We start from the raw sequence: 142,814 nt of genomic DNA on the forward strand, positions 1-142,814 counted from the left end.
GGGCAAATGTTAACAGAAAGGAGAAACAGGATCAACCCCTCAAAGCTGAGGCACTTGGTTTTTCTTAATGCCAATCTTCACTAAAGACATTAAAAACTTTTACCTGGATGCTGCCTTTTTCTTTTTGTTTTACAAATTTTAAGTTATAATTTGTTGTGTTGTATTCAATGCTTACTTGTTTTACTGTAAACAGTTAAAAGCTTATAAATATAAATATTCAGAGATTGGAACTTTTTGTTGACCTTGTTTTGAGGTGGGTCTTTGTACTTTGTTTTTATTTTTGTAGCACTCCATGTTGTACTCCATGTTGAGTATAAATAAATATTTGATATACTCTCTATTTTTTGCATTAGTAATTCATTTTACACATAATATTACGTTATTTTTGGTAGTAAATTAATTTAAGCAACAAAAAAACTGAGGAGCCATTGGGAGCCATTTGGGAGCCGAAAGAGCCGGCTCTTTTTAGGGAGCCGATCCAAAAGAGCCGGCTCTCCAAAAGGAGCCGGAATTCCCATCACTAGAAGGAAGTGGCCTCCCCTCATTGAACACCAAATCATCTGCTATCGGACGTTTACTCTCACTTTTCATCAACCCCTTAAAATAGGGTCAAAATGACCCCTTCCAACGTGCAATTCACACAGGTGGCAAAATTACTCATGCTCTGCACTCAAGTTTTGCATTAGTACAGAATGTGAATACTTTTATAAATACTTGTGTTTAAAATATACTTGTGTGTAAAAAAAAGTGACTGGTAAAATTAGTTGCGGTGTTTTGTATGATTTCATTGTATTTTTTTCACTGTAATAGATGGAAATGTATTGCAGATTATCCAAAATATGCAAAGAAGTTCCATCATCAGGATATATTTTAACTATGTAGTACAAATTATGAGTTTGCCGTCTTCAATGTGTCTCAATCGGCACATCGACAAAGATATCCTGCCACGTTTGTTACGTTTAGAGCATGCGAAGAGTGGAGGGAGGACAATTTGCACGTGTTCAGAATTCCATGAACATCTGACACTTCCTTCCCAAGAAGAACTTCGTCATACGAAAGTAATCTTCCCATTTACCTGTGTGATTTTTAAACTCGTATTTGTGTGTGCTGCTTTAGTTTGATTGGCTCTGGTTCTGGATGCACTCAATAAGACTGTTGGGTCTGAAGTTCTCAAGGAAGTAAACAGTCTTGAATACATTTAGGTCAAATTCAATGCTTTGTAAAACAACAGAACGCTTTTAAAGTGGTATGTTCTTTGACTCCCAGGTGTCACGATTTGGTTTAGGGACCAACAGGTGGCAGTGTGGAGCTCCCCTGGCAGCTGCACACCTGTTGGTCATAGGTAATCAGGCATATAAAAGGACTCCTGCCCACACACTCGGTGTCGGGTCATTGTTGTGTTTGCTACTGTCATGCTTTGGTTGCTGTTTTTGTTTTCTGTGTTTTTATCAATACACATCTTCAAATATACCCTGCTCCTCTCTCCTGCCTGCTTTTTGGGGTCCACCACCACCACGCAACGTGACAGAATGACCCGACCTCTGTCACCTGTGACCTGACTTGGACGGCGCTCGACGCAACGGGGGACATGGAACAGCCGGACGTGAACAGGGGCTCGGCCTGACGTGGGCGTGGAAGTGGCACGGCTCGTCGTCGACGTGAATGTGACTCAGCTCGAACAGACACGTGACGAGCCTCGGCTCAACATGGACGCGGACGGGGCTCGGCCCACTGTAGACGCGGCTTGAACCTGACTTGGACGGAGCTCGACGTAACGGGGGACATGGAACAGCCGGACGTGAACAGGGGCTCGGCCTGACGTGGGCGTGGAAGTGGCACGGCTCGTCGTCGACGTGAATGTGACTCAGCTCGAACAGACACGTGACGAGCCTCGGCTCCACATGGACGCGGACGGGGCTCGGCCCACCGTAGACGCGGCTTGACAAGACAGAAACAGGACAGCCGCATCACCAGCGCTGCCTGAAAGGGGGAAGGGTGTCGGCCGCAGACGAGCTCCGCCAGGCACATGGTTGAATAGGGACCAAATCCATCGTACCTGCGGGGTCCAGGAGGTCGGGTCATTCTGTCACGATGATTGCCGTCACTTTTGTTCCTGTTCCCTGGCGAGGCAAGCCTTTTGGATGACTTTGGGACGTCTGGGATCCGTCCCTTGAGGGAGGGGTACTGTCACGATTTGGTTTAGGGACCAACAGGTGGCAGTGTGGAGCTCCCCTGGCAGCTGCACACCTGTTGGTCATAGGTAATCAGGCATATAAAAGGACTCCTGCCCACACACTCGGTGTCGGGTCATTGTTGTGTTTGCTACTGTCATGCTTTGGTTGCTGTTTTTGTTTTGTGTTTTTATCAATACACATCTTCAAATATACCCTGCTCCTCTCTCCTGCCTGCTTTTTGGGGTCCACCACCACCACGCAACGTGACATTTTTATTTATTTTAGAACAAATGGGATGGTTTCCAGTTTTGTAGTTGTTGCTGTTGTGGTTTGAGATGGTCACCAGGCAGTTACTTCCAGCGTTTGGACACTCTTGTGATACCGAGTCTCGTAATTTGATTTTCCACACAGAGTGGTCAGCTGAGGTTTTATGCCCCTCATGTGTCACATCATCTGAGTCATGTGCCAGGCAGCAAATCAACTGTTATTCGTATAAGGATGATAGTTGAGAGAAGGTTTTCTTAAAATGCTGAACCCAAAAGAGTACATTTTAATAAACACCAGCTACAAAACGCGCTCTATTGATCTAAAGTTGGACTGAGCAAACATGGACTTTGTAAGCTTGCGCCAGACAGATAATCTGATTCAATGACTGAAGAAGTCACATTCCCATTAGATGCTGAAAAAAGTAAGAAGAAAATCAATTCTCGCCTATGGATGTCAAAACACCACCTGATCTTTAGCTTACTGTTGATGACTTTCAAATTTGGTCTTTTCACAGAAGAACAAAAAGCAAAAGACAATGATTTTTCAGAAATATATTTTATAGATGTCAGAGATGAAACGTCCAAAGCGCAGGTCCCCTATGTCGCTTAGAGACATAGACAGCGAACAAAAAATAACTTCTTTCATTTACATGTAAACCAAGAATTGCTCTTGAGCCACAGTGGTTATTTATTTGGAGGACTGGCCGAGGTGGGTGTGACAATCAAATGTCCTCCTCCAAACCGTTTCCCCAATTAAAAGCGCAGCATTACTCCAGCATCGACAGTGCCCGTTTAAACATCTTTGAAAGAGGAACATTCTTTGGGAGAGTCTTTCATGAATGTAGCAGAGGTTTGGCAGAGCAAACACAGTCCATCTATGTCCATTTTAAGTGCAGAAATCACTAGTCTTAAACAAGAAGAACCATAGTGGAGTCATTGGAACCAAGTCTTTTCAAATATTTGCACACCAGCGAGGCAGAAAACTTAGGAAGCTTTTTTTGTTTTTTGTTTTGTTCTACCTCTATTGTGCAAAAACATTTGTTACATAGACAAGCAGGCATGCTGACTAACAAACCATGCAAAGAGTTAAAGTTGTTGCGAGCTGGGGTCCCTCCCACCAAAAGACTTAAAAATGTACTTTTAAAAAATAGTAGTGATTCAGATTCCCCCCCCCCCCCCCCACAAAAAGAATTAATCAAATGGAATGTTTTGTTAGTAAAAACTCACATTTTACAAGTATGAGGACTGACGTACAAATTTAAATAGGTGTGATGGTCATGTAGACATATGAAGATAAGGGTGGGGCAAAATGGAACAACGCACTGATGACTTATTGGCACCAGGTATGCATAATTAAACTGCTCACTGTGTAGTGTAGGTTGCACCACTGTCAAAATCAAAAAAGAAATGTTCCTTTTGGGACACAGGTCATGACAAAAATGGTCTTGCAATGTATTGATTATCGCACTTTGATGCCCATCCAAAAATAACAGACACAAACAACGGGAAGGCCGGCTCCTTTCAGCATTCGCATGCCTGCCATTTCACCCCCCCCCCCAAAAAAAAAACACAGAAAACAGCTCGCTACATAAAATGGCCTCTGGACCTGCTTGCGGCGAGATCACAGGCATGTCACCAAGGTAAGGTAAGTGCATGTTATATACGTGCACGAGAAAAAGACCACCACATAGGCAACAAAGTGACTCTATGAGAAGTCCAAAGCAGTGCCGTGTGATGACTTTACATCGAAACAGTGCAGTCGATGAGTAGCAAAATACGCTGCTTCTTGTTTTCTTTCTTTTTTCTACGTCCATGGAGAAACACCATACTGGTTCCGTTCACAATATCATAGCTGTCATTAGAGTACATTTAGAAATTTTCCATATACAAATCTTCCATAAACAGTACGTTATATAAATACACAATCGATGAAAAACACAGTGGCCTGAAGAGCCGTACAAAGAAAGTTGCTCTTACTTTTGATAAATACAAAAAGAACAAATTCGGTGACACTATTTTTGTGACTGGTAGCCCTATAACTACCCAGATAACGGATACAAAAAAAAAAGAAATCAGTGAAAAAAAGTTAGAAATCAAACACACACAAAAAAGAATAATAATAAAGTCGTGGAAATTGATGTTTTTGGGGAAAAAAATCAAACGTCGATATGAAAGGGCTGTCGCACACAACAAAATATACTCAACTTTATATACACGACTGGAGTCACACGGGTAACTAGGTAGTTGCCAGCAGAGCGCAGGATCGCTCAGCAGAGCGATGATCAAATTCAGCGACCTACAAAGCCGTTTCCTAACGAAATGTAAAATGTTTGTTAGATCCAGAGTCATGCTTTGGCTTCCGTTGCTTACCATTCCAAACAGGGCGGAAATGTGCGACCTCTCCTCTTATGCTTGTTCCACAAAGCCGTCTTCTATGGGAATCTTTGATGGGAAGCTACATAAGAGTCCAATCAGTTCATCAAATGATGTGCCTTTCTGCTGAAGCTGGCAACTACCTTTATAGAGCATGTCCTTTTTCACAGAAAAATAGATCCATCCGAAAAGTAAACTAACATCTTTAAGAGCGCATGGCCACGTTCCAAGTAAACATGCTGAAATATTGTTCGCTGTATTGTCTTAATTCTCGTCCCTCCCTGGCGCTGATCCCCAAGAAGGAAATCTTAAGGCAAACTTTTCCTGAACAATCGTGAAATCCAGCGGACCCTCGCCAAGGCACTCCTCTTAGAACCTCTGATGAAAACGAATGTTTGTAAGACCGAAAGTCCACAGTGAACGCATTTAATAAATTCTTTTCCCGTCAGAGAGTTAGTCGAGATAAAAGAAAATCCCGAGCTGTGACTTGCAGACGGGACATCATCTGTCCCTGGTGTTCATACAGTGTTGGCATCAGAGGCAAGCCGTTTGGTTTCCACAAAGAATCTCACATTTCCGTGGTGAGACCTGAACTTGCGCCCCCCCCCCCCTCCATTCAAAACACGTCAGCAAAAGCTGCCTTGGTCTCTTGCACCTGTAGGCCATCGTAGGGGGTGCGAAGACTGACAAAAAAACATCTCCAAATGAGCACCATGAAGCAACTCGTTCATGTTTTTTGTTATTTTTTTTCGATTGCAGTCATCTGTCTCCTGACTGGCTCCCTACTCTGAAGCTGAGCCCACCCCCTGTCCCTCCGCTAATCAAGGTGATGCTTGGTGTCGGGGGCACTAAATGAAGGGATCAGTCGAGACTCCTTGCTTCTCAAAGAGGTGTCCTCCGGAGAGGTCAATGCTAACAGTGTGACTCAGCTACGTATGCCCCCTCGTTACAGTGGTTCCTCCTCTTCCATGGGTTCCTCCTCCGGTCTGGAGAGGGAAGATAATATAGCAATAAAAATTAGGGCACAGAGAGTATTAACCATTTTGGCCATTTTCTCCTCCTATGTTAACACATTATAATCCAAGACAAAGACATTCACACAAATCTTTAAAAAAAAATCGTCTGGTTTCTGCCGATTTCTCTTTCTGTTGTCAAGTTAAACAAATAATAAGAGACACCGTATTGCAATGGTTTTTAACCTGGGTTTGATTGAACCCGAGAGTTCAGTCAATCGAGATCACAGGGCTTGAGCACAGGTTTAGACAGAGGTTTAGACACACCCGACTCAAAATGTCAATTGGTTATGACACGCACACTTGGCCATCACTGGCTGCAGATAATCACATGACATTGCTTGTCCAATCAATGCTGGGGGAAATTTAGTTCCCTCAGTAATCAACGTGTGACTGTACATCACCTGATAAAAAAACAAAACAAGTTTTGATACATGCTAACTACGTCGAGCAGAAAAGATAGCGGTCAGATGAATATGTACAACGTGGATTCACATGCATCACGGAACATGATGGGACTCAGCGTCCAATCTGCATGATTTGTCATGCCAAGTTGAGCAACTCTAGTCTCACACCAGCAAAACTGAGGGAACACTTCTTGAAACTGAATGGAGATGGGGAGTACAAGAAAATAATTTACTTTTTTTCAGTTTTTATGTCTTGAATTGTTAAAACATCCTCTTTTTATTTGTGACTAATGAAGGGTTTGGTGAATGTGCATGTTAACTGGTTGGGTTTGGTACCTCTAACAAGGTTGAGAACCACTGCCATATTGTAAGGCAGTTAAATGTCCTGCCTGTCATTCAAATCTTTATTGTTGTAAGCATCAAAATATATGTTGTATTAGTTATGAAAATATACATTTCTTTAAATTAATCATCTGATCAATCTAATATCAGAATTTTATTGGGCCAACTATCAGAATCGTCACCTCAAATAGTCCAGATCAATAAGGCCCCGACACAAACACTCGCCTGATGTTTCCCAGTGATATTGTGCTTACCTGTGATCCAGAGCACTTGTGTTTGCCACCGACAGAGAGGCCATGGCACTGACAGCCTCGGCCTCCTCTGAGTCACCGCGTTTGGCCTCCAATAGTGAGAGGCCCAGCTGTGGCGAATGGCGACACACCGAGCGCCAGTATTTGCCTGAAAGGAACAACGACAAGCAGGCGCGAGAGTTGAAATGACAATGAAATACAATGAATGACTGAAGATGCAGAGAGGTGTAACTTGGCATTCCTCAAAATGGGGCCGAGGGTGCTCGCAAAATGTAACTTGGGTATTCGCGCAAAAAAAAACAAGAATAAATTGAAAAATGCATTACTACATGTGCCAACATAAGCAAACATACAAAAAGGACTCCTCCTACCTCCCAGATAATAACACATTATATTTAGTCAGTTACGTTTAAGTACCATTTCAATATAAAAAGTACTTGAGTACACAATGATTGTTCTGTTACCTAAAGCGACATTCTGCTCGCTACTTTTACATGTATCTATTTTTTTTTTAATTTTACATCTATTTTTACTTTGGTGATCTATTTGTCTGGTTTGTCTGTAAAATGTTCGTTTTGAACCAATCCAACAGAACCACTTGTGATTTTTGACTGCATCGATTGGGGAAAAAAAAGAAAATCAGGAATGCCAAAATATTTGCGGAATTAAAAGTGCCTCAATGTCATCGTGGTCTTGTTTCGGGACGAAATAATGAGCCGCCCTGCTGAAAATGTAATTTTGTTCGACATGTCGCTGAAAAGCGCTCCGCTTCCAGCCAATATAGGCGGCCGATTGACTGCCTACCCTAAGCGATGACGTGACCATATAACAAGAAATTCACTGATGATTCACAAGACATCACTTCATTTCACAAGTACCTGTAATGTGGAAAACAAACACCAGCCACGCCACTGTAACTAGTTAAGATAAGGGGCATACGGTACATTAATCTCCTGATTTAAAAAAATGGAGAGAACTAATGTGAATTGAAGGACATGTTGATTATGAACCCTTCAAACGCCACTTCATGGGTCTTACTACAATACTGTCAGCTTTCTCATGATATTGTAATATCTATCGTACAGTGACATCAATACCATTCCAAATCCAAACAGTGACCTTTTGATATTGTTACATCCCTACTGATAATGAGGGCTTGCCTGATGAATATGTAATTTCGGCACGGGATTCCATTGTTGCGGGGGGGGGGGGGGGGGAATGGCCTGGAGCTAACTGCTGAACCCTGGTTTACAGGTCAGAGCCTCCCATCAAGGTGACAAGGAGAAGAAGAAGAGGGAAATATTTACATAAATTGAGGGGGCCTTCAGAAAAAATAACTCCCCCCATAATGGGTGTCCTGACCCCAACATTTTGAGAACCCGTTGTATAACTTACAGTGAGTTTCGAGAACCTTCTCCAGAGAACGCACAGCATTGGGGTTGGGCCTGTCCTCGAGGACAGCCTTGGATAGTGGGTCCAGCTGCACATGCAAACACATACAGGAAGCAAAACATGAATGAAATGTTGCATTTCCAAACTTTCCACAATGAGGTGGACCATCTCCTTCAGCCTCCTTCCTTTTTTACACGAGTCAGGTTTACATTTACAATGCCCATGGCTGTGTGGTCACTACTTCATGTAGGATAAATGTATTCCTCTAGCAAAACTCAAGAGCTTTTTTATTTTTTATTTTTTAAAGACATAGCTGTACATTTGGAGGTGACGGTTTGTCATATCATGGGAAAAAATCGAGAATATCAACCAGAATGCCAACTTCACTAAACATGTACACTTAGGGTATTTCCCTTTAACTTTATTAAAGGAGTCTGAATGATCATTTGAAAGGAAAGCGGCCGGCTAACCTCCTGTCCCAGCAGTGCAGCGACGCAGGCCTCTGAGGCGTCACAGATGGCCGTTAGATCATGACCCCCTTCCAGAGCCAGGACCAACCTGCCTCCGGCAAGGCTCATCAGTTGGCGGGTCAGAAAGCCGAAACCTACAAGACAGCGAGGGGACAGTGAGTAGAGTGGTTGCAGTACAGTTCTAAAGAGCAATGTTGTAAAATGAGTTTGAAATTTGGGATCTGGGTACAGCTACCATTTAAACTATGAATACAGGCGATTTATTATAACCATTTTTACAGGGGGTTGGAGGGGGCATCCATGACTTGCAGTTCACGATTACAGGCATTGCTTGGTCCTTATATACAGTAAATACTACTGCGACTAAATGACGTGAGGAGATTGGAAACTCTACGAGCTCTTGTACTCACATTTGGATGACAGTGTGTAGCCTCCAAGTGGAGGAGGATGTCCTTCCACTGCGTCGAAGCCAGAGGACACGAGCACGATGTCCGGTGCAAACTCATTGGCTATGGGCATCACCACGGACCTAAGAGAACGAGAGAAAATTTCAGACTTTTGGCATTATTTTCAAACATCACCTGTGTGTTTTTGAGGCTCCATCTGGCACCTGAAGGCAGCCAGGTACTCGACATCTCCAATGGGTGGTTCAAGCCCTCCAGTGAAGGCGACATTGACATTGAAGCCGACTCCCGGGCCACTTCCTACCTGCAGGTGGGACAACCAAAATTTATTACCTTAGTTTTAACAACAACTCCTTTGAACAAAATTGCAGACAAACTGCTATTTCCTAAAATGCACCTCAGCACATTTTCTCACCTCCTCGGGTGCGCCACTACCGGGGAAGAAATTGCCGTCATCGTAGCGATGAATAGAAAGGTACAGAACATTGGGGTCATCGTAGAAGGCCTGCTGGGTGCCGTTGCCGTGGTGAACATCCTAAATGACAGGTTGTGAGCAACGGCCTTTCTACAAGCTCATGTTATCGTCAAATGAATGGTGTGCTTACCCAGTCGACGATGAGGATCCTGTTGATGTTGAGTCTCTGCTGCAGCAGTTTGGCAGCAATGGCCACAGAGTTGAAGTAGCAGAAGCCCCTGGGATGTAAAAAATAAAAGAAAAAAAAAACAGTCTGTTGCTCACTGCCTACTTTGCTTTCATTTTTAAAGGGGGAAAAAACCCAAATTGGTTGGTAAATGTATTACACACTTCTTACTCAAAAGTGTGTAATTTCTGTCCCAGACACTATGTCACTGGTATTTGTCGTATCGTATTGAGTGTAGTGACAGCTGTGGCCTTACATGGGAGTGCTTTCTTCTGCATGGTGTCCTGGAGGTCGCACCACGGCGAAACCATTCTGGTGGAATGGATAACAGGAACAAGGAACCGTGAACCATAGCAAACAGTTTGACATGTGCTTTAACAATGGAAATAAATGGGTTTAGTGAAAAATACAGTATGGGGCTAAGCTCGGCCATGAATAGCGAATATACCGTATTGGCCCGAATATAAGATGGTGTTTTTTTGCATTGAAATAATACTGAAAAAGTGGGGTTCTCTTATATTCGGGGTCTAGACATTGTACCCATTCACGACGCTAGATGACGCCAGATATCATTAAAGCGAATGCTGAACTTGACTCCCCAGGCCAAAGTGAACCCCTGCCACGATGAATAAAAATAAAAATAGCGGTAGCACAAAGAAGACAAATAAAAAATAGTGGTAAGAAGGAAAAGAGAAGAAAATAATAGAAGAGACAACAAGAAAATGGAGAAACGTAGTGACAATTTGCAGAAAAGTGGGTCGAAGATCGGCCGGGTTAACCGGCAGCTGAGGAGAAGTTATGATGTAATTTACATTTCAAAAACCACAAGCCATTCATTTACGAATGTGATTTCACTTTAGATTTGAATGAGGCAAAATAACATACTTTTTCTCTCAAAAATATTGTTCTAATAATTAGTTTCAGATGTACTGTAATTATTTTCTGGATAAAAATGAATTTGGTGTTCAAAAAGTCTTTTTTCAAACTTGAGTCTTGAAAAAGAGGGGGTCGTCTTATAATCAGGGCCGTCTAATATTTGGGCCAATACGGTATATAAATAAATAAATAGAAATAATTGAACCAAAGGTTCAAACCAAGTCCAAGTAAAAGTTGAAAGTGAAGGCTTCACCCCTACGCTCGACAATTTTGTAGAGCTTAATTTGGAGTCGGCTTTCGTGTTTTCATCTAAGTTTACCTTTAAGCAGGAACGTAACGATTTGTAAACGTCACAAGATGACATTATCACAATATGATAAGTAACTAATAAATTCCAAAACCCATTAATTTCGTGCCAAAACGTATGAATCTTTGTGAGTGTTTTTATATTTCAAAATATTAACAAAGGGCTTTGCGCACATCCTCCGCCAGTATCGAGGCTGTGGGAATTATTTCAGTATGATAAATCACCACTAGATGGCAGGAATGGCTTTGTTTGTTTGTGTTGCAACACTGATGCTCATTCATTAGTCTGCCTATTCGGTTTTGCATTATGTGTTGGCATTAAGTAGACTTATGTAAGGCAAAGTTATATGTTTTAGTGAACACACGAACAAACAAAGATCTTACTCTCCTGTCGAGATGTGCGAATCGTACTTCCTCGACACTACCGTATTTTCACGACTATAAGGCGCCATTAAAAGTCTTAAATTTTCTCCAAAATGGACAGGACGCCTTATGGTGCGGAGCGTCCTTTATATGCGCTGAGTTCCAAAATCTGACTGACAGCCGACACGCTGTTTATAGAGAAAAGGCGGAAGTGACTGTGGCCAGGCATGCAGGAGAGAAGTCGGCCAATCAGGGAAGGGTGGGCGTGTATATATACATATATGGAGAGGGAGAGAGACAGAGAGAGGGAGAGAGAGGACAGACAAGCTAGTCCGCCAATGGTGAAGGGTGGGCGTGTAAGTGGACGCCTCAAGCCAGTACCAACACTTGTATAGAGTGTGGCAATGTGCATTGTTGCAAAACAACTCCGGTTTTGGTTTCTAAGAACCCCTGAAAATAAATTCGACAAAAAGACACGCCTACGAAGCTCAGTTCAAACTTAAAGCCACCGGTTATGCTTTTGGCATGCGTGCCCATCTCACAGCAGCGGTGAAAAAAAAAGTCAAGCAAAGGAACTCTGAGCTTGCCGTTATTCCCGGAGGCTTGACTAAAGAACTCCAACCGCTGGACATTGGCATCAACCGGGCGTTCAAAGTAAAGTTGCAAACGGCATGGGAACAATGGATGATCGGTGGCAAACACAACTTTACAAAGAGTGAGAGGCAGCGCTTGGCGAGTTACGCCACAATACGCAACAACGAGAGGGAACGCGGCGTTTTTGATGGATTACGGTACTTGCACAATTGTTCAATTCTTTCTACACACACGCGCTGCCACTATGTTTCGCTCTGTTCTTTACTTTCAAATGTGGGAAAGCTTCACACGAGAGAAATGTTGACTTTGCTGTTGCTACTCCTTCTTTCCGCTCGGCAATGCGTAGCAACTCACACTAGCATGTGATGCATTCAATGACAACTGAGATGTGCAGTCCTCTGCTTCTGATACAGAGGATGAGGGCTTTGATGGATTTCTGGGTGATGATTGATCGATAAACGTGAGAACATTGTACGATGGCTAAATAAAATACACCCGAACTCAGTTCTGCTTTCGTTGCCTTTTTAAAAACGTGTTTTTAGCTTATCTGTATATCTTGGCATGCTACCGTATGCTTCAAGCTAACGTGATAGAGTCCGCGCATGCATGCCGTATGTTTAAGCTGGCGTATGTTTTACCACTGTAAAACTGCGGCCATTAGTACGATGCGTCCTGTGTATGTGTAAAATACAGAAATGTCACCCATTAATGAGACTGCGGCCATTAGTACGATGCGTCGAATAGTCGTGAAAATACGGTAATTACTATTTTCTTACAGCCCAAGGCTTTGACGTCATCTTGTGGTTGCATTATCCAGTCGGACATTCTCAGTAATACTTGTTTGTAGCCAAAGTAAAGAATAACATTTGCTCATAAAAATATGATGAAGCCACGATCGCGATACCTTCAGCTCCCCAGTGGCCACTTTGAAGACAAGCTCGATAACAGAGCCGACGGCGAGGCGAGCTGCGCTGGAGGAGTGGACTTCATTCCAGATAGTGTCACTGTCCACCTGAAAACAAACACACATGTGGTATGAAATGGTTTTACTCAATTCCGCTTTATTCGTGTTTCACATGTCATGCATGACGCCACTTACGCCCACGCCGCCACATGGTAGCCGCACAAACATGGGCGTGATTGAACCTGGTGAGAAGGAAAAACTATGTCAGGTTAAGTAAATGGAGATGCCGAGCGACCCTGCGTGCGTATGCGGACTTACAATCAAGTTTCTGTCTGAGAGGATTGGTTCCATACAGCATGACATGGGCCTCAGAGTGAACCGTCTGCAGTTCCTCTAATGTGGCCTTTCTCCCACGGATGCACTACACAGACACAAATCATATGCTCTGTGTCTTTCCAACTTGGTGTAATGAAGAAATGTGGGGGGTACTACCTCGCAATGCGCCTTGAGTCCGGTTTCCTGCAAACGGGACCAAATGCTTTGGATCCGGCCCGCGTGCTCTGGGTGACTGTTGGTGTTGCCACACATGCACTGGTGCTTCTGCATTAGAGAATCATACACCAGACCTGGGGGAAACACGCACAGACAGATATCAATTGATTTGGAATTTAGCCAGAAAACATTCACTCATTAACTCCCAGGTGTCAATAGTACCACATTTTCTACTTAGCTAGAAGTAAAGATGCTAAAAAGACCTGAAAGAGCAGAAGTATTAATTCAACATGAACACTCTCAAAATTATATAATACAGGAGGAAGACAAAATTAGCATTGCACGTCCAATGTTAACAGGAAAGTACAGGAACTAAACAGGAAAGTACAGCAAAATTAAGTACAGGAACAAAATATTTGTTCTTTGTTACTTGCCACCACAAAAAGGTGGTGCTCACCTGTGGTGAAGCGAGGCTTAATGGGTGGATCAGATTGTGGGACACTGATGGAGAAGGGGGAGGCTGAAGCTGGAGACGACTGGGCTCGCGATAGAGGCCGGTGTCCTGGGAAGGTGATGGACAGCCCGGCAGCTTCCATGGAAGCTTGATAGTTTCTTAGCTGGTGAATTCGTTGCTGCTCCAACAACAGTGCCTGCTGCTTGCACGAGCGTACGTGCGCGCGTGTACACACACACACACACACACACGCACAAACACACACACACACACACACACAGTTGTCATGGTTGGAGTGGAAAGTATTACTTTTTTTTTTTACCTCCCTCTGAAGCTCGTGCAACATCAACTAAATTCGCCCAGACATCTTCCTTCTTACAAGTGCCTCATTCTTACCTGTCTGAAGAGAAGCTCCTGCTCCGCTAGCCTCTCCCGCTCCCGGTGTTGCTGCAGCGCTTCCTCCTGGAGCTCCTGTGGGTCGGGAGGCTCCTGCTTGATGGTGACCCCTAATGGTAGCGCGCCAACATCTTGGTGCTCTCTCAGCTCCTCCTCCGTTTCCTCCGGGTGGCTCTGGTGCTGCCGGCCCACGGGCGAATCGCTGGGCTTGGCTATCAACTGTGGGGATGCAGAGGCGGGAGGGCAATGGTGTGAGGAAACAGCGAGATCTAACAGGTTCGCTTCAAAGTGTGAGGCTGAATGAATTCAGACAAACTCTCGATGACTGAAATGAGTTTTTACAGAGAAAGTCTTTTCTCTGCAATGTTCTTTTTATAACAACCTGATTGAGGATTATGCAAGCAGAATTCTCTACATCTCATCTCGTCTCTTCTTTAATTGAATGCAAGGTTCAATTCGGCTGACTGTAAAATCTACAGCTCTGTGGTGCCTTGAGATACAAGTGAGTTGATAGTTGTTGTTGTTGCTTTTTTTTTTAAGATAAAGGCCATTGTTCTGAGGACTTTTTACTTTGATTTTAAAGCAAAACATTTTTTGTCTGAGCAAATTCACTTGACCGCAAGCAACAGTTGGGCAAATGCTTGCATATCCTTCCGTCAATACAATTACTATAGTGCCAAATAAGGAATAAAATAAGCCCATACAAATATCGACATCAATGTAAAAATAAATCATCTTACACAAGCATGTCTACCGGATGAATTACACGCATATCCACTGTAAATGGATGAAGGACACCTACATCTGGAGCTTGCTGGTCACAGAACAGCGATTCATCTGATCTGTAAAGTCACTTTGCAATTTATGTGTGTGCGCGTGTGTGTGTGTTACAATCAAAGCAGAGAGTTTTTGCAGGGAGTCGTAAGTGTCAGCTCCAGGCGTGCAATTGACAGTATTTCCGAAATTTACAAGCCTTGCCTTCCCTTGCTTAGCTTGTCACCAGGGGACAACATTGACATCATAGTATTCTGACAACTTGAACTAGACCCACCAGACTGGCAGACCCCACCACCATTACTCCTGTCAAACCAGTTATGTGTCACGGCCTGGTCATGTGGAAAGCAGCCAATGGGAAGCTCAAAAGCACTTGGGAGGAGCACAGAGCAGATGAGCCAGGGGAGAGAAAATCTCTTGATTCACTTGCCCATTTGCAATAGGTACAGTTATCAGAGCAACATCTACTCACTTCCATCCTGGACATACTGTACAATACAATACAATACAATACAATACAATACAATACAATACATGCTGATTTATATAGCGCTTTCACAACAGCGGCAGCTGTAACAAAGCGCTTAACAAAACAGTTAACATCAAGTAAAACAATAAACACAACACATAACATAAAACACAGACAGTCATGCAGGCATAACCACTTTTCCATCACACGCTTTGTTGTTTGAAGCAGTTTGAGATGAAAGAGGCGAGAATCAAAGTTTCCTTTAACCAGTGGATCAGAGACGTCATGCTCAAAATGTGCACACGTCAGCTACAAGCTAAGTTTCAAAGTCAACAAGAAGCTGTAGCATCCATTGACGAAAAGAGATTGGTTCACTTCTCCTGTCCCATGGAAATCCATTTCAATTCTAAGCGGCGACTCACGGTTCCAAATGCGCATCAGCGCTCTGCGCCAACGCTCCTCTCTCCTCATCCTCAACTTCAGCAGCCATCCATTCAGCCGCACCAACGCCGACTGTCCAACAGCGTCAACATAGCCACTGAACAAAACGGGGTTGTGAAAAATGCTGCCCATTACAGGCGCAAAAACCACAAGCGCCCCAGGTCTGTCCAGCACCGACAGTCAATGGCACCGACATTCCTCCCAACCAAAATCTGTGCTGGTACAGGGGTGCTGCCGAGAAGGCGCAGCCACCAAGCACAGATGCTTCTCCTTTGACGAATGTCGTGGCCAAAAAACGCTGAAAACAGTCCATATCAGGTCCGCACGATGAAACAACAAACAACATGTGACAAAACAAAAGACAAAAACACCAAAAAACAACAAAAAAGCAAGGCACGGCAAGTACGAGGCACAAGCTTTTGCTCTGTGACCACGGCAACCAATGATTACCTCGTAGCCCGTGGAAACTTGGCCGTAGTCAGAAGGACGTGGACTACTGATGCACATACACATTCACACAAAATGTCCTCTGTGACTTAGCCCAAATCTGCTTACACCTACTCACCCAAAAACTTGGATGAAGAAATGTGTAAATAAAGAGCATGCTCAACACATCATGCTTTGTCAAACACACTCACAGCTACCTACACAAACAACAGACCTTATCCTAACTCTATTTGTTGTGTGTGTACTTATTTTTTGTGTTGGTGTGTGTTCAACATAATTATTGCTACATCAGCCTGGATTTTGTTTGTTTTTTTTAGTCACAGACTGATATTCCTACTTTGAACATGTAAACTATGCTAAATGACTACCGGTAATTTTAATTACCGTTTTTTTTTCCCTTCTTTTAAGTTTTTTTGTAATTCCTTTTTACTTCCTCCTAAATTTCTCTTATCTCTTTAGATGTACTTTCACGACAAAGAGAAGCACATAAAAGTCTGACATTTCCTCCAAAATGGACAGGGTGCTTCATAATGCTAGTCACCTTCCAAAATATGTAAATGGTGTTATGAGACTTCAATGATGGGCCTGCTTGACAGACTGACGTTGTGCCTACACTTGCTTATATAGAGGAAAGGCAGACATAACTGAGGACAGCATGCGGACATTAAAGTGGGAAGGGTGGGCATAAAAGAGGACGCTAAAGGAACGCCACCAGTAGGTGCTAGTACGTGCACTGTACAACAACATCCCAAAGCTCCTTCAGCCAGAGACTACGCTCAGTGGCAGGGTCCAAACAACAGAGCTGACCCACCAAGACTGGAAACTGGAAGGTACTGGAAAGGCATATGGGAGAAGGAGGTTGCACATAACAGCTGTGCACAATGGCTGGTGACCCTGAGAGAGGAGCACAGCAACCTCCCTGAACAGAACTCAGTTACCATAACAGTGGCAGACATACAGGAAAGAGTCTCAGATATGAAGAACTGGACAGCACCAGGCCCGGATGGTCCACACCTACTGGCTAAAGAAAGTCACAGCACTCCATGAGCGCCTAGCGGCACAAATGAACCAGCTGCTGAGGGATGGGACTCAACCAGGATGGCTAACTGATCCTGATCATGAAGGATCCCTCATATGGTGCAGTGCCATCCAACTATCGGCCAATAACCTGTCTCCACAACATGGAAGCTCATGTCAGGCATCATTGCGGCTAAGATAAGTGGACACATGGATCAATACATGAGCGAAGCACAGAAGGGCATTGGTAGAGATACCAGAGGAGCCAAACATCAGCTCCTGGTTGACAGAATAGTCGCACAAGACTGCAGGTCCCGACGTACCAACCTGTGCACAGCCTGGATTGATTACAAGAAAGCCTATGACTCGATGCCACATACATGGATCACTGAATGCTTGGAGTTGTATAAGGTGAACAGGACCCTAAAGCCTTCGTTGCGAACTCGATGAGGATGTAGAAAACCACACTTGAAACCAATGGCAAGCCACTTACCCAAGTGTCCATCAAATGTGGCATATACCAAGGTGATGCACTCTCCCCACTGCTGTTCTGCATAGGACTTCGGCATAGGAGCCAAGTAATCACCATGACAGGCTATGGATACCGCCTCAGAAATGGAGCTACGATCAGTCACCTCCTCTACATGGATGACATAAAGCTGCTAAGAGCGAAAGGGACATAGACTCCCTGATCCACACAACCAGGATCTACAGCAGCGACATCGGGATGTCATCCGGGCTTGAGAAATGTAGTCGGATGGTGACTAAGAGAGGAAAGGTAGTCCGCACTGAAGGGGTCTCACTCCCTGAAGGAACAATATCAGACATTGAGGACAGCTACAAGTATCTCGGTATACCACAAGCCAATGGCAACCTTGAACTGGCAACAAGTAAAGCGGCTACGGCCAAATACCTCCAGCGAGTGAGGCAAGTCCTAAGAAGACAGCTCAATGGCAAGAATAAGACCTGGGCAATAAACAGCTATGCCCTGCCAGTGATCAGGTACCCTGATCACTGCCAAAGGAAGAGATTCAGACCAAGCCCCTACACGGGATGTACCACCGGACCATAACTGAAGTGGCTGATCTCAAGAAGTCCTATCAGTGGCTAGAGAGGGCTGGTCTGAAGGACAGCACAGAGGCACTCATCCTGGCTGCTCAGGAGCAGGCCCTGAGCACCAGAACCGTTGAGGCCCAGTTATACCACACCAGACAAGACCCAAGGTGTAGGTTGTGCAAAGAGGCACCTGAGACGATCCAACACATAACTGCAGGGTGTAAGATGCTGGCAGGGAAAGCCTACATGGAACGCCATAACCAGGTGACTGGCATAGTCTACCGAAACATCTGTGCAGAGTATGGACTGGAAACCCCAAGGTCAAAATGGGAAACACCTCCGAAGGTGGTGGAGAATGACAGAGCGAAGATCCTGTGGGACTTCCAGATCCAGACTGACAAGATGGTAATGGCGAACCAACCAGATATCGTGATCATAGATAAAGGGCAGAGGAAAGCCGTTGTAGTGGATGTAGCGGTCCAAAGTGATGGAAACATTAGAAAGAAGGAACACGAGAAACTCGAGAAAACCAATGGCTCAGAGAGGAGCTGGAGAGAGCCTGGAAGGTAAAGGTGACAGTCGTGCCTGTGGTGGTCGGAGCACTCGGGGCAGTGACCCCCAAACTAGATGAGTGGTTGCAACAGATCCCGGGAACAACATCGGACATCTCAGTCCAGAAATGTGTAGTGCTGGGAACAGCGAGGATACTGCGCAGAACCCTCAAGCTTCCTGGCCTCTGGTAGAGGACCCGAGCTGAATGAGGGATGGACACCACCCGAGAGGGGGTGAGACGAGGATTTTTATTTTTATATAAAATTCCTTGTCTCATCCCCTCACCCAAATATATATATATATATATATATAAATATATATATATATATATATATATATATATATATATATATATATATATATATATATATATATATTTTTAAGCAAAGCAGTTTTATTTGTATCAAGTCCAATTATTTTTAAAAGTTATTGCCTGAAAAACATTCACATGTTCAGTCTTAATGTGACATAAAGCCACATGGCTCATGTAGCATGAGGTCGGAGATGGAGTTGGACAACATTTCTCAGACAGCGGAGCATTCAAGAGTGTTTCAATATTTGTCCTCAAATTGTTTTCAACACTTAAAATTAAATGTTTTCCCACTTTAACTATCAAATTCCAGATCAAGGTTATAACTTTACTCATCTCCTCTCCACTGCTTATCCTCACTAGGGTCACAGGTGTTCTGCTGCCTCCCCCAGCGGACTTTACATCCTTTTAAGCTATTAAGATCCATATCATAGCCATTCACCCACTGATTTCACAAGTGGCAAATGCTAAAACCTCTGTGAAGATCTGCAATCTAACTCCTCTTATCTCCACCACTCTTCTCTTACTTTATTGAACTGAAGCTGCTGCTGCTGCTGGAACTGCTGCTTGTGCTTCTCCAGGAACTGTTGGTGCTGCTGCTGGACCACAAGCTGTTGTAAAGCAAGCGCCTGGGCATGCGCTTGGGCAGCACTCCCTTGAGGCAGCGGCGCCGACTGGGTGCGGCCCAGAGGTCGATGCTGGCGCTGCAGCTTGGCCATGGAGGCTGCCGGCGACATGGACAAGCCACTTACACCTGGGGTGTAGCCATAGAAGAATGGCACATTAGTGATGGGGCCATAAAATAAGACAACACATATTCTTAGTCTTCCTAAAGTCAGACTTAATATGGGTTCACAGATGTAATAAAAAACTACCATCTGGCCTGCCAGACAGCAACTCATTTATAGTGATGATACAATGAGAAAAAGGAACAGCTTAGTTCCTTTTCGAGAGCTTGTGAGCACGCTACTACACAGCATTGACACACATATACTTAGGAAATTATTTGTGATCCTTTTTTTTTTGTTTTCATTACACATTTCCGCAAATTGCTTTGTGTGAGTAAACTGCAAAGTCATCTCAATTGTCCAGCAAAATTCGCTCTCTATGCCCAACCCCTGTGTTCATGTGTATTAGTCTGATTCAAAGTTCTTGTACGAGCACTTAAAATGATGCGTCTTCATGTACATTACCGGTTGATTCCAGATAATGCATGCAAAAATCAATGACATGCTAGTCAATGTGTGTGCTTATGCATCCATGTCCGTTGTCGCATTGCACACACAGACAAAAAAGGGAGGTCATAAGTTCAGGGTTATGAATGAACCTGTGTGTTAGTAAACAGAGTGGACTTCCACACTGCAGTGCTAGTTTTAAGCTCAATTAAGTGGCCCAAGGTGACTTTTCCTACCTGTCACCAGGGGGCTCTGTGCAGGAGTTTGCTCCATGAGTACCATGTGCTGAAGCAGAGGACTGTGCCCGCCTGTCCCTGCTGCTGCTTCAGCCACGTAGGGTGTCAAGTGGGCACCCGAGAGGAAAGGAGGACTGAGGGAGAGCGCTGGCTGCAGACTGCCATCTTGCTGAGCAGATGTCACCTGAGGGAAAGAAAAAGAGAGAGTAAAAGGGTGTTTATGTTGCTCATAAATACTGTACATCGACAGCTTGCTAGAGTTAAGCCAGATTCTTACATTGGAGGCAGCAGTGGCGGTGGCAGTGGCAGGCAAGCCCAAAGTAATGTTTGGTAAGGATGGTGATGTGTAGAGGGATAGCTGGCTTATAGAGCCTCGCTCAGCACCACGGCACACCCTCTGGCTCATGGGTGTCTGGAAGCAGATTTAAACAAACACTCAGAGAGCGCAGACCTTTGCCAACTTGCAAAAGTACATTGTTTTTTACAGCTTTGCTTTTGTCTGGATTGGGTTAAAGAATAATTTGGGCAGAATTTGAAGATATTTTTATGAGGTTAGGCTAACCCTGACCAAAAACCCTGCAAGAATACCTACCTACCTATTACCTGTATTTGACAGTATAAAAAATAAAATGCCTACCTAACTATTATTTAAAAATAAAGGTTAATGCAAAAGACAAGAGTAAACCAACAAGAAAAGAAACCAAATATCACAACCTTCTGGCAAAGGTTAGGATTGAAGTGGTAAATGTGCAAGTTCTGGACCCAAAGATGGGGGGATGATAACAAACTGAGTGCAATAGAGCTGTGATGTTCACAAGCCTCCTCCTCACACCACTAGTGCTCCTAATGGCTGCTACAAATAGAACCTTGCGGTCCTCCGCTGCTGACTCGTCATCAGAAGAACATTCACTCTTTGCCTTCGCGCGCGCGCGCACACACACACACACACACACACACACACACACACACACACACACACACACACACACACACACACACATGCACAGACTACTGGGTTTAAAAACCAATAACAAGCACCTGGACCTCAGCACGATCACAAAAATGCCCAACTAATCTGGCAGAACATTGGGTAGTATGAAGGTTTTATGTTGATCTTTTATGGGCTGAGTGGGTAACACTGAGCGTAAATTACCTCTTTGCTGTTGGAGACTGACACAGTGATGCCGTTTTCATTGGGGATGTTGTTGGAACTGTTGTTCGGGGAGCTTGGGCCCGAGCCCGGGGCACTGCTACATGCAGAATCTGCAGTGAGCACATCCACCAAAAAAAAACAACAACAAAAAATACTGAATGTATCCAGTTCTCAAACAAAAATGCGCTGATCTGAAATTAAATGTCAGCAAATCCGTGAGAAGCTGCTACCTGCCATGTCGAGAGAGCGCTTTTTTGCAGAGGTGATGGGGCTGTCTCGACGACGGAGAAGCGGGCTGCTCCTCCGCTCGCTGACCTTCTGCTTCAGTCTGGAGCGCAGCTTCAAGTTGGGTTCGGAGGCTGAAAGGAAGACGTTTTTCAAAAGTGCTTTAGGGACCTAAAAGGTTTTTGAGTTCTACTGCTTGCTCACTTTATTGATACAGTATGACCAATACATGTGTAGTCCCACGAGCTGTAGTCTTTGGGTTCAAGCACTTTATATCACTGCACTGCAGCCATAGAGGCCTTTTGTTAGAAAAAACATTTGCTAACTGTGCTCACATGTCACGACTCTTTAGTGTCCGATTCCTCCTATTTAGATGCTTTCTATCCAATGCAAACCGAGATCCAATTTCCAAATGACAATGTAGCTAAAAGGCAATTAGCTCAAATTTGGGAGGCTTTTTGGCTCTTTTGTATGTGCTGTCACAGACTTGTGATTGGAGACAGGAAGGCAAGCACAGCATGTCACCTTGGCGCCACTCATACAAAACGAACGCCCTGTTTACTATGCCCTCCAATCTCCCAAAACAGCATCATTTGATGAATTCAATAGTTTTTTAGTCCTCAAAGGGCAGCTAAATACAAGGACAAAAACTGATGAACACACAAGTTGGTTCGCCTACGACTACATTTCTAACATTAAGGATTGCCTGCTGTATGATATTTAGGCACACTTCATCTGAAACATATTAAAAGTGCGGGATGGAAAATTGTGTGCAGAAAAAATGGCTGAGGTCAAATGGCATCCAAATAAGCATTTGTGACGCTCATTTACGTCAAATTATGATTAGGGGAAAGCAAGCACACACACACACACACACGTTGATGGTTGCTTTCCATCAAGCTTAAATGAAATCCCAAATTTATATTTAAAAAAACACAGTGATAGTGTTCTCATAATCACAGCAGAGTCATTGTCAGGATAATGGTGAACCTGACATTTGAAAGACTCAAAAATTGTAAATTAATGGGCCCTATTTTCAGGCCCGGCACAAGTCTAGCGCAAAGTGCAGTTAAACTGTGTGTATGGATGGAGTTTTCTTTCTTTTGGCATTTTCGTAGATGGGCGCAGGTAGAAATAGATGATTGCGAGGTTATAGGAGTGAACACAGTCAACCTGATTCCGAGTCAATTCAAGCGGCTCCTCTTATTCTCTTTTAAGTTTAGCCCAGGTGAAGTGCACAGTCGACAGGGCGGTGAATGACACCTGCTCTAAAGTGAAGATTACTTTCCGTCACCAAAATGTCCGGTGTGACTGAGTTTTTACCTGAAGCACATACGCGCCTGTCTATGAAAATAAGGCCCACTGACTTGGAGAAACCCATGCGGTGCTGCACAGCATGCTTTGATTCGTAACACAAATCAAAATAGCGATTGTTGCCGTTTAAAACAGGCCTTTGAAGTGAAATTAATTGACAAGCCTCATTTTGACAGCCATCACTGGAAGGTCACACTTATGTACAAGCCTGTCAATGTTCGTAAGTGGTGCTATGACGTTGTCTGCCTTCAGACTCAGCCAGCCACTATTGAGTGAAAAGACAGGCACAGCGCGCCTTGCATCTCTTCTTTCAAAAAGCACAAAGCAACATGAGGTGATGGCTGTTTCCCCCAGGTGCAATGTGCTTGTGCATATTGCACTATTAACATCTTCTACAGGTTATTTCTCAGGTTGCAGTGTTGACGTTTGAATTGTGCTGTGGCGTAGAGTCCCCGCTTCCAAAAAATAGGAAATAGACACAGGAGTCCTATTCTGGCTATGAACTTCTGGATGTGTGTGTGTGTGTGTGTGTGTGTGTGTGTGTGTGTGTGTGTGTGTGTGTGTGTGTGTCACACCTGTTTTTCGAAGCGGGAAGTCATCCCGTGGATTGTAGACGCCCAGCACAGGGTGATTATAGGTGGACATAACAGTCTGTGGAGGTGAGCTCTGGTCTAGAGAGCTGTGCTGAGTTTTTCTACCCCAGAGAAGAAAAACAACAACTCATAACCCGACATAACTACCTAGTAGCGTTAAAGTCAGGGAGTGGTGTCGTAAATTTGTGCTGATATGAATCATGTCATGCACACAATGAGGCAATGCAGAGGAAACAGCAAAGCCTATACACCTGCAAAGCGCTTCAGAGATGTGACAATAAGGACTCAGGAACAAGCATCAAAATTAACGGCCCCTATCATCAGGTTCCAATAATCTGCTCTCACGTGTATGAATCTGTTTGTTAACATTTTTTTTAATAGTACTAATCCATCCATCCCTCAACATATACTGGAGCAGAAGCTTTAAGATAATTTGGCTGTAAAAGTGTGCACTCTCTGTCACTGGCTGTGTTCAGAATTACCCAATGACGTTGAAAGTCATGTTAAATGGCAGTCAGCACACACCTGCGACCGTTTTCACTGCCACTGATTATAATCCCAAGCGTTCAGTCCGAGCAGGCTTTTTCGGACTTTTTGTTTTTGCTTTCTACCAGGACCTTGAAAGAATTGTGCGAACACTGCCTGGTTCTTGGAATTGTTGATCATGACCAGTTCCAGCAGAAGAAAAACAGCCCCAAAAGAATGACACCACCATCACCACGCTACACTATACCTGAATATATTTTTCTCTGATATGCAAAATTGTGTATGCGCCAAACTATATTTTTGGCATTGGCTAAAAAGTGTTCAACCTTGGTTTCAAAACGTCGCAAAAACACTTGAAATCTCTCCAACGCATGGTGGAAAATCATGATGGTATATTACCAAAAGTTATTTTGGGCATGGACACAAAAGCAACATCATCATTTTCTCGGGGTGTTTTTCTTCAGCTGGAACTGGAGCCTTAGGCTGCATTCAGACTGCAGGCATATGCAATCAGATTCCTCCTCAAATCTGATTTTTAGGGCTGACTGTCCGCATGGTTTTTAGCAAGGCATCGCCTAACGCTTTGCACATTGACATGTCCTGTCAATGATTTTTTTAATGAACATTCATGATGGAACGGGCTCTGAAATGAGTTATCTTCGTGTCCATTTTTTATATCACAAAAACAAGGCAGTTGACAAGTTTTTTTTTTATACCCACTGTATATTCATTCAAACTGTGCTGTCACCTTACCTATACCAGTAGGGAGCATCGTTGGGGGGGCCGCCCTGGTTGAGGCTCCGCTGGGCCAGGGCCTTTTTTTTGTTGAGGACAAACTCCTGGAGACGCATCTTTACCTCTGTACTTGCCACAGCACCTGTGGACCAAATAAGCTATCCATTATGCGTTACATCAACAAACTGGGTAAGAAAATTGCGTGCTAGAAAGTGTGAGCAGACTGCCAACTTTAACACAACACACTCTAATACAGCCGCCATCCCTTTCCAGTGATACTGAGTGCAAACGGTGCTCAAGCAGGAGTCCACTTACAGCAGCCAGCATTAATAACGAGACTTGTCTCGCGCCAAGGCCACCGACTTAGACAGCTCCTGGACCACATAGAGTTAGCAGTATCTCCAAGTAAAATGGAAAACTAACATACACGGAAATGGAAACATGCATTGCGCACTTACAGTTTTGCTGGACAGTATTTGTTTGATTTCCTCACCTATACCATATTTCATATGCTACTTTAAATGGCAAAATCTTTTTAATCAATCGATTAATCATTTCAGTACCAGTCACCTTCGAAACCAGGAAATCTCTTTACTTAATTGAGGGAGAGTCAAAGTGGTTGATCAGCGGTTTAGTCTTTTTTACCAAATAAATATTCAGTACACTGGAAAGTAGGAGGAAACTGGCGTACCAAGAGTACTTTTGTAATTAATTTGTCGTTTCGAACCGTTGTCTACCTTAAAATTGTCCGAATCATCGGATTTCAGCCTCTCATCAGTTAATATTATCAGATTTCTGTAGTCCTTTGTGAAAACAGATGGATTGCCTTTTTTGTTGAATCAAAAGACAACATTTGCAACTATCTACTACTTTGGAATAAGAAACGAAAAGCATTTTTTTAATATTTTCTGAAATGCTACAGACCTCATGATCGAATAATCAATTCTAAAAATATTTGATAGTGACAGTTCCACAGTGTACATTCATCTGTAACAGGACAGGGCTGGCTTGTGGTCAGGGGAACTTACTTTCTTGCCCTCTTTCCTTGTTCTTCAGCAGCTGCAACTTCTGTTCACGCTGCTGCTTCTCAAGCTCTTGCTCAAGACGATGGTTTTCCATTTTCCTCTGATGCTCCAAAAGCTCCTGTTGGTGCTTGATTGCCAGCAGCTCTTGTTGTTGCTGCAAGAATTAAAAAAAAAAAAACCCGCAATGTCCAAATTAGCAAAGACCCAAAGAGAGAAGGCCTTTGTGCGTTTGCAAAACTTCAGTTTTGTAAAACTTCAGTTTTGTTGTCAACTGTGCATTTTTTCCTCTTCCACATTGTACATGTGGTATGTTTTAGTTGTCATCCCAGATAAGTATGTCTGTCAGGCTTCTGAAACATTTAGAAACGCTCAAAAACGAATAACTGAATAGAGTCAGGTATTGAACAAACCATTGTGATCACTCCAGATAAGAGGAGGAAGGCAGCATAATATAAACATATATAAACAAACCAAAATTTACAGTTTGCTACACGTGTGCCTCGAGAAGTCATCAGGCAGGCAAAAACAAACAAACCCCAAATTCACTTAAATGGGCCAAAAATGATTTACTCCAACTAATGTGTCTTTATTCCTCTGTCTATGACATCATCAAAATCTTAGTTGGCTAATTTCTATATTTCCTGACATTCTTGTTAGGTGACGGGCTGTGAGATTTTCCAAATGTAAAATATGCCCCTTGGCTCACTAAATGTTCGAAAACACGGCTGCAGATGGCCTAAGGCTGTCAGTCACGTGGAACTGACTTCAGGATTTATTACCGGACCCCACAAAGCAGCAGGGACATACCAAAAGCAGGAAATGAGTCTGTGGATAAATTACTGGTTGAGGGTGACAGGAAGGTGAGGTGGGACTCGTGCGAAAAGCCAAAACCTGAGCTATTTCCCACCATCTGCCTGTGAAAATGTAAATGTTTATAATCATGTGTTTGCAGACATCTGAGTGCAAGTGAATGCTTGAATGGCTGGCTGCCGGTGTGCGTGTGTGTCTGTGTGTGTGTGTGTGTACACAGTGAATGGGGCTAATTAAGGACGGCCTCCCTGGCAGTGGCTGTGCGTTACTGGCTTCCATTCGAGTGATCTCGCAGCCCTACCAGAAGCGGAAGGACCTCCCATCAACATTGCCCATCCCTCAAGAAGGAAAGTGGAAGAAAATGGTAAATGGGCTGTCACTTGTATAGCGCTTTTCTACCTCGGTTAATCAAAGCGCTTCACACAGTTACCTCATTCGCTTACTGGTGATGCAGCACCAGGAGCAACTGGGGGCATAGTATCTTGCTCAAGGACACTTTGACATGGTTGCAATGGCCGGGGATCAAACCGCCAACCACTGAGCCATGCTGCCTCCAAAATGGAATACATGGGGAAAAAAGGAGACACTAGGAGGAACAAAGGAAGGAATTGAGAAAAGGAGAGGATGAAATAAGAGACAGACTAAGGAAAATCTAGACAGTATGATAATAAGGAAAGGGAAAACGGGAAACATAAAACAGTAATGGAGGAAGGAAAGACGATACAGTGGAAAGAAAATAAAAGCAAGGAGAGTGGGCAGAGAGAGAAAGACACACACTAGCTGATGTGATCGCTATGATGGATCATTTTATTCAGCTTTAGGAGCACATTACAAGTGTAATGTTAGTTCTATTGCTAAATGAGCTCAGGAATACTTTTCAGACATCTCAGCCCCACAGGAGAGCGGCAGTGAGTGTGGGTGTGCTGATCTAGATTTGCTTTCCAGTCCAGTGAGCTTGATGTCTGCCATGTGGAGTTCTCATATGGAGTCTCGCCTCAAATTCTCAGCATCTTAACAGAAATATACTTTACTACAACGGCCCACCAACAGTTTGCACACATTTTCCATCCCCATTAGAGTGCACAGAGCCAAAATGACTTGCTCTCTTCTACTCAAAGAGAGTTAAAGAGCCAATGTAAGTGTGGTAAATAATGATGATTTACCTTTATGTGTTCCTGGAGCTGGGCCTCGTGCTGACGTGAAAGCTGCTCATGCTGCCTTTGGAACTCAGCGATTAGAATCTGTCTCTGGATTTGCTGCTTCTGCTTCAGGCTAAGCAACTCCTGTTGCAGCTGTTGTTCGCGTACAGGAGCGGAGACGACAACCCCGCTGGCCTGCTGGCGGGGTGGGGACAGAGGGGACACCTGTTGCTGATGGTCCATGTGCAGGTCCATGGGGATGGCGGCAGGCGGGAGGCGCATCGGCAGTGCTGAATTGATATCCACTGTTGAGACAGACAAGAAGAGACATGAGGCCCAACGTATCGTACATCCAGATTTAAGGACTGACAGACATCAATAACGAAGGACTTGCTAAACCAGTGCACCATAAGCCGGCCAGCCACAACATTAAGACTTCTGAAACATCAGTATGAAAAATGATTTTTTCAGAGAAACATCAGTGCAATTGATTTCACTGTACAGTTCTTTTCGGGAAGTTTCCAAATTCATCCCAATCCCTTTCAGCATCTTCCAATTCTCACCCCCCACCCAACATTCCGTCGAGCCATTTCCCTGCAACAAATCACTATTAGTTTACGCGCCCCCGGGCGCGCTTCCACAACACTTCTGACTCTGATTGCTGATCAATTGATACCAGACAATGCAAGAATGCATATTAGATATGCAAAACATATTAGATATGACATTGTTAGTGTGCATACAGTCAGTGAGACTGACCACCGGAGCGTCACGCTCATGAGGCGTAAGAAAAGCGTAGCTTTTGTCTATAAGGGAGCTAAAAACCGGCACTGCCATAATGATTACTGCAAAGGCAAAAATGAGAGGTGACAGATTTAATACATGTTTTCCACTCATGAAAGTTTTCAACTCCTGGTTGACAGAACAGTCGCACACGACTGCAGGTCCCGACGTACCAACCTGTGCACAGCTTGGATTGATTACAAGAAAGCCTATGACTCGATGCCACATACATGGATCACTGAATGCTTGGAGTTGTATAAGGTGAACAGGACCCTAAGAGCCTTCGTTGCGAACTCGATGAGGATGTGGAAAACCACACTTGAAGCCAATGGCAAGCCACTTACCCAAGTGTCCATCAAATGTGGTATATACCAAGGTGATGCACTCTCCCCACTGCTGTTCTGCATAGGACTGAACCCCCTAAGCCAAGTAATCACCAAGACAGGCTATGGATACCGCCTCAGAAATGGAGCTACAATCAGTCACCTCCTCTACATGGATGACATAAAGCTGTATGCTAAGAGCGAAAGGGACATAGATTCCCTGATCCACACAACCAGGATCTACAGCAGCGACATCGGGATGTCATTCGGGCTTGAGAAATGTAGTCGGATGGTGAATAAGAGAGGAGAGATAGTCCGCACTGAAGGGGTCTCACTCCCCGAAGGAACAATAGCAGACATTGAGGACAGCTACAAGTACCTTGGTACTTGCCACAAGCCAATGGCAACCTCGAACTGGCAACAAGGAAAGCGGCTACGGCCAAATACCTCCAGCGAGTGAGGCAAGTCCTAAGAAGCCAGCTCAATGGCAAGAATAAGAGCCGGGCAATAAACAGCTATGCCCTGCCAGTGATCAGATACCCTGCAGGAATAATAAGGTGGCCAAAGGAAGAGATTCAGACCACGGACGTTAAGACCCGAAAGCTCCTAACCATGCATGGAGGGTTCCATCCCAAATCCAGCACCCTGAGACTGTAATCAAGCCGAAAGGAAGGAGGCCGGGGACTAGTGAGTGTGAAAGCCACTGTCCAGGATGAAACATCCAAGCTCCATGAATACATCAAGGAGAAGGCTCCAACGGATGACGTACTCAGAGAATGTCTCAGACAATGGGGAACAGAAGATGAGGCGCTGGAAGAGGGACCATCATGGGAGGACAAGCCCCTACACGGGATGTACCACCGGACCATAACTGAAGTGGCTGATCTCAAGAAGTCCTATCAGTGGCTAGACAGGGCTGGGCTGAAGGACAGCACAGAGGCACTCATACTGGCTGCTCAGGAGCAGGCCTTGAGCACCAGAGCCATCGAGGCCCAGATATATCACACCAGACAAGACCCAAGGTGTAGGTTGTGCAAAGAGGCACCTGAGACGATCCAACACATAACTGCAGGGTGTAAGATGCTGGCAGGGAAAGCCTACATGGAACGCCATAACCAGGTGGCTGGCATAGTCTACCGAAACATCTGTGCGGAGTATGGACTGGAAACCCCAAGGTCAAAATGGGAAACACCTCCGAAGGTGGTGGAGAATGACAGAGCGAAGATCATGTGGGACTTCCAGATCCAGACTGACAAGATGGTAATGGCGAACCAACCAGATATCGTGATCATAGATAAAGGGCAGAGGAAAGCCGTTGTAGTGGATGTAGCGGTCCCAAGCTTTTTTAGCTCCTTCCACAGACATCCAAAAATATTTCGAACAGGGCTCTTCTGAGTAGTTTGCGTCTGAGACCAAGCTTTCTGAAACGGAAATGCAAATATTGCTCCAGAATGCCTTGGTAGTATGGAAATGTCTTTCTATCTGCACTGAAAAAAACTACCCCCAAAACAAAGATACTATAAATTTGATCCTTTCCATTCATTGCTTTAAAAATAAATAAATAAATAAATAAAAATCGACCACCATATGGAGTCACCAGCAAATTCTGGTTTTGTTGTGCTTTTCTGCTGGTCTTATTGGTGACCATATGCATATGCTGGTGGCCACTTATGCTCATCTGCAACAACAATTTTGTTCATTTCTAGCAGTCTGGAGAGATTTTTTTAACAAGTAGTCATCGACAACCTAAACCTGTTTTCGTGTTGTTTCACAAAACACAGTCCATAGACACACAGAAACAAAGTTTACCTTTCATTCATTCATTCATTCATTCATCTTCCTAACCGCCTGATCCTCACTAGGGTCGCGGGGGGTGCTGGAGCCTATCCCAGCTGTCTCCGGGCAGTAGGCGGGGGACACCCTGAATCGGTTGCCAGCCAATCACAGGGCACACAAAGACGAACAACCATTCGCACTCACTCTCACACCTAGGGACAATTTAGAGTGTTCAATCAGCCTGCCATGCATGTTTTTGGAATGTGGGAGGAAAAGTTTACCTTTCTTAGTTTAAATTTCTGTAATTTTGTTTTTCTTCTTTCTCTCCTCTCATCTATAAAATACTTTAAAAAGCGGAGCAGCAAGCCAATTAACATCAGGTCACTCTTGGCTAATGCAAAGCCATCATCAACGCTCGCTCTCTTGCTGTACAAAATGTTCCTGTGCGGGTGCTGAGTTCCTGGCACAACACAAACCGCTTTCAGCCGAACACAAATGTCAAGAACCTTGTCAAGAACCGTGTAAGGCATACTTGACAAATGCTCACATCACACGGAAACACATAGATGCGATAATCCATCCGTGTTTTCCCTTTTCGCCATCTTGCTTCCGAGAGGGAACTCCCTTTTTCCTGCTCATCCGAGCGTCCTTATTGCGTTCCACGGCTGGCAATTTTCAGTCCGTGTTCATCTTCTTGCCGTCTTTAACCTGCTAGGCCACTATCTCTCTCTCCCTCTCTCCTGCTTCATTTCCCCAGCGGTAATATCACAGCGAATGCAGTTGGTTTATTACGCAGCCCTGTGTGCTTTTCCAGGAACTAACTTCTCTCAAGTACACTTAGCCACACACCTCGTCCCTCAGTGTGGCTTCCCCTCGCCATTGATTCTAAACACAACGTTCACTTCACAAGGGCAATCAACTATATCTGGGCGTGCCTCTTGTTCGTAGTCATCATTGTGCTGTTGACAATACTGTACTGTCCATCGCTTTTCACCCACTCTGAGTGATTTAATACAGCGAGCTCAAATTCCTGGCATGGAAATTTCCCCGCATTTCCCAAATAAATAGACAACCACAAAATGGTTCCGCATGGAGCCATCGAAGCACTTCCATTCCGTAGAACCCAGTGAGATATACAGTGCCCGTGATAATTATTGGCAGCCCTGTGGTCAAAACGTGTTCTTTAGATTCGAAAACATACAGCTTATTTTCTGAATAATATAGGACCTTTTTTAAAAGAGGAAACTCCAACCTTTGATTCAGGTAGTGGCAAAAAAAAAAATCCCACATGAAGATTTTTTTTTTTACATCAAATCATGTGACCTAATTGTTAGTATCACTGATATTTTGCACAACGTTCTTTTGCCAACAAAACAGCACCCAATCATAATATTTCACAAGATGGGAGAAACCACAAAGAGGGATCTTCGACTATTCCTCTTTGCACAATCTCTCTGAATCATCTATTTAGCTTTGTCCTCTCATCTGCACTCTCTTCTTTAGCTCACTCCACACATTTTCAATAGGGTTGAGATCTGAGCTGACCATGGGAGGATCTTGATTCTGTACATTTCTACCATTTTCAGTATCAGACTCTGCTGCTGCAATTAAAATTGAATTTATTTTTAGGCTTTTAACATATCTTAACCAGGGTTGCCAATAATTATTGAGGGCACTGTATTCATCCGTTCATTTTCAGAGCCTATCCCAGCTGTCTTCGGGAAGTAGGTGGGCGACACCTTGAACTGATTGCCAGCCAATCGCAGGATACACATCGACGAACAACCATTCGCGCTCACACTCACACATTTAGAGTGTTCTATTAACCTATCGCACAGGTTTTTGGAATGTGGAAGGAAATCGGAGATCCCGGAGAAAACCCCCGCAGGCATGGGGAGAACATGCAAACTCCACACAGGAAGGCCACCACCGGGCTGCCCGGACACTGTATTTTAATGCAAAAAAAGTTGTTCATGTCTTTGTTGTATGAATCCAGTCCTGTCTTTTAATGTCTGTGAATGTGCCACTGATATGTTAGTGAGTTAGCTGACTTTTGTGTCAGCCTTGGCTGCTCTGAATCACGCACTGCTCCCCTGTCATGTGGTGTTCCACAGGGCTCAATTCTGGGGCCTCTGCTGTTCTCGCTGTATCTGCTCCCATTGGGTTCCATCTTAAGCAAACATGGTATTCCTTTCCACTGCTATGCAGATGACTGCCAGATCTATGTCCCACTGAGCAAGAAAGACACCTTCTCATTAAGGCCACTCCTATCCTGTCTGGAAGAAATCAAAACCTGGATGGCACAAAATTTCTTGAAGTTCAACGAAAAGAAGACAGAGGTGATATTGTTTGGCCCCAGTGGACCTTGTACATTCCATCCTGTAGACTTGGGCCCCCTATCTCCTTATCTGAAATCAACGGTCTCAAACTTGGGACTTAAACTGGACAGTGATTTCAAACTCGATCGGCAAATTGGTGCCGTTGTTAAATCCAGCTTCTTTCACCATAGACAGCTGGCCAAAATAAGACCTTTCCTCTCACATGAACACTTTGAGACAGTAATTCATGCCTTTGTCACATCCCGGCTCGATTACTGCAACGCCCTGTACTTTGGAGTCAGCCAGTCCTCCATCAAGCGCCTTCAGCTGGTACAGAATGCCGCTGCTCGCCTCTTGACTGGTACTCGTAAGAGGGAGCATATAACTCCTACTTTGGCATCCCTTCACTGGCTCCCCATTCATTTTAGAATTATTTTTAAGATCCTCCTCTTTGTTTTCAAATCTCTGAATAATCTCGCGCCACCATACCTCTCTGAGCTCATACGCCCCTACACCCCTGCCCGGCGCCTCAGGTCTGTGGACCAGTCTTTGCTAGACGTACCAAGAACTAAACTGAGGCTCAGAGGGGATCGAGCCTTTTCTGTTGCTGGTCCATCTCTCTGGAATGACCTCCCACTGAACATTCGGCAAGCCTCCTCGCTGCCCATCTTTAAAGCCCTCCTCAAAACTCACTTGTATTCTTTGGCGTTTGACTCAGCATGACTTAGATTTGCTATTGGTTTTACTGCTTGGTGCTTTCTACCGCCTTATTACTTATTACTTATTACTGATTCGTCTTACTGTTTATTGTATATGTTAAATCGCTCCATGTACAGCACTTTGTATGCAGTGATGGCTGTTTGAAAGTGCTCTATAAATACTGTTGACTTGACTTGACTTGACTTGAATAACAGTGGCTTTTCCTCATCATTCTTAATGTCAGTATGAGACTTAATTTTTGAAAAGAAAAAAAAATCTGTGATCAATTGATTTCACCATAAAATTCTTTCAGGGAGTTTCCAACTTGAGTCCAATCCCTTTGAGAAATCTTCCAATCCTCACTCCCACACCCTGTACCGTCCTGCCAATTCCATGTTCCAAACCACAATATGTTTACGACCCCTCAGGAGCACTCCACAACTCTTCTGGCTGCGATTGCTGATCTAATTATCCCAGACAATGCAAGACAGCAGACATCTTTGATTTGAGATTCTTTGGGCCTGATTTAATTAAGGTTTGCATGTGCAAAAAAAAAAAACAGGAACAAACTTGATTGCAGATGTGGAAGCTAATCTACTACACTAACTCGGTGTCACCCCTAAAACGCACTCAATTTCAGCACAGTCCATCTTGTGCATTGTCAGAGGAGTACATTGCTGGCATCATGCCAAAGCCTTCTTTTGTTACGATTTGGCAAATTTCATATTTTTTCACGAATCTATTACATTTGGTCAGTCCTCCGTGTGTGTTATATTATTATTTTTATTTTAATTATCGACCCATCTAAAATTGCAATGCCCCAATAATACTTTTTGGGCACCTGACTCTGATTCTTAGTCTTTGGTTTTAAGTATCTACGTACCTTGACAATTTATTCTGACTTGTAGTACTGTTCTTAAATAAACTCAAAGGTCTATATTTTTTCCTCTGTAAGCACTACATTTGCTGATACACATATTGAGCATTTCAATATGCAGTGGCTCATCTCAGAACTTGTTTTATCATGCCAGTGTTTGTCCTGAAACTAACTCTGAGTGAGTTTTTAAGCATAAAATTAGCAAATACAGGCACTATAGGTGTGAAATTTTACGCGAATTGACTGTTAACTTTAAACACAAAACGTATCAATGTGCAGGACACTTAATAAAAATGCCTTTCATGTAATTGCCCGAAAATGGCATCAATTTGGTTGAATGGCCCATATCAGCATTAACATGGGATGTTTTTGTTTGATACATTTTGATACATTTGATTACCGGTAATCAAAGGCTAAACAAACATTTACATTGTGATTTACGGACTAATATGTCAAGTCCACACATAGTTATTGGCTGTGTGCATGACTTCTCTGATCTAGAAATTACACGATTGATTTACGACTTCATTAAATGCAACCAAGAGGGAACAAGCTTGCTTGTCACTAAATTGTTTACACTCGTTAAAATTCTATTTGAAGTATATCGTTTGGATGTGTCAATCGCTAACCTATCTGTTGTACTATCAGCTCCCTCAACTCTTTGGCGATGCCGTTTAGCAAGGAGGCTTCTTCATATCGGGCAAGGCAGACTTATTTCGGAGCAACTTTCCGCTTACTTGTGCTTCTAAACAAGCTAGCAGGACATTGTGAAACATAAAACTTAACTATTATTGTTGTATTTGGCAAGATATTTGCACATTTGGATTATTTTGTCGCTTTGTGACCTTTAAATGTTCTGAAAATAATAAAACTGATCTCTTTCACCCAATACCAGATCGGCTGAAAATCACATGATCGACCCTGATTTCTGATCACGTGATCGGTTCGCGACATCCTTAATCTAAAATGTTGAAAATGGCTCGCACTCTTTGACGATGACGTCTATAGTTGACCTCCACAATTTTCTTTGGAGACGAATCCTTCTTATGGAACATATCCCTTCAGAGCAAAAGTCCCCACTTACTCGTGATTTTTTTTTCAATTTGTAGGAAGGCCGGGCCCCGATAATGCTGTGCTTATCTAATTTGTTGTTAAATGTTCAGTGCACGTCTCATGCAGTTTAGTTTAGAACACCCTTTTTGCGTCTATTGCCAACAAAGCGCACAATCTGTTAAAGTGACTGAACACGCAATTGAACGTCCGCGATTTGGGATGTCAATAAATCAGGTCTTTAGTGTGTACCCACTGTCTGACCACTGTATCTTCACACTCATTAGCAGAATATATGCCATGCTGCGCCGAGTGGAGCTGTTTAGTAAAATGTGGCAGACATTTTACCTGGAACAGGTTTTTGCTCTATGGAGAATAACGGCAGCAGGCAGCTTGTTTATTGGTCTCTGAGAGTGGGGCTGGATGAGCACTGGAGGTGAATTGGCATCAAATGTTGATATCCCAATTACAGTGACTAAAATTAAAAGAAAATAATATAATAAAGAAATAAATAAACCACACAAAACAGAATTCCCATGTAGAAAATGAAATGAACTTTTCTCTTTATCAGTTTAAAATTAGAGCAAAATCTCCAAATGCGTGCTCTCTCCACACTAAAAAACATCTTTCTGGAATACTCTACAAAAGAAAGACACTGCTGCAATTCAACACAGCTGAATGTATCATTTCAATGATACGATCGAGAATGGTTTTGCTTTTGAATGTTTCATATATATATATATATATATATATATATATATATATATATATATATATATATATATATATATATACACTGTATATGTACAGTCAAACCTCAGTTTTAGTCTATAATCCGTTTCAGAAGGCTATTTGAAAACCGAAATTGTTCGAAAACCACGCTCTTTAAAAAAAAAACGTTTATTGAACACGTCTGCTCACAATGGAAAGCGACACAAGGATGCGTCACCTCCTCGTATACCTGAGGAGGCGTCACTTCCTCATGTAAGGAAGGCGAGAGGAGTCAAATGGTGTATTCAAGTGCGCTCAGTTTGTTCCAGAACCAAAATTAGTTTGTCATCCGAGGCATAAGAAACTTGAATTTTTTTGGTTGAAAACCGAATTGGTCGAGAACCGAGACGTATATATTCTTCACCCGAGATGTGCAACAGATTCCTTCAGTTTTTCATTTCATTGATAAGGTCTCTACAGCTAGGACTCCGGTTTCAAATACCGCATCTGACCCCTCTGTCCATGTTCCATGTTCAGCTGTACTAAATTCTTTTGATACTGTGTCCTTGGCGCTTTTGGAGGATGTAGTTCGCCAGACGAAGCCATCTGGCTCCCCTTGCGACTCTCTTCCCCCACGCTTCTTTCAGGAGGTTCTCCCGAGTGTTGGTGCATCGGTCTTGGATATCATCAACAGCAGCCTTTCTTCTGGTGTAGTTCCCCAACAGTTTAAACATGCTGTGGTCCAACCCTTGATCAAGAAACCTGGTCTAGATCCAGATGTGCTGTCAAGTTACAGGCCCATTTCCAAACTGCCTTTCATTTCCAAAATTCTGGAAAAAGTGGTGCACATGCAGTTGAAACTTTTCTTAGATGAACATAACATCTTGGAGGTCTTCCAGTCAGGTTTCAAGACGATGCATAGCACGGAGTCAGCACTGTTACGCGTTTCTAATGATATCCTCCTGGCAAATGACTCTGGAGACCACGTGTGTCTGGTTTTATTGGACTTAACTGCAGCATTTGATACAGTGGATCACAGTATTCTGCTGACTCGTTTGCAGCACTTGGTGGGCATTGGCGGCAGTGCTCTTGAGTGGTTTAGGTCCTATCTAGCTGACAGGACCTTTTGTGTCAGCCTTGGCTGCTCTGAGTCACGCACTGCTCCCTTGTCATGTGGTGTTCCACAGGGCTCAATTCTGGGGCCTCTGCTGTTCTCGCTGTATCTGCTCTCATTGGGTTCCATCTTAAGGAAACATGGTATTCCCTTCCACTGCCATGCAGATGACTGCCAGATCTATGTCGCACTGAGCAAGAAAGACGCCTTCTCATTAAGGCCACTCCTATCCTGTCTGGAAGAAATCAAAACCTGGATGGCACAAAATTTCTTGAAATTCAAAGAAAAGAAGACAGAGGAGATATTGTTTGGTCCCCGTGGCCCTTGTACATTCCATCCTGTAGACTTGGGCCCCCTGTCTCCTTATCTGAATTCAACGGTCTCAAACTTGGGCCTTAAACTGGACAGTGATTTCAAACTCGATCGGCAAATTGGTGCCGTTGTTAAATCAAGCTTCTTTCACCTTAGACAGCTGGCCAAAATAAAACCTCTCCTCTCACATGAACACTTTGAGACAGTAATTCATGCCTTTGTCACATCCCGGCTGGATTACTGCAATGCCCTGTACTTTGGAGTCAGGCAGTCCTCCATTAAGCCCCTTCAGCTGGTCCAGAATGCTGCTGCTCGCCTCTTGACTGGTACTCGTAAGAGGGAGCATATAACTCCTACTCTGGCATCCCTTCACTGGCTCCCCATTCATTTTAGAGTTATTTTCAAGATAATAATAATAATAATAATACATTTTATTTGTGGGCGCCTTTCTAGAAACTCAAGGACACCTTACAACAAGCAGTTAAAATCACGAGTACAATGTTAAGATCCTCCTCTTTGTTTTCAAATCTCTGAATAATCTCGCGCCACCTTACCTCTCTGAGCTCATCCGCCCCTACAGATCTGCCCGGCGCCTCATGTCTGTGGAACCAGTCTTTGTTAGAAGTATCAAGAACTAAACTGAGGCTCAGAGGGGATCGAGCCTTTTCTGTTGCTGGTCCCTCTCTCTGGAATGACCTCCCACTGAACATTCGGCAAGCCTCCTCGCTGCCCATCTTTAAAGCACTCCTCAAAACTCACTTGTATTCTTTGGTGTTCGACTCAGCATGACTTAGATTTGTTCTTGATTTTACTGTTTGGTGCTTTCTACCGCCTTTATTACCGATTCGTCTTACTGTTTTTTGTGTATGTTAAATCGCTCCATGTACAGCACTTTATATGCAGCGATGGCTGTTTGAAAGTGCTCTATAAATACTGTTGACTTGACTTGACTATATATCAGTAAACCCTAAAGTGTTTCATCCCCAATGAGCTGCACTGGCCAGAAGCTGACATGGTCGTTTAGCTCCCTCATCCAAGTGCAACTCTTGAAGAAAAGCTCATCTTGGTCACAGCCAGGCAACAAAGTCTGATCTAATCATGACACCCTTGCAGAGGCCGTGGCAAGCTGAAGCATTCTGCCAAAAGCGAGTTCCAACTTGTCGCAAGCGTCATACAACCATCTATACCTCCACAGAACGCACAAATGCATTTAAAACAATGACCTAGATTGGTTAGATTATTACTTGGTGAAAAAAAAAATCACATGAATAGGGGTGTTCACACGTCCAAAGTTATACCGGTGTAGCCCCTGAAAACAACTTAAACAGGAGCAAATTTAACCCTGCTCAGGGGGTGGTTTAAAAATTTACTCTGGAATGCTAGTTTGCGAGGCAGCACTGATATAAACTGGTACATGTGAACGCTACCGGGGTAGAGTCGCTATGCATGAGAAGAGTTGATCACATACGGGTAGAATGCGTTGCTTTCGTGCTCTGTTGTACTTCCGTCATCTTTCCTGGACTGTCTCGGAGTTGTTTGTGTAGTTTGTTCCTTTGTTGTGTGTTCACAACCACCCCGTGGAGGTGTCGCTACTTCGTGGATTTCCGTTTAGCGCGGGTGATTTAGGTCCCCATTAACCGCGATAAATGAGGGATTACTGCACACTTAAAGTATGTGCATGTTTTATTTCTGTATTATTATGGTTTTATTATCGTACTGCACGGTCGGCAGAAACTGTCGTGTGAACGCAAGTGGGGCTGCACCAGGGTTAACACGCTTCTCTTTAGTAAGCAGCTCTTTACGTGTGAACTCTCCACAAAATTTACACCGGTGTAAGATATATCGCAACAAAATACATTGGTGCAGCACCGATGCAAATGTGTGCCGTGTGAACACCCCATATTTTGTTACCTTGTTGCTTCAGCGATCCCCTGCTTTGTAATCCAAAACAACAAAGACCAATTGACAAATACTAAACCCTCGATTTGCATCAGCAAGGAAACTACATTTGACTTAGATAGACAGGAGAGTGTTGAAGGCACGACCAGCATTGCCAAGCTCAGCTTTACATCAGAGACAACAGAGATGAGAATTTTTTTTTAAGAGGTGATTCCAGTGAGTCTCAATATTTAATTAGCTTAACTGGCAGCAGGCGGGAAGTACCCCTGGCAGCATTTAGAGGGAAGTGAAAAGCCTCTAGGAGGTTTGGGACAAGTTGAAAATGAAAAGCAACAAGCTCACTGCCCTCTGACTGCTTGATGCTCAGCTGCAGAATGCTAAAAAGTAGCAAATTATGCAGTGCACTCGAACAGTCACATTATTTTTTTTCCTCCAAAAGGAAATTGAACGTCTTTCGTGATGGGGATGTTTCCAGAATGGTCTCGATTATGATTATGAGATAACAAAACAAACAGAAAAGAACAGCCATTCTTTTCTGACAATTTGTTTTAATGCATAAATGAAACTGCAGAGTTGCACAGGATGATGACTAAATAAAGTACAATCACACAAAAACAAGCACGCATGGGTGTCCAACCTGTTGGGATGTGGTTGAGTGCCGACGTCTTGAGAACCTCCAGCGGCTGTTCCTTTCCCAGGATCCCCTCTGTGGGAGAGAGAGAACACTCCGCTTCAAATATGGTCCGCAACATTGGGATGCACTGCCAGCAACAACCCTGATAATCAGGCAGTTCAGTCTGAGCAAGCAGGCTTCAAGCGATCTCCTTGGTGGCTAGCGTATATCCTGGTGCTGTGATGACTGCACCAGCATCTGGCTGTGACATGAAGAATTTTCAGAGGTGCCCGAAAACACACTTGGATGTGAGGGGCGGTGAAGGGAAGAGCAGCCTGCATCGCCGTGAGTTCAGCATGCGGATGGGGGGATGTTGGGGCTCGACGGATACTGCCTGTGCTCAGCATAGCAAACGTGGCTGGCAGCAGCAGAGAGGGATGGGTGGGGGGGAGAAGAGGGGGGCGTTGGGGAGGAAGGGGGCGGGCGGGGGTTGGAGGGGTGTGTTGGAGGTAAAAATAGCTCACCCTTTTGTGTATAACAGAACATGTGGAGCATGCACACACATGCAAACACAAATGCACACTGCTGTTAGTGCACTCCTCAGTGTGTGTCTGCGTCTGTGTGTGTGTGTGTGTGTGTGTGTGTGTGTGTGTGTGTGTGTGTGTTTGTGTGTGTGTGTGTGTGTGTGTGTGTGTGTGTGTGTCGGCTGTAATTATAGTGGCAACATGAAAAGGCTTTTGTAGCTGCCGAGCTCTGGTAAGAAATAGCTATAAAAAGCAGAGTGACAGAGAGCGAATCAAGCGATGGAGGCAAAGGAGGAGGTGTAGGGGAAGACAAGAGGTAAGGAGGCAATAGGAGGGGAGGATGAGGCAAGGAGGACTGGAATTAAAACACCATTGGTGTGCAAAAAGGAAGGAGAGAATGAAACCGTACCCCAGCTTTGACACCAACACAGAAGTATGTGATTAAAACCAAAATTAAAATTATGTCCCACTGAGCAAGAAAGACGCCTTCTCATTAAAGCCACTCCTATCCTGTCTGGAAGAAATCAAAACCTGGATGGCACAAAACTTCTTGAAATTCAACGAAAATTAGACAGAGGTGATATTGTTTGGTCCCAGTGGCCCTTGTACATTCCATCCCGTAGACTTGGGCCCGCTGTCTCCTTATCTGAAATCAACGATCTCAAACTTGGGCCTTAAACTAGACAGTGATTTCAAACTCGATCGGCAAATTGGTGCCGTTGTTAAATCAAGCTTCTTTCACCTTAGACAGCTGGCCAAAATAAAACCTCTCCTCTCACATGAACACTTTGAGACAGTAATTCATGCCTTTGTCACATCCCGGCTGGATTACTGCAATGCCCTGTACTTTGGAGTCAGCCAGTCCTCCATTAAGCACCTTCAGCTGGTCCAGAATGCCGCTGCTCGCCTCTTGACTGGTACTCGTAAGAGGGAGCATATAACTCCTACTCTGGCATCCCTTCACTGGCTCCCCATTCATCGTAGAGTTATTTTCAAGATCCTCCTCTTTGTTTTCAAATCTCTAAATAATCTCGCGCCACCTTACCTCTCTGAGCTCATCCGCCCCTACACACCTGCCCGGCGCCTCAGGTCTGTGGACCAGTCTTTGTTAGAAGTACCAAGAACTAAACTGAGGCTCAGAGGGGATCGAGCCTTTTCTGTTGCTGGTCCCTCTCTCTGGAATGACCTCCCACTGAACATTCGGCAAACCTCCTCGCTGCACATCTTTAAAGCCCTCCTCAAAACTCACTTGTATTCTTTGGCGTTCGACTCAGCATGACTTAGATTTGCTCTTGATTTTACTGCTTGGTGCTTTCTACCGCCTTTAGTACCGATTCGTCTTACTGTTTATTGTGTATGGTAAATCGCTCCATGTACAGCACTTTGTATGCAGCGATGGCTGTTTGAAAGTGCTCTATAAATACTGTTGACTTGACTTGAAAATTATGAGTGTGTGTGTATATATATATATAGACATATACACACATACATTAGAGCTGTCAGTTTAGCGCATTTTTATTGGCATTAATTTAAATGAATTTTAACGGGATTCAATTTTTTCTCGCGAGATTAACGCAGCACACGTCAAGCGGATGTTACGTTGCTCTATAAATAAACCAGAAACAAAACAACAAGCGCGCTGCATAGGTCCACAAACGTTTGTTTTGCCAGCCACAGCAGCACGAGACACTGAAACCTGATACTTAAAGAGTTTATGAATGGAAAGTTTACTTTTAAAAAGTTGCCAGATTGTTCCACTGACAAGACCAAAGTTACTTGTATCATACAGGTATACGATGTATGCCACTGACGCGATGGTTACTTGTTGGAACGATTTTGCGTGGAAGGTTACAGTGTTCCGTGTCCATATAAATAGAGCGGGTGGAGCTTCTCTGTGTTCATCTGACAGTGACGGAGAAGTTCAGCGGTGCAGTGGTAGCGACCTAGCGAAAATAAAACATCTTCAGTGTTGTCATCAAACCAAGTGTAGTCATCCGAAATGATGTCTACACAAAACCGTAGAGAGACTTCCGCGCAAGAAGGACCAACAGAATCAACACAGCCTGACTGCTGTGTGCAAAGCAAACTTAAGAAAAACGAAGTATGCAACCATGGTTTAAATCCACTATAGGCTGAGTACTAGTTTACCTTAGATGTGCACTTTATAATGTTATATTGATCTGTTTTGATTCCATAAAAAGAGCTGTTCAAGCAGCTGTTGTGTGACAAAATATTTTTTTCACTGTTGTTGGACAGTAATATTGTGTGAGAGATTATGTGTGAATAACTGCTCCAAGTGAAAAATGTTCATGTAAAATTGAAAATCGAAATTGTCATTTCAGTAAATATTTGCATTTTGCACATAGAAAACTGATTCATGATTCCACGTTGATGAGAGCATTAAAATGGGGAAAAATAGGACAATATAAAAGGAAATTCAGAAACTATGAATAATGCGTGAGTAATCACGATTAATTTTTAGTGAATTTGAGTTTATTATAACAATTGCATTTTTAATTAGATTAAATAATTAGATTAAATATGTTAATCATTAGTCCAGTGGTTAGCACGTCGGCTTCACAGGGGCGGCCCGGTAGTCCAGTGGTTAGCACGTCGGCTTCACAGTGCAGAGATACCGGGTTCGATTCCAGCTCCGGCCTCCCTGTGTGGAGTTTGCATGTTCTCCCCGGGCCTGCGTGGGTTTTCTCCGGGTGCTCCGGTTTCCTCCCACATTCCAAAAACATGCGTGGCAGGCTGATTGAACACTCTAAATTGTCCCTAGGTGTGAGTGCGAATGGTTGTTTGTTTCTGTGTGCCCTGCGATTGGCTGGCAACCGATTCAGGGTGTCCCCCGCCTACTGCCCGGAGACGGCTGGGATGGGCTCCAGCACCCCCCGCGACCCTAGTGAGGATCAAGCGGTACGGAAGATGAATGTTAATCGTTTGACAGCTCTAATACACACACACACACACACTCGCACACATACTCATATTTTTGGTTTTAATCACCTGATCCACATGGAGACATCTGAGGCAAAAACACGCAATTATTCCTCGCAAAGGAGAAGAAACCCATGTTAAATCCCTTTGGACGACTAAAAGTGAGGAAAACAGGCGAGCGTCTCGCTATTTTCAGAGATCTCTGTGGACCAAGCTGGCACATGAGCTTAATTAGCAGCAAAGCTCCAGGATGTAACCTGCACTGATTTGTCTTGCGCTGCCTCACTGCGCCTCAGACGCACCGATCCCTGTGATGACCAGAGTTGAGATGGGACATTTGTTCCCGATCCATCCCGCAGTCCATTCGACTTGGAAACAGCTCAATTTTGAACAGTGAGAAATGGGTGCCATTTGCTGCCGTGGGGTCAGGTGAGGGGAACAAACAGAGGTAGTCTTACCTGACCTCTCAAAAACAAACAGGTCCCCTTTGAGGATGTCTCCTGATGAGTATATTCAAATCACTTGCACGCTACCAGTGTTTGCAATCCAAATGACTACATGCTATGACACTTGTGGCTTGGTAAGTAATTTGAAGCCACTTTTGCACAAATTACCCAGAGCAGCTTTACATCTCAGACGTTAATGAAGGAAAATGAGGGGGACCTGGGATGAGGCGGGCTGGGCAGGTGTCTTGTTTGTGGTATGACTGACAAAGCATGACAGTCCAAACCACACGGGTGATACCTGAGATGCGAGCGCGGAGAACAGGTGTCCACGAAACCGCAACTGCCCTCTGCAACAGGGCCCAATCATCTACAACGAAACCTGGTTATGCAGCACTCCCTTTCTCCTCATCCACCACTCACATCCCCACTGGGAGCACATACAAAGAAACGGCGAGCTATAAATAACCTCGGCTCGCCTCAGGCACACAGTCAGTCAACTCAAGCGAATGCAGCTCTCATGCTCGTCAAGGGACAAGCATGTGATGGACGGCGCTATAAATGAAGGTTTGCAGGAGATGCTGGGTCACTTTGCCTGCCGCATTGCTGAATGTTGCTCTGTTCCAGCATGGAGAGAGCCCCAGTGTCATTGAATTCACTGCGCCGCCACTCTGGCAGTTGTCCGTGTTGACTGCACTGTGAGCAAGGTGAACCTGACAGGAAAGATGCAAGGAATGAAAAACTCCACTTCTTGAGGATCATTTCCCTCTCGGCCACCAAATACTTCCTGATGGCGTTGGCTGATATAATAGCAACTGATGTCAATGGATTGGGTGAACCCAAGGCAGAAATATCATTTCATGCTTATAGTAATGGAAAACAAACAAACGAAAAACTAACACTGCCTACCGTGATGTTTTCTTTGTGTCTTGAATGAAGGTGCAGTTAGTATATTTCACAAATCAATTAACACTGGGGAACACAATTTTTTGATGTGTACCCAAAACTGATCGCAGTTTTTAAGATAATATAAGAAAACCTTTATTAGTCTCACAATGGAGAAATTCCCAATTCACAGCAGAAAAGTTATGAAAGGACAAAGTAGTAGAACAACAAAATATAGGAGCTGCTGGAAAGGCAGCCACTCTCGCGGAGCCATTTTGAAGTCAAAATAACAAAAATAACACAACACAAAGGACACAGACAGTCGTGCAATCTTTACCAATTTTCTGCATACACTTTGCTGTCTGAAGCAGTTCTAGATGAAAGAGGAGAGGATCAAAGTGTCCTTTAACCAGTGGATCAGAGACGTCATGCTGAAAATGTGCACACGTCTGCTACAAGCTAAGTTTTGAAAGCAAACACGAAGCTGTAGCGTCCATTGACGAAAAGAGATTAGTTCACTTCTCCTGTCCCACGTAATCCGCTTCAAACTCCAAGCTTTCACTGTTACCAAAAGTTTTCGAGCTATACGATCCCCGTTTTCTTGTATCTCTTTTTTCGCGTGACGGAAAAGTGGTTAGGACTGAACGACTGTCCATCTTTTATGTTATGTGTTGTCTTTATTATTTTACTTTATGTTAACTGTTTTGTTAAGCGCTTTGTTCCATCTGCCGCTGTTGTGAAAGCGCTATATAAATCAGCGTGTATTGTATTGTATTGTATTGTATTGTATTGTATTGTATGGTATTGTATGGTATTGTATGGTATTGTATTGTATTGTATGGAAATAAAACACTAAGGTTACAAGCTTTGGAAATCAAACACACAAACAAACAAAAACAGCATAAAACGAAATAGAACAACGGTATGCCCATGCTTACAAGGTTAAGAGAAAAGCCAGGACTAATCCTCTTAATTCCTACTATGTTAGCCTTCTGTTTGTAGAATTTGATTGTACTGACCTAATTGGCGCTGCACGCACCTCTCACTGCACTTTCTCAATTGTGACTGCACAAACAAGTTGCCTTGTAGCTGTAGATGAGTCCAATCATAATTATTCATTCATTCATTCATTCATCTTCCGTACCGCTTGATCCTCACTAGGGTCGCGGGGGGTGCTGGAGCCCATCCCAGCCGTCTCCGGGCAGTAGGCGGGGGACACCCTGAATTGGTTGCCAGCCAATCGCAGGGCACACATAGACGAACAACCATCCACGCTCACACTCACACCTAGGGACAATTTAGAGTGTTCAATCAGCCTGCCACGCATGTTTTTGGAATGTGGGAGGAAACCGGAGCACCCGGAGAAAACCCACGCAGGCCCGGGGAGAACATGCAAACTCCACACAGGGAGTTCCGGAGCTGGAATCGAACCCGGTACCTCTGCACTGTGAAGCCGACGTGCTAACCACTGGACTACCGGGCCGCCCCAATAATAATTAGCTCTTCTTAATAGAGTCCTACTCCAGCTAATCAGTGGAATTTTGCTGATTTGTAAACTGTGGAGAAAAAAGCATGGTATGAAAAAAACGGCTGCAATTTTGGAATCAGAATGCCACTGTTAGTTTTAATCAACATAAAAATCTAACTCAACATTTTTTTTTACACAAAGGGTTCCCCCATTTTAATCAAACGCATGAATCTTTTGACTGTTTTAGACTAAATCCCTGCCCGCTTCATTTACTAAGATAACCATCCAGTCAGGAAACGCAAGCTACATATTTGGTTTCATTACATGTACAAAAGCTACATCATGGACCACCATCATAACATTGTTATGTATGTTATACATGGTACATGTATGTTGTTGCGAGCCAATCTGTATTTTTTTGGCCAATCTATTTCAATGAAGAAGTTGATGTGTAATGCTTTTACTCTTCACTACACTTCATTCGGTGGCTGCTGCATGTTTTCCATCTTTGGCAAGCTGCACACAGGATGGAATGATTAAATCCATTGCTTGCAACAGTCTCTCTGTCATTGAATAAGCCAAAAAATGTACGGTACTTGATTTTTTGGATGCACGTGATTAAAATGTGTTAAACGAACACATATCTATTGTTTAGTTTTTTGGGGGAAAAGTCAGGAAAATCACATCGATTTACATATTAGGATTTTTAAAAATCCCAAGAATTTGGTTTGTTCAGTGTACTTGGCACTTCAGTGTCACTTCCTAGTTGACATTGATGAATTATTCCATTGAATTCTTATTCCACAAACGCGATATTAATCAGAGTACTGTTTTTAATCGTGTTGCCACACTAAACGTAATTCTTGCTTTAAAAATACTTTGTATTTAGTTCTTTTTAACAAGCTCAAGGCGGTCATCAATCTCATTCATTTTGAAGATGAGAATGACATCAAAATGGCTTTGAATCACTGAGCTTGGTGGAATCCCGGAAGAAGCCTTGGAAATTGCATGAGACTCCAGGGGGATTGCTATCAATGGGAAAGTTTGGAAGTTTGTTTTTTGAATTTGAAAAATACGTTTTGCAACACCAGTCCTAGGAATTTTCCGATACATGATCGTTGTTCGAGAAGTAAAGGGAGCACGTAATCATTACAGTGTAGCGCCAAGTCAATAGAACTTGGAATATTAATCTAAACAGTTATGAAGCAATATTGAATGGTGGTGTGCAATTAGCAAGACACCCTTTATTAAGGAATCATTTTTTGTGGTTGATTCTTGGCCAGTTTTGCATTTCCCATTACTGTCATCTATAATGGTAGCATCAGGTGGTATCTGGAGCGCTCAGACGATGCTAAACTACTGGAGATCCTCTACAATGGCAGTGTCCAAAACATGGAGGATACAAGGCAAGTATGCAAGTATGTCCACAACCAAGGAGCCGGGTGACTAGCTTCTCTTTAGTGCTAGGAGGAACAGGAACACCATCAGAGCCCCCCAAAAATTGCCATCCAGCAGTCTACAGTACTTGTGTGCATGTTGCCCATGTTGTCATAAACAGACTGTATAAGGGTGGCATGAGGGCTTGACCTCCACAACTGGAGACTACGCTCGGCACCATGCCGTCCAAACTGGGATTATGAGAAATGGCAGTTTCACAATTGGCATACTTTTCTCCAAATGGATCGGCACAAGATCACATCATAAGCTCCTTGCCCACTACACTGTCCATACTCTGGTCCCAGCTCAACTTGATAGAATCTGTATAGGGTGGTCAACTTTCTACAACAATTGATGTCAGTTGTCAGGGGTAACTGCTTTGATGCGACAATTGTGAATATACATAAAATTCATCAGCTAGAGAAAGAGGTACCGTTTTCCCCAGTAGGGAACAAGCCCTGTCACAAATAGCAAAAACCCCCGAGAAAGTAATAGCATGTTTTTTTTTGGTACCAAGATGCCACGAGATGGTGTCAAAGCTATTCTTAAGTAATAGGCAGGGAAAGTTTGTGACTTTTTTCAGTAAGCAATGGAGGATTAGTCCCCTCTCCCCTCAAAAAAAATAATCTGAAAATTGCAAATATGTGTGGGGTGTACTGAGACGTGTTTTTTTTGTTTGCAACGGCCTTCACCCTGGGCGGGTTGAACCGGCTTCTTCCTTGGCGCGCACAACATCCCTGATCATGGCGGCCCAAGCGCGGCGATCCTGTGCCAGGTCAACCGACAGCTTCAGCCAGTCCTGGTTCCACCGTCTCAGACCCACCACCAAGGGGCCGGAAAGCAACGCGAGGTCTTCTTTCATCGTGGTGGCCCAGGTCTTGACTTGTCCACCACGCCGCTTGCGCCAGGCTGGCAAAGGAGCAGGAAGGAGAACATCCCTGATCAACTCGCCCTCCTGGTGGCATGCCGCATGCCCGAACCAACGGAGTCGGCGTTGCAGGAGACACACTGGTAAGGGGCTAAGGTGCAGGCAGCGACGAAAGTCAGCAGTGGGGACCCGGTCCGATCGGCGGCGGCGGAGAATACGGCGGACGCAATCGTTATCAAAGACTTGCGCTGGTCAGCCACTCTCATAGGCCAGGTCTCACAGCCATAAAGCAGGATGGTCCGCACGATCGCCTGGTAGACACGCCCCTTTGTCACTGCCGAGATCTCGCGCCGACCCCACAGATGGCGTTGTAGGCGCACGAAGGCGGATCTGGCAGCCCCGATGCGATGCACGACTTCTGCTTCTCCTTGCCCCGACGGAACCACAGAGCAGCCGAGATATGTGAAGGAATCAAAGTTTTCCAGGGTCACGCGCTCCAGTGACAGCGACCGTTGGTCAGCTGGGTTGGTGAGGGAGGACATGATCTTGGTCTTCGAGGCGTTGATGCGCATTCCAACGGTCAGGGCCGTTCGATGGATTTTCATCAGCGCGTTTTCAACTTCCTCGAACGTGTTTCCAAGTAGAGCAGGGGTGTCCAAACTTTTTGCCAAGGGGGCCAGATTTTATGTGGTAAAATGTGGGGGGGCCGACATTCTTTAGATTGAACAACAATATTGTTCAACAAATTTTAGTAAGCCAGTCTGTTTCACATTTCCATTTTTATTTTAATTTCAACAATCTTAAGAATTTCTTTTGGTTCATTTGAAACAGGTATATTACATGCAACTGCTTATTCACTTGACTTTTTCTTAAACAGAAGTCTCCTGAGTGCAAATTGATTGATTTGAAACATAAAATGTATCACCATGACTTTTCAATAGTCACAAAAACTCAAACAACAGGGAAATGAACAAGCAATACACATATCCACAACTGCAAGGATCATTTGAAATATGACATATCAGTCAATATAAACACGGAGTGATGTCTTGTTAACTCGTGAGTGATGCCCTCTAGTGTCTAAATGCTATTACTCATTTAGTGAATGCTATTACTCATTTAGCCACTAGAGGGAAGCAGTACTCTATGAAACATCACTCACCAGTCTACGAGACCTCAGTCAATGCAACACGTGTTCCATTGCGCCCAACCTGCGGGCCAGACGGCACTAATTTTATGACAGGGGCCGAGGGCCGGATGAAATTCGACCGCGGGCCGGATTTGGCCCCCGGGCCGGACTTTGGACATGCCTGAAGTAGAGTGATGTCATCTGCGTATGCCAGGTCCGGTACTGCGACATCTCGGCCGACCCTCACACCCTCTAAGCCATGGAGAGCAGTGTTGAGGATGTGGTCGATGGCATAGTTGAATAAGGTCGGCGAGAGCGCGCAGCCTTGTCGGACACCCGACCGCACCTCAAAGGTTTCTGATTCGCTGCCGTAGGCCCGCACTCGGACTCGGGTTGACCGGTAGTACCCCTGGATGAGCCGAAGCAGTTTCACAGGGATCCCGTCAGCCTTCATGATCATCCACAACACACCCCGGTCAACTGAATCAAATGCTGCGGCAAAGTCGATGAAGCACACGACTGTTGGTTGTTGGTAGGCCCATTGTTGCTCCAAGGTGCGACGCAGGCTAAAAATCTGGTCTACACATCCCCTTCCGGGGCGAAAGCCACCCTGAGTTGGGCGAGTCCGGTGGTCACGGGCCATCTGGAAGCGTTTCAGCAGAAGGACGACGAATGCTTTTGCAGCCACATCGAGATGGCTAATGCCTCTGTAGTTGGCGCACAGCTTCTTGTCTCCCTTCTTGATCAGGGGCATTAACACTGCTTCGCTCCAGTCATCCGGGATGGTCTCGGACGTCCATACGGCGTTGTAGATGCGATGAAGCCACGCTGCGAAGACGTCAATGTCGCTTTTGTAAACTTCCGCCGGGATGCCGTCTTCACCTCGGGCTTTATTATTCCTGAGCTGAAGCAGGACGCCTCGAATTTCGTCTACCGTAGGTGGGTCCGAGCTGCAGTCGTACTCCTCATCAATTGCAGGAAGCACAAGTGGTCATTACTGAGACGTGGTCATCAGACCAATTGTCACAGGATACCCTGTTTTTTTAACTCCTCACCCCCAAAAGACAAAAAACAAAACGTTTTCCATGAAAAACAGTTAAATGTATGCGTGTGCGTGTGTAGTGGTGGGGGTCCCCAGGAAAAAAAAGGAAAAATCCAAATTATGAAAAATTTTGGGGAAAAAAAAATCCAACATACGAAACCACTGGTGCAAGGTCGACTGTTGTTAAGTTGTAAGACCACCAATCCACACTCGATGGCACACATGTCTCAGGTGCATTTACACTGGGTCTTCTACTGTCCCGATACTACAATTTGAATAGGCCTAATCATTTTTTTGCTGATTCCGAATGATGCGCAGGACAAACACAGTACCTCAATCATGTTAATGTTTTTTATTTCATTCTTAGAAAAAGTTGTACAAATGAGTTTTTGGACTAAATCAGCTCGAGCGAACTCCGGTCCCTTGAGAGCCATATCCTGCCTGTTTTAGATCCCTCCCTACTCCAACCCACTTGAGTCAAACATTCAGCTCATCAGCAAGCTCTGTTGAGGCCTGAAATTATCATGAACAATTGAATCAGATGTGTTGGAGTAAGGAGGGATCTCAAACAGGCTAGATATGGCTCTTGAGAAACCGGAGGTCCCTACCGCTGCACAAAATAGTTGTTCATCAGTTTTATGCCATCCTTGAATGCAAATTTTTATGCAGGAGAGTCATCTTTAGCACTGGGGAAATCAAACAGTATGTGGTTATTTTGTTGGTCGCTTCAAACCCTTTGTTGCTGGGTTAGGAGAATGGAGCTTTTATATATCCATTAACCCTTAGGTCCTTTGAAAAAAAAAAGTTACGCGTTTTACAATTTTGGAAATGATGTATGTTGTGTTATACAAACATTTTTTTTTTCAAACACTCAAAATGTTCAGAGGCATCTGTGCTATCCATACATAGTTTTTATTAGTTCTCTGGGATTTTTTATTCTTTATTTTTTGCAAAAGGAACAAAAAAATTGTGTCTGGAGGTCCTAACCACGCCCTACTAACAATCCCGACCGGATGTGTTCATGTAAAATGCATCGGTTTGAAGCCTCCTGCAAAAAGGCAAAACTCATTTGCGATCCTCTGGGGCCACCTAAAAGTTGCACAATTGGAATGACCTCAACCCAACAATGTGGCATGCATACGTCTGTCCAAGCGAAAACAAAGCGATTTACGTAAAAATCGCGTGAAATGCATGTTTACACATTAGGTTTACGCTGCATTCAAAAATATGAATTATAATGGGTCTCGATGGTGCAAAATATGTCAATTGTGAAGATTACGGAATCAAAACCTTTTTTATTATTGCTGCAATGCCTGAGAATTATCAGCCGGTGACGTCATGAAATTTAGGCCATTTAAAACCCCCCCCCATACGTTTCAGCTCTCTCGTGTTTTTCCGAATGCCTTTGCCTTTGATTCAAAGACATAATTTTGCATTTATCGCAAACGGTGCACTACGAGGGTTAAAAAAGATGTATTATCAAAAATTAAATCTATTCGGAGCACGTAGTTTGCCCAAATCAAAATAGCCTAAATGTCATGCATCTGGTGCTGAAGTGCGGAGTCCTTTGTGGTCCCCAGGTAGCAAGTTGCCCATCCCCCAGGCTAAGCTATGCACTTGTTATACACATCATGTAATTCTCTTTGTTTGATGTTGAATTTCACAGAACACTTGAGTATCAGCAGTAATAGAGAGCTTGAAGCCTTTATTGTGATGAACTGTTCAATCCTGGCCAAACTGATGCTTATTATGAAGTGAGTTGAATTGAATTCACTCCACCATACAGTGCATCTACTTCAAGTTTGTACTCACCACTGTCACCACTGTTGCTGTCACTATCAAGTTTGCAAGAAATTTCCGTAAACGTCAGTCAGGCTGCCACCACCAGTGCATCAAGAGCAATATTTGGATATTTGTTTTAATTCCTAAGAAAGGAACCACTGGTTGACATTCAAGTGAGCCCTCCAGGCTGTGATATTAAAAAGCTTTATACTGCAGTGTAAACCCTAATTGTGGCGGGCAGCTCATTGGCAGCACACAGTGTGTCCCGTTTCTCGGAGACGAAAGGGACACGGACAAAAGATGCACACTGCTCCTTTCATTCGCTCAAGCTTGCAAGCCGTCCCAAAAAGCAATTAAAAGCATGGCTAACATCGCCTCTGTAAGGTTCACATCCAGTATGGGTGACATGCCCCAGTTTGGGTCAAAGCATGCATGCACAAAGTCATCACCCCCGATTCCCCGCGACCATCACAGAATCATCCACCTGTAAGGAACTTCACAACGGTGGAGAGAGGTTGTGGCACGGTGTCTACAAGCCGTTAAGCAACATTTTTCACAATTTTGTAATTTGTTGCAGAGAAAAAAAAACATGTCAGCACAAGAGGACTGCTGCATGAAAATATTTTAAATTAACCATCACGGGAGCATCACAATAGTCTTGGCACAAAAGCAAAGGTGGGGCCAGGTCGTCATGTGCACTTGTGCATTTTTTTTTTTTTTTTAACCGTGGATGTAAATGGCAAGAAAAAAAACCCAAATCAACCAAAATGCTCAATTGTGACGAGGAGAATCAACACAGGAGGCCAAAAATAAGGTTTGTTTGCTCACCATGTATGCACGTGCCACATATCTTGTGTGTGTGATTCTAAAAATAGACACAGGATAAGCCCTCTTTATTGCAGCAAGAGCTTTTAACCCCTTCACCCCAGGATTTAAGCAGTGCGACGAGCTGGTGCGTGCGTTTGGAGAAGAGGCTGAAAAGCTGCCATTAAATGAAAAATGCCATGAGAGAAATAGGAATTTAATGAGGGAACCTTTCATCTCTCACGCAGATCCCTCTGGAACAGGGGTCGGGAATATTTTTTACTAAGAGCCATGAAAACAAAATATATGAAAATTTTCTTTAGCCACACCTACTGGCTAAAGAAACTCAGCACTCCATGAGCACCTAGCAGCACAAATGAACCAGCTGCTGAGGGATGGGACTCACCCAGGATGGCTAACCGAAGGACGAATGATCCTGATCATGAAGGATCCCTCAAAGGGTGCAGTCCCATCCAACGATCGGCCAATAACCTGTCTTTCCACAACATGGAAGCTCATGTCAGGCATCATTGCGGCTAAGATAAGTGAACACATGGAGCAATACATGAGCGAAGCACAGAAGGGCATTGGTAGATATACCAGAGGAGCCAAACATCAGCTCCTGGTTGACAGAACAGTCGCACAAGACTGCAGGTCCCGACGTATCAACCTGTGCACAGCCTGGATTGATTACAAGAAAGCCTATGACTCGATGCCACATACATGGATCACTGAATGCTTGGAGTTGTATAAGGTGAACAGGACCCTAAAGCCTTCGTTGCGAACTCGATGAGGATGTGGAAAACCACACTTGAAGCCAATGCCAAGCCACTTACCCAAGTGTCCATCAAATGTGGCATATACCAAGGTGATGCACTCTCCCCACTGCTGTTCTGCATAGGAGTTCGGCATAGGAGCCAAGTAATCACCAAGACAGGCTATGGATACCGCCTCAGAAATGGAGCTACGATCAGTCACCTCCTCTACATGGATGACATAAAGCTGTATGCTAAGAGCGAAAGGGACATATACTCCCTGATCCACACAACCAGGATCTACAGCAGCGACATTAGGATGTCACTCGGGCTTGAGAAATGTAGTCGGATGGTGACTAAGAGAGGAAAGGTAGTCCGCACTGAAGGGGTGTCACTCCCTGAAGGAACAATAGCAGACATTGAGGACAGCTACAAGTACCTCGGTATACCACAAGCCAATGGCAACCTCGAACTGGCAACAAGGAAAACGGCTAAGGCCAAATACCTCCAGCGAGTGAGGCAAGTCCTAAGAAGCCAGCTCAATGGCAAGAATAAGACCTGGGCAATAAACAGCTATGCCCTGCCAGTGATCAGATAAGATAAGATAAGATAAGATAAGATATCCTTTATTCGTCCCACACACAGATACACTGCAAGAATAATAAGGTGGCCAAAGGAAGAGCTTCAGACCACGGACGTTAAGACCCGAAAGCTCCTAACCATGCATGGAGGGTTCCATCCCAAATCCAACACCCTGAGACTGTACGCAAGCCGAAAGGAAGGAGGCCGGGGACTAGTGAGTGTGAGAGCCACTGTCCAGGATGAAACATCCAAGCTCCATGAATACATCAAGGAGAAGGCTCCAACGCATGACGTACTCAGAGAATGTTTTTCAGGCAATAACTTGTAAAAATAATTGGACTTGATACAAATAAAACTGCTTTCCTTATATATATATATATACATATATATATATATGGTGATGGAAACATCAGAAATCTGCTTTGCTTAAATTTATATATATATATATATATATATATATATATATATATATATATATATATATATATATATATATATATATATATATATATATATATATATATATATATATATATATTCACATTCACATTCACACTTTCTATGAGACTTTCTCTCCACCGGACCATAACTGAAGTGGCTGATCTCAAGAAGTCCTATCAGTGGCTAGAGAGGGCTGGCCTGAAGGACAGCACAGAGGCACTCATCCTGGCTGCTCAGGAACAGGCCTTGAGCACCAGAGCCATCGAGGCCCAGATATACCACACCAGACAAGACCCAAGGTGTAGGTTGTGCAAAGAGGCACCTGAGACGATCCAACACATAACTGCAGGGTGTAAGATGCTGGCAGGGAAAGCCTACATGGAACGCCATAACCAGGTGGCTGGCATAGTCTACCGAAACATCTGTGCGGAGTATGGACTGGAAACCCCAAGGTCAAAATGGGAAACACCTCCGAAGGTGGTGGAGAATGACAGAGCGAAGATCCTGTGGGACTTCCAGATCCAGACTGACAAGATGGTAATGGCGAACCAACCAGATATCGTGATCATAGATAAAGGGCAGAGGAAAGCCGTTGTAGTGGATGTAGCGGTCCCAAGTGATGGAAACATCAGGAAGAAGGAACATGAGAAACTCGAGAAATACCAAGGGCTCAGAGAGGAGCTGGAGAGAGCCTGGAAGGTAAAGGTGACAGTCGTGCCTGTGGTGGTCGGAGCACTCGGGGCAGTGACCCCCAAACTAGATGAGTGGTTGCAACAGATCCCTGGAACAACATCGGACATCTCAGTCCAGAAATGTGCAGTGCTGGGAACAGCAAGGATACTGCGCAGAACCCTCAAGCTTCCTGGCCTCTGGTAGAGGACCCGAGCTGAATGAGGGACGGACACCACCCGAGGGGTGAGATGAGGATTTTTATATATATATATATATATATATACACAGTGCAACCTCAGAAATAAGACCACCTATGTTACTGCTCAAGGTGGTCTTATTTTCAGGGTGGTCTGATTTCTGAAGTGGCATGCAGTAATGATAATGCAGAAGTAATGTGGCTCACATGCAATAATATACTGTAGCGTCATGTACACACAATGAGTAATAAATGATGGAATGTACATGCAACTTTATTGTACACAAAAGAAATTTAAGCATTTGAATAGTCTATGTACAGTATGTATAAGGCAAGAGAAAAAAACTACAGCTACAAACTATGGTTCTTAGAGGAAGTAACTATCCAAAGTAGATTGTCGTTTCTTGCTATTGTGTTTCAAAGCAGCCTCTTGCAGTCCAGACTCTACAGACATAATGTTGCAAAGGATGGAGTCTAGACTGTTGGCAATAGCAAACTGCTTCAATTCCCCGGCCCATTTCATTGCTTCCGTGTAGCTTTTGATCAACGGTTCTGCTGGACATGGCTCATCTGGCTCCTCATCGTCTGACTGCACGGTTTCTCCTCTGGTGGCTGAAGTTTTGGTTGTTTTATACTCCTCTACTAAGTCTTTCTCCCATCCCTGTTGGAGATCTTCAATAGCTGGTGCCTCTTCATCTACTGTGGTGTACTCGTTGAGGGATAAGGAGCTCTCCAGATGCAGATGGTCCACTGTGTCTTGCAAGAGCTCACCAAGCTGTGTGAGACTGTCACCTTCGTCGGGAGTGTCACTGCAGATGCTGCCCTCTTCTGAAATAACACCAGCTTTTTCAAAGCAACGCTTTATGGTGTGTGCCTTCACATTCTGGACTGCAGTGTGAATCCAATGGCATGCATCTAAAACGTTGATGCCCTTTGAAATTTTCTGATGCAGAGCCCTTTTTAATTTGGCACAGTACAGCACGAAGGAGAGAAGTACGATAGTGGCACTTCATGTTCTGGATGATGCCCAGATCTAGTGGTTGCAACACTGATGTAGTGTTCGCTGGTAAAAACTGCAGCGTGACTTTAGAGAATTCCGAAGCAGCGTTTTGTTGTTGCTGGACAAGATAGGGTGCATTGTCCAGCAACAACAACACGCGTCTCTTCTTTTTCTGCATCTTTGCATTGAACGCCGTCAGCCATTCGTGAAAAATTTCACTCGTCATCCATGCTTTGCGATTTGCTGTCCACAACACAGGCAGATTTTTGATGTTGACATTTCTGAAACAGCGAGGCTTCAGACTCTTGCCAATAACTAACGGCTTCTCAATCTCTCCTGTGGCACTTACACACATAACCACGGTTAAACGCTCTTTAGCTTTCTTTCCACCAGCACAATCACTACCCTTGATAAAAAGTGATTTATCAGGTAGAGCTTGATAGAAAAGGCCTGTTTCATCCATATTATAGATGGCACAGGGATCATACCCTCTTGTGAGTTGAGGTGTTTCAAAGCATGGACTGTCTCAGGATCTACGCTGGCTCGCTCTCCTGATAGCTTAGCGCCTCCAATGTTGTGCCTTCGTTCGAAACGATCCAGCCAACCGTTGGACGCTTTAAAGGCTTCGTCCTTTTCAAGCTCCTTTGCGTATTCTCGTGCCTGTTCCTGGATCATCTGTCCGCTGATAGGGATATTCTGGCTGTGCGCTTTTTGAAACCATCGCCAAGTTAGCTCGTCCACGTCGTCGTAGTCGCTTCGGTAGCACAGGCGTTTTCTCGAAGAGCTAGCGTTCGCTTGGTATGCGTCGAGGAGCTCCCGTTTCTTTTTCAAAATGGTTTGGATTTGAGTTTTTCCAACTCCAAACCGCTCAGCTAATGTTCGCTGGCTCGATCCTGGCTGCTCACTGGCTCGAATAACTTCTATTTTCTGTTGTAGGGTCAAATCAACTCTCTTCTTGCTTGCTGCCATTTTCACTCCTGCTCGTAATTATGAGGCGATAGCTTCCTCGGGACCGGATATCGCGGTCGCAATTCTGAATTCCGGTCTCATTTCTGGGGTTTCTGGGGTTTCAATACAATACAATACATAGGCGTTCTATTTGGGACTGTACAAAACCGGTCGTATTTTTAAGGTGGTCGTTTAAATGAGGTGGTCGCATAGCGGGGTTTCACTGTATATATATATATATATATATATATATATATATATATATATTATATATATATATTTAAGCAAAGCAGTTTTATTTGTATCAAGTCCAATTATTAAAAATTAAAAAAATAAGTCCAATTATTTTTACAAGTTAATGCCTGAAAAACATTCACATGTTCAGTCTTAATGCGACATAAAGCCACATGGCTAATGTAGCATGAGGTCAGAGATGGAGTTGGACAACACTTCTCAGACAGCGGAGCATTCAAGAGTGTTTCAATATTTGTCCTCAAATTGTTTTCAACACTTAAAATTAAATGAGATCAGCCACCACCGGTGGAAGAAGTCCTATCAGTGGCTAGACAGGGCTGGCCTGAAGGACAGCACAGGGGCACTCATCCTGGCTGCTCAGGAGCAGGCCTTGAGCACCAGAGCCATCGAGGCCCAGATATACCACACCAGACAAGACCCATGGTGTAGGTTGTGCAAAGAGGCACCTGACACGATCCAACACATAACTGCAGGGTGTAAGATGCTGGCAGGGAAAGCCTACATGGAACGCCATAACCAGGTGGCTGGCATAGTCTAGTCTAGAGTGGTTGCAACAGATCCCGGGACATCTCAGTACAGAAATGTGCAGTGCTGGGAACAGCAAGGATACTGCGCAGAACCCTCAAGCTTCCTGGCCTCTGGTAGAGGACCCGAGCTGAATGAGGGACGGACACCACCCGAGGGGTGAGACGAGGATTTTTTTAATTTAAATATTATATATATATATATATATATATATATATATATATATATATTCACACATTGTATTTTAAAGGTGTGTCAGTATAATAAGCCTCTGAATGTATTTTTAAAATTAATTTTGTTATAATACCATTAATGTGAATGGTTTTCCATTCCTCGCGATTGCTCAAGATCCAGCAAAGCTAGCGGAATTATAGTCAGCTCGCCGGATACGCGGGGTTGCTGCAGGCTAGCTTGCAGCCTGCTCAGTAGCTTGCACGTTTCCTTTCTGCCGTCTCCTGCAGGGTATTTTGATGCGAACGTAGCATGACGCGTATCAAAGTGTCGCTTCACATTCGACCGTTTCATCGATGGTATTTTGTCATTGCAAATTAGACACACCGCAGAACCTGTTCCTTCCACAAACACGAATCATTCGGTCCTGAAGTGTACTGTACTCGTCATTTTTTTTCTTTTCGCCATCTTATTTGTCAAAGGATCAGCTTTGAGCTAATGACCGAGCGGGCTGATTCAAAAGGGGGCGTTTACCCGTTACCCAGCAATGGCCAACATAGGCCAGTATCATCCAATTAAAATTGCTCCTGACGCCAACTGCAGCCCTGAACAGGACATCAGCAGAGAAAAATCGATGTATGGATTAAACAAGCGAGAATATTTTGTTTTATCTGCGAGCCAGATGTAATCATCAAAAGAGCCACACCTGGTTCGCGAGCCATAGGTTCCCGACCCCTGCTATGGATCGCTACTGATGAGCCTTCATTTTAGTGCCAGGCTGGCCAAGAACGGAATGAACTAAAGCGGCAGGAATGGAATATTTTGAGAAATCATTATTCTATCAATTATTCCATTGACTGATCAAATAATCAGATAAAAATTTATTTTGCCGTAAGTGTTTATTTGGAACTTTTAATAATGAAACAAAATCAACGACAACTAATTACCAAAATAGCTGTCAATTCATTTGAAAATGGATGAGTTTTTGATTAGTCAAATAATTGTTGCATCTCTAAAAGGAAATGCGTGAAAAATATTAAAGCAAATCCAACCCGCCCGTGGTGATTTGTGAGTCTTTTGCTCTTATCTCGTCACAATTTATGAAGTCGTTCACAGAGTCCCATGTTTGTTTCGGTCTCCCGCAGCAGCCAGGGACACCAGCACACCTGGGCATTGACACGTGTGTTGTCTGTGGGACCGTCGACGTCAGCAACAGGCCCTTGCCAACGTTGCAAAGTTCCCCACTGAACACAGTGATGCAAAGGTGTGTAATAAAAAATAAATAAATATCTGTGCTATTGAGAGCCAAACATCATCACGTCAGAGGTTGCATCAATCGGAATGTGGCTGTTTGATCTCGAAAAATAATGTAGCACTAACTGGTGTGGTCTATCATTAAAAATGAATCTAATTTATGTCTTCGTTAATAATCGGCATCACGTATCACTTGATCCTCAGCTGAAATGTGATGTGTGTGCGTGTGAGTGTGAGTGTGTGTGTGTGTGTGTGTCTGTGTGTGTGTGCGCTTGTGTGTGCGCTTGTGTGTTTGTTGGGGGACTGTTCCGGTTGTGTCGCAGATTTGTATACACAACAGACACTGAACTCAAAATGGAAATAAAATGCAAAACTCAACACTGATTGAGCACAACCACAGTCAAAATAGTAATTTTACTGAAAACAAATGGGAAACATCCGTTTCTTCCAAAGGGTAATAACTGTCCCTCCATTTTCTATACTGCTTCTCGTGTTAAGAGTCATCGGGTGTGTATAAAACAGCATATATTAAAACATATTCGCCACAAGGAATTGTGTTAACTGTTTATCTTTACATCAGTTCAAAGTAATAATAATAAGTGGATTTCTTGTAGGCTGGAATATGACAGATGTTCTTTTTGTAAGTTTGTATGGTAAACACACAGTACAATGAATGTGATGCCAGTGGTGTTGTGCTGACTGTGAGTGACAACACGGATGAGAAAAAAAAGTAAATCTAATGGGGTGAAAGTTGTGTTTCTTCTTAACAGATACACTAAAGTCAAAGGTACGTTGCATTGAAAGTAATCTGACTAGTAAAATTGTATCCTATGACTTTTAGTAGAGGCGTGCATCCCTCCTCTGAATAATGATTTGATATGTATCGCGATACATGTGGTGCGATACGATTCAAGGTCAGTTAAATTTGAAAGCGGAACGATTTGATTTGGCTCATTTCACTTGGATTTTACAAACCATTTCGACATGATAGAGCTCAGTTTGAGGATTGATGCATTGGCATTTTATCCACGAGTGAACTTGTCAGTACTGTAAATGTGGCATTTCCTTCAAAGATATCTCTTTCCAACAACAGATGGTTCGATATATATTTTAATATACTTTAACACTAAGCACCATTGAAATGAAATATCATCAATGGTAATCCTATCTAGGGGCACCAGCGACGTCAACTCCCACCAACTACCGGTAAGTTTTGTTGTTTTTTTTAATGGGAATTGGCAGAGAAAAGTCTTGGACAACGCTTCAATTTCTGTGTTTACATACTGATAGTCATAAAAGTCATACAATAGAGTACATCTTTATTTATATAAGACAACATACTGTAGATATAAGAGCTTTGAAAGACCGGTCAGAATGCTGTTTTTGTCTGGTATGCAATAGGTTATCTGTCTTTTTTTTTTTAATGGCCGAAATTGAAAGAGTTAAAGTGGAACAAGTGGGTTTAATTGATTCATATGAATGCCCAAAAATAAATACATACTGTATTTTCACGACTATAAGGCGCCATTAAAAGTCTTAAATTTTCTCCAAAATGGACAGGACGCCTTATGATGCGGAGCGTCCTTTATATGCGCCGAGTTCCAGACTGACAGCCGACACGCTGTTTATATAGAGAAAAGGCGGAAGTGACTGTGGCCAGGCATGCGGGAAAGAAGTCGGCCAATCAGGGAAGGGTGGGCGTGTATATATACATATATGGAGAGGGAGAGAGAGAGAGAGGGAGAGAGAGGACAGGCAAGCTAGTCCGCCAATGGTGAAGGGTGGGCGTGTAAGTGGACGCCTCAAGCCAGTACCAACACTTGTATAGAGTGTGGCAATGTGCATTGTTGCAAAACAACTCCAGTTTTGGTTTCTAAGAACCCCTGAAAATAAATTCGACAAAAAGACACGCCTACGAAGCTCAGTTCAAACTTAAAGCCAGCGTTTATGCTTTTGGCATGCGTGCCCATCTCACAGCAGCGGTGGAAAAAACAAGTCAAGCAAATGAACTCTGAGCTTGCCGTTATTCCCGGAGGCTTGACTAAAGAACTCCAACCGCTGGACATTGGCATCAACCGGGCGTTCAAAGTAAAGTTGCGAACGGCATGGGAACAATGGATGATCGGTGGCAAACACAACTTTACAAAGAGTGAGAGGCAGCGCTTGGCGAGTTACGCCACAATATGCAACAACGAGAGGGAACGCGGCGTTTTTGATGGATTACGGTACTTGCACAATTGTTCAATTCTTTCTACACACACACGCGCTACCACCATGTTTCGCTCTGTTCTTTACTTTCAAATGTGGGAAAGGTTCACACGAGAGAAATGTTGACTTTGCTGTTGCTACTCCTTCTTTCCGCTCGGCAATGCGTAGCAACTCACACTAGCATGTGATGCATTCAATGACAACTGAGATGTGCAGTCCTCTGCTTCTGATACAGAGGATGAGGACTTTGATGGATTTCTGGTTGATGATTGATCGAAAAACGTGAGAACATTGTACGATGGCTAAATAAAATACACCCGAACTCAGTTCTGCTTTCGTTGCCTTTTTAAAAACGTGTTTTTATCTTATCTGTATGTCTTGGCATGCTACCGTATGCTTCAAGCTAACGTGTTAGAGTGCGCGCATGCATGCCGTATGTTTAAGCTGGTGTATGTTTTACCACTGTAAAACTGCGGCCATTCGTACGGTGCGTCCCGTGTATGTGTAAAATACAGAAATGTCACCCATTAATGAGACTGCGGCCATTAGTACGATGCGTCGAATAGTCGTGAAAATACGGTAAATAAATAAATAAAATTCTGATTCACATCTGTTTTTGTTACATCCCAACAAACTCTTGACTGGCGTGAAAACAAATCATTGTCAGCTTGCGGCAACACCATCCTGTGAACTACTGACACCTGCCAACACCGGCTGCTCTTTGAACGCATGTTTTCTTTGACAGTTCACTAGTGCATGAGGCGCATCGTAGGCCAGGGGTTCACAAACATTTTGGGGCCAGAGACTCCAGTTTTGGAAACACCGTCTAAGGCCACCACTGGTAATTTATTTGAAATACACAAATAACATATAACCTTAATTGAGGGGCATGACACAGTGAAATCTTTCTGTTATTATATACTTTTTTGTAACCGTTTATCAGATGCCATTACAGTCAACTCATTGAAGTGTAAAATAAAAGTCAGCAACATATCTCCTAAAGCTCTCGGCACACAGAGTAATCAGTCCTATGTAAACACGTTGGCATGTAACTGATACGACCGGAACAACAACTGATGCGCAGACCTTATCAGTGACCTGATTTTGTTCGGGGTAACAAAACCCGACATTGAGCGGCCTTTAGCTTTTTCTCAGAAGAGATTTACGTTATATCATATTTAATCTAAAAATCCCATTGCTTTGGTAAGAAAGAAAATGTCTGGGATCAAAAATGTACGCGTTGCTAAGGTCATTTACTCCACACATTATAAAAATGGCCCGTCATTGGGCTTACATGCAGACCTGCTTTCCTGCTGAAATTACACACCCACACCCACAACCACAAACACACACACACACACGCACGGGCTTTTTACGGCCCTGTAAAATGGAAAAATGTGTGAATTGAGAAAACGATCAAAATGCATGCGACACACACAAAAGCGACAGAGTTCACGCCAAGGATACCGTATTTTCACGACTATAAGGCGCCATTAAAAGTCTTTAATTTTCTCCAAAATGGACAGGACGCCTTATGGTGCGGAGCGTCTTTTGTACGCGCTGAGTTCCAAAATCTGACTGACAGCCGACACGCTGTTTATATAGAGAAAAGGCAGAAGTGACTGTGGCCAGGCATGCGGGAAAGAAATCGGCCAATCAGGGAAGGGTGGGCGTGTATATATACATATATGGAGAGGGAGAGAGTGGATAGGCATGCTGGGGAGCAGTCCGCCAATGGGTGAAGGGTGGGCGTGTAAGTGGGCGCTAAAGGGACGCATACGTAAATACTAACTGTGTATTATACACCTTTAAAAGTTGATTTTCCCCTCTGTACTTGTGCATTATACAGTACCCTTATTTGCTGTTATCCATTCTGGCGCCCCCTGAGTGGCTGCCTCTCCAGCAGCTCATATCCCTGTTTCTTTTCGTCCTTGTACCTACATTCTTGCTGCTGGAGGCTGTAAATTTCCCCAGTGTGGGACAAATAAAGGATATCTTATCTTATCTTATTAGCATTTGGTTACCTTTGTGCAAGTACACGTTTTAATGCTCCCATAACACAATCACTCAAACCTGATGGTTGGAAACAATCTTGGTGGTGTAAAGTTACCCTCTTTTTCACTGTTTTGATCAAGCCCCTCCACTTGCACCTGGCTTGTTTTGAAGACAGCGCCAAGAGAGTATGTGGAGACTGGGAAAAAAAATCATTTGAAATTACTTAATTTGAATATATATATTAAATGTATCTATGCTGTGTTCAATGAACAGGTCATTTGATTATTTATGTAACAGGCTTTAGAAACAGATATGATGGTATAACAAACTGTTTTGCATTTTATTGTTGAGTGTTGTTGATTGGGTGTAATGAGCATGCCAAGCTAAGTACTGTAATGTCCGAGTTCATAAACGCACTCAGCGTTTGCAAAAACACGTCACAAACACAGTAGAGATGTTGCCGGCAAACTGCACATTTGCGGAAGGTTGATTTGTTAAAAAGAGCTCAGCAGGAATGGCAACTTTGTCATGCTGTCAACATCAAAGCATCGAATAAACTGCCTTTGAAAAGGATTCCGACAGCTCTCGCCATCACTGTTAGCCGCTGCTAACCGCTAGCAACAGGCGCCGTACAATACAGTGTCAGTGTAATTAAGTAGTTTTTAGCGCCCTTTAATCAGCGATTGAACATTATATCAGGACACTGCTGTCTCTGTAACAAGTAGAAACGAATTGTGACAGCACTTGCTCAGAGACTGGAAAACAAGTCAGTCATTACTGACTGTGTAGGCCAGGGCTCTTTGACCGGCTCAATGAGGCTCTCGGGCATTCAAATGAGAAGCGTCGAAAACGCCTGGGCAGTGGCGGTGCCATTCAAACAACGGCGTTAAATACACAGAACTCAGCCTATCATCAATCCCGTTATTTGATGATGACGACTGAAGCACCGCTCATGTGCAAACAATGGTGCTCAGCGCTAAACGCTAAGCTAGTCAACGAATTACCTCCGATTATAAGGCAGGGGTGTCCAATACGTCAATCGCGATCGACCCGGAGTCAGCGGACTGGTCGCAAATCGAGCGTGAACGATGGGAGGAGGAAATAGGGGCAAAAAAACTTCGTGTGTCGGTGTGTTTCGATTCCGTTCATGTCCGGTGATGTTCCGGCTTTTACTCATTTCGGCGTGCGTGCGAGCGTGCTTGCGTATGTGCACTTGTGCGTGGTTGGACGCCCGCGTGCGTATGTGTGTGCGTGCGTGTGTATGCTTGCACGTGCGCGATCAGTTCGGTCGCGGGAGGTTCCTCACTTCAAAAGTCGATCTTCGGTCAAGTACGAAGCAAGCTGACCCAAGTAATAAGTAACTACCCGTGTGTGTGTGTGCGTGTGCGTGTGATGTGGCTCTTACACAGTAACACAGTAAAAAAATTGGCTCTCAGTCTCTGACTGGTTGGCCACCCCTGGTCTAGGCACTGGTATACGTCGAAATAAGGTAAAAATTTTGTGCATCAACACCCGCGTATAATAGTCCCTCTGATGTGGTATAATGTTCGGGATGGTTGCATATTATGCACGGGATTTTACGGTAATATGAAAGTCGGCTATAATCATAAAAGAAGAAGACATTATCCAGAAAGTGAGATGTTTTTAGTCTTCATGGGAAGTGACTCTCCTATCAAGCAAAAGAATCAGGTTTTCTCTCCATTTATCATCTAATTGTGTGCGGTGTTTTTTCTTGTTTTTGCAATCATTAATATTTCACCAAAACTGCCTGTACAGTTAGATAGATTTTCAGAGAGAGACATTTTCATAACTGCCAATGGGACAAATTATGTTGAAATCCCCAAAAGATGACAGTGTCGCAGAGAGATTATGTTCTACCTTAGAGTTTTTCAAATTACTCATCAACTAATTGGTGATGACACCCACTTTTGGATATAGACAGAAAACAGAGACCGGGGCCCCTTTCACCACAAGATTTATTTAGCGTCTAAATTGAAGCATTGTTACATTGTTTCCCCTCTCAAGATCAGAGATATGGAATTGACTCAATTAGAACTCATGAAACTAAAGTCAACACTTCTAAGGTATTTAATCTGTCTGCACTTTTTCTACGCTCATACAGGAAATGTTCACATCTATCAATACGGCAGATGTGGCTGCGGTGAAAAGATTATTGTAGCGCTCAACAGCTTATTACAGCGTGACTTGGTGGCTACAATTTCACTTGAAGCTTCCCAGCTCTTCTCAGCAGCGGTAACGGATGGCAGTTTGCAGTCCCAGTTGAAATCTTGATACAATTTTAATCCAATTTCCATTCCACTTATCTTCATTAGCGTCACGGGTGAGCGAGAGCTCATCACAGCTGACTTGGAGCCAGAGGCAAAGGAGACACTGGACTGGTCACCAGCCAAATTCCACACTCACTTTCACACTCCCGGAGATTTTGGAATACCCAAAGACAATGCAATTGTCATTCGGCATTATTATGATGCAATGACAGCGTCCTACCTTGATGATTGTGCGACGTCATCATTGAAGATGAGAGGCGGTCAGTGCGCACACGCCTAATCAGCAGGCCAAAACAGAAGACAACGCGGAGTGTGTGCGATCTAGGGCCGTGGGTCCAGAATGTCTCAAGAGTAGAAGCTTGCCATTATCCTTTTGTGTTTGGCTACAAGAGTGTCAGATACTGGTGCCAACCTATCAGGGAGAAAGACACGTTTTAAAAATACGTGAAACATGAAAATATACAAATATACATAAATATATCGAAGATGGCACTGTGGATGCTTGCCTCAAGAATGCACTCTCTAGTGCTTTCTTTTCTTGTTGTTGTTGTTGCCGTTTCCCCGTACACCACATTTTTTAGCTCCTTCCCTATAGGAGGCACTACTGAACAATGCACACCAGCAGTATTTCCAACAGCTTCAGTGGCCTTCTTAGAGTGAATCACTTATTTTGATTAATAATAGAACCACAATTTGGGTTAAAATTAAAATTCTTAAAATGAAATATAGTGAAGCGAGAGGGGATCAAAGAGGACTGGAGAATTCAAGCATTTTGGGGTATTTGTGTTACTCGACAAAAGGTGAACTAAGAAAACTGCAGTTGTTTAATTCCAAGCACCTGAGTGATGTCATGCATATTGTGATCATGAGATTAAATTTTTCAGGAAGCCGGCGACCTCATTCTGATTGTTGGGAAACTTCAGTCATGTTCCTCTCTATCATCGACTAACAGTGTCACACATGTACAACAAGGGAGAATAAAACTCTACACCTCCTTCTGGCTAAATGCAAACATAAAGGGAGCACTTGTATGTTTGAACACAAAAAATATATATTTCTGCTGAGGTTGCTGTTGAAGTGCTCTAGAATTTGAGAGTTCTTGTCATACAAGGACCTGTTATTTCAAAACAAAGGAAATCTTTATTTTTACAAGCAATGCTTAGATGAGCACTGCAAGCTGTGTAAGGAAATGACTTGAATGTCCCTTTTTTTTTTTTTTTACACACAACCTGAAGTTTAAAAATAAATATAAACAGTGCAACATAATTAAACAGAAATGTGTTCAACTACTGGTAATACAAACATGCATACATTACATGGATTAATGTCCTTATACGTTCATTATTCAATCATTAAACCAATTTTGCCAAGCAATGTTTTCTGGGAACCCAAAAGGAGTTATTTTTTAACAATATATTTGCCGCTGATCTCTGCTACTCACAAGGTATAGGAACCAGGTCAGCCCACGAATAGCGCAAATCCATGTACAATTGACAACCATTGAAATTCACTGAGGGGAAAGTGAATCAGCCTAAATGATTGGAAAACAGTATTTGTTTCCTACCAAAAATCAGCATAGGCCTAAATATATATATCTATATATATATTTTTAAAAAAAGAAATCCTCGTCTCACCCCTTGTGTGGTGTCCGTCCCTCATTCAGCTCGGGTCCTCTACCAGAGGCCAGGAAGCTTGAGGGTTCTGCGCAGTATCCTCGCTGTTCCCAGCACTACACATTTCTGGACTGAGATGTCCGATTATTGTTCCCGGGATCTGTTGCAACCACTCATCTAGTTTGGGGGTCACTGCCCCGAGTGCTCTGACCACCACAGGCACGACTGTCACCTTTACCTTCCAGGCTCTCTTCAGCTCCTTTCTAAGCCCTTTGTATTTCTCGAGTTTCTCGTGTTCCTTCTTTCTGATGTTTCCATCACTTGGGACCGCTACATCCACTACAACGGCTTTCCTCTGCCCTTTATAGTTTTAGGAGACTGAGGTCTTTTGGGGTTCAGGGGTCGCTCCTTAAGACTTTCTATATCTCGGTGGTGGCCTCGGCCATCCATTATGGCATTGTCTGCTGTTCAGGCAGCATCTCAGCCCGAGACAGAAAGAGACTTGAGCGACTGGTCAGGAAGGCCAGTTCTGTCCTGGGCTGCTCCCTTGACACTCTGCAGGAGGTGGGCAACAGAAGGATGCTAACAAAGCTCAAAGCTATGATGGACAGTCCCTCCCACCCTCTCCAGCCCACCCAGAGAGCACTAGGTAGCTCCTTCAGCCAGAGACTGTTACACCCACGCTGTAAGAAGGAGAGATATCGACGCTCTTTCCTACCGACTGCTGTCAGGCTGCTGAATATAAATAACAACAATAATAATAATAATTAAATGATGTGATGTGTGTGATGAGAAAAACAATTGTAAATAGCACTGCGATTTATCCATTTATATTGCACTTAATTGAACAGTGTTTGTTTTTATATTGCACTTAATTGAACGGTGTTTGTTTTTTCTTCTTTCTTCTTTCTACCCACATTCTTGCTGCTGGAGGCTGTAAATTTCCCCAGTGTGGGACAAATAAAGGATATCTTATCTATGATCACGATATCTGGTTGGTTCGCCATTACCATCTTGTCAGTCTGGATCTGGAAGTCCCACAGGATCTTCGCTCTGTCATTCTCCACCACCTTCGGAAGTGTTTCCCATTTTGACCTTGGGGTTTCCAGTCCATACTCCGCACAGATGTTTCGGAAGAATATGCCAGCAACCTGATTATGTTGTTCCATGTAGGCTTTCCCTGCCAGCTTCTTACACCCTGCAGTTATGTGTTGGATCGTCTCAGGTGCCTCTTTGCACAACCTACACCTTGGGTCTTGTCTGGTGTGGTATAACTGGGCCTCAACGGTTCTGGTGCTCAGGGCCTGCTCCTGAGCAGCCAGGATGAGTGCCTCTGTACTATCCTTCAGGCCAGCCCTCTCTAGCCACTGATAGGACTTCTTGAGATCAGCCACTTCAGTTATGGTCCGGTGGTACATCCCGTGTAGGAGCTTATCCTCCTATGATGTCTCTTAGGACTTGCCTCACTCGCTGGAGGTATTTGGCCGTAGCCGCTTTCCTTGTTGCCAGTTCGAGGTTGCCATTGGCTTGTGGTATACTGAGGTACTTGTAGCTGCCGTCAATGTCTGCTATTGTTCCTTCAGGGAGTGAGACCCTTCAGTGCGGACTACCATTCCTCTCTTCGTCACCATCCGACTACATTTCTCAAGCCTGAGTGACATCCTAATGTCGCTGCTGTAGATCCTGGTTGTGTGGATCAGGGAGTATATGTCCCTTTCGCTCTTAGCATACAGCTTTATGTCATCTATGTAGAGGAGTTGACTGATCATAGCTCCATTTCTGAGGCGGTATCCATAGCCTGTCTTGGTGATTACTTGGCTTAGGGGGGTCAGTCCTATGCAGAACAGCAGTGGGGAGAGTGCATCACCTTGGTAAATGCCACATTTGATGGACACTTGGGTAAGTGGCTTGCCATTGGCTTCAAGTGTGGTTTTCCACATCCTCATCGAGTTCGCAACGAAGGCTCTTAGGGTCCTATTCACCTTATACAACTCCAAGCATTCAGTGATCCATGTATGTGGCATCGAGTCATAGGCTTTCTTGTAATCAATCCAGGCTGTGCACAGGTTGATACGTCGGGACCTGCAGTCTTGTGCGACTGTTCTGTCAACCAGGAGCTGATGTTTGGCTCCTCTGGTATCTCTACCAATGCCCTTCTGTGCTTTGCTCATGTATTGATCCATGTGTCCACTTATCTTCGCCGCAATGATGGCTGACATGAGTTTCCATGTTGTGGAGAGACAGGTTATTGGCCGATAGTTGGATGGGACTGCACCCTTTGAGGGATCCTTCATGATCAGGATCGTTCGCCCTTTGGTTAGCCATCCTGGGTGAGTCCCATCCCTCAACAGCTGGTTCATTTGTGCTGCTAGGCGCTCATGGAGTGCTGTGAGTTTCTTTAGCCAGTAGGTGTGGACCATGTCCGGGCCTGGTGCTGTCCAGTTCTTCATATCTGAGACTCTTTCCTGTATGTCTGCCACTGTTATGGTAACTGGGTTCTTTTCAGGGAGGTCGCTGTGCTCCTCTCTCAGGGTCACCAGCCATTGTGCACTGCTGTTATGTGCAATCTCCTTCTCCCATATGCCTATCCAGTACTGAAGGTACCTTCAGTACCTTCCAGTTTCCAGTTTTGGTGGGTCAGCTCTGTTGTTAGGACCCTGCCACTGAGTGTACACTTTCGCAGGTTGTGTTGCAAACAGCCTGTTTATTCGTCTGGCCTCATTCTCTTTCGTGTACCGCTTTAGGCGGCTGGACAAGGCTTGGAGCCTTTGTTTGGCAGTTTCGAGTGCTTCAGGTATGGTCATCTGGATGTACCTCTCGTGTATCGGCCTTTTCATCACACCTCTATGGGCCTCCGTCAATTGACTCACATCTTTCCGAGCCACCTTGATCTTAGCCTCCAACCATCTTTTCCATGGTGGATAACGTATCTCATGGCTTCCATGGTTGCTCTTATAGCCAAGCATCTCTAAGATCACTAATGCTGAAGCGTATATCAGCTCATTGGTTTCCGTGATCATTACGGTAGGGATCGCCCTCAGTGCTGCATTCACACTTTCCATGAGACTTTCAGATGGTACTTCACATAGCCGTTGTAATCGGTTTCTAGGTTGCCCAGCTTTCATTCTCGCCTTGATCTTAGCTTTCAGGTCAGTTGCTACATATATATATATATACTAACTGGTGCGCCGCCCTCCGGGCGGCTCATCAGCTAGTTCCTGCGGAAGGCTGGTAAGGTGGTGGTTCGCCGCCCTCCGGGCGGCTCATCAGCTAGTTCCTGCGGAAGGCTGGTAAGGTGGGCCTACGGCCCACAAAAGTGTTGTTGCTTGGTTCAACTTTTTGTTCATCTTCGTTGCTTATCGCGAAAATAAAGAGATGTTTAGCTCTACTAAATAACTAACAATTTTATTGCAATGCTTGTGGGTAGACAAAATTTTTTCGCTAAGATGCCCGCGCGATCGTAGTGAGCCACTGCCTGAGCGGCGCAGTGGCGGCGCGCAGTGGCGGCGCGCAGCGGCGCGGTGAAGTAGGTACGTTTTGAAAAGGGACAGACGGAAGGACAGACCGCGTGCTGGACGACGCGCAACATATATATATATACACACACACACACAGACGCTATGATAGTTTCACTGAAATATGATTTGTCTTTCCTTTCATTTTCACGCATTGCCTGAAGTCCTCGGGCCCCAAGCAAAGGGTGTCAGATGTAATCAAGACAAGAGGCCTAAATGCCAAGTCGACTTCACCGCATATAAAAAAAAACAAAAACAGGGGTGGGGGCAAAACTGCCTGAGGGCAAGGTAGATGTGGGATGCAAGTGTGTTCAAGCCCTTGTATGTATTGGCAGAGGTCTCTAGTGTTCTCTGAAGCAGGATGGATATCCGCATGTGTGTGTGCATGTGTTTTGACAGTGGGGAGGGGCCCTGGTCCACGACAAGAAGGCCAGACAGTGGGACAAATTGCCACCCCACCACCCATTAAAAAGTCGGTCATTGCGCCACGCATGTTGCTTTGTGATGAAAGAAAAAGGAGGGGTGAGTGTCACGAGCAATAGTTGCCTTGCCGAAGGCGGAGGGGGGTTTCGTGCAACACTATTCTCGTGGGGCATCTGTCTCAAGTGGGCGGGGGCTGCTGCAGTGTGTTTTGTGTGTGTGTGTGTGTGTGTGTGTGTGTGTGTGTGTGTGTGCTAGGCTATTGTCCCCAGACAGACCTCGCTTGATGCAGGGTGACAGATCTGGGGAGCCCTCAAGAAAAATCCTGAAAGGCTGAAAACGAGTTGAAACACAGTTCTGAAGCTTACACACATTGAATACATCAATGAGTTCATAGCTATCCAAAATATACAAAACAAAATCTAATTGACAACAAAACAGTTTGAAATTTCACACAACTTGTAACAAATGCCTCTAGAGTAAACCGAACTTAAAACCCCTCCAACTTTCTTTGTCATGTGCTTTTGGCACTGAAATTGCTCTTTACCTTACAAGCTTACATTTATGTGGTCTGGTTCACCCTGTAACATGCAATTAAAAAATATACAGCAGCTTGTAAAGTGAATTTCCCCTTGAGTGATCCTAATCATTATAATAAAGAAATTCAATTTAACGATATCCAGTACAAAAAAAAAGTATTTTCAAAGATTCTTCGAAAGAGAATTGTTGCTGGTGATTAGTACTGTTAGAGGTATACAATACATTTATTGTGGTTGTATTTTGCAACTTTGTACCAGTATAATTGGAAGGGTGTTAAATGTTTTGGATAGCTTGAAGCTATGTGATGAGAGTGGCAAAATGTTGAACTCCTCTCAGCAGTATGATACGAGACAGTCTTTTCTACACTACAGCAAATGATTCTCACATCCATTTTTTTATAGTGCTTATCTTTATGTGCTGCAGTTGAGCTGGAGCCTTTCCAGGGTTCTACAGTAAGCCTATTTGGCTGGTTGGCCTGCCAGAACCGGCGCTGGTCCTATAGTGTCACGGTATAATACATTAAATTTCAATGATTAGTTCATATTTAGTGTCTTCTTATAAGATAAGATATCCTTTATTCGTCCCACAATGGGGAAATTTACAATTATTGGATTGTTTAATCCTTGAAGAAATGTTACTTCTGTGTAATTACTTCTTTTGCATGTTATGTTCTTTTTTTCAGTATGACATTTAACTAAATATTTAATAATAGACATTTTCTGGATGTTTTTTTTTCTAAAAATGTGGTTGTGTCTACGAAGGTTTTTTTCGAGACATGGGGTAAGGATATTTACAACATTCCTCCTAATTGTAGACAAGGCCTAATTTTTCAGCAACGCAATATTAATGTACGGTAATGTTGTGTTTAGACTAGTGGGGCCGCATAGAACATATTGCAATGAAAATGTTTGACTTGACTTCTCCATTAAGTGGGTAAACCCAAACGTGTTGAATATAAAATAATATTAAAGATAGCATGTGTTGATTTCATTCTTTTTTTTAATCTGTGAAATTTGTACTGGCCTAGTCAGGTCAGGGTGAGGAAAATTTTCGTGGCCCCAAGTCACTTAATAATGTAGAACCCTGCTGTCCAACCTGACTATGAATGGGAGACAGAAAAACATCTAGGACTGGCTCGCCATCAACACCTCTGAACAATTAAAAGTTTTAATATGAACCTTTGTGGAAAATGGATGTAAGACTCAAGGATGCCTAAGCCAAGATTTGAACCGTCAACATCACAGCCGTTAGTGCGACGAGATGAGCGATACACGCGTGAAACGTGCGAACCACTTGTCTAGCGTACAGTCCCACTAGAAGTAATCACAATTAAAAAAAATAGAATCATAATGTAAAACCCAAGTCATCATCAACTGAAGGAACGACGGCGAGACAGCGTGATGGAGGCGAATTGTAAAAATTGTCATGATGAGCTTTACTGTAACAGTTTCAACGCCCCCATTCATAAAAAAAAAAAAAAGATTGACGCATGCAGAGAATTACACCCGCCCATCCCAAAACCATTCACACAGAGTCGCACAGGCTTTGGGCTATATGTTCTCGTCGACACAACAACAAAAATAACAGCGCTATTCACGCAAAAGTGGTGCAGTGAAGCTAAAGCCCGAGGTGCACTAAAAATAGCCTAGCAACAATCGGCATAATAAACGTCGCCTGTGCTGTCCCACCCCCACCCTCCTTGTTGCCTGGACACTTCCCGCCCTCAACTGTGCAACGAACCACCGAGGAACGCTTTCAAGATCAACCTTTCACTCGAGAAATAAACAAGCACGCAAAGGCAAAGCGGGGAGGAAAGTTGAGCCAGTCGTTGCTGTGACGAAGCCCATTCCGCTCAACGCATCCCTGCCGGAGGTTCAAAGTGGCGACGCGTTCACGTACAGCCCCTCAAAAACTCACCGGAAGCTCCACTCAACGGGCCCGGAGGCGACGAGTCGTCCCGACGTTCGTCCCACGCGGGGTTTAGTCCTCTCCCATGCGACAGACACCGCCGGGGGTTTTTCTCCACTTGGCGAGAGGAGGAGACGGAGGAGGAGGGGGCACGAAAAATTCATCTCCTGACAGATTCCGCCATACTGGATTTTTGTGTTCAGGCCCAGCGTCACATGGAGGAGCGCCCCTGCGCGCTGCGAGGGGCGGGGTCAGGCTGGGCCTGTGCGTGTGCTTGCGGTGTGCGTGCGTCAACCAACGTAAACATCCTACGTGCTCGTGTGATATGTGCCTGTGTCACAGCCTATGACGCACACGCAGGAACCAGTGATGGAATTGAAGTAACTAAGTATAAATCCCCAGAAGTGACAAAAGTACTCATACTCAGTTTATTCAAACTTAGTTTAGATAGACTTTTTCTGTAAAAAATAAAAATAAAACCCAAAAAACTACAAATACCCATTTTACTCATTTACTGAGGCAAGACAAGGCACCTTGATTTACAATGCACAGCTACCTTAAGCAAGGTAACTCAAAGTGCTCTACATAATTAAAGGTACAAAATTTAAAAGCATGTATAAACAAAAGAACTAAAGACATAAAAACAAAGTACAGAAATAATAGGTAGCTTACTAAAATTACAAAAAAAGAAGAAGAAATTAGCACAGACTGAAATGTACTTGAATATAACTGTAAAAAGATTTTACTGTCAATTTTACATAATACCCATTTTGATAACTACATACTTGAAAAACATAAAAGTTTCCCCTCTTCTGTTAATTTACATAGTGCTGTACTCAAAAGTGGGAGGGAAAAAAAATCACATGACAGTTTAAGAACTAGCTGGCAGGTCTAATAAATAGATGGATAGATAGATAGTTCACAAGTTGAGCCCTTAGGCACTGTGATGTCATTTTCAGTCTACAGCAAGTGGCATAATGGCCAGCCCCTTGATGAATAAAAAATGCCGGTTGCTGTTCAATTCATATTCCACAAATGCAATATAGATCGGACTAGTGGGCCATCACAGAAAATAAAATTGTAAAGATTTTTTTTACTTGATTTCAGTTCGTTACTTGCTACAGTATGTAGAACACATCCTCAAATGGGGCAAATCAACAGATCATTTCCACTCCTGTGCTTCTTTTATCATCCATGCAGGCTACGAGGTCAACGGTCAGGGGCTGTTGACAATATCCAACGACTACTCCTTCAGCATGTTTTGATATCTCACATCATAATCATAAAGTCATTACGATATGCATACAGGTCAAGTTTATTGTTTCCTAGTATATTGTTTAGATATCATCTTCTTGTCTTTATTATTTTTAGCCCAGACGCAGCTTTCGACTGTTTGACTTGCATTTATGAATCAAGGTCGTTCCTCTTTTGGAATACAGCTTCTTTCACCTTAGACAGCTGGCCAAAATAAAACCTCTCCTCTCACATGAACACTTTGAGACAGTAATTCATGCCTTTGTCACATCCCGGCTGGATTACTGCAATGCCTTGTACTTTGGAGTCAGCCAGTCCTCCATTAAGCGCCTTCAGCTGGTCCAGAATGCCGCTGCTCGCCTCTTGACTGGTACTCGTAAGAGGGAGCATATAACTCCCACTCTGGCATCCCTTCACTGGCTCCCCATTCATTTTAGAGTTATTTTCAAGATCCTCCTCTTTGTTTTCAAATCTCTGAATAATCTCGCGCCACCGTACCTCTCTGAGCTCATCCGCCCCTACACGCCTCAGGTCTGTGGACCAGTCTTTGTTAGAGGTACCAAGAGCTAAACTGAGGCTCAGAGGGGATCGAGCCTTTTCTGTCGCTGGTCCCTCTCTCTGGAATGACCTCCCACTGAACATTCGGCAAGCCTCCTCGCTGCCCATCTTTAAAGCCCTCCTCAAAACTCACTTGTATTCTTTGGCGTTCGACTCAGCATGATTTGTCCTTGATTTTACTGCTTGGTGCTTTCCACCGCCTTTATTACCGATTCGTCTTACTGTTTATTGTGTATGTCAAATCGCTCCATGTACAGCACTTTGTATGCAGCGATGGCTGTTCGAAAGTGCTCTATAAATACTGTTGACTTGACAAGGGAGGTCTGTTGGGATAGGCGTAACCATGGCAACAGAGAATTGTAATTTGTGTTCGCAACGGAGCATCAGTTATGTAAGGTGACCACATCTCGTTGTGCTTGCGTGCACGTTTCAAAGCCACGAGACTTGGGCCCGCTCCGTGCTCGGTCAAGAGAAACCTGCGTGGCAGATTCTTGGGACCTCTTCCAAAAATTGCTAAAGTGACACATAAACACATCATCAAATGCAACCGAACAACTATGAAGCATGAAAGTTTTTGTGTGGCCGCGAGCGGCCGCAAATTAATTTTAAGTTGATGTTCAGCCGTTTTCATCCCAGCATTTACAAACTGTTTATAAGCACTTACTAATGAGCTTGACGGGTGGAAAGATTTTTAGCATTGCATAAAAAGTAGGCCTATTTGGTTCAAACATTACATATTGTGGACATCCTAACCCAAAATATGAGCCCAGTGCTTTTTTTCTTCATCTAAGATGTTTTCTATGTCTGCAAAAGGAGTGTTTCTCTCAAATATCGTTCACATCTCCCTCTCAATCTGTTAGTGAGCACATCTCCTTTGCCAAGACATCTGTAATTTACCTCACAGGTAGATCAAGATGATGATTAGACAGCACGAGTATTGTGCGCACATGATAAAGAGTCACTGTAAAAAAAAAGGCAATTTTGCTGATGTAGAGAGTTCAAAGGGAGCTGTTAGTCAGTCTCTGATGTGACCGCAATTTGCCTCACACTGAAGAACACATCTCCTTCACACAGTTTTTTTGTGGGTAGCCTATGGTACACCTGGGCAATAATCATGGGGTCTAATCTGCTTCTTGGCAAATGACATTTCACTTCGATGGTGCTTAGTGTAAAACTATATCAAAATATATATCGAACCATTTGTGATTGGAGAGAGATATCTTTGAAGGAAATGCCACATTTAAAGTACTGACAAATCATGTTTAAACAAATTCATTCTGGCCATCGGGCTTGCCACTCTCGTATGGCTGACAAATTGCTCTTTTCATTGTTTTTAACCACAGGAAAACAATAAAAAGTCATAAAACATCATCAGTATCACCACTAAAAAGTGGAGGATCTAATGAAGATCTGTTAGAAAACCCAAATTGGTTCTGGATATCTGCATCTATATAGTTCGTCTAAAGGGCTTTGAAGAATGGACATAAAATACACAAAGTGTATACATACAAGTGCAGAGAGCATTGATGTCAAAACACGGATGAAACTGTCTTATTTTGCCCAGAGCGGTGCATGTGCAATTTTAGTGAGTGTTGCATCCATTTGCACTTGAATATCAAATATGACAACAAAAAAGTCTCAATGATGCATATTCCTAAAATAAATCAGGTTTTGGCCAGTGGCTGGATGAGGAACAGCAGTCAGGCCCGAAAAGTCAACAGTCGAGCGTAAACTACCACCCTGTCACCACAGCAGACACTTCACAGGCGAGCTGTGGACCAGACCACTTGCATTACACACACAACCGGCTGTTAGTGGTTTACAAGGGGAAGCTTTGGTCTCACCCTGCGCGCTCCCACATGAGTTGGATGCTGTGTGCAGACAAAGCAGGAAAAACTCAGTGGTGCTTCTGTAACAACCAATATTTTAAAAAAAAAAACAGTAACAATTGAATTTAAAAAATACAAATACTGAGAGCCGGAGTACCCCACGTGAACAAACGCCACACAGGTAGGCCGGAGCCAGAATCAAACCACTGACGTGCTAACCCGTAGAACACCGCACCGGCCCCAATACATTTCACTCACTGTCAATTATATGCGAGTTCTGGCTATTCCTCCTAATCCCCCTGCGAACCTCCTTTTTTTTCTCTCTCTTTTAACTCCCCCAATCTTTGATCAGCTCCAAGATACTCATCGTACAAAATCTAAACTGCAACCATGAAGAGCTTTTTTGTTAGGCAATGGCTTCCTATGTTAACCCTTTCAAGAACAGCAGTTACTACAGTGGACAGCTTATCATGTTATTAGGTTGCAGGGTGCATGAAAGGGTTAAGGCCAGTTAGTCTAAAGCAGTGGTTCTCTCGACGTTGCAACCCATTTTGAAAGATTTTATATAGCACTGTCGTTAAGAACGAGGCAGAAAATGTTTTGTTAAAAAGTAGCTTTTGAAAACATGCGTCCATTTTCTTTACTGCTCAGCCCGTTCGGAGCCGCGGGCGACCTGGATCATAAAGATTTGAAATGAAGCTCCCCTAGTAGACCTGGTCCCTGAGTCAGCGTCAGCATGGAGTGGCACATACTCCTGCGCTCAATAAATGCTTGAGAATATTACAGTTCTGTCAACAGCCAATTAAATTCGTCCTCCCTTGTACGAAAACAAGCAAACGTGCTCGTTATTTCCTTGGAACGATGTCAACCGGTTAGGGGTGCTGGAGAGTATCTTCCCTCCTTATTGAACTATTGCACTGAGGAGAAGCTACTGTGCATATCAAATTTTTTTACGAGATTCAATGGGTAAAGGTTTGAGATTGGAACATCAAACCACGGGGATGAATGAAAAAAACTTTCCTCGTCATAATGTGCAATCAGTGTTTCTATTCTCTCATCAATATTATCCAAATCCAAATTATTTCCATTGCCTCAGTCAGTCATGTTATTTTTGAGAGGACTCGTCATTTATACTCATCTTTTTGGGGACATTTCTTGACTTATGCTATATTTATGCGCTATATTGCCTGAAGGAGCTGCTAATCCTTCAATAATTTCTTTAATTGACTTTTGTGTGTCATGATGGTCCAATGGCTGGTTCTAAGGCTTTTCTGGGATGTCGAGTGATTCAGGCGCATGAAACCAGAAAATTTAATTACAGACTGAGGAAATGTCAGCTCTGTAACTCATCATTGACATTATCAGTGAAAATAAGATGCCATAAACTGTTCAACATACGTCTTATAGAAAGACAGATAGTCCAAAAAAAGTCGAACAAAATACATGTTTAGCAAATGTTAAAAGGAATAGAATAGCTGCGCCAGAACAAAAAGAAACCATTGCAAGCAGTTAAAAATAACAAATAAGCAAACACACAAAACAGACTTCGTCCACCACATCTAGCATCCATCTTTTCCTCTTGTGCAATTACAACAGATAAAATAAGTCTGAAGATATTAGCTTTTGTTGTAGGATTTTGCTGTGTTCCTTAGTTATTCAAATCTTTTGTTTTGATGACAGACAACTGTGACAATTATGCTTTGATGTTGTATCTCTCAATATGCAACCTTTTGAGCCCCAGAAACTAAAGTGAACTCCATGACTCATGGGCAATGACATCATCAAGGTTTGTTTTCAGCATGAAGAGAGTCTGTCATTCCCATCAATGCAACCATTTGTACTCATATTACTAGAAAGCAAGTTATTAATGATATAGTATAATTATCAAACTTATTTTTTTCAATTATATTGTAGTACAATACAATACAATAGTCTAGTTTGTTCTCGACCAGTTAGCAAAGCAACTTACACAGCTGTTTTGTAATCTTGAGCAAAAGCTGTAACACCTCCTCTACATGGATGACATAAAGCTGTATGCTAAGAGCGAAAGGGACATAGACTCCCTGATCCACACAACCAGGATCTACAACAGTGACATCGGGATGTCATTCGGGCTTGAGAAATGTAGTCGGATGGTGACTAAGAGAGGAAAGGTAGTCCGCACTGAAGGCGTCTCACTCCCTGAGGACAGCTACAAGTACCTCGGTATACCACAAGCTGACGGCAACCTCGAACTGGCAACAAGGAAAGCGGCTACGGCCAAATACCTCCAGCAAGTGAGGCAAGTCCTAAAAAGCCAGCTCAATGGCAAGAATAAGACCCGGGCAATAGACAGCTATGCCCTGCCAGTGATCAGATACCCTGCAGGAATAATTAGGTGGCCAAATGAAGAGATTCAGACCACGGACGTTAAGACCCGAAAGCTCCGAACCATGCATGGAGGGTTCCATCCCAAATCCAGCACCCTGAGACTGTACGCAAGCCGAAAGGAAGGAGGCCGGGGACTAGTGAGTGTGAGAGCCGCTGTCCAGGATGAAACATCCAAGCTCCATGAATACATCAAGGAGAAGACTCCAACGGATGACGTACTCAGAGAATGTCTCAGACAATGGGGAACAGAAGATGAGGCGCTGGAAGAGAGACCATCATGGGAGGACAATCCCCTACACGGGATGTACCACCGGACCATAACTGAAGTGGCCGATCTCAAGAAGTCCTATCAGTGGCTAGAGAGGGCTGGCCTGAAGGACAGCACAGAGGCACTCATACTGGCTGCTCAGGAGTAGGCCCTGAGCACCAGAGCCGTTGAGGCCCAGATATACCACACCAGACAAGACCCGAGGTGTAGGTTGTGCAAAGAGGCACCTGAGACGAGCGTGTGTGTTCGTGTATGTGTGTACACGCACACACATTTATGAACGTCCACTATTAATGGTTGAGCTAGATGATTTAAACCAACATGTTTTTTTATTTTATTTATTTTTACAATCAAAATCTAACAAAATTAAACAATAAATACTACGTTTTTCACAAATATTAGTGTCTAGATTCTGGAATCGTCCATATTTCCTATTTGGGACATTCTGTATTTTGGCGGCTGTGTGAGGTTTATTGTTAATGCTGTCATCTAGTGGATGTAGCTGTTATGACGCATCGCTGCATTTATGATGTAATCATCCTGCGCCTCTATACAATATTTTTAACCCGAATTTAGTATGCAGGCAGTCCTTGCTTTAAAACGAGTGAAAGACGTGCCAATTTAAGGACATAATTTTTTGCAACCGTAACAACATCGTGTTTTCTAATAAAATACAAATAAAACTTTTCGTGCGACGTGAGCGATGTCGAATTTCGGACAGAGAACCCTATGTACCCTGACAATTATGACCAGGGCAAAAAGTTCGCCAGCAACGTGGGAAGGATAAGCAATAAGGATATCGCGTGTGTTTTTTTGAGGGGGTGTTTTTGTTTCTTGGATTGTTTGTTTTACACATGCCACTCAAGATGGTCTACTTTTCCTCAACATATACGACGTTAGCTCGGTTGGAAATATAACACCGTTTTCATTCACGTACTGTAACTTGGTTGCTTAGCTCGTAGCGTGCTAACATCATGGCGAACATGGAGCAAAATTCGTTAGAGCTTCACGGAGACGAAGAAATCATTGAAGTCATCGACCTGAACGACACCGAAGATGGTCCAGGTGCGTTGAAAATACACTGGACACAATATTCAAACAAAATTTTTTTAAATGTTTCAAGTTGAATCTTATGACAGTTTGTTAAGAGCATCTGATTCGATCCATCCACCCATGATGATCCAACCACTTATCCATTTGTTGCTAAATTAGCATCTCTCAAATAACCAGTTTCAATATTCTTATTTTGCTCTGCAGAGGATTCTAGCGTGAGATTCTGCTCTCCCCACTAGTACTTGCTGGTCCCTTACTTTTCTACGTTTTTAGTTTTGCCTCATTTTGGCAATAAAGGTTCATCAATCAGCAGCGTGATGGACAAGTGTTATTCGCATACACACCGTACATTTAGATGTGACGTCAGCCAACTTGGGAAGCTGGAATGGGGCATCTCATCATGGTGCTATCTGTTGCGCTGAAGAGGGGCTGTGCTTGTCCAAATTTTCAAGCACGTGTGACACTTCTGAGGGTCTGAGATTGCATTTCCTTTCTTTCTTTCTCTCATTTCACCCTGTGCTCATACGGGCTTCGGCCTACATTCCAAAAACATACACGTCAGGGCCACTGAAATTTCAATTTTTTTGTGCAAGTGTTTGTTTTTCTACATTTGTCCTGCGTCGGCTGGTGGTCTCGATCAAAGTCAGCTGGGATAAGCTCTGGATCAGCCGCAACCCAAAATGAAGATAACCACAATGGAAAATGGGCAGATGTGTCTTATAAATCAATGCTACAACTTTAACATTTGGCTTGTGCTCACAGATAACTTGGCAGACGACCTGGAGGACATCGACTTTGAAGAGGCTGCCAATGCAGACGACAAAGGCTGGGAGACAGAGGATGAGATGGAGTTGGAGCGGGATGATAGCGAGTTGACTTTCTCCAAACATACTGGTATCTACGGCAGGCACTGTGGTCATTCTCTGCGATGAAGAAATGAGTCAGCATTTGAGTTTGAATTTTCCTGTGGTTCCCCCCGCTCAGGCTCTGTATTTTGCGTGAGCTTTGACCCAGCCACCAACAACTTGGCAGTGACAGGAGGAGAAGATGATAAGGCGTACGTGTGGAGGGTGAGCGATGGCGAAGTTGTCTTGGAGTGTACAGGTAAATCTCCACAAATATTCATTCAACATTCTAACTCTTGAGTGCAGTAAACCCTCGGGGTATTTGCCAGACCCACCCGCTATTGGTAACCATATATATTTAACTATAAAATAGTTTTACTCATCCCAGGCACATTAAACTCATTTAACACGATTAAAAGCTAGGGTTGCAAAGGGTTGGACAATTTCCAATCAATTTTGGGAAATTATAATGGTGAAATTTTGAATTATTCAAATTCTACAGTTGAATATAAAGGAGTCATTTTTATGGATTAATATTAAATTTTGCCATTATCAGATGTCCATTCTAAATGATACAATTAAATAAGGTGACATTTAAAAAGAAATCATTGATAAGTAGAACTTACTTGAGATAAAACTATTTTATTGAACAATGAAGTATTTTAGTAAGGAATGAAAAAAAGGATGCAATTGCAGTGAGTGAGAGTACTTTCTCAAAATGAATTGATGACTGGGGTTTTTTGATTATTTATTTATTTTTTTAAAAATACATGTTACTTTTAGTTTGACAGTAAATTTCAACTGGGAGTGGCAATACACAGCTCAAAGGCAATTTTTGAAGAATTATTCACTGTCTGCCAAGCTCCAGATGGTGAATAATTTGGCAGGGCAACGGCCCGTGTCTTGAAAAACTCGGGTCTAATTCGGGTCTCTTGTCCGCCCAGGCACCGCTGTATACAAAAAACCTCACTAGAAACCACAGATTTCCACAATAGATTTGTTCCACACTGAGCCACTGTAGGTGACCCGCGATACAGCGAATCAACACTGCACCGAGACATGGAAAACCTGACTACTCCTCCCATTTGCTCTCATCCGCAGGTCACAAGGACTCTGTTACGTGTGCCGTGTTCAGCCACGACTCCTCGCTTGTGGCTTCAGGTGACATGAGTGGCCTGATTAAAGTCTGGAAAGTGGAGACGAAAGAAGAGATCTGGTCTTTTGAAGTCGGAGATCTGGAGGTAGAGCACATTTGCTTTGATACCTTGATCTATATTGTGCAGTGAAAGCTCAAGACTTCTCCTATTTTTGTTTTTGGTCATTTGGCCCTTCAGTGGTTGGAGTGGCATCCCTGTGCTCCAGTGCTTCTGGCAGGAACAGATGACGGTAACGTGTGGATGTGGAAGATCCCTAGTGGAGACTGTAAAACCTTCCAGAGTTGTGCATGCCAGTCCACCAGTGGCAAAGTCCTTCCTGATGGTAAACAACACAGTCCCAATATAGTGATCCCGTCATTTAAGACATACCGTATCTTAAATCATATGTCCCCATTGAAATGAATGGAAATGCTATTAATCCATTCCAGCCACCCGAAATTGTCCATTAAGTGGCTTCCATACATTTTATGCTTTCACATTAATTTTGTGTGTTAAAATATTTTCACGTTGTACTTTAAAAGTGATGGTTTTTTTAAAAAATCCCTTCTCCTCAGGCAAACGCGCTGTGGTGGGTTATGAGGACGGAACTGTGCGCTTCTGGGATTTGAAGCAAGGCAACAGCATTCACGTCATTAAAGGTGAATTTGTGTTTGTTATTTATTTTAAGAATACCAAGAATTGAACTAAAACGTGTAGAAAAATGAAAGAAATGAAATAATGGGATGCCCATGGTTAAATAAATGTACGACCGGTACTACTTCATCATAAAACCTTTTTGAACCACTGTACAGGCAATGCTATTCAAAGTGTTTCAAAACACTGTGTGGTACCAGCGTGAAAATAAGTTGACAAAAGTAGCTGATAATTAAAAACAATTCATTTTGTACTCAATCTTTGAGTGACGGAAGAGGTGAAGAAAGTGTTGAGGGAAATGACTGCTTTTGCCTTGGCGGTGAGTCACTTCACGTTAAAGGGTGATTAAAAATGAAAATCCCTTCGACTTGGGTCTCAAATGCTGCTGCCTCTGCAGTATCCCACATCATCGTGTTCTCGTCAACATCCAAATTCACATTGGATGTCAAGGACATCAACAAAAAAAAAAAACAACTGACTCCTCACTGATATTTGAAAACAGTTGCTTCGGGAGACCACTGGGCTTGCGAGGAAGCAGAGGCGTGCGTGTTGTCTGGCTGTGATTGACAGCAGCACTGACAAACTACGACCTAAATCATTCATCAATCATCTATACTATGACCATCGATGCTGAATAAACTAACGAAATGCTACGCTAATAAATTACTAACCTGAAAAGTGATATAAAGATGCTACTATTCCAACACCCAACTCGCTATGGAGGTGTGTCTGAGACTGAGCCACTTACATATCCCGAGGTGGCTATGTCAAGATTGCGGAAGTGATATCAGCATTCCTTCTTCGTCAAGTCAGACAGAAAGACAAATTCACATGCAGTGAAGATGACTCCACACACCCTCTTTGCCCCAAATTCAGAATTTCAACATTCATTAAAATGTCAAAATAACGACCAGGACTTGTAGAGACATGTAGACGCCCGTTCATACAGTTTATTAGGGGAAAAAAATTGTTTGAGGGTGGGCGGCCCGGTGCTCCAGTGGTTAGCGCGTTGACCTCACAGTGCAGAGGTCGTGTGTTCGATCCCTGCTCCGGCCTCCCTACAACCCTTGTGAGGATAAAAGCGGTTTGGAAAATGGATGAATAATTTGAGGATGAGTGGCTGATTTTTGTCATCTCATTTTTTGCCCTCTGCCGTCACTTGTGTCCTCTGAGGTTACTTTGCTAAATCCATTGAAAAATAAATCAAACGCAAATACACACTTCCGTGACGTCATGTGACTCAAGGGAGTGTTTCACTACACCCTAGTTATAGTACATGAAAGAATCACTGCCTCAGTTCAGTAGAGGTGGTTCACTTTGAATGTACTTTGCATTTAATCCATTTAAAAAACGTTTTTTTCAACATTTCAGTAACTTTTAAGCACAATACATTTGATTGCATTTATTCATTCATTCATTCATCTTCCGAGCCGCTTGATCCTCACTAGGGTCGCGGGGGGTGCTGGAGCCTATCCCAGCTGTCTTCGGGCAGTAGGCGGGGGACACCCTGAATCGGTTGCCAGCCAATCGCAGGGCACACAGAAACGAACAACCATTCACACTCACACTCACACTCACACCTAGGGACAATTTAGAGTGTTCAATCAGCCTGCCACGCATGTTTTTGGAATGTGGGAGGAAACCGGAGCACCCGGAGAAAACCCACGCAGGCCCGGGGAGAACATGCAAACTCCACACAGGGAGGCCGGAATCGAACCCGGTACCTCTGCACTGTGAAGCCGACGTGCTAACCACTGGACTACCGGGCCGCCCTGATTGCATTTAATTAAGTCAATTTTTCGTAACATTTTACAAACAGAAAATTTCTCTCCCATGTAAAAACACAGGTAAGGATGGACACCAGGGGGCGCTGACATGCCTTGCATGCAATAAGGACAGCTCTTTGGTACTCACTGGCTCAGTGGATGGTTGTGTAAAGCTCATCAACACTGCTACGGGCAAGGTGGGTGCCATGGTAACACCATTGGAGTGGTGGGAACTGAAGTTGACTTTTCAGCTTTCTGTACTGTACTGTTTTTTTCAAACGCTCTCCCATCTCATCTGATAAAACATACAAGTAGGCAACGCATTTCAGTTGTTTTTGTGTGTGTGTGTGTCTATCTATCTATCTATCTATCTATCTATCTATCTATCTATCTATCTATCTATCTATCTATCTATCTATCTATCTATCTATCTATCTCTATCTATCTATCTATCTATCTATCTATCTATCTATCTATCTATCTATCTATCTATCTATCTATCTATCTATCTATCTATCTATCTATCTATCTATCTATCTATCTATCTATCTATCTATCTATCTATCTATCTATCTACCTATGTATCTATCGCTATATCTAGATGTCTAGATACACACAAAACATGCAATGTATTTTTTTTCACAACTATTAAGTTAATAAAGGTGGAAAACAATTTTGCCTGCAGCGAAGTTTTTTTTTTGTGGTGCCATGTAATCAAGATAAGATATCCTTTGTCCCACACTGGGGAAATTTACAATTTTTTTAATGTATAAAAAATATAAAACATTACAAAACAAGCGTTGTATATTATTTGACAGTAAAAATCCATTTGGAAATTTTTTTGTACTTTAGTTGCATATTTTTTTTTTGGAACCAAAGTGTCTAGTACAGATTGTGCGCATGTTTTCCACATGTGGTATCAGGTGGTGAGCATGTTCTCTTTGGATGGAAGCAAAGCCAAAGATGAGGAAGAATCCAACTCTGTGGAATCGGTGGGATTCTGCAACTTGTAAGTCGGACAATGAGGAACTTTATCTCTAGAGTGCTTTTCATGGCTCATTAAGATCAAGATCTGGGTACTCATGCTGGTGCTTGACAGGAAACAAAGTGGAATGAATACCCCAAACTGAAATGCTCCCCTACACATTTTTTTTCCTGCACATGAACACAATTGTAAATCCCATTGTAATATTCTGATTGATGCTTTTCAGTAGTCTGTCTGGCAGTTTCAGTCGTATTTGAGAACACTTAAGTGGTGAATAGGAAAAAAATAAAACTCTGAAAGTCTCTAGTATTTAAGTGTTTGCGAGTAATCCTGAATCACATTTCTGCCGGTCCCTCATAAGAATGTGAACCACCTTGTGTCTTTGCAGCCTTCCGCTCATCGCTGTGGCCTATCTAGATGGCACCTTAGCCATTTACGATCTTTCCACGCAGATGCTACGACACAGATGCCGACATGAGGTTTGCATTTGCCGTTCTGTCACCCACAAACTCGGCACTGTGAAACTTGGGCCGTAAAATCCTTTGACTCCCCGTTCCTCCAGGCTGGCCTTGTTCACCTACAGTGGGAGGAGTCTTCTTCGCTGGTGTCCACCTGCAGTTTGGACGGAGTGCTACGCCAGTGGGACGCTCGCTCCGGCAAGATGGTGTCTGAGTACCGCGGTCATGCCGCGGAGATCTTAGACTTCTCAATTAACAGGTGGGATCTCACGTTAATTCATTTTAACTCCAGACTTGACCGCTGCTTGACTGTGTTCTTCTCCTGCAGGGAAGCGACAGTGGCAGTCACCGCTTCAGGAGACAACCAAGCTAAAGTGTTCTTCCTCCAAAGGCCTGATCGCTAAAAAAATAAAAGGGAGAGAGCGAGAGAGAGGAATCGGGACAGCACCTCAGGAAAAAAAAATGTCAACTCTTCGCTTGTGCTTGTTGCACCGTTGTAATTTAAATCTCCATCTGATGAACCTCACTGAAATTATGTGTGAATGGAGAAATCCAAAGAGTGAAACATGATGCCATCTCCCTCCGGACTTGATTTGAATGTTGCGACCAATGTCAACTTAATTGTAAATACATGAAACATATACTAAAAGACACTTGGACTCCAGCTGTTTTGTATTGTTATTCTTGTGTAACAGTCATGTTGAGACAAATTGTCGGGGTCCATGATTGGGACTCTCATATGTTTTGGGTGCAAGGGGGACATTTGACCCTCACAGCGCCAAAGGAATTAAAAAGTGTCTAAAATTCTATCTTTCAAGAAGTTAATTTTTGCAAGAACAATGTCTTTTGTTGGGATTAAACGTGGTAATGTTACGGGAATTAAATTGTAGTTTTTCCAAGAATTTATCCACAACAGAGCAAAGTAATGATAACAAACCATGGACTGATGATCTATGAAATAAAGGAATGGAACCAACATTTTAACAAGTGAATCTCAAAAATATCACTTTATTCTTGTTATATATTCTGTAATAGATGCCTTTATCTATGGGGGGAAAAAAAGGTATTCTAAAACAGAACCAAAACAAACCCCAACAAATAGCTTCATTTGGTGATGTACTGTACGTCACATTCATATCGGAGCTTTGAATTTGCCAAAAGGAGTCAATTGGTTTGTATATATTTAGTTGGTGTGGATATGTACGACACAATGCGGCCCTAAAAATGTCAGGATAAGCGGACTAGAAGAGCTGAACCTTGCTTGGGGAAGCGCTACGAATGCTGGAAGGGATGCCATTTGGGTTTGAACATGATATGAACGCATCCCAAATTTTGTGCATATCAGGCTTGATTTTACTTTCTCGAGCGAAAAGATTTTCTTTAAATTGCGTTGAGCTCACGTTCAGAGAACCTTTTCAAATGATTTGTCTCGGTCTCATTCGTATAAGTCACAAAAGCCTGGCAATTAAACAGGGGTGTGTAGACTTTTTACATTCATTGGAGGTACGTTTGCTCTTTTCGAGATGATACAATGCCCCCCCCCCCCGACCCCTACCATGTCCCTGCACCCCACTTTGAGAACCACTACCCTCCACGAGTAATTTCTTGTGGCATCTTGTTGACATTTTATCAGATGAGAACCAAAAGGAGCCTCTGTAGGGAGACGAGATGTCTCCTGAAGAGGTGGATAGTTCTTAAGTACACTTTAATGTCATCAATAAAGGAGAAAGTGGTTCTTTGTCTGAAAAGTCCTGGCCTCATACTTCAATTCAATTTCAGCATAAGGGGATTTTAGTTCAAGATTTGAGATTATTATCAAGCCCAAGTTGCATATATGCTTACCGGGTATATACCGTATATCTATATATTTATATTGAACTGTATACAGCTCTTTTCTGAAACATTTATTTTTGTGCACGCAAGCACTTTGTTTTTCTTCTTTCTCCCGCACAATTTTGCTGCTGTAGACTGTAAATTTCCCCAGTGTGGGACAAATAAAGGATATCTTAATCTTAATTGATCAGACTATCCAAGTGAGTTGCAACAATCTTCCCTGGCAGTCTGGAGCCTAACCTAATAACAGGGCGTCAGGATTATCTTCTTTTTTTTATTTTTTAAACATCTTGTGCACAAGCGCTCCTTCCTTTTACCAACGTTAGTGGAGCCCCCAGCTCACTGCGTCTGGTTATGTACTTCACCTCATCCAGACATCAATGCGTCAATCGTCACAATGCAGCCTTGGCCCTTGTAAAAAACTGAGGAAGGTTCCGCCTTGACCTGGCCAAAGTCTGACCTATTAAATGTGGCCTGCTGTCATGGCCGCAGACGGGCGACAGACTTGTTTGAGGCGTGACCGTTTCACTTTGTAAAGCGCACCACGATAATAACATCCCGAGTGAAAAGGTGTGGTCCTCCTTTCAAAAACATTTATTTTGTTCTCGTGCAGGAGCCAGTGGTGGTCCAGTGAATGTTCACTACGGGTGGTTGTGAAACTAAATGTGAATGGCCCCCGTGCATGTCCTCCCTATGATGTCCCATCCAGCCCGCTCTCTTCCTGTGTAATGTCTTCCCAAACGCGTGCAGGCTCGGGGAAGCTTGTACCATTATCTGACAGGTGCTGGGCCGGCGACCAAACTGTCATGGAAAGAGTTTGGAAAACAGAGCGAGCCTCCACCGGCCTTCCATCAAGCGCTGTGTTTAGATATGAGGCGAGCATGACAACTGTTGTGAATTTCAGACACACAACATAGTGTCGCCAGTGTGTGTGTGTGTGTGTGTGTGTCTGTGTGTCTGTGTGTGCGTGCATGTGTGTGTGTGTCGCTCGTTCAGGAAGAGTGTGCATCCAAGGGAGAATAAAAGTATATGTGAGTGAATGAGTGAGTTAGAGTGAGCTTGCATGTGTGTGTGTGTGAGAGCAAGAGTTCACGAGCGTATGGTTGTGTGTGAGTGAGCAAGTGATAGAATGTGTGTTTGTCTGTGTGGATTTGTGTCTCAAAGCGTTAGGAGTGAGTGAGTGAGTGAGTGAGTGAGTGAGTGAGTGAGTGAGTGAGTGAGTGAGTGAGTGAGTGAGTGAGTGAGTGAGTGAGTGAGTGTGTGTGTGTGAGTGAGAGAGGAATTGTGAGTGAGTAAGAGTGAAAGGTGTGTTTGATGAAGAGAATGTGTGTGTGAGGACATGGAGAGTGAGTGAGACAGTTTGTGTCTGTGTGTGCCTTTGAGTGAGTGAGTGAGTGAGCGAGCAAGACTGCGAGTGAAAGAGTGAACGTGTGCGAGTGAGTCCGAATCAGAGTGTGAGAGTGTGTGTGGGAGAATGAGTGCGTTTACTTCAGTGAGTAAATGTGCATGTGTGAATGAGTCCTGAAAGTGTCAGAGAGTGAGTGAGTGAGTGAGTGAGTGAGTGAGTGAGTGAGTGAGTGAGTGAGTGAGTGAGTGAGTGAGTGAGTGAGTGAGTGAGTGAGTGAGTGAGTGAGTGAGAGTGTGAGAAAGCCTGCGTCTGTTTGTGTGCACAAGATTATTTTTTCAGATATCCGTGGCTTTTACTTTGACTCATGACATTTGAAAGCACGCGATGGCAGCTGGATGTTTTGATCAGATAAAAGCCTGAGTCAGCACAAGTTAACTTTTTTTTTAATCAATGTGACCACTTTGCAAATGAATAAGAGGAAAACTTTTTTTACACTGTATTTAAGTTATTAAAAAGTGTATACAATTGAGGGTGGAAAAAAAATCATTCTTTTGTACATTTATTTTTCCTCTCCAGTACTTCTACTTGAGTACAAATGGAGAGTACCTTTGCCACCTCCGTTTGGTTCTCTGTGTTCCAGCAATCCGCTCACCAAATTGAGTATTCTCCCAGTGAGCATCAACCTGGAACTTGATTATACGACTTTAGACAGCGGTGTAGCTCAGAGCGCTTGCAAAATCTGGCTGCTGACCAATCTCAACCATGAATCTCATTCTGAAAGGAACAAATGTACACCCTGGCTGGGAGGGGGCGGGGTTCCGGGGGAGGGGGTGCAAGGGTCTAACAGAGCAAGTCAGTGGGTCAGACTGATGCCTCTCCTCCTTCTCCACCTCTTCATCCACCTCCTCCTTCTCCTCTGCCTCCTCGTCTGCCTTTTTACGGCGTGCGGACAGACGGACGTCTGGGCTGATCTCCCGCAGTGTCTTGTGACGTTTCCCGATCTTGGGATCCACAAAAGGCATTAAAAAAGAAGCGACTATGATCATCCGACCACAGATGTGACGGGCAGAAGGGATGATAGCAAGTTGAAGTGATAAGACCAGACGGATCTTGGATGAAAGGTAAACCTGATTTCGCTGACCTAGTTTGGTTGCAAAACGTTCGCTTTGTAATATACCATAGGTTGTGGGACTTGCAGGTCTTCCTATAACACAGCATTGAATGGGCGGGTGTGATACAGGATGCAATCTACACATTGACATGTGTCTCATGCAAGGGTGGTTTTATTGGCAGGTTCTGCAAACATCTTCCCTGCTTCATAAACTGCAGTTTGATTCAAGATAAAAAGCATGTGGGATCTTTTTATTTTTTTTTAATGCGATCATAAGCACTGACCTACATTTATAACCTGAATTTGTTTCCTGAAATGGAATTTGTCTTTTGTCTTCATTTTATATAGTTTCACATGGCCGCACCACTCCCAGTCAATAAAAGTGGATGTTAATTTATTTTTATTTTTTTGTCCACTCAGACTTTGGCCTCGATGTCTCTGCCATGTCAATCTAATCTGCCCAGAGCCTTCACAATCAGTAGTGCGGGCTGAAGTCAATGAAACAAGAGGCCTCTTTGGATTCTGTTTTTCCCTTCGGGAATTACCTTTCCTATTTGAGCGAGGTAACTTGGTATTCTTGGAGGAAAGCTTGCTCGAATTCTAAAAAATGCTTCGGACAGGGGACACAGTGCAATTGATATTCTCATCATTTATGGCAGCAGCATTACGGCAACAGGACCCCAAGGAAGTGTAGCGACTCTACATGACGACCGGTGACGTGCGTTTATGACCGGCGAGGCACTGACTGGAGTCACATCTCAAAATATGAAGTCATACGAGAAGATTGGCCGACATTTCTTTTTTGAATTTAATTGAAACTGTCATGTTCTGTCTGTTTTGATTGGGTTTCGGCTCCAGCTGGAGTGAAGGGCATTTCCCTCCAGCAGGCGCACCAATTTTTCTTAATCAAGCCTTGACGAGTATTTCAGGACCGTCAAGTTTCCAAGTCGCTGCTGGATTAAGGCCCCTGCTTTCTAGACCTCGCGCTACTTTCCATCGTCGCTCTCGTTAGTCATAGATTTTCGTTACTCGTTCAATTTTTTTCTTACTGCTCTTGGTCTTTGGCTTCACGTTATTGGCTTCTTGACATTTGTTTATTCTCGGTGTTCCCAAGTACATTGGCTTTTGCAAGCGCTTTTGTTTATGTGTTGCTTTTCCTAGCTCCTTTTGAGCCATCGATTTCTGCCTTTGTCAGTGCAGTTTTCTGTAAATAAATATTTTTTAGCGCACTTTGTGTGAGCTTCCATTTCTGGAATCCAAAAACATTATTCGCTTCGGCCTAGAATCGAACCGAAACATACCTTTTGAATTGCAGGATTGGTTTTCAAAGCTGTTAATTACGCTCCAATTAATTCAGCACTGTTCAACATTGTGAGGGCATGAAAAAAAACCCAAAGAATATTTAAGATAATGTTGATAGGTTTTTTTTCCCATGTCTGATTTTTTTTAATGAAGGGATTTATGCTTACCTTTACATTCATTTTATACAGTGATCCCTCGCTCGAACGCAGTTCACTTTCCGCGGCTTCGCTGTTTCACAGATTTTTTTGTGTGCAGTTTTTAAAATGCTTTTAACCCTTTAAATCAGAACGCGTTGGCGGCGCCGCGTGTCGACAGTACAGTATTTCCAAAAACTGTTAACGTTATTTGTTGAAAACATTTGGGTTTTTTTGTAATTGGGCCTGAAAACAGGTTTTGGTCTTTGATTTCATTGTATATATAGTTAAGTATTGTATAACAAAGTTTCACTTATCACTGGTTCTTTTTGGAATGTAACCCCCGCGATATACGAGGAATTACTGTATTTATTTTATATTACATACACATTTGGTATCATAACTACACCTCTGGTGTTTTTTTTAAATAGAGGGGCGTACAGTATATATATATATATATATATATATATATATACACACACACACACACAGGTATATTATATTTGTTGTTGTCATGTTAAGTATTGATTCAGAACTACTCCATATATTGTATGTTTGTAGAGAATTGATGGTTTCTGTAACTGATGTGGTATTTGTGGTTTTCAGAGATGAAGTCGAGTAACCAAAATGTGCCAAATGTGCAGGCCGCCACGACTACATCTCTGTTCGTACGTGTGAATGACAAGTGAACGTGACAATTGCGCTCTCACTTGAATTGCGGCGTCGTTGTCTAAAGTGGTGTGACTTGGGCGTCCCGCAGGGTCATCGCATATTGATGGGAGTGCAGCTGCTGCGTTCACATCCCCAACGATGGACTGCGGCGAGCCTAGCGCTCTGCTCAACCGGGAACACCTCATCTACGCCATCACGGTCCCGCTGTCGGCATCTATCATCCTGGCCAACCTGGTCATCATCTTGGGGATCATGTGCAACCGCCAGCTCCACAACACCCCCAACTACTTCTTCCTGAGCCTGTTAGTGGCGGACCTGTGCACGGGCGTGGCTCTGCCTTTCATACCTCTGATGGGACTGAACCGCGAGCTGAGCTTCGGCTCCTGCCTGGTGGCGCACATTTTCCCAAACTTCCTCTTCCTGGCGTTTCTGCTCAACCTTGTGATGGTTCACTACGAGCGTTACATCTGTATCGCGGAACCCTTGCACTACAGCAATTTGTGGATGCACCGAAGTTTTCCCCTGGCTCTGCTGCTAGTATGGGCGCCGCCGCTTCTGTACGCGTCGCTGCCCGCCTTCGGCTGGAACAACTGGACCGGCCCGGACTGGAACGGCTGCTGCGCGCGTGGCCAAAAGTTGAGCCGCTCGTCAAATTGTTCCACCAATGTCACCGCGTGCTGCTCATACAGACGCGTGTTCCCCAACGCCTTCATCTACCTGGAGGTCTACGGTCTCGTCCTGCCTGCCATCCTCACCATTGCCGCCATGACGGGACGCGTGCTGTGGATCACGCGGGGCCAACTGAAGGACATCTGCCGGCTCCATCGCTCGGTGGAGCGCGGCCAGCCATCGGACCGGGAACAGCGGCTGAACATGCGCTACACTCGCTGCGTGGTGGCCGTGTCTCTGACCTTTCTTGCATGCTGGGTTCCTTACCTCATCTACATGCACGTGTGCATTGCCTTCTTGATCAGCGACACCAAATGGAACTCCAACACACTCATCGTACTCTCATGCACCGGTATCGGCAGTATGGCTGTGGTGCCGCTGGTGTTGGGCCTCGCCAACAGGCAGTACACAGAACCGGCGTACAAGCTGCAACAGAAACTTCGAGACAGGTTGAGTCGGAAGATGCGGACTTCAAGAGAGCCTGAAGTGAGGGAAAATACCAATGACAATCTTGAGTAGCTCCTGTTCAGATGCAGCTATAGACATACATTATTCATGGTAATCTTTGGCTTTCGTTTGAAAACAATTGAAAGGTTCAAAGGCATAAGACATCTCCGTTTTTTGTCAATTAAATAAAAGGATTTTTTTTTCATTTCCGATTCCAGGAAAGCTAATACGGAAACTTTGATTTAATAAAAACAACTTCCAAAGCAGTTTTAGAGGTCAGTTTATCACAAAGCTAAACAATTTCATGAAAAGATTTCAAAATGTTTACAAAACACAAGAAGTTCGCCCAAATAATGAGTATTATGCTGGAAGCAATGGCAACGTGAACTTTCGCCTCCGGATATCCGCCCGAGTTTGATCATGGGAGTTGTGTAATGTGTGTTTGCTTCATTCTTGCCCCACTATCCTCTGACTGAAAAAAAAAAGCCTGAACATTGCTAGTCAACAAACAATTGACTAAAACAACCAGTGTGTTGTTTGTGCTAGAATTCGGGCAAATGCTATTGCTAGCTTGTTTGGAGCCAACAGCTGAAAATAAGTAGCTTCAAATTTACGCTAGGCAGATATGACAACAATTCGACATCTTTTTTGTCAAAAACGTTTTTATTCCTCTCACATTTAAGTGTACACATTGTAGTTAGGTTTGATGGGAAAAATTTCCACCAGTTCCAGTCCATTTTGAAAATCCCTGCTGTACAGTACTGGAAACTCAGAAGCAAGAACTCCGTTTTTTTTTTGGGGGGGGGGGGGGGGGGGGTTGAGTGAACACTCTTCTAACGATAGCAGTAGGAGCCTGAGATGTAGTTGTATTAAAGTATCAGACCACCTTGCACAGGCTGCCAATGAGCAGCAGGGCAAATGTGAATGGGGCATTGTTACATTTGACGCAGGAAAACCATACTCATGACAATTAGTCGCCAGATAATATGGCATTGGAGCGCCATGTCCTGTTACTTTGGCTGCACTTGAAATGATTGTAACCAGTTTCCCTCTACCTCCTGCCTGCAATGTTTACTCCCACTTTCCCGAGCAGCGTTTATCTATGTACTGGTATGCAAGCTGAGGAGGAGAGAGGGATGCACTCCCTAGAGTGGTCCATCTACAGTAAGAAGGAATAACATTGACCTTTTTTCCGTGCAGACGTTTATTAGGAGGCTAGAAATGTCACCATAAGGACCGCAAATGTCGGCTTTGTATATTAAAAGATGTGTTTGCTTTCAAAGCAAAGCCTATAAAGAGGAAATTGCATCTTGAAATAAATGTGGACTATATGCTGCATGTGGTATGTGTTTCCTTGACTGAAAATTGGCTTTTAAATATGTAGCATGTAGCACGTGGGTGGAAAGAAGACAGCGTGCAAAGATGGACCGAGGAGGAAGGGCAGACTTTAATGAAATTAGTCGCAAACAAGGTCTGAAATTATGCATGGTGTGAGGAGAGATGGGATACCCTCATGGGATCTGGGTGTTCCTCCAGCATGTTTAGTCCATGTACAAATATGTTTTCCACACTGGAAGAACACATGTCACAAAGACTTATTGAGGCATATTTCACATTTTACCAAATCAATCATAATCATAAACAAATTCTGTACTGCCTTACTGCCAAAATTAATATACCTGAACACATATTTTTCTTTACTTATTCATGAAGGAAGAACTCACGATGACATTATATGTTTAAAAAAAAAGCTCCCAAAAATGTCCATCCGATTTCTTATCACGACACGGATGCATGATGATTCCCTGATTCATACTGGGCTCTTTTAATCATCTGTGTAATGGGAACTTTGGGCCACCAGTTTCCCCGCTTCCACGTGCACCTTGATGAGCACGCGTCTCTCGGCTTGGGGACTTGCTGCTTGGATGAGGTAAGGTGTGATGATAGTGGTTGGTTTTGGGGCTTGCGGCTTCTCACGTGCTCCTCGCTGGGGAAGCAGCTGAAGGTCTGCGTGCAAGTAAGGAGGTGGATTGGTTGGTTTTGTTTTAGAAATCTGAGCAAAAGAGAGGTTTGGATTTAGTGGAACACAATGCTGTAATAACATGAATGCAGAAGTTGTTTAAAATACAATTTTATTCCTTTTTATACTTTAAGTACTATTTATGGTTTCCCCCTCAATTACAATATAGTATAAAAGTCATCTGGAATGTGTCCATTCTCAGTGGCGTGCAGTTCCAGTGGCACATGCAAAATTGTGTGCATTAATTCCTGTCATGCACTTAAATCCAGATTCTTTCCCAAACTGTTTTCACCAATTAAAAAGTTTTGTATTTTCTGGTCACTGTACCATCGTGCTGTATGCTGTGAAATAAATAGGTCATTGTTTCCCAACCTTTATTGAGTCAATGCAGATATTTTTCCACGTCGTTTTTCACAAAAACAGATAAAAACATTTAAAAACTCAATATTTTTAACAAGGAGAACAGCACACTATAATATTGTAATTCATAAAAACAGAATTACCGGTACATAAAATGTAAATAACCATGCATACACACATCCATTTTCTAATGAGCTTTGCGTGCTGGAGTCTCATTTTGATACCAAATGAGTAGGAAAGCGTAATAGAAATAGGTTGCTAAAAATCCAACATGTGATTTTGCACCGTACGGTTTATCACATTGGACATTCACTGCAGATAGTTTCTCACCTGAGGTACGTATGAGTTTGTTCATTCTGCAAAGAGACAGAGCAAAACACTGGGGTAAGTACTGCTGATCACCTTTCAGCAGAGGTGAAAAAAAGCACTCACACTCTGTGCTTAAATACAAGTGCAGACACTAGTGTTAAAAAGTCAAAGGCAGTGGCGCGCAGAGAGGGGACCAGAGAGGGCATGATACCCAAAGTCGAGAAAATGTTTGAATGTTGATTGTCACGTCCCCGCAAATACATGGGAAACAGACCTTGTAAATAATAATCACATATTAAATCACAATCGCAATACTGGGGGGGGTGTTCGCAATTAGATTTTTTTTTCAAAAGCATTCAGCCCTCACTCAAATACAGATACATGGAAAATACACTTATTTAAGTACAGTAACTATACTTCATTACTTGCCACCATCGTCTTTGTCTATGTTTAAAACAGGCTGCATGAGTACGTTTCCTCTTGGTTCAACTGTACCTCAGCTCCTCGCCTTCCAGCAGCTTGTGATAGGTGGTGATCTCAATATCCAGGGCCAGCTTGAGGTTCATCAGCTCTTGGTGCTCTCGGATCTGGCCGGCCAAGTCATGCTTGGCGCGCCTCAGGGCCTCCTCCAGCTGGGCGATGTCCTTGCTGGCACTCTCCAAGCTTTCGTCGCCTTCCATGATTGCATTATTGATGTCTTTCTTCAGAGACTCTTCCTACAGGCAAAGGAATATGCAAATGACTGTACTCTATGTCCCAAATTCACACTTTCGAGGCACTTTCTCAGACTTTGGAAAGAACCTGCGAAAGGTGCCGACTGCCCCTTTACTTTGACCAGAGCCTTTTTTCTGTATCTGTACATCTAGTTATGTTAAGCGTGAGTACTTTTGCGACCTCTGGACACCAACCTTTCTTTTGAGAACATTCAGGTCTCCATTCAGCTTCTGGATGAAGCGCACCACGTCTGAGATCTCTTTCCGTATGTCCCTCAATTCTTGCTCTCGCTGGCCCGCTTTCAAAACCATCACATCCATCTAAACGCAAGAGAAATCAATCAGGAGTGTCAATCAATCGGGTAACTTCTGACTTGTAACGTCTTTCCGCTCACATTCTTCTGGTTCCAGTGCTCGGCTTCCTCCCTGGTGCGAGCAGCGAAGTTGGCGTACTGACTCTTGACATTCTCGACAATCTCATTCATGTCCAGGAACCGATGGCTGTTTTCTCGTATGACCACTGTCTCGTGATGGATTTGAGATTCCAGCTCTTTGATCTCCTGCGAGGAGTGCCGCAATGTCAGCGGGGGTAAAAAGCAAACGGAATAAACTTCCTTGTTACCTCCTCATAGCCGACCCTGAGGAAATCCAGCTGGCCGATCAGATCTTCCAATTCCAGAGCCAAATTTACAGCTTCCAAGTGACCTTCATCTGCATCCTTTTGCAAAGCACAATTTCATACATGAGACCCATGACTTTTTATCCAAAAGTGTCCTAATGCAGTGATTCCCAACCAGGCTGCTGTGGTTAATCATTAGGTGTGCAGTAGTGAGAGGTAGAACATATGAATGCTCTTCCACTCGGCGCGGCTGAATTATTTGCGAGTCAGCCAATCCTCCCTCAAACATCTCCAGTTGGTCCAAAATGCTGCTGCTCACTTCCTAACTGGAGCTCATAGGAGGGAGCACATAAATTCAATTCTGGTCTCCCTGGGCTCCTTGTACATTTCAGAGTTCACTTTAAGATGATTTGACTTGTCTTTAAATCTAGAAATCATCTCGCTCAACTTTACATCTCTGAGCTCATCCAGCTCTAAGTACCTGCCCAAAGCCTCAGGTCAGCTGACCAGACACTACTGGACGTGCTGAGGACTAAGCGGAGGCTAAGAGGGGATCAATTCGTTGCGGTCGCTCACTTTTGGAATTACCTCCCGTTAAACGTTAGGCAAGCCACCCTCCCTGTGGCCATCGTATGTGAAGATACTTATGTGTTTGTTTACAATAAAAATCCACTGTGTCTGTTCTTGACCACGTGATACATTATAACTAACGATGACAGGCCATCTTAAAGGTAGAGTGTGTAGAATGTAGAGCCATCTAGTGGTGAAATAATAGAATGCAACGACCTAAGCTCAAAGCATGTGCATGTGCATTTGCCTTTACAGCAGTTCCTATACTTTTTGTTCTTCTACTTTTTTCCTTTCATAACGTTGCTGCTGTAAATTGGGAATTTCTCCATTGTGAAAAGAATAAAGGTTTTCTTATTCTTATTATTTCGAAGCATGTGCACTCCAGTGCCTTGCAGAACCACTTTTTGCAAGCCTACCACCAATTTCTTCAGCAGAGGTGCAAGGAAATGGTTAGCCCAAACGACTTGGAGTATTCCCACAAGTGACGGCGTAAATGCATAGCATGACTGTACACGCTGTAGTCATCATATTGAGGAACTACCTTGGCTAAATTGGTCTTCTTCAGGTTTCCATAATAGAAAGCTGGGGGTGAAACATGGCAGCCTCCTGTAGGGGAGGTGTACCCTATGTAATATAATTAGCAATTACTTCACCGACAATTATATATAGAAATTATATTGATGTGATTTTATATTTCATATTTTTTTCCATATTACTGAAGTTAATCGAGGGGTTTTGAAATATTGAACAGTGAAAAATCAACACATTTTTACAAAGTGTCCCTTTTTGCTAACAGTCATTATGTTGTGTTGGCAATCACAGAGGTGCTCTTTTGGTACACATTGCACTTCATATTCTTTGTTGAGCGTGAAATTATCTTCATTTATTTTGTGCATGCAATACTTTGTTTTCAATTTCTACCCCCCCCCCCCCCCCCCCCCCCCAATCCCTTCGGTTTTGCTGCTGTAAATTGCAAATATCTCCATTGTGGGACAAATTAAGGTATTCTAATCTTTTTCTTATCTTAATCATTTGGACATTATCTGTCTTTTATGGACTCTTTACTCCAAGCAACGTCACAACTTATTTCTACGCAGCGACTGCAGTAACATTAGCCAGTGTGGAAAAACAATCCCCGCAAAGCTTCAAGGCAGAGATTTTGTGTGTTCCTTTTTATGTTATTGACTTTTTCAAATTATTCACTTATTTTGCTTATTATTAAATGATTTTGCTATTTATCTAACCACACAGCCACTAAAATGCATACAGTGTTTTCTGGAAGTTTTATGCTTGCAATATCTGTTTGTTTGTGTTCAAATATATTTTACAAATTACAAGCGTGTTATAAAGTTTGGAGAAGCAACAGTAGTAGCTACAGTACCTTTTTGGTGACGATAAATTCATTCTCCAGTTCGGCTTTCTTCAGCAACTCCTCCTCATACCTGCGGCCAAAATGGCATCAGAATTTTAGTGCCGGTCGTCGACAGAACGTGTCAACAACATTGAGCTGTCACCTCTTCTTGCTGTTCTCCACCTCCTCCTGATTCCGAAAGAGCTCAACCTCCAGGTTCGCATGGTCACTTAGTAATTTGTCAATCTGCTGCTTGAGTTCCTCCTCCAGTTGCTTCACCACACCCTCAATTTTGCCCTCATAAGCTTCATGGCCTTTGAGGATCTTCAACTTTGTGTCCAGTTTTTTGTTTTCAGCCTCCTGGTGTTTCACCTGACACATGAAGACAGGTGATGGTTAGTATTAAACAAATAAATGCATGTCTTCATAATGATTTAAGAATCACAGAAACAAGTCCTCTCTTACATGGAGTGAAATATTTGAAATAATAATAAGCAGTTTCTAAAAAAAAGAAGTTTCAGTTATCAACCTGTAGACGCTCACTTCCACAAACAAATCTAACACAATACATAAGATTTTTTGTGTTACATCCAGTACAATAGATTTACACTGTGATAAATGTAAATTCATTTTACAGTGGTTTTAAATGCCTTTAAGTTCTACTCTTTACCTTCTCAAGATCAGATCTTTACGTTTTTTCAAACTCCAAGGAAGATTACACAATATTCTTATTTTCGAAAAAAAATCGATTCAAGTTTTATACTTTAAAATATAAAACTGTAAAATATTACAATGTTATATCCATCACTGTTTTTATTTAAGACATTCAAAATCGAAACATTTTGTTTGAGAAGCTATCATGATTATTTTTAATTTTGATTGTTTTTTTATTCCATCTTCCATTTTTCTGCATGTGGCCCTCAGTGGGAAAAAAAGGGTTGGACATCACTGATTTACAGCAAATAAAGTGAAACACAAACGAGTATCGTCCCCACACACAAATATGTCAATTTGTCATAACTGACCTTTTCAATCAACCTGACGAACTTGTCATTGAGTCCCACCATGTCGTCCTTCTCCCTGAACTTGCCTCCCGCGCAAATGTTGTTTCTCGGGTTGCTTCGGTCCGGCGTCGAGCTACCGCGTGGAGTGTACGACTGGCTGCTGTAATTTTTGCCTTTGGACATCGCGAGGCGCCGAGGACAGCGAGATTAGGCACAAGACGTGAGAACTGAATATCGGTGCAGGATGGGTTGAGATCACCGCGGCTCACCTTCATTTAAAGTGGGGAAGGGCCACCACGTGTGCCTCCCTGCAGCTCTGCCAGCCCCCAATCCAATAAGGAAAAAGTGGAGGTGGCAAAAGTCCTGACTCATTCTGTACTCAAGTAGAAATACGGATAATTGTGCTATTTTTTTTTTTAAAAAGACTGGCACTTCTTCGGTAAAGAAAGAAAGAATTGAATTGAATGCAACTTTATTGTCAATAAAATAAATAAATAAAAATAACATTTAAAAAAGAAGAAGAAAGAACATAAATTACCGTAAAAGCTTTTATTTATAGATACACTGACAGATAAAATCATTCATATACATATATATTTTATTAGTCTCATTTAATCAAGACATTTCCAAAATGCCACTGAGTGCTAGACCTAGATAGCGCCTAGAAATAAGAGTACATGTACTGTATTGTATATGCTGCCTGTTACTGTTCTACACTGAGAAGGATGAGTGTGTGTGGGGGGGGGGGGGGGGTCCACATTTCATGTTGCATGCTGTATTAGAGCAAATATGATTTTTTTCTCAAGATTATTCCGTGATGTGATTAAAAATATATACCTTAATTGAACAAATAAAGTGAATCAGAATGCGTACCCCCCCCCCACACACCTCCATACAGATTCGCGGCAATCAAACAAATAACAAGCCTATTTCGAAAAAAAGAAAAGGAAGACAGCAAAAATACCAGGACAAAAATTCAGAAAAATAAATACTCAAGAAAATATACCTAAAGATGATAAAAAGAAGTCCAGTGACGAAGTTATTTACCTACAGATCGAGGGGGAGAAAAATTGAAATAGTAGACCCGCAAAACTTGAATTCCAGCTTTGATGGGTGTTATCTATTAGCCAATAGGATCACCAGGGGCGGATTGGATTGGTGCGTAAAACTACTATAAAACCCCACCTGGATTCGTCGTCTCCATCAAGTTTTGTTGTTGCTGTCACAAAGCAGTCGCGTTTGATAGCTCATCATCTTACCATGCCTTCCAACACGGCTGCAAGCATGTTCGGTGGGGCGGGGGGACGGGGATCGAGGGCGTCGGTGGCCAGCTTTGAGGGGCTGCGTAATGTGCTGCGTAACCACTCGGACCGGGACTCGGCTCCGGCTCGTGCAGACGCTCCTGCCACGATCTCCGTCGTCCCCGCGGATGACGGAGAGACGCTGCGAGGTTTGAATGGCCGGCTGTCCGGCTACCTGGACAAAGCGAAGCAGCTGGAGGAGGAGAACCAGCAGCTGAAGGAAGAGATCGATGAGATTTTGGCGAAAAGGAAAACGGCAGAGGGCCGGGACTGGCAAGAGCTTGAAAAGCCTCTGAATCACCTCAAGAATAAGGTAGACGACACTTTGTAACATTTAATGCAACTTTTGCAACTTGTCTTGATGAGCCAAGGCACATATTTTACATTTGAAAAATCTCTTGGAACACCACCAAATAAAAATGTCACAAAAAGTGCTTTATATCCACAAAAAAAAATTATATTGGGTGAGGTGATTTTTATTTTATTTTTTTTTTACTAAATGCAAATACTCATCCTGTGTAGTTGAACACCAAACTATTATTCTGTTGCATGAGTGGTAACGAGCGGCTAAACATGTTAATTGTACCTTCTGCTATAGAGTGGATAATAATTGTGATGATCTGTGCCACAGATAAATAAACAAAGCAGGATGAAGTGGACCCCCTCAAAGTTGTGGTTTGGCATTGTTAAATTCCGATTCACAGAAAATCTCACAGGTTAGGAAAGGCCGGAGCAATAAAGGTATTGCTTTAGCACAATTTAGTAGCATCTTGGTGCCAATAAACTATTTTAAAGTGAGTTGAGGTGCTTCACTGAGACAAAAGTAGTGCCTAGCCGCCAACTTTGCCAGGTCTTCTGTTACTTTGTGTTATTTGAGAGCAGGGTTCACTACATATTAATTTTATAGCAAATTGATTACAATTTTTGGACCAGTTAAGTTAAAAATGAAAAAATTCTGTGCGGGTTTTGGGAATCACAGATTGAGTTTATCTTGAAGTACCTTTGCTCATACTGTATGTCTTTATTTCTTCAGATAAAGGACATCACCAAGCACAATGCCAAGATGCTGCTCCAGATTGACAACACCCAACTGGCCAACGCTGATTTCATAAACAAGTCGGTGTCATGAAGTAGACCTCTGTGTTTCCCAATGGATGGAAGAAGCTAAAATGAGTATCGCGTCATTAAAGAGAATAGTTTTGTGTCAAACTGAACGCGTACTGACCACGCCGAGTAAGACATGATCGTTATTTGGGTATATTGGCTTTTGAAAAATTTTTGAATGTGAAATATGTGCCTTGGCTCAGTGAAGGTTGGGAAACACATTGGTATCCAAAATAGAAAATAAGATGAGATGAAGTATGACTGTGTAGATTCTCAGTCATCTCATGGTAATGCACAAAACGTTGATTGGAGGCAACTGGACTCTTCTTGGTTGTGTGGAAGACATTTCACCTTTCTTCCAAAAGGCTTCTTCAGTTCAGAATTTGTGAACAATACAGGACTCTTGAAGCCTTTTAGATTTTCTGGATTTGTTTTTTTTTTTCAGTTCAATTTTCTTTTTTTGAAAAAATTGTTTGAAATGTGCAGCCCAATGGTTAACTGGTTAGCATGTGGGCCTCACGATGAAGGGGTGCAGTGCAGGGTTCGATTTGGGCTACAGCCTTCATGTGTGGAGTTTGCATGTTCTCCCCGTGCCTGCGCGGGTTTTCTCCGGGTGCTCCGGTTTCCCCCCACATTCCAAAATTGATTGATTGGACACTGAAATTTTTCCTGAGGTGTGAGTGTGAGCACGGATGGTTGTACGTCCGTGTGTGCCCTGCGATTGGCTGGCAACCGGTTCAGGGTGTCCCCCGCCTACTGCTCGAAGACAGCTGGGATCAGCTCCAGCACCCACTGCGACCCTCGTGAGGATAAGCAGATCCGCAAAGGGATGGATGGATGAATTTTGCCCGTAAACATTTGGGGGAGAATTGAATGACCATTTAGCTTGTCAACACCTGAATGGATACGTATTTGAAATGTTTTTAAACATTACAAATGACAAAGCCTTTAGATTCTGTTCTTAATTTGGGCTCTTCGGTTCAAAAATGTTCTCTGTATAAAAAAGCTGTTTGGATTTTCTTTTTGATTTGATCTCTTCAGGTTTTAATTTTATTTACAGTAAAATGTAGATGTGATAAAAAGTTTGGGGACGAAAGGAGAAAGGTCCAGGAGGAGTTCCGTTGCCTTGATTCAACTTTTGCGGACTTGGTTGAGGTGCCGGTAATAATCACAATTCCATGGCTGTTGTTGTATGTTAGGTTCAATGATGAGACGAAGGCTCGGAAGGCGATTGAAAACGATCTGGATGAGCTGAAGAAGAACATCGAGGACACCAACCGGAGCAACAAGCAGACGCAGAAGGAGATTGATGTAGTGAAGGACGAACTGACCCTCTTCGAGCAGGACCACAAAAACGCGAGTCTCAACACCAACACCACCGAATTGATCGCTGAATCCACTTTGTAACTCGAGTCTCTTTTGTTTTGTAGGCGGTAGACGACCTGTGTGAGAAGATCAAGAACTCAGAGGTGAGTGTGGAGATTGAAACTCCAAACTCTATCTTGCCCGAGATTGTCAACAATATCCGCAAGCAGTACAACAAACTTGCCACAAAGAACTTGAAGGAGACGGAGGACTGGCATCAGCGCAAGGTACCGGACATCCATACTCGCAATGCCTTCCGCTATAGCTTTTACTTACGTCATTGTGTGCATCCTCTTTAGTTTGAAAACATCAAAGTCGAAGAGGCCCGCAATGCTGAAGCGTTGCAGTCGGGCAAGACGGAGCTCAAAGATTTGCTCAAGCAGAAGCAACATCTGGAGATCAAGGTTCAAGGTGCGCGCAGCACGGTGAGCTATTCCGAAATTCAATGACCCATAAAGCAAGCAATTGTCTTTCAGTGTTTCCTCTCATTAGGGTGAGCTGAAGCCTATCTCAGGTGACTTTGTGTCCACTGTGGACTCTTCTCCAGCCAATCACAGGAGATTTACAAATCCAAAACCATATAATAGCACGGGTTGTTTATGGGGTAAAAGGGACTGCAATGAGTGTTTAAGTATATATTGTTCCAACTCCAACGTTTGGGTCTCTCCACTTGCCACCTCGAACTGCTTTAGTATATTAAAAAAAGGACAGGGTGCACAGGGACAAAAGTCGTCGTTCGCTCCCTTTTTTCACTCCTTTTCCATTTCGGTTAACATTCAGACAGACATGAAGCCGTCAGCATGTGACAGGGTAGACTTTGCAGTTTTTTAAGTATACGGCATCGTTCTCTGCTGGCTGTTGAAAGTCTTCAAGTGGAAAATTATGACGCTCAACATCTCTTTGTGGTGGTCAAAACCTAGAAGCTGCAGAATTCTGAATGAGCTGCAGCTGTTTGATGATCTTTCGATCTTGTTTCAATGATTGATTGAAGCAGTGTGGCGGCCATAAAGCCTCTCAGACTGGTGCTGGGCTAACGTTGTGGGCAGAAAAATGTCTTGCCAAGCAATAATTTTGGAATGCTGCTCCAATGTGGCAAGCCACTTTCATAGGAATTCGACGCTAAAGCTATAATACAGTCTGAGCTCTCAAATGAGGATGGCCTGAAGTCTGTCTGAGAGACATTTCAAACAAAACAGAAAAAAAGTCAAGTGTATAGTGACTTTTGGAACCCCCCCCCCCCCTTAATTGACCCATCTGCAGATCTACAATTTGGAGGAAAGCTTGAGATTCACTAAGGTGGAGAACGGGTATCGTCTGGGCCTGCTCAACCAGACTATCTTGGACTTGGAACAGCAGCTGAGGAAGGTGAGGGCCCATGTGGAGAGCCAGTTGGAGATGAACAAGGACCTGCTGTGTGTCAAGATGAGACTGGAGGCCGAAATCAGTAACTACCAACAGCTGATGTCCGGCAATGTTGACAGGTGGGAGCAGCAGGTTGACGTCAGCAAAAAAAAACAAACACACAAAAAAATGATGTCACACTCATGGTTGTCTGTGTAACCACAGACATGACTTCTTTTCAGTTTTGGCGGTAAGCCTCCTTCCTGGCCAGAAAGTAGTATTTTGTGTAGCATTTTTAATCTATATTGTGGTCACAGTTTACTTTTTTCTCCCAGGTCATGTCCATGGCTCTGTCCTTTTTATGTGATGAGAGTGGTGTGTTTGACATGCAGTGCATTACTGTTTGTGTCCTCTTCTTTTCTGACAGCTCGGACTTTTGTTTTGAGGATGCTCTGCCCCACGGTAAGTCTTGAATCCAAAACAAATTAAGTATGAGTCACCTGATCTCCTGGTAAAGTGAACCTAACCCTCATCACGTTAGTGGGGGGAGAAAGTGCAAGTCCTGTAGTTCAGTATTTGGTGGGCTTGGTGTCCATTTCATCAGCATGTGGACATTTCTTTGAATCTAACTTAAGTGCACTTTCTGCATCACCGCATGCAACATGATTTAACACTTCGCCGGAAGCAGGATGACCGAGAAGCATGTTCTGCAGGTGTGAGAGGAAATTCGAGCCCGTTTTTGTTTTCTTCCAAAGAAAAGCAAGATGGCGGCAACGTCTCTGAGGAGCAGGAAACGGCAAGAGAAGTTTTGAAGCAAGAAAATGAGCCAGCGCCCCTGGAGAGTCTTGAAGTCAAGGCAGAAAGTTCAACCAAGCCAGCCGACGGCCTTGCTGTCAAGAAAAATCTCAAAATTTAGAAGAGCTATTCCTCCTCATCCTCTTCTGAATCTGAAGATGAAAAGGCCAAAAATCAGGGTACAAAAGAAAAAGCTTGAACCAATGGTTTGTTGCGGTCAAATCCTGGACCTGCAAATTCACATTTTTGTCACAGAATGATGAATTATAGGTTTTTTTTAAATATCACTTTTACATTTTCAAATTAAAGAATTCAATGTCAAATTTCCGTTTCTTCTGTGTGACATTTGTTGGGTTTGAGGCTCATCAATCTCTAATCCAGTGTTTCCAAATCTTTATTGAGCCAAGGCACATATTTTAAATCCACCAAACAAAAATGACACAAAAATTACACTGTACATATAACTAAAATAATGATCCATCTCAATTTTCTCACAAATTTACTTTGTGTCTGTTTAGCTGAATACAATGTTAGTATTCAATAGCAACCGGTCAATTCACAAGTCAACATCAATTGTAGCATTTAATTGTTCTGCCTGAAAAAATCTCCCCCGACCCCGAACATCACATTTCGATGTTGGTACAGAGTGTGGGTAGTGTTTTCCACCTCCGGATATTATACACACACGACCCGAGATAATGTTGTGGTATTTCAGCGTTTTATTTTTTTTCCCTCAAATGACAATGACAGATGAAAGCGCAGAAGGGGGTATTGAAACCATCGCGTAAAATGAAGTGGTGAAGGTCATGTAAGAGTACCAAGTGGAATAAAAATATATTGTATCAAAAATGGCATTCATATATATATATATATATATATATATATATATATATGAATGACTGATAGTGCGCTTTAACTATGCAAAGCAAGGAATGCCCTGTTTTCATGATCTTGAGCCTTGGCTGTTCCCATCAACTTTACTATTTGTTATAAAGAAAAATAGAGAGAAAGAAAGAATTTAGAGAGTGGACCGTGTGGGGCGTTTAGAGGCATCCTGGAGGCCTGTCCAATGTGCCGTTGAGTCGCAGCGTGGCGCGTTTGCATGTGGCCACGGACGGTGGCTTCGGCTCAGCTGTCCTGGCGCTGGGCATCAGCGAAAGAAGGTCTTCCCACTGAAAAGGCAAGCATAAGGAGAATTAATTACGGTATGTACTGTATTTTGCTTGCATCAAAGCATGTATTGTAGCTTCTGATGATTACTTGAGAAATTTACATTTTTTTCAAGCCCCCCCCCAAAAAAGGGATTTAAGAGCTCCAGTTACACATTAACTGCATAAAAAGGAAATGCTCCCTATTTGACACATTTACAACTATGGAGGGTTTCTTCGATAAACATTCCTTCCTCACAAATGGGAACAAGTCTGAAGTAGGGATTGGGAATTTCAGCACTAACTCGCAGTATAACATTGCAACAATATTTAGCTAGTGATAAGAGTAACACTGTCTGTTTGTGAAGCTTTTAGAAACCGTGTTGTTGCACAACGTCACAGATATAATGGTGACTCAAAAACGCCACGTCGTGTATCCCATGAACTTGAGCAACAAATCTATTGCTTCCGAATACCAGGTGAGATACAGCTGGCCACCGCAGAGCCGTACCAATACGGTTTGCTATACACAGTATTCCTGGATACATTCAAATGCATATATACTTAAGTGTATATGTACCTGTTGCTAAAATGCAAAGCGTGATGAGTCTCTGGTCACCAAAACGCACAAGTGCAGTCAATGGATTAATTTCTTGTTGTTCTTTCAAGTTACTTCAAGCCAACACACATTCACACATGATATGTCATGAAATATGATCCCCAAGGTCCAAGGGGTGGACCAGTAAATCTCAATACTGGTGAAAATAGAAATACTGTAGTACAACAAAATCAAATAATAAATTTCATAAACAGTTTAAGCAGATGCTTATTCACAGTGTGAATGCGTACAAGGATGCAAAGCTTCAAAGGTAAAAATGCAAGAGGCTTGAATTTCACGTGATATTTTACAGGGTCATTTTGCACCGTATTTTACGCAGTAAAAGGCGCACCTAAAAGCTTTCCATTTTCTTAAAAGCTCACAGCGCTCCTTTAAATCCGATGCACTTGTGTATGGTCATTACGGTACTATCTCAACCCCAAAATGGCTCCTTGCTAGAGACATGCTTACAACGCAGAGTTCAAACTTAAGGCAATTGGTTTCGCAGTTGAACATGGAAATAGAGCAGCAGCAAGAGAGTTCAACGTCAACGAGTCAATGTTATAACTTGCTGTTGGTTAAGTGAACTGTGTCGCTGCTTTATTAAATACGTGTTACTGACATCTGATCGTCGCTATATAAATCAGGGTATAGTGTAGTGTTCTGTTGGCATTTCCTTGAGTGTAGCTCCATCTACTGGATGCATTGTAGATCGCGTCTTATAAGGCGGTGCGTCCAATATAGGAAAAAAATTACTAAATAGGCCAGTTATTGAAGGTGCGCCTCATAATCCAGTGCACTTTTAGTGTGGAAAATAAAGTACTCGACAGAAATAAGAGAATATTCAAGAAAAAAGTGATCAACGTGCGTCGGATGAACGGCAGTGATGGTAGTAATACAAAGTTTTAAAAATCAAAGAATAATCGGTTTATTAACAGTGATTTCAATGCCGACATTAATCCTTACTACTTTTGCTATAATCGGCCAGCCCTACTATGAATTCATACTGTACTGTAGTGATCTAGTTAAGATTCGAGACATTTTGTCCTCAGTGTAGCTTTAAGCACAGGCCACTTTTACGAGGAGAGGCAGAGTTGAGGCTACGTACGACATGGTCTTCATCTCTTTCTTCTCAGCATCCGGTCGGGCACGGTTGAGAACCTTGAGGAAGTCTGACGTCTTGGCCCTCATGCGAGTGTGAATATAAGCCTGGAGAGAGACAGAAGTACACATTGAAATATTCGTTTCTCTTTCGTGTTGTTTATTTGCACAAGACAAATGGGAACAAACTTGCATTTTCTTCAAACTACGCCAGTGATTCGGATAATTATAGTTTACTCACAGTAAATAAACTGCAGTATCATTGTTTAACTATCTATGCCAGTGGTGTATAGTGACAGGCCGAACAATTAAATGATTTCTCAGACTAAATTGAGACCAGATCGTCACTTCACCAGGCTGGATATACTTTTGTTGTGACAATTTTCTGGTGTGGTGGTGGTGTGCTGTGACATTTCGTCTCACCCAAAGAATGTGCCTTACCCCATTAACGTATGCGAAACATTGCTCTATGCAACACAGATAAGGATGCAAACAAAACTCTGTATTGTGCATTTAGTACCTTCCTGTTTCCCAACACACACACACACACACACACGCACACACCCTTCCATAAACGCGCCCACACTGACTCCCGTCTGTCTGAGCGGAAAAAAAAAAACACAAAAAAACATCTGACTTCATTATCAAGCTCACAAAAGCCAAATGCAGGCACCTGAAATTAAAGTTGCTCAAAAATATAGAGTAGCATTTACAGTCGCTCAAAGTCCATTAGGGAAGTTGCAGTCATGTGTACTCAAACACCCATCACTGCCCTAAAACCTGTATGATGAATGTGTGACCGGACTTTTTACTGAGAAGAGCGGAAGATCCATTGCAACAACTCTTTAAAAGCTTGTAATTAAAAGGAGACGTGTGTTCCGTTAAGGTCCTATTGTGAAACAACCCGAGACTCGACCTCATGGCGCAACATCTCAGTTTTTGTCCGTAACTAAGTATACAAGTGGTTCTCTAAACCTCTTGGAATATCAACGTCAATTAAACATAACTAGCATATGCAGCCCGAAATCTGAAAATAAATTATTATTTTTGTACAGTTTTAAACTAAATATTAATCTCTTCAAAAGAAAGAAACTTAAATTCAGCATAATGTCATGAAATATTTATCTATAGTCGCTAGCTGACGTGCACAGCTTCAGCGAAACAACATGGCTGTGAAGAGAAAGGAGCTAGGTGACAAAAAGAGGTCGAAAATTTGAGGCGCACAAGCTAATACAGTGAATGCGAACTTCTCAATAAACAGTAGACCTCAGCGACAAAAATAAATAAAAAATAAAATCACGAGATCACCAACTGTGCTCCATTCAAACTCACCTTGGAGCATTTTATGTGATAATGCAGGTAGTCCCTGAAGGTGTGGATGAGGTTGATGGTGTTGTCTCTGGCATTGGCATTGGTGTGACGTGGGAAAAGGACTACAAAAAAAAGAAACGCAGCAGGTGCGTCAGTATTCATCAGAAACGACATGAAGAGCTACTTCTCAGCTGACTGACCAAAGGTGATGTATCCGATGTTGTCTCCGATAGCTGCGTCTGTGTCTTTGAGTTCCAGAGGCGGCTCCCTGTGGCTGAACAGCACCTGTGGGGCTGTGTGGCTTGCTCGGCGACCCTCTTTGAACTCCTACATGGGAAATTTGAATGTGACAACATTAATATGGACATCTATACTTATCCCCACTTTGGACTCTGAAATGATCAAAACGAGAAATGTGTATGTGTTAAGTACAGTGTCTTACCGTTTATTGTCCATGTTAATTTACTCCGTGTACAGCACTTTGTATGCAGCGATGGCTGTTTGAAAGTGCTCTATAAATACAGTTGACTTGACAGAAATAGAACCTTAATACGATGCACCGTATTATCGTGAAAATACTGTATGTAAATGTTTTTAGTTTTGTTTTGTAAAACTCCATTAGCTGCATGTAACCTATAACGCACTGTACTTTCATATCAGACCATACCTCCCACATTTATTTACTTATCTACTTCTGGGGAATTCCGGAGACCTGATCCCATTTACTTTCAAAATGAAGCAAGCGCCCAAAGTATTTGAACAAATGATTGATCACAAAGGTTGATTCCCACTGAAATAAATGTGACTGAAGCATGCAAGTCATATTTGAGTGACAATGCTTGCCATTCATCTAGTGATTAGGATTACTTCAAAGTAAAATGTTATTTGCATGCTTTGGTAATAATGTGAGCTTTGTGGGAACATTGCATCTCACGGCACAAGCTGAGAGGACCACCAAAAAGCTCTGCTTTTTTTATGCAACACATATTCGATTATAACTTTATGACAATTAAGCTCACATTTGAGAACAAATCCAAGACATTTTAACTGATTGCATGTAGCCCGCCACACAAACCTGCATGAAGACTTTGCCAATTATGACATCATCGTCGTCTTTGAAGACTGTGCTGAACACCACCGTCACCCGATCTTTCTTTGCCTCCACATACCTGAGAGGATCAAAGTTGACACTTTTTTATAAATATCTCTGGAACTGTTTGAATAGACGCAGAAAAATGAGAACCCTTCCAAGCTTTCTTGCACGTACATGGACTCGTCATCTCTGTAGTGGACCACAGCCCTCTTCTCACCCTCTTTGCCCTCTTCCTGGAACTTGAAGTATTTTTCAAACACGGAGGCAAAGCAGTTTCTCTTCAGCATCCCTGCTTGGTGCACAACCTCATCTTTGTTGCCTGGTAGGGTATCCAGGTCATAAAGAAGTGACACATTGTAGCCTGAAGCAAAATCAGGAAACACAAATTAAGACAGAGGCAGGTAAAGCGCTTTCAATAGCATTATGCTAACATTAGCATAATGTAAACATACCAGCCTCTGGTGAAACAAGGAAGCTTCCGTACACTCTCTTCAGCAGCTAAGAACAAAAGAATGCATTAGTATTTTAAATTCTTGAACAATACAATTTGTATACAGTATATGTACTGTATATATTTATAATATAAAGCAGTGGCTAAGTATTGGAACCCTCTGAAGGTGGTGAGGCGGCTGCTGTAAGGATTCTGTATTGAGCGACCGGCACAAGACCCTCAGCAACCAATGCCTCCTGAAAGTGGATTTCCTGCATCTGTGATCCTTTCTCAAGGCCCCAACCGCTAAATCAGGTTTCGCTGCATTTTTCCTTGCTTGGATGGGCGGATCTGGACCAGGAGATGTCATTCACTTTGATGATGGGCCTGTCCTTTGGGACTCTCGGGTTTTGCTTTACTCTATTTGATTTTTCCAAAAATGCCAGCTGAAAAAAAATGCTGCTACTTGGTCTGGAAGCTGATTGGAGAATTTAATGCATTGTTCTATTTTTAATCACTAAGTGATGTGGTTTGTACAGCCTGCAGGAATGCTCTGGCACCACAAAAAAAAAAAAAACTAACAAAAATAATAAAAGGCAGTGAAACATTCATTCATTTTCCGATTGGCTTATCCTCACAAGGGTTCCAGGGGCAGTGAAACAACACCCCTTATACCAATGTTTTGCAAACTTTTTTGAGCCAAGGCACACTTTTTTCATTGAAAATATCTCGGTGGCACACCACTAGCTGAAAATGTGGAAAAAAAGCTTGTTTTAACAATTAACGTGTTATATTGTTACTATAACAGTTTTTAAAATTGAAAAATGACATTGTAACAGCTTAAATTGGAATCAAATAAACACAAAGTAAAACGTATTTTATAATCTTTCATATTGTTTCACCGTCGTCCTACATTCATGCGTCACAAATGTGCTTGGCTCTAGTCTCAAAACAAGGCAATTGGCTAGCTGTTGTTGCTCCCTAGCGGTATGGAAGGTTACTACACGATTACTTTGCCGGGTGATAGACTGCACATGCATACAAATTGGATATTTTCCCGCGGCACACCTTACAATGTCTCGCGGCACACCAGTGTGCCGCAGCGGAGGGTTTGAAAAACACTGGCTAATACAACCCAAAAAAAAAAACAAGGTAGGGGGTGGTATCGTTTGAATATTACTAATTGATAGGGTCTTGATTGTCATAAACAATTTATTTGACAATAAAGTTTATCCAATCCAATCCAAAATAGATACAGTACATGTAATTTTGAAATTAAGCATGTTAGACCGCATCATAATATGCTAAACACAATGAGGATATGGCGACCACGCACCACATACACCTGAATTGACTCTGTCAGTCTTTGAAGAAGTTCCACATCATCCTTTTCTCGAGTAAAAGAAAAAAAGTGCCTCGGCTGCAGCCAAAGCAATTATACAGCTGCCGCGAGTCACAGTCAGCATTTCCTCGCCTGTGGTGAGCAAGGCTCGAACACACTTCCTGTTTCTACTCGGGGCCTCTGTGGCTGTGTTTTTTCCTTACATGGCAGCAGAGCACTCTTGGCTGTTCAGAGCACATGAACAGCAGACCTCATTTGATTGTTTTTGATCATTTAGCACCTCAAAGCCTATCAAACCCCATTGAAACAGCGTATCTGTGTGAATGTGCGTATATGTGTGTGTGTGTCGTACCTCATCAGCCCCATGCTCCTGTAGTTCCTTGTAGAACTTCAGGGAAATGCTGACCATCACTTTGGTCTTATCACCATTTGGGTTGGAAATGTGGTACAACACGCCATCGAAGTCTACCGAAGAAAAAGGCAACGTTAAGCCATACATTTGGCCCAGAACGACCACCAGATGATGATCTCTTATGCCATCGATCCATTTTCTGTAGCACCTGCCCTTATTTGGATTGCAGGTGAGCTGGAGCCTACTCCAGCTGATTTGGAGTGAGAGGCAGGGTACAGGTTGGACTGGTCGCCAGCCAATCACAGGGTTCAGATATCTTAAACATTTGTGCTCACAGTCACAACTATGAACAATTTAGAGTCTCCTTTAAAACCTTTATTCTAAAAGGCAAGTTTTAGAATGTGGGAAGAAGCCAGATTCCCCTTTTTCTAAAAGACAGCAAGTAAGATTCTGCATAAACTCATTCATTTTAGTTTTGAGTGGCCACAGATATAATTATCATTGCAATGGTCAAACAGAGCTGAATGTCATATTTTGATGCTGTCATGTAGCTGAATGAAGTAACTAAAATATAAGAAAGAGATGTCGATATGATGCAATAGATTTCTACAATACTTCAAAATACAGCCAAATTGGAAAACAAAAAATGCTATTTTTGCGCAAAACTGAGCAGAGTCTTTGTAATAGCTGCATTCTGAAAATACACTGAAATAGCGGTCTATGAAGATAACATGCACACACCGATTCAGACAGGTATCACAGCACACAATGTGTACAATACTAATGGATAACACCGCCTATCACACCATTTTGGGGTATAATAAATTGATCATTTTAAAATAACGCCATCTTACCTGCAAACGTCACATCAACAGCCTCGGGCTTGGTTCTGCAAGGAAGATATTAAGTTAGAGCAGAGCTCACTAAACTTTTTGAAAATAAGCCCTACCTTAATTGTTGGGTATTTCCGCAATATGTTGATATTCATTAATAATATATATTGATTCTCACTTTTTTGTATGACTATTTCTATAAATCGGTGCAAGTGTGTACATGTTTGATCGTTTTGTTCGACAATATTCAGCGGAAATCACAATCTCCCACCCCTCTCGGAAAAATTAAAGAAAACGTTAATGTAACACTTTCGCTAAAATAAACATTTATCTACAGCGACAAGACTTGCTGTCCACAATTGGTATGATTAATTCATACTGCAACATAATATGCATAACTCACAACAGTTTTTCTGCACTAATGTGACTTCACAAAGTAGAGAAGAGCAAGGAAATCATCGTTATTTCAGTACATATATAGTTTTTTTTTGGGGGGGGGAGACTTTCCCAAATAAAATATGTGCCTAAGCTCAGTTAAGGTTCCAACAGATTGCATCTGGCTTTGTAGTGGGCTTGACTCAGCTTGACTTTTGGAATGCGGAAGCTGTAAAGAAATGCCATCTATTTCATACGTTTGATCGCGCTCTGGCAGGCACGGACGGTTTGTTTATCGTTATTGGAGACAAACGCAAGCACAGTAATTAAATCGTATTTGGTGTTTGCTTCGGTATCAAAACAAAGCATCAAACATCAAACAGCCCCCCCTCAAAAAAACGTCAAAGACACCAGTTAGCTCGCTGCATCAAATTGCGCCCACCACAAATGATGTATTCTGTTTTCTATTTTGTAAAATGTATTTATGAAGCCAACTGTGTCGAATGGATATAAAATCCGAGTTTTTGCTTCCCGTTTTAAGATGCTTCTAGCGAGGTTTGGTGTAACCCGGTTTGACACATCGATCGTTGAGACACACCCCAGCTAGAAGCAAAGCAGTCGTAGCCGATCGCCACGGTCATTCAGTTTCTTATTTAGACATTTCTTCCACTAGAACGCCACTTTCCTGGCTCTTCCGGGTCTGTATGCGTGCACCAGCTCCACCAAACTCCCCTCTCATGCACCATTAATTACGGCGGGTGCAATTACGGAACCGCTAAAGGGAAGCTAGCCCGCGTTAGCAAGGCTAGCCAGGTGTAACGATGATTCTCACCCGTTTGATGCGCTGTCGAACTTCAACGACAGGGTCTCTTCTATAATGCGGTTATTGATTTCTAACAGGATCATCGCAGTGGGTGGTGGCGTCGACGAAAAGGGCAGAGAATCGCTGCAATTTGGTTAAGTCAGGCTAGTTGAGTCAAATGGTGCTAAATGTGTCCTCCCTTGACAGACCAGACCGCTTCCGCCGAGGCTTCTTCCGCCTACCACTTCCGCGTATTTTGCACTCTGAACCCCATGGTAGTCCGCAGTGTTGCCTGTAATAAAATTAGGATGACAAAAAAGAGGCACATTTGACCAGTGAATTTCCCCCCACCAAATTCTACCCTTTTATGTCTCCAATTACTTCCTTAGAATTAAATACAGTATAGGAAAATCTGTACTTAAAATGGTTCATAAAAATACACGAGGGCTGTAACAAACTATAAATGTGATTATTAATTCATCTGTGTTGTTTTAAACATTTTTAACTGCTATCATTTCATTTCAAACTGGACACATTGTGATTCAGTTATTGGCTTTGTCCCTAAAACATCAGAAAACTGGCAAAAAAAATCCCCGTTTGTCAAAATAAAACCAGATGTTTGCAAATGTCTTACACAGGATTTAGATTAAACACAAAGCTCAGCAGTCTGCTTTCATGGAGGACTACAGAAATCAGAGACAATGTAATATTGAAAGCCTGAATTTCCTAGGATTTGGATAATTATAGGTTAAACACGGTCTCTATATGATTAATCAATTTATCAGAATCATTGTTGATGAATTTCATATCAATATGTTGTCAATTAATCGTCACTGTACAAAACAAAATGTTTACAAATAATCAGTATTCAAACATTAAAAGCAAATTTATTGAACTTCGTGAACAACTAAATTGTGTACTTGGGATACTTATACCGCCATTTGAGAATCTCAGCATTAAATGGATGACACATGAATTGGATTGGATACAACAATTGTCAATTAATGTGAAGCGGTAAGCAAAAGATGAAAAAGTAAATACTTTGAGATCTACTTATGTATAAAAGTAAAAACAACAACAAAGTCATTCATGTACAATACCTGTTTTGACAATATATCACAATATATGCAAAAATATTCCAAACAGAAAACCCCCTCTTTTATTAGCATAACGCTTGAGTAGATGATTAAAACATCCTGTTATAATTTACATGTTGTTATTCAAACCAAAGGTTATTTAGACAGCCTGGCGTGTAAAATTGAGTAACTTGCAAGCTAAACACTTTATTAAAGGTACAGCGTGTAGAATTTAGTGTCATCTCGTGCTGAACTAACGAAACGATATGAAACTACTGAAACGATCTAAACTCGAAACTCGTGTATTTGAAGCATGCGCACTATGATGTCACACAGATTGTCACATCGCAACCCTACCACCAAGTGATGGGAATTCCGGCTATTTTTAGAGAGCCGGTTCTTTTGGCTCAGCTGACTAAAAAGAGACGGCTCTTTTGGCCCCCATACGGCTCCTCCGTTTTTGTTTTGTTTTGAAAAAAAAGTTGGCTACTATTAAGAGCGGCTCCCTATTAGGAGCCACCTCCCGTCGGTCACTTTAAAGAGCCGGTTTAAGAGCCGGTTCGTTCGCGAACGACCCATTACGACGACCACCATAATAGTTAGCAGAGGTGCATGCAACACAAAGTCATTCAAAACAATTGTGGTACAATACTTCTTCAAGGGATGAACCAGGTACCTGGCTTCTGTTACACATGCTGTATTCTTCATGTTGAAACACTAGGTTCACTAAGTTTGTCTTCTTTGGGTAGCAGTAGCAGAAAGATGGCGGCAAAACATGGCAGCCTCCGGCAAAGGAGGCGCGCCCTATGGAATACAATTAGCAATGACCTCACCTATCATTATATAATAATGTACTGTATAACGTTTTCTTGTCCAAATTGTTGAAAAAATGAAAATTTTACACACTTTAGAGAGCAGAACTTTGAACCCTGTCTTTTGGCTTATTTCTTATTATATTTCTTATTTACATTTTAACAACAATATTAGCATGTGTTGGGGTATGCGCGAATGTGCGTCTGTGTGTGTGCGCGCGTCTGTGAGTCTCTGCGTGTATGTCTCGCTACACTGCTGCCACCTAGCGAAAGCTATAGCGCTTGTAGTTTTCTGAAAGCCATTTTACACTGTGTTACTTCATTTCCCAAAAGTCAGTACGATGGAAAAAGTAGGGCGTTCGACCAACGGACGCCGCTGATTCTGCTGCAACACACACGAGGTATGTAAACGTGTTTTAAATTAAACACACTTCTAATTTGTGATTCACATGGAGAATGCTAAACTCTCTGGCAAGCGAAATTGTTGCAAATCAGTTTCCAACTATGAATGGCGTGTCTTGCAATTGTAAGAACAGGCGATATAAATTTTGCATTTTTCATACATCGTTGTTAGCCGGCAAGCCAGCTAGCTGCTTTGTGTCTTATTTACTGTTTATTCTCTCGTCGGTGGTAAAGGTCTTTCACGCATAACTTAATCGTGAAAAAGACCAAATTGGCAGAGTTATAAGTTGTCGTTTAAGGAAACGTGCGAACCCTTGTGTAACTTGTTTGCCCCGTTTGTTTATTTAAGTCACGTAGTTTGACAAATCTTGTTTTCCTCTTATGTAAATTGCATTATTTATCAATTTCCCTCTTATGTAAATTGCATTATTTATCACAGCTGTTAGACAAAAATGCATTACATCTTTTCAACCCTCATGTCAAATTGACCCAGCCATTGTTATTATAAAAAAACCTCGTCACCCGGGCTTGTTATTTTATGTTTGAATTCACATTACATTATTAAATGCAGTGGCACATAGGGCTAAAATGGTGTCGAAATGTAATAGTAAGTAAGTAAATAAATAAACAAACATGCAGCAGTTCATAATGCGCCACTTTTTTAGTGTACCCAAAGTGTCAAATGTTTTAATTACTCATTGTCACTGTCTGAATGGTTCTAATGTTATTACTGTGTGTTTCCAGGTGGACAATGAAAATTACCCAATGACTGCGCAGTTGCTGGTGTGCATTGACACAGTGCATAATGGAGCAAAGGTCAACATTCTTCTCTGTGAGGCTGCCAGCGTGTAGCATTTTAACCACCTACCCAGCACATTACATAAACTGTTTGTTGGGGACGGAAGGAAGCTCGAAGCCCTGACAAGAAACCACACATTTCAACTTGACCCATTCAGGGACTGAATGAACTTGGTACCAAAACACTTGGTGATCTCACACTGTAATTTTACTTGTGAGTCCCCCCCGATCAGCTGACATAATGGTTTCAGATAGCACAGCAGAGCAAGAGAATGAGATGGACCTTAAGGTGCCTGCAGCTGAAGCCATTGAAGGAAACATTGATGGAGATTTAGAGAGAGTAAAGTGCACTTCAGAGGAGCCGACTGCCTCTCAAGCTCTCCCAGAGGAGCCCAGGAAGTGGATATGGGCTGTGATCTTCTTGTGCTTCTATGGGTTTATGTCATCCATCAAGCCTGGAGAGCCCTTCATTACACCATATCTACTCAGCACTGAAAAGAATTTTACCAGGCAGCAGGTCGGTTGTTTCCTCTGAGTTGATTGAACTTTGTTGAATTTACGTTTGCAATTCATTTGAAGTCGTAATCAAGGATGTAAAAAAGTCATTTGTGCAAATGACTGTAAGGGAACACCCAAAAAACCTTTACGGTTTTGGTTTCAAAGCCTGCTGACATGGTGAAATCAACAATTGTCCCATGATGGGTTTAACTGATCTATCTTACCGCAGTTAAGGCTCGCACTTCTCACAGTGGGTCATCTGTTGTCAAGCCAAACAAATAATAAAGGATGATGCATTGTAAAACAGTTAAATGCTCATATCTTTATTGTTGTAAGGTTAATGGGACTGAAAAGGAAATTGATCGTTTTTTAAATTAATGTACTGATTAACTGGTTATTGGAAATGCATTTTGCCTAATATGGGAATCTGCTTTAGCCTAAAAAAATCCATGTCGTTTGGGACCTACAAAACACAACGAAATGGCTCTTAAAATCCTCCACAGGAGGAAACCGTTTCTGGATCTGATTCAAGCCGTCTTTCATTTTTTAAAATATTTTTTTTAGGTGACCAATGAGATTACGCCTGTGCTGACGTACTCCTACATGGCAGTGCTGATACCTGCCTTCCTGCTGACTGATCTTCTGCGCTACAAGCCAGTTCTGGTCATTCAGGGCATCAGCCAGGTGGTCATCTGGCTCATTCTGCTCCTCTGCACCTCCCTCCTTCAGATGCAGTTTATGGAATTCTTCTACGGTGTTACAATGGCGTGCCGCGTGGCCTATTCCTCCTACATCTTTTCCCTGGTCAGCCTGAACCTCTATCAACGCGTGGCCAGCTACTCGCGCACCTCCATCCTCTTAGGAGTGTTTACCAGCTCCATGCTGGGCCAACTTTTCATTTCAGTGGGACAAATCCGCTACAAGACCCTTAGTGCAATATCTTTGGGCTTCGTCAGCTTTGGTCTGCTGCTGTCGCTGTGCCTGCCCTGGCCGAAGCGCTCCTTGTTTTTCAACCAGGAGCGCAAACAGGCGCCCAGCGAAACGGCCACTCAGTTAGCCACCAAAGCGGAATTGTTCAAGATGAATTCGACGGAGGACGAATTGACCACAGCCGTGTCCCCGTGCTCGGCGTCCCGCTGGAAGGATTCCCTTTTTGTGCAGATGCTGATGGAGCTGAGAACTGTGGTGAAAAAACCCAACACGCGACTGTGGTCCCTATGGTGGATCTTCAACTCCACAGGATACTACTTGGTGTTATTCTACGTCCACATCCTGTGGAGCAAAGTCTACCCGGCTCTGGAGAACAAGAATGTCTACAATGGTGCCGTGGAGGCTGCATCTACTTTACTCAGTAAGCAATTTGGAGTGTTACCCTGCAAGTTTGCTGCTAATGAATACAACCACCAGTGTCGTCCCCTCGGTGTCAGGAATTTTATGTTCATCACCATCGTACAAAAATCATCAGTGCCATAAAAAAAGAGAATGCACTTTGTAAGTGAAATTTATTTACAAAAAAAAATTGGGTAATTGACCATCAAAATATTCTACAATACCAAAACAGATGAAAATCATATCAAACCCATTTTAATGCAGCTCTAATTTTCTTGACTAATAACCTTCGTCATTCATTTCTTTTCCGACCAAAACGAAAACAAAAATACAAGTCATTAATTTCCTGTAAAATGTGCCAATTATGTAAAAACATGAAACGTATTGCGTAAAAGCGTGAAAAGTACAAAATGTGAACGAGTTGGCTTTGTGGCGGAGTCCCCAACTTCTGCTGCGACCTTGGTCCCATCCTGCAGCAGGGCGCAGAGGCCGGTGCTTCTGTATTGCATCCGAATGCAATGCCATTCAAACTAAAATCTCGCCGTGTCTCAACCCAACCATGACAAAGAACTTAATGAAATCGTTTAAATGAGCGAGCTTATCCATTCTGTTTCAACATGACAAGTTTTTACGCGGCTAGTAGGCTATCACGTTTTTACATGGATGATTTTCACATTTTGACATGATCATTTTTCACATTTTTACATCGGTATCATGATATTTGATAGTTTTCACGGTTTTGGTATAGTATGCTGTATTAAAGTTTGTATTTATGCTCAAGGAAAACGTCGACGATATGAATTATTAATTTAGTTGACTAAAATTGCTCTGTTTTTAAGCGTCTCAAATTGGACTAAATCTGAAAAATAACCAGATGACAAAATCTGTAATCAATTTTAATCGATTCAATTGAACCGAAGCTGTTTGACAGATCCTCTGTCATGGAAGCTAAGACACGACTCAACATGTCAATTAGTTATGACACGTCCGCTTGGCCATTTTGTGCACAATTTAAAAAACTTATACTAATCATGTTGACTTTTTTCTGTTTTTAATAAATACATTTTTTTAAATGTCTTGAATTTGTAAACAAAAAACAATCACATTTTTATTTTTCACTAATGAAGGGTTCGGTGAATGTGCATATGAACTTGGTACCTCTAACAAGGTTAAGGACCACTGCTATAATTAAAACAACATAAAAATGTCTCGTCAAAGTAAACGCTCTCTTATGGCACTACCTTTAAAAAAAATGGCTTCCTGATGATTTCATATCAATAAATAACATAAATAAACCATGCACCAGAAGTGTGCTTGCTCTGTACAGTAAAGTTTCTCCATAACTTCACAATCACATACTTCCTTGACACAAAATAATGTTTTATTTTGAGCCTGGGCTTTGGCATATTGTGGCATCTTGGCGCATTGAAGAAAGGACTAAAAAAACAAAAACGACACAAAAAAAAAATGAAGAAACACATTTGTAAATGGCAAACCATGAGTGGACACTATATTACAAATCGAAATAAATGGGGACAATATGTGTCCTGTCTTTTCACATCGTGGCCTCTCTTGAACCTTTTTTTTTTTAAAAATCTATACTGACTGAAATCTTCTGCCTCTTTTCAGGTGCCTTGACCGCCTTCATCGCAGGCTTTGTTAAAATCCGCTGGAATATCTGGTCAGAGCTTGTCATTGGTGTGATCACAGCAGTGCAAGCTGGCCTGCTACTTGTCATGGGCACCACTGACAATATCTGGGTCTGTTACGTGGCCTACGTACTCTTCAGGAGCTTCTACCAGTTCCTGGTGCCTATTGCCACGTAAGTGCGCTGCAGTCATATTTGCATATCAAGTGGCCCAAGGACAACCATGGTGGGTCTGATGAAGGGGGGATTTGATGTGCAGTTTCCAGATTGCGTCGTCACTCACCAAGGAGCTTTGTGCCTTGGTTTTTGGCATCAACACTTTCCTGGGGACCATCCTGAAGAGCGTCATCAACCTGATTTTTTCCGACAAGAGGGGGCTGGCTTTGGATGTGCACAGCCAGGTATGTGGACACGCAAGAACTTGGCCAACATGGTTCATAGATGTCATGCTATTTGCTCACATGTCATGGATGTTTTCTCAGGACTGTGTTTAGATCTTTGTTTGCTCCTTTTTTTTGAGGGGGGGGTCACTCATCTCATACTTACCGTAGCGATCAAAAGTTTGGAAACACCTTCAAATTCAACCAGAGAAACGCACATTAAAAGGTCAAGAAATTCAAGTTATTAACTCTTGATAATACACAGCGGTGAACTGAAAGTCATTCCAGGTTATTAAACATCATCCACATCGTAAAGCGGAATGAGAAAATAGCAAGATGTGCAAAGCCGTTATCGGGCAGAAGGTGCCTATAGGAATCTAAATGATAAAACATTGTGTTTTAACCAACCAAATAACTCCCATTAATGTCTTTATAGTGTTTTTGATTTAAGTATCAATCTGCAATTCAGGAAATTTTAAAATAATAAAAACAAATGTAGCCGGGTCTTTGGAAAGACTGGACTGGACACAAAATAATTTTTAGGTGGGCTTTATTCCCAACTGAACAATGAAAAATTGTTCAGCATTAAGATGAAAGACTGAGATGTTAACTGAATTTTAAAAGAGGTCGAAAAGGGATCTAAGAGATCAAAGAAAATCATTTAACAGATTACAGACAATTACGCCACAATAGACAACAGCAGTGGCTTGCTTAATAGGAAAACAGAAATAAAAATACATTATTTACAAGCCACAATACTTCTTAGTGCGGAACAAATAATCATTACAACCCAATGTTTTGAGATGCAGCCACACTTACTCGATATGTTCCGCTGTGTTGGGTGTGTACAAAGCACGTGGTCAAACACAAATGATCTCCCCTCTAAAGAACAGATAACACAGTTCATATAATTTACAGTAAAAAAACATATTTACATCTTATAACATTGCGAACACTTACGCTGTACAGCTGTTCACACGACTCACTAGTGGTAGATTTCAAACTCCAACCCAAACCACTCCAGATATTGTGCTCTACAAATACCATTCAACTAATTAATCATCTGTCCAAAATTAGCACCTAACATGCGTCATGGTAAACTAGTTACCAATTACCTGAATATCGCCAGGGTTACGAGGACGATCATGGGTGTATCAAGTTGGGACAAGCAGTGGCACAGTTCAGCGACTACCCTCCTTTACGTGCATGTCACCCTTTCTGGTCTGATTCTCACACGCTGCATATGTTCCCGCGTGTTTTATTCTAGTGTGGCTCTTAAAGTGACAGTGCTACATTTGTTAAACAAGGAAGCCTTCACTACAAGCATCTAAGTAAGGTCCACCTGGTTACACAAACAAACACTGAATTATAGGATCTTTCCAAACTTTTGACTGGTACTGCAAGTCAGAGCCGAAATTTAAATCTAGAACCTCCTGGCTGTGACTTGACATGTTGCCTTAATTGTGCAACTTTAAAACTATTCTTGCAACCTTGTCTAATTTAGGCTCTGTGTAATTGTTGCCTTTCTGCTTTTTTCTTTCTTTTACAGTTTCTTGTGTACTTTATTTACTTTGCCCTGCTGACCGTTGGTTACTTAGCAAGCGCAGTGGTCGTCATCTTCTGTCACTTTAGAAAGCAGCCCAAGAGGCAAGGAATCGACCAACAGCCCAAGTCTACTGAACTCAGCAACATGATCCCTGAGGCAGAACCTTTGTCCAATGGCAAAAATTCCGAGACATTGCAGTGACCATCGACTGTATTAATGAGCCATAATCATGCTCAAGTGCCTCAACTGCTGGCTGATACAGGAGCCTCGGTTTGCTTTAAAAAAAAATTAATTCAGTGCACTTACAGTAATGACAAAGTTCAATGTTGATAGCCCGAATGAGCCGAGTTTGATTGTCCTGATTCAGTGACGGCGAATTAATGATTCCATTGTGATCATGACAGAACTGCAGCTATCAACTGTGATGTTTATATCCATGAAATCACTCCATTGGATTTAGTTTAGGTCTGTATCAATAATCAAACATTAAACTCGCTTTAGTTTAGAAGTTCCCTTCAGTGTCATCCCAGCGTTGATGGTGATAGTTGCACATTTTTATGAAGACTTTTTTTAGAGGAAAAATATGCAATGAAATAGGATATACACAGAAGAAAACGCATTGGAAGAAATTACAATTGTTTTATGGAGACTTAAATTTACATTTGTTTCCGGTTCACGGCCTTGCAGGTTTTCTGATGTTTGGTGATAGGATTGTTGCTTTTACTCCCACACACACGTGGGCTGGACACTTATGAGAATGTAGTGATTCCAAATGCAACAGCAGCATTTTGCAGCTTTTAAAAAAAAAAAAGTTTTTTGTTGTTTCGAAGCAATGGCTGGAGTACACGAGATGACTGTTTTTGAGTAGGATTATACATTACTCAGTGTGAGATTTAAGTTAATGTTACAATATACCTTGTATCTTATGTTATCAGTGAGTTTGTCTGAATGTTGTAAAAAAAACTTAATCAGGTGTTCATTTTTTCAGTATTTTTGTGTACGATTAAAGCGAGTAGATAACATTCGAATCCCCAGCCTCAGTTTGTGCACTGGCATGTCCATGTTGGTTGTTTGGTCAGCTTTTTCTGATCAGCACCCCTCAGTCTGTTTAGTTTTTTTAACCGTCAAAGCTATTTTTGCAGCTGCAGCCTTGAATCTTACATGGCAATCATAAAACAAATTTGACCACACAAACGAGTTTGTGTCCCAATGGCCAACTCGCCAGTTACAAGATCACATGCGGCAATACAGCTTCTAATCGGAAAGCTATGATGCCGTTTCCTACATTTGAAGCAGTTTCTTTACAGGGGACACATTGTACAAGATTTATTGACTGGCTGCTTTCACATGGTTCAAGTGGAAATTGACAACATGCTCCAACGTTTTAGTGTTTTATTAGACAGCAATATACGATGCATCTACTTGGACTCATTTGCAAACCAAAATAAGATTGAATAACAAAAGGGGATATGTGCAAGGCAGTCTACAACAATTGCTGTGGTGTCACTTTAAAAGCATATCATAAAACTCGAAGTAGATTGACAAGGGGTGAAAAATAATCATGATTTAAAGGACATGCAAAAAAACAAGTGGCATCAAATGAGTTACAGTGTTAAAAAAAGTCAGGTGTATAAAAAATGCTCTCAGAACTGCTCAGTGATGTGATTGTTGATGGACAAACGTTTGATCCCGCATCTGCTCCCTCACATCAGTGCAATCCCACTCCACAGTTGCGCTGTAACCAAAGTACATCCTCAGATGACACAGCCTGTGTCACCCTGTCACCCTGGTGCTGACCCGTGTCGCTATGTTGGCCAACAATATAGCACACGCTAGAGGATTTCCTGGTACAGTATTGTCTCGGGTTCACGTTTCAGTCCTATTGCCTGGTTTCCCTTTTTTCTTGGAGACACACACACACGCACACACACACTAGCATAAAACTTGAAGCGTGTGCAACTGTTAAGAGAGTGATCTCGGGTATTGGGCCATCTACGTCATTGGTGTTTCCTCTGCAAAAGACAAAGAGTAAAGCGTTGCATTGTGACATAACTTGTTTAAAGTGGAGATTTTCAGAGTTGTACCTCCCGCTTGTGCTTTCTCTTGATGAGTCGTGGTGCCATTTGATTCATTTCCGTCTTCATCTACAGAACATTTGTGTTTTTGTCATACGGCATTTCAAAAGTTTGAAATCAATACAATGGTTGACACTTACATTGCCTCTCTTCCTTCCTCCAGAAGTCTGTGGTGGTAAAGGCGACAAAAAAGGTGATTGCATATCTTTTTTTTTTTTTAATCTAAAAGGACCCATAAAAGCAGCCCCAACATAATTTCAATGATTAATTGGCCACGAGCCTCAACTTTTTGGGGATATTGAGACTGTTTACCGTATTTTGCAGATGGCAAGTTACTCTGGAGTATAAGTAACACCAGTCAAAAAAAGTATCATGAAGAAGGAAAAAAACATAAGTCGCTCCAGAATACAAGTAAAATTCCCTAATTGAATTGATGACAGCAAACAAGTTCTGTTTGGTAGTACAGAAAAAGTTTTAGTTTTTACTTTCAACTGACTTACCTTAACTAGAACATATGTTGCATTATGGCCAATTATTTGGGGGGGGGGGGGGAGAACTCAACAACTTTGAAGTTGAAGTTTCAAAACCGACTAAAACTTGTTTGCTGCTGTCAACAGGATTGGGGAAGTGGGATTTTAGGTGCCAGTCCAACAGCTACTTTTAATACATACCAATTGCACCTTAGTACAAGTCGAAGGATCAGCCAAACTATGTAATATGTCTGACTTTTGTAGTCTGAAAAATAGGGTATATTAAAATGTTGAAAAGCGTTCCGCTTTATACTGACCTGCGTCCCACGGCATGAAGGCTAAAAATTGGGAAGGATAAAAATCAAAGGTTTGCACTCACCATATAAGAAGAATAAAGTCAAGTTGAATTTTAACTTCCATGCTTACCGTACCTTTTTGGAAGAACCACATCCCTATGTGAGATGAACAGATATTAGAATCTCCGAAAACAACATTTGAATTATGAATACATTTCCCCTATCAGAAATAATGGATCAAACTGTTGCCATGGAACCTTTAAGAACTAAATTATACAAGAGTTGATGACTGACATACAAGCATGCAGAAGGAGATGGCTAAAATAGTTACAAAGACCGTCAAAGTTAAAAATAAATAAATAAATAAAAATCACGATGGTAGCTTGAGCTCCACATTTTTCTTGTCTTACCCGTTCTACATTTGTGAATGAGCACCAGCACTACCACTACAGTCAAGAGACAGATGAAGACTGTCAGGCCCGTATTGACCTTCAGACCCGCTTCGCTTTCTGTTGAAACAAAAACGGTCCCCCTTTATTATTTTTTTAAACGACACAATTAACTGCACACTGTGTTGTGTCAATTTACCAGTGAAGAACGGGCTGCGAGTAGACAAGCTGGATTTTATGCTGACTGGATTCTGCAGTTCGCACATGAACTCATCTGGGCTGAAAGTGTCCTGAGAGAGGAACGAAGGCACAAAGAGCCGAGTGACATGTTTATACAGCCCGAAAGTATCCGCAGACTTTCAATGATAACTTTAAAAGCAAGGGACCTGTAAAACTTTTGTTTCATTTGCATTTCATCATTTTTATGTTATGTGTTGTGTTTATTATTTTACTTTATGTTAACTGTTTTGTAAAGCGCTTTGTTACAGCTGCCGCTGTTGTGAAAGCGCTATATAAATCAGCATGTATTGTATTGTATTGTATTTCAAACTTTTTTTTTTTTTGCCTGCCGATTTAACATCCAGCATTTTGGCTGATATTTCAAGGCTCACAGAACTGTGTTTTATGAATGTTTTGTATATAAACACAGAAAGAAAAAACAAAAAGAACCTTGTTCGATTTCAAAAGTCATTAGCAGTAAAACATGGGTTGGTTTCCACCCAAATCACCTACTTTGTATGAAAAACAAGTTTTTGTGGTATTTCATGCACGACAGTGACTGATACTATTTGGCTTAAATGATGTCTTAAACACCTGAACAGTCATTTTCTTCTCTAAAACAACAACAAAAATGCACTTTTGATGGCAAAATAATGTATAGAAGACAATGAATCACCAGTATAACAATTTTACATCTGAAATCTGAAACTTTACCATGCTACTACATACCGTGGTATAGAGTAGTAGTATTCATTAGTGTGTGCGGATACCATGCAAGTGTGTGTATGCACGTACATGTCATCGCTTCAACTTCTAATGTAAATAATCTGTCAATCTTTTCTGACACTATTTACGACAATAAATTTAATATGACAAACACTTTGATCAATCAGAAGCAGCTTGTAAACATCACATTTCCAATGTTTTAGGAGCTTACACCATGCGGTGAAGACACACAATGAGCTCATCCTAATGAGATCCAATGCTGCCATCTGCGGGCCATAGGTCTTTTTTTTTTTCTTCTGTTTTACTTTCCCAGTTTATGCTCAAACCAGAGCTGGCCGAGACTCTTCTTCACCCGTTCATGCACAGTATTATACCTTTTGAATGATGTGCTTCATGGTTGAGTTGGTCTCCAAGGAATCGCCAAACTTCCAGGTGTAGGTGACAGGTTCAGCTCCCGTGGTTTTGCCAGCGCATGTCAAAGTGCAAATTGTCCTCTCATCATCACAGGATATTAAGACAGTGGGCTGGGGAACAGGCACTAATGATGAAACAAAAAGAGTGATGACATTTTGGTTGTTGTAGCATCTGTTTGGCAATGTTAATGCATTAAATGGACATTGGACCACAAACAGTGCAGCAGCTCATAGGACGTCATATGTTCTTGATCTTCAACAAAAAATGACAGTAGTAATGTTTTTTTTTTTTTAAAATATTGTCTGCATGACTATTATACTTCACCCTTGTGGAGAGCCACAATGAAGTAATCCTTAGGCACAAATCTTAAATCTTTGTCTTCCATTTAATTATGTCATTACTATGTAAAATGTCTGTGGGTTCTGTTTTTCTAATTATACACTATCTCAATTTTTTTTAATCTTGGGGTTTTTGGAGAGGCTGGAATAGATGAATAGCATATCCATTTATTTCCAAAAGGAAAGATGATTTAAGATAAAACCCCAATTCTATTGAAGTTGGGATTTTGTGCTAAACAAATAAAAACACAATACAATAATTTGCAAATCATGTTCAACTGATATTTCATCAAATACACTGCAAACAATATTTACTGAATGTTGAAACACAGTGTACCCTGTCCTGGATTTTTGGGAACATGTTGAAGACATAAAATTCTAAGTTAATGATGATCTGCTAAAAACAATAGCCGATCAGTTTGAACATTAAGTATCTTGTCTTTGTCTTCAATCAAATATAGGTTGAACATGATATGCAAATTCATTGTATTTCATTCTTGTTTCTGTTTAACACAGGGTCCCATCTTTAGGAGTCACAAGCATAGTCCCGGATAAATGAAACCTGTAACTCAAGGAAGCACTGTAATTTACTTTTCTGTTGCTCAGATTAATGGCACAGACCGGCTCCTTTGAAATATAGCGCTTATGTTAGCTAGCCACTGTGTTTTACAATTGCACATTTTTAAAAACTTAAATCTTTTGCAGGTATATCTGCTGGCACAGCCCCAGAAACAAGTCGTTTTATTTTTTCCATCCTTGTTTTCATGTCAAGTCAACGGTAGTGAGTTGCTTTGACCCACCACCTATTTAGAAAACATTACAAGGACAATACACTTACAAATAACGGCAAGATGAGTTTGGGTGGCAGAGACAAAGTTGATCTCAGGTGTGTATGTGCCACTGTCATTTTGAGTCAATCCCGTGATGGTCAGCTCGCCGTTCATATTGTTCAGCGTAGCACGATCTAAAAGAGAGGCCCGGTAAGAAAGAGGCTTTCAGCAAGTGAGATGAGCCTTGACGATCCCTTGATTTGATTCCATACTTTTAAATTGACGAAACACCACCACACCATCCGTGTCCCACTCGATGGCGATGTCATAACCATGCTTCCACAAGATGCTTGTGAGGGGGCTGGTATCAGGAACTGCATCAGGCCTGAGGACAATGTCATCACCCACCTTCTTGTAAATTTTTGTGGCTGAAGAGGAGAGGAAATCGCAAGAATAAACTCTTCGAGTCTCTCTGTAAACAGATATTTGTGTTCCAGGAACCCCTTACAGGGAAGACATTTTCCCAAGAATGCAGACGACAATTAAACTTAACTACCACTTACAGATCTGCCATAGGACTTTTGTAACATTTCAAGGTATCTAAACATTCACAACCCGATTAATAGGAAGTAAATCGAACACATTTGACTGATTATAATTGAAATATTTATCGCTAACTGTCATGCACTGCTTCCACAAACAAGAGAGGAGCTACGTTGTCGGGATCCAGCTAAACTGGAGTGTGTCCCAAATCGTACACACTGAACGGTTCGCCAGCCTGTTGCAAAGGACAGATAAACAACCATTCAAACTTAAAATCACACCTATGGACAAGTTATAGCCTTTAATAAACCTAAGAAGTATGTTTTTGTAATGTGGGAGTAAGCCAGAGTATAAGCAGAAAACCCACGCAATCATGAAAAGGCCAGAGCTAAAATGCGAATTTCCGAGCCTCTCGAGAATCCCCTATTAAGAACATGTGGACATTTCAAGTGTGAAATTTCAACAACTTCTTTTGTTCTGTTATCTTGTACAAACACTTCAGATGCGCTTTTTAGGTTCGTCTAAGCCACTGGTGTCAGCTATTTGTCTGAACACCTTTCACAGAAATGTGATTAAATAAGTCGACAATACAATGGATATATACAGCAATTGCTTTCTTGACTGCCTTGAGCGTGATTCAAAAAGTAGAAGAATTTTAAAGTGGCCCTCCCATCCTTCCATTTTCTGTACCTGGATCTCAAACGAAAAAGTTTGGACACTCCTGGTCTAATCCATCTTTTTACTTATTCATTTTGTGTACGCTAAATGTCAAGCTAACTAAAATCTCATTGCTTGTTAACAGCGTGAGAACATGAAACCGGCATCTATATGACATACAATAATTGCTTCAGAAACAAACTACACTAAAAAATTCGTGGCGAGGGCTTAATTTAAACAGTTTCTTCTGGAAAAAAAGAAACTGGAGCATACCAGTACAACAAGTGGCCAGAATCACAGGAATCACCGATAGGCACACTTGCATCTTTCTCGTCAGATCACAAAGCTGGAAACACGGCAGCCACAAGTGAAAAAGAAAAGATTAAAAAAATCTTGAACCATAAAAATAAGCCTTGGTGCTCTTCTGGATGCTCACCTTTGTCAATGATGGGCGCTTCTGGAATTATTGACCGTCATTGGTTTCCGGATACATGAAGGTGGAGGCTGGCTTGTGCAAGCGACACTCCGCCCAAATTTTCAGGAAACTTCACCCGAGACGTATTAGTGATGGGAATTCCGGCTCCTTTTAGAGAGCCGGCTCTTTTGGCTCGGCTCCTCAAAAAGAGCCTGCTCTTTCGGCTCCCAAATGGCTCCTCAGTTTTTGTTGTTGCTTAAATTAATTTAATACCAAAATAACGTAATATTAGGTGTAAAATGAAGTACTAATGCAAATAAATAGACATTATATCAAATATTTATTATTTATCCATTCATCCATCCATCCATCATCTACCGCTTATCCGGGGCCGGGTCGCGGGGGCAACAGCTTTAGCAGGGAAGCCCAGACTTCCCTCTCCCTAGCTACTGCTTCCAGCTCTCCCCGGGGGATCCCGAGTCGTTCCCAGGCAAGCTGGGTGACATAGTCTCTCCAGCGTGTCCTGGGTCTTCCTCGGGGTCTCCTCCCGGTGGGACATGACCGGAACACCTCACCGGGGAGGCGCTCAGGAGGCATCCGAATCAGATGCCCAAGCCACCTCATCTAGCTCCTCTCGATGTGGAGGAGAAGCGGCTCGACTCTGAGCCCCTCCCGGATGACTGAGCTTCTCACCTTATCTCTAAGGGAGAGCCCGGACACCCTGCGGAGAAAACTCATTTCAGCCGCTTGTATCCGGGATCTTGTTCTTTCGGTCACGACCCATAGCTCGTGACCATAGGTGAGGGTTGGGACATAGATCGACCGGTAAATTGAGAGCTTCGCCCTTTGGCTCAGCTCCTTCTTCACCACGACAGACCGATACAACGTCCGCATCACAGCAGACGCTGCACCGATCTTTTATTTATCGATATCGATATTTATCGATTTATTATTTATATGGCTTCAAATATTTATTATTTATATGGCTTATTTATATTCTTCTGTACATACTCAACATGGAGTACAACATGGAGTGCTACAAAAATAAAAACAAAGTACAAAGACCCATCTCAAAACAAGGTCGTCAAAAAGTTCCAATCTCTGAATGTGTATATTTATAAGCTTTTAACTATTTACAGTTAAAAGTAAATAATAAAACAACATAAGTAAGCTTTGAATACCACACAACAAATTATAAATTAAAATTTGTAAAACAAAGAGAAAAAAGCAGCATCCAGGTAAAGGTTTTAGGTTGTCTTTAGCGAAGATTGGCATGAAGAAAAACCAAGTGCCTCAGCTTTGAGGGGTTGATCCTCTTTCTCCTCTCTGTTAATATTTGCCCTGTTTTGGAGAAGATTCTCTCTGAGGTGACAGGTGTTGCGACAACACACAGCCAACACAAAATGGATGAAAATCCCTTGCAATCATTTTACCCAGTTCCTCATCAATTGTGTTCTGTTTTGCTGGTTTCATAGCTTTTTGCATAAAGTGGCTCACAGAGCTCTGGGTTGTACATCTAGGCAGTTGTGACATTGCAGCAGCAGCAACAGTTGCAGACACACTAGCACCTTCATTAATAGCTGGTTCCCTCGCTTGTCTTTTCTCTTCAGATTGTACTGATGGATGGACTTTTCTGATGTGCCTGTGCAGGTTATTTGTGGAGCCTGATCTATGGGATATTTTAACCTTGCACAGTCTACACGCTGCCTTTGAAATATCAATTACATTGAAATGAGTCCAAATTTCACTGCTTTTCCTATCCATTTTCTCACCTTTCCGCTTTCCACCGTGTTTTTTCGCTAACTAGCTCTCTCGTCTTCTCGTCTGTCTTGTTCGCGTGCTGCTGTGTGAGTCTCTTCTCTAACCACTCCCCCTTCTCTAAACTGCAGCGTGTGTGAGTGTGTGTGTGTGTGTGTGTGTGTGCGTGCGTGCGTGTAACCCTCCCCTTCCTCTTCTACCACGGATCTTGACCAATCACGTGCGGCTTTAACCGAAGGGGAGGGAAAAACAGGAGAAAAAAATCGGCTCCTATTTGGACCGGCTCCCAATGAGGAGCCAGCTCCCATCGTTCGAGCCGGCTCGTTCGCGAACGACACATCACCACGTAATATATTAAAGAACAACCCCAACTAAACACAACTGACTGCGTCCTACATAAGTAATCATTAACTAATTCCCAACTCACAAATCACTATGTGGCGTTATGGATCAGAGTATTTCTTTTCGTCATTCAAATGAAGTTAGTTTTGGAACAATACTCTGGCCCGGTTTTGGTTACTTCATCGCTGTCTGTTGAGGAATGGGAGCTGTCAATTTGCTCTTGGCCCTTCCTTGGTTACAGATTCTTTTATCTCTCTATAAGGTGGAAGAAGACCCAACACCACATTGTCTTTTCTTCAGTTTATCACAACGCAACACGAATCGATTCGGGCTCCTGTGAGTCTCAGATTTCATCAGGAAGCCCCGAGCAACTTCAGTCACACGTACATATAGGCATAGTATGTTAATTATGTTAAGTAGGGGCGGGCAGTCCTTCCCCGTATGTAAAAACCTGAAACAAAGAAAGTCAAGCAAAGTTCAATGTTGGCATTTTGACAAAGTGCAGACCATATCTGCTGGTTCACAAATCTTGAGATTAGGTTTACTCTTCGAAGGCACTTGACAGCCTTCAGGGACTTTTACGATGTGGGGGACGCAAAAGAAGACGGCCAGGGGGCTGTTAATCACTCAAGGGGAATTAGGGCCCCAACTTCACCCTACACTCTTTGTTTTAAGTACAAGCAAATGTTCATGACAGAGACTAGTGTCAATAGTTCTCATAGCAAGATGAAATTAATCAACAATGTTCTACTACTACTTCTAGCGGAATAATTCCATAACACTGTCGCATAATTTCAACGTAGCGGGTCGACGCAGGCGAGCCATCGAGCTTGCGTAATAAATATTAAACAAATAAATGAACCGCAATAGCATTCTGTTGTTTTAAGATAAGTGTATTTTATAAAGAAAATTATATATTTCTGCCAAGTTAACCAACCAAATCATTCACTACTTTTCAAGGTGCATCGTGAGCGTAAGATACTTTTAAGATGAAGGGCTGTCAGCCTGATAAACACTGAGTGTGTGTGAGTATGCGTGCGTGCGTGTGTACGTGTGTGTGGTACTAATAGGTATTTCGAACATTCCCTTTCCCCTCAAAAATAAAGAAAGAAGCTCTAAATATAATACATCTATCCATTTTCAACACCACTTATCCTGAACAGGGTCATGGAGAGGTTCTGGAGCCTGTCCCAGCTGACTTCGGGCTGAAGACGGACTTCACCCAGAACTGGTCACCAGTCAATCGCAGGGCAAAGTAGCACCATACAACCATTTACACTCACATCCATACCGTCACTGAGTGGGAACTGATCCCAAACTGCCCTCACACAAGTTAGGATATTGTACCACAACATCATCCGCGACTCTCTAAATATAACGATTATTATTAATAATAAGAAGAATTGCAATTGGAATTTTGGAGAGTCACATGAAAAAAAAAACTGTTTTACTCATTCATGTACTATAGTTTGAATAACAACATCAAGCAAACTGAAAAATGTGGCAGTTGTCTTTTTCTCTTTTTTTCCGGTTGTGGATGCATTTTTAAAAAGTAACTTCTTTGCATTCACATTTCGCTTGACTCAAATGAATACGAATCTTTGTCAACAATGCAACAAATCAGCATCATGTCATCTGTACTGCGTCCATATTAGGTGGGCTCAGAGGTTCCAGCTGCAGCCACAGGCCACCCTCTGCCCTCAGCACCAGCTGGGGTAGACGGCGAACCTCACCAGATCCAAGTTCTGGGTTCACCCCTGGTGTCAAGTGGAACCTGAGCAAAGTCAGTGAAACAACAACACGAAGCTCCGCCAGTGCAAATTTCTGACCGATGCAGTTTCTGTGAAGGCAAAAACAAGCATGTTTTGTTCAAACAAGATAGGTGTTCTCTGATTTTGCTGAGCTAGGGGTGAAGCAATACCTGGGGCCAGATGAGAAGGGAATAAAAGCGTGGGAAGAGCGGCCCTCTTGGTTGATTGGTTCAAAACGGTAAGGATCAAACTCCTGATAGAGTACATGAACACATTAATTTGTGAGTACCTCTGCCTTCCTTACTTGAACTCTGAATAACAAAAGTAACACTTGGCAATTACAGAAACCATCAATACATTCATTCATTCATCTTCCGTACCGCTTGATCCTCACTAGGGTCGCGGGGGGGTGCTGGAGCCTATCTCAGCTGTCTCCGGGCAGTAGGCGGGGGACACCCTGAATCGGTCGCCAGCCAATCACAGGGCACACAGAGACGAACAACCATCCACGCTCACACTCACACCTAGGGACAATTTAGAGCGTCCAATCAGCCTGCCATGCATGTTTTTGGAATGTGCGAGGAAACCGGAGCACCCGGAGAAAACCCACGCAGGCCCGGGGAGAACGTACAAACTCCACACAGGGAGGCCGGAGCTGGAATCGAACCCGGTACCTCTGCACTGTGAAGCCGACGTGCTAACCACTGGACTACCGGGCCACCACCATCAATACAATACAATGCAAAAACACATCTTCATATGTGCAGATTGTTATACAGATGTGTTTTGCTTGTTAGACATTGCTTGCTCTGCCAAACAAATCACAGGAAGAAAAAATGCTGACCTTATTGAGTGCTAACTAGCTGGCCCTGTGAGGCGAATTTGAAATCTGATTGGATGAAGGAACGGTCACTTCAGTTATTACATCAGGCAGCCCCACTGATTCCAAAATTCTGAAGGGCCTTGGCATATTAGATTGACATGGCAGCACATACAAACTGATGCCCGATTGGACAAACAACAACAACAACAAAAACCCAAAACAAAATAGCATTAAATTACTGGAAATACTGCAGTGGAGAACCCATTACAGGCCATCATTGGTACGAACAGAAATAAGAAAAGTGTATAATTTGTTTCTTACATGTGGATTGGTCCATACAGTAGGGTTGTGGTGTGTCCCATAAATGCTGATTAAACAGATGGCACCTTAGGGTGGGTTATGAAAAAAGACTTTTACACAAGTGGACATCTACAAGTCGACTCATCAGATTCAGTCTTTCAATTGTTTCTGTCTCACCTTTGGGTACGGTCTGGTTCCCAGGTAACGGCATGTCTTGGGTGTACTTCCTTGTCACGGCCTGGACCGGCGAGTGTAACCTCAGCGCCTCTCTGATGCACATGGTGGTGAAGGGAAGCTTGGACAGATCTTCCCTGGTGAGTAAGACATGCAAGTAAGTCACATGGACATTTCAGATAAGTTTTGGTGTCTTTTCTGACCACTCGATTTCCTGTCTTTCACGCCCCTGCATGAGCTCCAACACCTCCTTCCTGCATTTTTCTTGGTAGTGTGTGTGACGTGCTAAATTATAAAGCGTCCAGCAAATGGCACTGGCTGTGGTGTCATGACCTGTGGAGAAACATGACTGCGATTGGTAAAAGGGAACTCTCAATCCCCAAGCATCCTCAGCTGAAAGCCTTACCCGCAAACATGAAGGTGTTGGCCTCAGCTGCGATCTGGTCATCGGTTAAGCCTCGTCCGTCTTCGTCCTGTAAAGTTTAATGCAATGTTTAAATATGCTTTCTTTATTGCGGTCGTAGACTGAAAACATTTAGTTTTTACTTCAAAAGATGAATATGGGATTAACATTTTAACTTTTATTTCCAGGTACTTAGCGCTGGCTCTGATACACAAACGATATGGTTAAAAAAAAGTTGATGAGTGAACTTAAAATTTCAAGGCAGAAAACTTCAATGAAAATTTTTAATTGAGCAATTCAACAAAATAGTTGTTTTACTAATGTGAAAATGGGCTTTCCCGCATTTTTAACAAAGAAAGAAGAGTTTTTCAGCACTAATTGTATCTTCTATTGCCCCCCCCCCCCCCCCCCGATTCTCCAACTTCAAGATATAAGTAAAAAAAAAAAACTCAGCAAACTGTTTTGGAGTAAACAACTTGCTTGCTTTGTTGTGTTAAATAACATTGCTGCCATGAACGCGTACAATTCATATTTTCAAGCTATTCCAACTTAAGTGACTGTTTTAGCCCCTGCAAAATACAAGTTGTGTTTTATGGAGTGTAGATCAAAACTGATCGAATAACATGTTTTGGAGGAAATAGTTCTCTCTTTCTGTTGTGTATCAGATCCAGATGTAAATAACTACAGTACCTGGAAATGAAAACGGAAATATTGTTTGCTCATCTTATATTCAAAAGATGATGTCAACCTCAAAAGTATTCAATCTCCAGAAAAAACAAACAAACAAATTGACCTTACTTTTCAAATTCTTTTGGAGGGGATTACAATTATTTTCAACTGTGTCATTGTGCAGTGAAAACCTTTGACAGCAGTACGATGTCCACAAAATCCTTTTTCCTCTGAGATGTCGAGGTGAAATCAGTCTGGTTGAGGAGGGTGCGGCGCTTCTGAACTACTTTGCTTGTAAAACTGCATTAATACATTAGAAACCTTCTGTCACATGATCAATGATGACAAGGCACTCTTTCTAGCAGACTGTTGCTTGAATGTATCCAACTGTGCATGTGTGATACCTGTGCACAATGTTTAAAGCCCTCTTAAAGCGTTTTCCCTCTTGCGTCTTCCAGTAAATCCAGTCCCAGTGGTGCAGAATATTTTGCCGCCGTGCTATTATCTGATCACTCAGCTCCACAATGGCAGACGCGTACTCACTGCTTGACCTGGAGTGAGACGGGCATGCGTTAGCTTAACCAAGCTTAAAAGGTCAAAGGAAGAGAATGGATTACTAGCACATCCTCACTCCTGACAGTTGCTGCTGTAGCTGAAGGCACATTTCAGTAAGCTGTCCAATGTCATTAGAGTGACGTGGTCAAATATCTCTACCGTTGTGCTGCCTTCTGCCACCAGATGACGCCACTTATCCTGTGTGACACATGGAAAGGAAGGCACACACAGTTTATTCATGCCATATAAAGTCACTGGAAAGTGAAAATAAATCTCTTCAAAAGTTCCATCCATTCATTTTCGATTCCACTTCATCCTCACAAGGGTCATGGGGGGTGCTGGAGCCAGAGCCAAACCCACGACCTCTGAACTGTGAGGTCAATGTGCTAACCACTGGACCACCGGGCCGCCCATCTTGAAAAATTGCCGCACCAAATTTTTCCTTCCTCCCTCCTCGTGTGCGCACTCACATGACAAGTCACTCGAAAACAGCTGTGTCAGCGAACAATCCAAATGGAAAAGGAATTTCCGTTGTGTAGGCTAAACTAGCTAGACAGCTGCATGTCACAATTCTGCTGGGCCGCTGATTTGAAAGAAGGTACGGTACTCAAGTTACAGTGAGATGAAGGACGACTCATGCTGAATCCCAAATCATGTCATTGGGCACCCCGAAAAAATATAAAATTATCCAAACTGGAATAGTGTAAAAATAAATAGTTTCTCGTTTTATATCCACAACCGAGTACTACAGAGTTTTTAGCTTTTGCACATTTTTCTGCAATATCTTTCACACATGTACAATGGATTTTGAACAAATCTCTGACTTTAAATCCATTTACAGCGCCTTTAATTTCATCTGCACAATGAAAGATTAAACAATCAATATTCAAAAAATTGTACTATGATGATATGCACTGGTGGTGAACTTGCAGTCTTTCTTAACTTTTATTCTTATTTTATTCTCTTTGAGAATGTGCTTGGTAATCACTGGTTTAGTGGTACATGCTACCAGTTGTTTGATTCCAAGACCGCACGATTATCCACATTTGTAAAAATGATCCCAAAGAAATCATTAGAGTAACTCGTCCTTGTGACCCTTGATGTTGATGGAGTGAGCCGAAAGCAACAAGAGACAGTGATGAATCATAATGCCTGTAATCTCACATGCATGGTGTCTGCTGAAGTGTTAAATCTTGCAATGTAGTTCTTCAGTATGTCGAAATGAAAAGCGGGAGTCAGAAGACGCCTCCTGCGGTACCACGCCTCCCCATTGCTGATCAACAGACTCTCCCCTGAAAGACAAGAAAAGCAACATTTGTGTCATTTGGCTTTATTTGTAAGTGCAGAAGACTTAAACATTGTCAATATCAATCCATCCATCCATCCATCCATCCATCCATTTTCTTATCTCTTTTCCTTCATGGGCGTACTGGAGCCTATGGCAGCTGTCTTCGGACAGTAGGCGGTGTACACCCTGAACTGCATGCCAGCCAATCGCAGGGCACACATAAACGAATAGCCATTTGCGCTTACAATCACACCTAAGAACAATTTAGAGTGTTCAATCAGCCTGCCATGCATGTTTTTGGAAGGAAACTGGGGTACCCAGAGAAAACCCACACACGCACAGAGAGAACATGCAAACTCTGCATAGGAAGGCCGAAGCCGCAATCGAACCCTGCACCTGTGTACTATGAGGCAGATGTGCAAACCAGTTGTCCACCATGCCGCCCCAACATTATGATTATGAACATTTATTTTTGCTATCCTTCTGTCGCGCAATTATTTAAAGGCAACACTTTTTTGGGGGTTACATTTGTAAGTTATTCCAAAATGCCCATTATTTGCTTTTAATTGAATTGGTTATATTCATTTTAATCCCTCTGAGGAAAATAAAACATTAAATCCACCTATTACCTTGATTTTTTTGTTTCAACTTATCCACATTTGTTCGCCGAGAACCTGACCTAATTGCTGTTTCTGTGCTCACACCAAAGCAATAAAAATGTTACTTTGTTGGCATCTTGTGGCCTCTTGGCATGCACAAAAGCTATTTTTAAATTCCTTTAAAATGAAAATAAAAATGTCTTACAAAGTTGACACACCACAGAGTAGAGCATTGTGAAAATGCCTGTCAAATTTGAATAATAA

At 42.8% G+C, this 142,814-nt stretch overlaps 9 protein-coding genes across 12 annotated transcripts in view; 4 read left to right on the forward strand and 5 right to left on the reverse strand.

Annotated features, from left to right (window-relative positions):
• Positions 1–2,980: 2,980 nt before the first annotated feature.
• LOC127595420 (histone deacetylase 4-like) lies at positions 2,981–75,473 on the reverse strand. Of its 2 annotated transcripts, XM_052056895.1 has the most exons (27): positions 75,168–75,473; positions 67,383–67,574; positions 40,575–40,643; positions 28,100–28,380; positions 26,130–26,280; positions 25,120–25,243; positions 23,863–23,981; positions 21,979–22,107; positions 21,749–21,858; positions 20,873–21,007; positions 20,596–20,779; positions 19,712–19,938; positions 14,119–14,337; positions 13,726–13,921; positions 13,269–13,402; positions 13,095–13,197; positions 12,972–13,018; positions 12,777–12,884; positions 9,990–10,045; positions 9,698–9,785; positions 9,508–9,627; positions 9,299–9,396; positions 9,099–9,217; positions 8,689–8,822; positions 8,222–8,306; positions 6,830–6,974; positions 2,981–5,799 (listed from the first exon to the last, which is right to left on the reverse strand). In XM_052056895.1, exons 2-27 carry the CDS (start codon positions 67,405–67,407, stop codon positions 5,760–5,762), a joined length of 3,246 nt encoding a protein of 1,081 aa, XP_051912855.1. In that variant the 5' UTR covers positions 67,408–67,574; positions 75,168–75,473; the 3' UTR covers positions 2,981–5,759. The 2 variants fall into 2 exon arrangements, with proteins under 2 accessions (XP_051912855.1, XP_051912854.1); XM_052056894.1 differs by lacking the exons at positions 67,383–67,574; positions 75,168–75,473 and having other exon boundaries at positions 40,575–40,959.
• A 6,529-nt stretch (positions 75,474–82,002) lies between these two features.
• aamp (angio-associated, migratory cell protein) lies at positions 82,003–88,998 on the forward strand. Its single transcript, XM_052056955.1, has 11 exons — positions 82,003–82,502; positions 83,253–83,384; positions 83,475–83,594; positions 84,437–84,576; positions 84,670–84,814; positions 85,047–85,130; positions 86,973–87,088; positions 87,815–87,900; positions 88,265–88,355; positions 88,439–88,593; positions 88,663–88,998. The coding sequence occupies exons 1-11, from the start codon at positions 82,412–82,414 to the stop codon at positions 88,736–88,738; spliced, it is 1,236 nt and encodes a 411-aa protein (XP_051912915.1). The 5' UTR covers positions 82,003–82,411; the 3' UTR covers positions 88,739–88,998.
• Positions 88,999–94,763: 5,765 nt separating this feature from the next.
• Positions 94,764–96,641, forward strand: LOC127595449 (G-protein coupled bile acid receptor 1-like). Its single transcript, XM_052056967.1, has one exon. It carries the CDS (start codon positions 94,873–94,875, stop codon positions 95,920–95,922), a length of 1,050 nt encoding a protein of 349 aa, XP_051912927.1. The 5' UTR covers positions 94,764–94,872; the 3' UTR covers positions 95,923–96,641.
• Positions 96,642–96,671: 30 nt separating this feature from the next.
• LOC127595444 (intermediate filament protein ON3-like) lies at positions 96,672–103,076 on the reverse strand. 2 transcript variants are annotated; one of them, XM_052056953.1, is made up of 9 exons: positions 102,818–103,076; positions 101,956–102,164; positions 101,823–101,883; positions 99,875–99,970; positions 99,648–99,812; positions 99,448–99,573; positions 99,035–99,255; positions 98,561–98,586; positions 96,672–97,857 (listed from the first exon to the last, which is right to left on the reverse strand). In XM_052056953.1, exons 1-9 carry the CDS (start codon positions 102,977–102,979, stop codon positions 97,676–97,678), a joined length of 1,248 nt encoding a protein of 415 aa, XP_051912913.1. In that variant the 5' UTR covers positions 102,980–103,076; the 3' UTR covers positions 96,672–97,675. The 2 variants fall into 2 exon arrangements, with proteins under 2 accessions (XP_051912913.1, XP_051912914.1); XM_052056954.1 differs by having other exon boundaries at positions 97,722–97,903; positions 102,818–103,073.
• A 764-nt stretch (positions 103,077–103,840) lies between these two features.
• Positions 103,841–108,901, forward strand: LOC127596277 (keratin, type I cytoskeletal 18-like). Its single transcript, XM_052058563.1, is given in 8 exon segments — positions 103,841–104,410; positions 105,131–105,213; positions 106,401–106,557; positions 106,632–106,793; positions 106,866–106,991; positions 107,827–108,047; positions 108,335–108,369; positions 108,663–108,901. Coding segments are annotated over 8 exon segments (1,377 nt in total). The 5' UTR covers positions 103,841–104,056.
• A 181-nt stretch (positions 108,902–109,082) lies between these two features.
• Positions 109,083–118,346, reverse strand: arpc2 (actin related protein 2/3 complex, subunit 2). The gene is made up of 10 exons (XM_052056975.1): positions 118,118–118,346; positions 116,932–116,966; positions 116,078–116,190; positions 114,406–114,451; positions 114,128–114,314; positions 113,936–114,029; positions 113,061–113,187; positions 112,882–112,982; positions 111,557–111,657; positions 109,083–109,874 (listed from the first exon to the last, which is right to left on the reverse strand). The coding sequence occupies exons 1-10, from the start codon at positions 118,189–118,191 to the stop codon at positions 109,853–109,855; spliced, it is 900 nt and encodes a 299-aa protein (XP_051912935.1). The 5' UTR covers positions 118,192–118,346; the 3' UTR covers positions 109,083–109,852.
• Positions 118,347–120,320: 1,974 nt separating this feature from the next.
• Positions 120,321–127,604, forward strand: slc19a1 (solute carrier family 19 member 1). Its single transcript, XM_052056941.1, has 6 exons — positions 120,321–120,376; positions 121,122–121,692; positions 122,238–123,024; positions 124,632–124,824; positions 124,910–125,051; positions 126,580–127,604. Exons 2-6 carry the CDS (start codon positions 121,417–121,419, stop codon positions 126,775–126,777), a joined length of 1,596 nt encoding a protein of 531 aa, XP_051912901.1. The 5' UTR covers positions 120,321–120,376; positions 121,122–121,416; the 3' UTR covers positions 126,778–127,604.
• Positions 127,605–127,954: 350 nt separating this feature from the next.
• On the reverse strand, positions 127,955–134,050 carry LOC127595459 (lymphocyte function-associated antigen 3-like). 2 transcript variants are annotated; one of them, XM_052056981.1, is made up of 11 exons: positions 133,910–134,050; positions 132,546–132,701; positions 132,342–132,467; positions 131,126–131,289; positions 130,006–130,096; positions 129,828–129,926; positions 129,553–129,573; positions 129,439–129,459; positions 128,792–128,818; positions 128,661–128,720; positions 127,955–128,588 (listed from the first exon to the last, which is right to left on the reverse strand). In XM_052056981.1, exons 3-11 carry the CDS (start codon positions 132,445–132,447, stop codon positions 128,569–128,571), a joined length of 609 nt encoding a protein of 202 aa, XP_051912941.1. In that variant the 5' UTR covers positions 132,448–132,467; positions 132,546–132,701; positions 133,910–134,050; the 3' UTR covers positions 127,955–128,568. The 2 variants fall into 2 exon arrangements, with proteins under 2 accessions (XP_051912941.1, XP_051912940.1); XM_052056980.1 differs by having other exon boundaries at positions 133,747–133,997.
• Positions 134,051–137,418: 3,368 nt separating this feature from the next.
• Positions 137,419–142,814, reverse strand: part of LOC127595435 (cytochrome P450 4F3) — a 6,511-nt gene continuing 1,115 nt past the window's right edge. Inside the window, exons 4-13 of the mRNA XM_052056940.1 lie at positions 141,828–141,955; positions 140,740–140,861; positions 140,513–140,659; positions 140,300–140,408; positions 139,443–139,509; positions 139,240–139,369; positions 139,040–139,173; positions 138,884–138,948; positions 137,910–137,992; positions 137,419–137,828 (exon numbers count right to left, since the gene is read on the reverse strand). Of these exons, the coding sequence (XP_051912900.1) occupies positions 137,615–137,828; positions 137,910–137,992; positions 138,884–138,948; positions 139,040–139,173; positions 139,240–139,369; positions 139,443–139,509; positions 140,300–140,408; positions 140,513–140,659; positions 140,740–140,861; positions 141,828–141,955 (1,199 nt within the window). The 3' untranslated portion in view covers positions 137,419–137,614. The remainder of the gene's footprint in view (positions 137,829–137,909; positions 137,993–138,883; positions 138,949–139,039; positions 139,174–139,239; positions 139,370–139,442; positions 139,510–140,299; positions 140,409–140,512; positions 140,660–140,739; positions 140,862–141,827; positions 141,956–142,814) is intronic.

Source organism: Hippocampus zosterae, chromosome 2 (assembly GCF_025434085.1).
Source record: "Hippocampus zosterae strain Florida chromosome 2, ASM2543408v3, whole genome shotgun sequence".
Classification (NCBI taxonomy): Eukaryota; Metazoa; Chordata; class Actinopteri; order Syngnathiformes; family Syngnathidae; genus Hippocampus; species Hippocampus zosterae.

Excerpts from the sequence above, each read along its gene's own strand:
- LOC127595420 (XM_052056894.1), bottom strand. The coding sequence starts at position 40,689 with ATGTTGCGGACCATATTTGAAGCGGAGTGTTCTCTCTCTCCCACAGAG. Across the intron at positions 21,008-21,748 it reads CAGTCTCCAACAGCAAAGAG|ACACCCATGAGCCAGAGGGT; the intron begins GTAATTTACGCT and ends ATCTGCTTCCAG. Across the intron at positions 9,786-9,989 it reads GCAGAAGAAAGCACTCCCAT|GGGCTTCTGCTACTTCAACT; the intron begins GTAAGGCCACAG and ends TTTACATCCCAG.
- aamp (XM_052056955.1), top strand. The coding sequence starts at position 82,412 with ATGGCGAACATGGAGCAAAATTCGTTAGAGCTTCACGGAGACGAAGAA. Across the intron at positions 83,595-84,436 it reads AGTTGTCTTGGAGTGTACAG|GTCACAAGGACTCTGTTACG; the intron begins GTAAATCTCCAC and ends TCTCATCCGCAG. Across the intron at positions 87,089-87,814 it reads TCAACACTGCTACGGGCAAG|GTGGTGAGCATGTTCTCTTT; the intron begins GTGGGTGCCATG and ends ATGTGGTATCAG.
- LOC127595449 (XM_052056967.1), top strand. The coding sequence starts at position 94,873 with ATGGACTGCGGCGAGCCTAGCGCTCTGCTCAACCGGGAACACCTCATC.
- LOC127595444 (XM_052056953.1), bottom strand. The coding sequence starts at position 102,979 with ATGTCCAAAGGCAAAAATTACAGCAGCCAGTCGTACACTCCACGCGGT. Across the intron at positions 99,813-99,874 it reads TCAGGGTCGGCTATGAGGAG|GAGATCAAAGAGCTGGAATC; the intron begins GTAACAAGGAAG and ends CACTCCTCGCAG. Across the intron at positions 97,858-98,560 it reads CAAACTCATACGTACCTCAG|ACCTTCAGCTGCTTCCCCAG; the intron begins GTGAGAAACTAT and ends ACTTGCACGCAG.
- arpc2 (XM_052056975.1), bottom strand. The coding sequence starts at position 118,191 with ATGATCCTGTTAGAAATCAATAACCGCATTATAGAAGAGACCCTGTCG. Across the intron at positions 114,452-116,077 it reads AGGAGCATGGGGCTGATGAG|CTGCTGAAGAGAGTGTACGG; the intron begins GTACGACACACA and ends TTTTGTTCTTAG. Across the intron at positions 113,188-113,935 it reads TTGGCAAAGTCTTCATGCAG|GAGTTCAAAGAGGGTCGCCG; the intron begins GTTTGTGTGGCG and ends TTTCCCATGTAG.
- slc19a1 (XM_052056941.1), top strand. The coding sequence starts at position 121,417 with ATGGTTTCAGATAGCACAGCAGAGCAAGAGAATGAGATGGACCTTAAG. Across the intron at positions 121,693-122,237 it reads AGAATTTTACCAGGCAGCAG|GTGACCAATGAGATTACGCC; the intron begins GTCGGTTGTTTC and ends TATTTTTTTTAG. Across the intron at positions 124,825-124,909 it reads TTCCTGGTGCCTATTGCCAC|TTTCCAGATTGCGTCGTCAC; the intron begins GTAAGTGCGCTG and ends TTTGATGTGCAG.
- LOC127595459 (XM_052056980.1), bottom strand. The coding sequence starts at position 133,798 with ATGCAAGTGTGCCTATCGGTGATTCCTGTGATTCTGGCCACTTGTTGT. Across the intron at positions 132,468-132,545 it reads GGTGTTTCGTCAATTTAAAA|ATCGTGCTACGCTGAACAAT; the intron begins GTATGGAATCAA and ends CCTCTCTTTTAG. Across the intron at positions 128,589-128,660 it reads AGAGAAAGCACAAGCGGGAG|AGGAAACACCAATGACGTAG; the intron begins GTACAACTCTGA and ends TGTCTTTTGCAG.